Raw genomic sequence first — 121,896 nt, forward strand, 5'->3', positions numbered from 1 at the left:
ATCTGAGGACCCTCGGCACGGCAGCATCGCCAGGCCAGACTTCAGGAATTCTGGGGGATGGGCCTGGCCTCAAACGGCATGAAGGGGTCCATCCCTGAGCGTGTGTAGGTCTCACTTCAGGCCACCAGACTAACTGAAAGGACTTCAGGTAAATCTGAAGTTTCATCACACACAATAGAGAAGAAAGAACTCCGTCTGTAGAAGAAGTCTGTGTTTTCAGGTTCCTTTGGCTTTGAGTGATGGAAAATCGACTTGAACTAACTTTGGCAAAGGAGGGATGTGTTGAAGGCGGTCTCGGGGACGCAAAGCAGGGGCAGATGGCAGGGCTTGGCTCTCCCGTGCCTGAGTCTCGAGTCTTGGGCTTTCAGCTCAGCTCCATCACACCGGGGTCTCCCTCCCAGGAAGGATGGGCTAACAGCCTCAGTCCCAGCGCCCTCAGGGTCTGAAGCCTCACTCTGTTGCCCCTGTGGAATAAAAACCTCCAAGGGCAGGACTTGGGCTGGGTTGGATCAATCTGCATGGATTATGTGTGGAAGTGGAGGCCGCCCTTGGAGCCCTTTGGTGGGAGGGAGGGAGGTCCCCAAGGGAAGCGGGTGGGTGGACTATGCTTGTGTCCAACATCTGCTCTGCCCCACGACCCTCCCCTGTGCCTGCATCCCCTGGCTCAGGCACCACGGTCTTTCCTGGAACCAGCCAAGAGTGCCCCCATGTTTCTCCAACGACAGCCTCCCTGTTGGCGTGCAGGTGCCCTTTCTCCACTAACGACTCTGATTGAGCTGAAGGGTCAGTATGCCTCAGCCTGGACAAATAGAGCTCATGTCTCCCTGCACATGTGACCCCTCCAGAGACAAGGACTCTGGGGTGACGACCCCTGCCAGGCTTGGCCAGACACTTCCGTCCCCACAGAGGTGAGCTTGGCCGAACCGGAGCCAGTGTAGAGGGGCTGTGCTGGGAGAGACATGCGTTCCTGGTGCTGGTTTTTGGATCCCTGATCAAGATGTGCCTGAACCCCGCCTGTCTCTCACTTCACAGTTACAGGAGCTCATAAATTCCATCTACTCTGCTCAAGCCCCTCTGAGTTGGGTTTTCTGTTATTTGCCACACATAAAGTCCTGACCAACCCACCACATATTGCCTCAGAGCATTATATCAGCAAATGTAAAATACGCTAGCTGCTGGTAGAGATGCACTCTGAAATTTCAAAATCTCAGAAAAATATTTACTTTCTGCATTAAAAAGCTCATGTCTCTATATGTACAATGGAATATCACTCAGCCATAAAAAAGAATGAAATAATACCACTTGCATCAACATGGATGGACCTAGAGATTATCATACTAAGTGAAGTAAGTCAGACAGAGAAAGACAAATACCGTGTGATATCACTTATGTGTGGAATCTAAAAGATGACACAAATGAACTTATCTATGAAACAGAAACAGACTCACAGACATACAAAACAAACTTATGGTTACCAAAGGGGAAAGGGGATAGGGGAGGGATAAGTTAGGAGTGTGGGATTAGCAGTACACACTACTGTGTATAAAATAGATCAACAACAAGGTCCTACTGCAGAGCACAGGAAACTGTATTCAATATCCTGTACTAAAACATAATGGGCAAGAATACGAAAAAGAATATATATATGCGGGTATATCTGTATCTATATCTGTATCTGAATCACTTTGTTGAATACCAGAAACGAACACAACATTGTAAATCAACTCTACTTCAATTAAAAAAAAAAAAAAAGTAAAAAAACCCAAAAAAGCTCATGTCATTATTCAGTGTAGGTCATCAGGGTCAGTGACCCAGGCCTCTCTTGTGTCTTGCAGCTCTGTCCTCCTCTGGCCCTCTGAATCCTCTCCATTCAGCCAGCGGTGGGGACAGAGCCAGGATCATCAGGTCCAGGCCTGGAAGGGAAGCCCATCATCTCCGCTCACACATCATTGGTCAGAACTCTGTCACATGGCTACACCTGGCAGCAGGGGAGTCTGGGAAATGTAGTCCAGCTGTATGTCCAGGTAGACGAGGAGAGAAGGCAGGCTCCGCCCAGCTTTGCTGCTGATCTGCCCGTCTGTGGGTTTGCTCCTTGCCATATGCCAAACTGATGCTCAGAGCTGGGCCACACCCCCTGCTCCCTCTCCAGCCTGGATGTCGAGCTGACCGGCCCCAAATTCCTCACTATTCAGCCCGTGTTATGTAGCATGCCTCACCTGGGACCCTTGTTAGATTGACAGAGGCACGTGGAAGGTTCTGAGAAAATCTGGTCACGTTTTTGTGGAAACATTCGAGGCACGTAGCAAAGGGAAGCTGTCCCCACTGATAAGCTAATAGATCAACTATTTCTAAGCGCAGCAGCAGAGGCAGCCCTGTCTGCATTATCGAGGACGTTCAGGGCTGCCTGGGGAGGGAGAGAAGCTTAGCAAAGTCATTTCAGAGCCTGGGCTGCTTCCTGATGACAAGTCGGGATTCCTGTTTTAATCATTGCTTGTCCAGCGGGGCCCAGACTCCCCGCCCCCGGGGGAAGCCAGCTTTAGAAGCCAGTGTGCAGCAATTGTCTTTCTCTGGACTGGTCTGGAAAACGTGAAAGGATAATAGTCGGCGTCACACAGAATTCTCAATGAGTCCCAAGCCCGCTCCTAGACCCGCTCCTCACATCTATCTGTTTACGTATTTTGATTCCTGCTCACTTCCTTCTTCCTTCCTGAGCTCGCTTGGGGAGAGGCAGGGAAGGAAGCATTTAGACCCACGGCATCGTCGGAACTGCTAGGCGTGGGGGTACTGGCAGGAGGAGAAGAGACTTAAGTTCATCTACTTGAGGAAGGGTTTCTTTGGGAAGGAATTGCGGTGCTCGTTCAGTCACTGTCCCTGATCCCCTCTGGCCTCTCTCCCGCCAGGACACAGAGTCTAGTACTGGGGGCCGTGGGGAGGCGTGTGGAGGAGAGAGGAGGGAAGGAGAGGGGGTCCTGGGCGTTTGACGGGCTGGGGGAAAGGATGGGGACCCTTGGTTCTTGGCCTGGGGACTCAGGGCATGGCAGCTAGGGGTCTGGGGGGTCTGACTTATGGTGCAACGAGAGGGTCAGTCCACCTGTGCTTTCACGTCTGTTTTTAATTATTTGCCGCGTCTGTAGGTCGGTCAGTCTCTTGGTGCCAGTTTCGCCTATGATTATTGGAATCTCCACCTTATTTATCCACTGGGGCAATTGGGAGCCTGCAAGGAAACAAGCTCTGCAGTGAAAGCCCCCATAACACATCTTGTCCTGCACACGTGTGTCTCAGGTGATGGCTGTTGTGGCCAGTGCGTGTGGACTGTGTGTGGGAAGAAGGTCCAGACTCTCTTTCATCCTTTCGCCTTCAGATTTTACAGATGAGAAAATCTGACACTTGTCTCTGGGACCAGTACTTCTGAAACAACAAGAAAAATAGTACCTGGGGGACCACGGCCATCTGACATGGTAACTTGGTCAGCTTGAGCTGAGCGGAGGGTGGCCAAGCAGGGGAGTCAGGAGGTGAAGGCGCAGGTGTCCTGCCCGAAAGCTCCACTCGCCCGGGGCTGTGAGTCTGGGGTCTTGGGTCTCAGCACGACTCCCTGGGGCAGAGGCACGGACGTGGTCCCGTGCTGCCTCTAGGGATGTATCAGGGTGTCTGGGGGGCCACCAACCTTTCCCAGCCATAACTCCCTCCCAAGGAAGCAGCGCTCATCCCCAGAGGGCACAGCTGGCTTAGCTGGAAACCTTCGCGGCCAGACCACCACGGTGAAGCAGTCCCCAGGGTTGCGAGAACATGCTGGTCCCTGTTGCCCAGGAGTTCCAACTAGAGCTGGGCGGGGCGGGGTCAGGGCAGAACCTAGACCCTGGAGTGTCCACCTCTTGCTGGTTCTGGGGAAGCAACTTGGGTCACAGTGTGTGCGTTATTTCATTGAGGCCGGTACAATTATCCCATTTCTCCAGGAAGGAAATTGAAGCTGAGAGGATAAAGTGACCTTCGAGCCCTGGGCTGGAACATTTCCAGAAATGTCTTCTGGGAAAGGAGCCGAATATTCCAAGGCTATTTTGATTGTAAGTGACAGAAACCCAACTCAAAATGGCAGAAGAGCAGGTTTATTGGTCATGAGAGTGGATTCAGGCACAGCTGGGTGCAGGGGTTCAAGTGCTCCCAGGGCCGGGACTTCCCTGGCAGTGCAGTGGTTGAGAATCCCCCTGCCAATGCAGGGGACATGGGTTTGATCCCTGTTCCTGGAAGATCCCACATGCCACAGAGCAATGAAGCCCATGCACCACAACTACTGAGCCCGTGTTCCACAGCTACTGAAACCCACACACCTAGAGCCCACGCTCCGCAACAAGAGAAGCCACCGCAATGAGAAGCCTGCGCACCGCAACGAAGACCCAACGCAGCCAAAAATAAATAGATAAACAAATGCCCCCGGGGCCTCCGGCTCCACCCATCGTCTGCTTCTCTGCTGAGCTCTTCACTCTCAGCGGGGCTCCCCAGTCGCTGTGAAGATGATCCCCGGCAGCTCCTCACCCATATCCCATCAGATGTGCAAAGCCCATGGGAAAAAGCACCATTCGCCAGTCTTCCACAAAAAAGTCCAAGAATTGGGTCGTGTTGACCTGTCTTGGGCCACGTGTCCACCTCCATAGCAGTCCTTGGGCCACGGGCATGGAATATGCTCACTGACCTGAGGAACCCTGGACTGCTTCAGAGCTAGAAGTGGGGTCTTCCTCACCTCAACCAACGGACTGAGAATAGGCGGCTCCTTGAAGAAATCTTGGACGCTCAGTCAATGCCAGACAGCTGTTAACAGAAAATGATGGCATGGGTAGCCTTCCTCAGCTGGACACGGAGCCGAAGAGAGATGCACTGTGTGAGCAGGGTTCACCAGCACGTCTTCCCCAGGAGGTCTCGGCTAGATGGGCGTTCTTTTCTTAGAACAAATAAATGTATTTATTTATTTTTGGCTGCGTTGGGTCTTCATTGCTGCGCGGGCTTTCTCTAGTTGCGGCCAGCGGGGGCTGCTCTTCGTTGCGGTGTGCGGGCTTCTCATTGCGGTGGCTTCTCTTGTTGTGGAGCACGGGCTCTAGGCACGGGCAGGCTTCAGTAGTTGTGGCACGTGGGCTCAGTAGTTGTGGTGCACAGGCTTAGTTGTTCCGTGGCATGTGGGATCCTCCCGGACCAGGACTCGAACCCGTGTCCCTTGCACTGGCAGGCGGATTCTTAACCACTGCACCACCAGGGAAGTCCCAAGATGGGTATTCTTAACACAGGGTTCCAATCCCACCTCCACCAACCACCACTCTCACCCCCACCAGCTCTGACCCAGTTGCGTTAACTTGTACTTGCATGAGCTGCCAACACTTGGATACGTTGAGAGAGCTCTGAAAGAGGTGAGAGGTAAAGAAATGAATCTGGTGAAAGAGACAGAGAGACACAGACAGTCTCTGTGTGAGTATATAGGGATATGAGTATGGACAGTGGTGGAGGAGGTGGAGATGATGATGGTGATGATGACAGTGGTAATAGTGATGGTGGTGGTGATGATGATGATGATGATGGTGGTGATGGTGATGGTGATAGTGATGCTAATGGGGATAATGGGACGGTGATGATGATGGTGATGATGATGATGATGGTAATGATGGTGATGATGGTGATAATGGGATAGTGATGATGATGATGATGGTGATGATGATGATGATGATGGTGATGGTGATGGTGATGGTGATGATGAGGGTGATGATGGTGATGATGGTGATGGTGATGGTGATGATGAGGGTGATGATGGTGATGATGGTGATGATGGTGATGATGATGATGGTGGTGGTGATGATGGTGGTGATGATGATGATGGTGATGATGGTGATGATGGTGATGGTGATGATGATGGTGATGGTGATGATGATGTTGAGATGGTGATGGTGATGGTGATGATGATGGTGGTGGTGATGGTGGTAGCACTTTTGCTCCTAGCACAGGAGATTTGAAGAGGGGTCAGTGTTCTATAAAATTGATCCCAAACTTAAAAGTCCACAGACCAGAAAGGTAAAGTAAATGGCCGAAGTGGGCCAGACGGGAGTGTGGCAGACTGGATTTGCATGTTCTTCTAAAAGGAGTGGTACTTGCTCAGCTCCATCTACTTTTTCCATGAGGAAATAGAAGCCCTAGGTGGCCACATCTCTCAGTACTTCTAGAGACACCAGAAGTCCTTTTAAATGTGAAATATTCTGGTTTGTAGATATTGGCAAATAACACGAATTTTTGAAGAAGTGTTGGTGGACAAAAGAAAGGTCTACTGGGAACATGTGAAGGCCCTCTTTGAAATGACTTTGCACTGGAGGAGATACAGAGTAGAGCCAGAGGGGCTTGGAGCAAGACCCTGAACCTCCACAGCCCCGGTCCAGGTGTAGGGGGCAAGGTCTCTCCCGGAGCTCCAGATCCATCCCCCTCATTTCCAAGGCCTGGGGGTCCAGATCCCAGGGTTCCCAGGGCACCCTGTTCTCCCTGGCTGGGTGGGAATCTCAGCAGTCTGCTATGTGAGGAGTCTGGTGTTCAGATTGAAACGGGGCTTCTCCAGGAAAACTCAGTTCCACAGCAGCCTGGGATTGGAGCCTGGGGGAGCGCTTACTCTTCTGCAGAGGTAATGGAAAGCTCTCTTGCTGGTTTCAGGAGAAATTCTGGTAATTTCACCACAAGGCTCTCTGAGAGCCCGCCAACCCAGCCCCTCAAGTGGAGACAGAGCCCGAAACAGGCGATCTTCTCCTGCTGGGCCGGGCCCGGAGGAGCGCCCCTTCCCTGGGCCGAGGCCACAGTAAGGGAAGGAAGTGTGGAGCAGGGAGGTAGGGCCAGAGAAGCTGGTGTGTCTCTGGCAGTGGCCGATGCAGCAGGCCGGGAGCTGGGCGCTGCACACTCATCCTGATGAATAACAGGATGGCTGATGTCTACCGGGCGCCTCCAAAGCGCCAGGCCCCATTGTTCACATGCCACAGGCGTTTATCCTTTAAATCCTCACAGCCTTAGGTGGAAAGCACCCCGTTTCTCAGACCAGAAAGGCCGTCAAGAGAGCTGAGGTGCTCCGCTCAAGGCCACAAGCCCCTCATTGGCTATCATGGGTCAGACTATGTCCCCCCCACCAAATGCACACGTTGACATCCCAAACCCCCAGTAGCTCAGAACGTGACCCCACTAGGAAACAGGGTCCTTGCAGATGTAATTAGTCAAGTTAAGATGAGGTCGTACTGGAGCGGGTGGACCCTCATCCACCATGGGACTGGTGTCCTCATTAAAAGGGGAGATTTGGACACAGACACGCACCCAGGGAGAAGGCCACACAAAGACGGACGTGGAGGGGGTGAGGCAGCAAGCCGAGGACACCGGGACTGCCAGCAGCCGCTGGGAGAGCCTCGGAGGACCAGCCCTGAGATCCAGGACACGAGGGGACGAATGTGTGCTGCAGGGGCCACTGTGCGAGGTGCTCGGTGGGGTGGCCCGGCAGACGAGCACAGCGGCACGTCTAGACCGGAACCAGGCAGGGCGGTTCCAGCCGGCTCTTCCTCTACCCCTGCCTCCCCAGAATGGGGGCTGTCACGCTCTCATAGGCAGGCTGGGGGCGGGGCAGAACCCGCACTGATTGGTCAGCCCTGAGCACATGTGCCCCAAGTGACCCCCCAGTTGCCGTTCACCCCTGTGTTCCACAGGTGAAATAGGTTAAGGCTGAGACACGGGCAGGTGAGGGGACTTGCCCGAGGTCACAGAAGCAAGGCTCGAACTCAGGTGTGTCCCTCAGTGGCTCTCGATGTGGGGTCTCCAGGACACAGAAGTCTCTAAATGTCCCCCATCTCAAAGGACACACCAGAGGCCTGCCCAGCACCACCAGGCCACCCAAAAGCCCTCAGATCCCCAATGCTGGAAGGAAGGCAGAGGCTCAGGGACAGCCCCCATCACATGGGAGCACACACACACACAAAGGGGCACACATGACACGACACATACATCGTCACATGGGAGCACACACACACACAAAGGGGCACACATGACACAACACACACACCATCACATGGGAGCACACACACATTGGCACACATGCCACACATAATACACAAATACATACACATCCCAGTACACACCAGCACACAACACACATTCATGCGCACACCACACGTGTGCACACGCACACACAAACACCAGGCACACATGTGCACACATGTGCACAATACACACAGGCTTGCACACACATTCACATACACACACGCACACACGTGCGGCACATGACAATACACATGTGTACGCACACACCACACAAACGCCGACACACAATGCACATCACAATACTCACACGCACGACTACACAACGCACATTCCTGAACACCACACATGTGCACACACACAAACACATGCACACACAGGTGTACACATATGCAACGCTTGCACACACACGCACACACATGTGTGCACACACTCCACACACACACACATGCACACACCCACAGAGTGCATTCACATACAAGCACGCATGTCAGTCCGGGAGCTGACAGCGCGGGCTCGGCTGTGACGGGGACGCCCAGTGAAGCGGTTCAGCACCTCAAGGCAGAGCCTCCAGGGCCCGGCGATGGCGAGAGCCACTCCGGGGCGAAGCTGCATGTTGGGGGCACCGTGGGGGCATCCTGGGAAAGTTTGCGCGAGGGAGCTTCGCACGGGGGCTTGCGCTGTCTCTGCAGCCACACCCGCTCCTTCCACTTCTGGAAACTGCAGCCCTCTTCCGTCTGGGATCGCTGCTGCCCCACTGTGTGAAGTCTTGGAGGGACCGGCCAGACGCCATTCCCTGCCCTCCAAAGAGAAGCCAGCTGGCCTCTGTCTCCCCAGCATCTGGCTCCTGAGCAGAGAAGGGCTAATGCTGGTCCAGCCAGAGGCCCACGGAGCTCCGCTCCCGATCCCGATCTCTGGCTCCACCCACTCCCGTCCAGGGGCCGCTGGCCTTTCTCAGAGCTCGGCTGTTCCCTTCGCCTCCTATGTTGCTCACATCTTCCCAGTAGATCCTATTCCTGCACTTGTTATTCGGGATCAGTGTCTGTGGCCAGCGAACAAAGGGCTCTGGGTAGATTGATGGCATCTGTGACCCCAGGAGCAGGCCCCGCCCTTCAGCCCTTTGCCTCCCACGTTGCGGGCCCCCCACTGTGACGCACGCCTTCCTCTGGCCACGGGCAGAGCAGCCTCGATGCAGACGGAGGCTTGAGACAGCCCTTGTGCATTTTCAGGCCCTCTCTTTCCTCTCCGTGAGCACTTCCAGAAGGTGCCCGGGCCAGCCCGCGGGGGAGCCGGGTCATCTCAGCCAAGGGTCCACATGTGCGGAGGGGAGAGCTGTCCTCTCGCGACAGCTGAGCCAGCCCGGGAGAACCGGCTGACCTCGCCATGGACAAACATAACTGTTGAGTGCGGCATCTGCTGCTCCGAGCGCCTGAGTGTGACTCAGCGTAACGGAACGCAATTCAACAGATGAGACAGAGAGAGCCACAGCATCTCCACAAGGTCTCATGACCAGCCCACCTGAACGCTTCGCCCGGACGTGACTCAGCAGGGCCACCAGTCAGGTAGACGGGAAGCTGCCTCCTCTGTGGGGGGGACGCGACCCCAGCCCGTCAGCGAGCTCTGCGCGTGGGCTGCTGCCGCAGCTGCGTGGGTCTCAGAGTCGCGGCGATGACAGCTCCCACACACAAAGCAAGTCCCAGTGAGCAATTTCCTTTGATAAAGTCGTTAAGAAAATTATATGTGGAACTGAAATTATATAACTGTTATTACAGCTTGTTGAAAAATTATTTGGATTTAATTGATCAATTAGATTAAATTATATAGTAGTGATAGCTGGCAACGGCCCAGGCCGGCGCTCACAGAGCTGAGAAGCCCACGCTCCGGGCTCTGGCTCCGGAAGCCTTGAAGCAGCACGGATTGCTTTTCTAATGAGGTTGTTACAGGTTATTCTAGATGGTTTGTTTAGAAAAAGGGCAGGCGACATGCCTGTGCCTGCACGGCCTCAGGACGTCCTGGGGACACCTGACAAGTCTCGCGGCAGCAGCACTGGCAGTTGGCTCTGTGACGCGCCCCCGGCACAGAGCATCCGGGCGTCACTGCCACCGTTCCCTGCCGGCTTCCCGTTTTCCCACCTTCTCCGGACACCCTTGCGATGGCCGAGCCCCCGGAGGCCCAGAGGTGGCCGTGGGGAGCCCTGAGCAGGCAGCTTTCTCGCGACGGTAACTTTGTATGCAGGTGGCCCCAGGGGACCAGCTCTGGCCGAGGCTGTGACCTCCTCCAGCCTCAGACCTGGGACCCGTCTTGGTGGGTTCCAGTGCCCGCTGTCTGGAGTGTCATGGGTGCGCCCGCGGGGGACACATGCGTGTGGGCAGAGGGCAGGTGAGGTCTGGGGGGGTGAGTCCATCTGCCACTCTCCCGGGTGCCACTCTGGCCAAATCCGATCCCATCGGGTCAGAGATGGGAAGAGCTGCAGAAATGTTTTCTCGGCCAGCACAGAAGAGCGCTGATTTCCCCTAAAAATTAACTCATGGAGTTACGACAGGGCGGAAAGCCAGGTGTCCTCCGAAACTTGGAACGATCCAGCCACCCACACGCCCTCTCTGCCATCTGCTCTGGCGCCCCCTCCTCTGTTAGCTCGGTGAGGAATTGAGGTTTTGATTAGAGCTCACCGCCAGCTCGCCTTCCCCAGAACCCCCGGCCAGCACCTTCCCTTCCTTTCTGGATCTGTGTTTGCAGACACCCCGAACCTCCAGCTGGGAGCAGGGCGTGGAGCTGGGCAGCTTCCCAGAGGTAAGTCCTCAGCCTCGGGACTCGGTTCCTACTCTTCCAGGAGCTGGTTAGGGCCCCCCCGAGACCCCTGGCTGCTTGACAAGAGGGCTAGTCTGGGGTTCCCTGGCACCTCCACTGCCCACCCCAGCTGTCTGTGTCCACTGGCTTCTCCGAGGCAGACCGTGCAGTTCACCTCTCCTCCGTCCCGGGAAATGGGAAGCAAGTGTTTATCAGGCTCCCCCCAAGCGCCAGGCACTGTCCCTGAGGCCCGGAGTCTGAACTGGAGACACAGCCCAGGCACACAGCCAGGATCCCGGATGCCTGCTCCGTGGTGACGAGGACCGTGAAGCACAGCGAGACAGACGCAGTGACTGCGGGGGCTCAGTGGGGGGTCGGGGCATGCTCGGGGGCGATGACACCAGAGCTCGGGCCTGAGAGGCGAGGAGAGAGTCGGGTGAACACTGCGTACGGCGGCCAGCAGGTCACGGGTGTCCGGGGCTGGGACTCTGAGACAAGCGGGAAGAATAGCTTCCTACTCGCGGACGCCCACCCACGCATTCCACCTCCATGGATGCATCACTGACACCCACCCCTGCACTCCGGAAGGGGTCTCCCCGCCCACCGGTTCTCGGGACTGTTCCGTTGGCCGGAAGAAAGCCGGGAGCAGGGCAGTGACGCCCCGCCCAGAGCCGGCCGTCCCGGCAGGTGCTCAGAGACGCCTGATTTACGAGGACTGAGTACATGCAGTTTGGGACCCGCTTGCTCCTTCACACTAACTGAAAGGAAAGGCAGCGGTGGGGGCACCGTGTCCGCGAGCGCACACGCGTGTACGAAAGGCTGTTGTAAATCTTCCTGCGTGCCGGCTCTGCTTTGTTGCCTATCTTGGGGGGTTCAGCTGGAAAACCAGAGTTGGGGAGACCGCCCAGAGGGGAGAGGAATGTCAGATGGCCCACAGGGGCGCCCGTGTCCTACCCCGACTCTCACTGCTTCCAAACGTCACCGAAAGTGCTGAGCTTTCCTGCTGTCAGCTTGGACAAAGTGCTTGGCAAGTAAAGATCTTTCTGGGATTCCCAGGGAGACCCCTTCTTAGAACTAAGAAATTACATCCTGGGTAATGTGTTAGTAAGAAAGCTTTTGTTGGGAAGACTGCACAGGCTGCGGAGCAACTAAGCCCGTGTGCCACAACTACCGAGTCTGCAAGCCGCAACTACTGAAGCCTGCGCGCCTAGAGCCCGTGCTCTGCAACAAGAAAGCCACCGCAGTGAGAAGCCCGCTCACGGCAACAAAGAGTAGCCCCCGCTCGCCACAACTAGAGAAAGCCTGCACACAGCAACGAAGACCCAACACGGCCAAAAATAAATAAATAAATAAAAGAAATTAATTTTAAAAAAAAAGAAAGCTTTTGTTAGCAAGCAGTAGAGTTCCAGCCCACACAAGTTTAACCAAAACAGGAAATGTACTGATTTATGTAACCAGGGGTTGTGTGCTGGACCTAGGGCTTCAGACATAGCTGGATCCAGGGGCTTAAATGATATCATTACAATTTACACACACACACACACACACACACACACACACATACACACACACACACATATACACACGTGTTTGTGTATTTGGTCTATTATAATTATTCTCAGTAGTTATGTTCTATAAAGTCACTGCAAATACTGAATCCGTGGATACTAAACTGCTGTTCTTAGGGGTAAAACAGAGTTGCGTTCCTGTGAGCTTCTGGTCACAACATTTTCACCAAATAATCAATACACCACCTTGTTTTATGTGCATTTCTGTTTAAAGAAATCTCAATTCATCTATGTTGTTGATTCAGGAATCTGGACTTCACGTCCGCAGCGCTGTGACCACACCAGAAAAAACCCTCTGACACGCACTTTCTCAGCGGCACGTCACAGCCTTCTTGTCCTTAGGACACTGGTTGGTGATTCAGCTCTGTGCTGAGGGCTGTCTTAAACAGTGAAATCACCCACTAAAAGCACAAAAATGCAAAAAACATGGCCCTAAACAGACATGAAGTGCCCTTGCTTACAGCCCCAGAGCTGCCACAAGACGGCAGCATCGCCTGGCTCCGCCCCTGCCAGGAAGACGCGTGTCGGGCCAGTCACGTCTCTCCTGCTCTGCCACGTCCCCGAGTGACCAGGAAGAACCATGAGAACCGATCGTGAGGTTCCACACAGATTCCAGTGGGCAGGCACACGCACAAGTGCGGAATCCTCCAACGACGGGGAGGGACTGCACACGTGTGGACGTATGTACCACGCATGGATTCCCTTCACTGTGTGTGTTCTGTGTGTGTGTGAGCGTCTCCCTCGTCCGCCCTCCCTCCCTCCCTCAGTTCTGCTGCCCTGGGCGTTGACTGTATTCTCAGGCAGGCTCCCTCCCAGAATTGCGACCAGGACCTCCAGGTGTGTATCTCACCCCCTTAGTGACCCCGGCAGAGAGAGAAAGTGCAGGCAGCCATCCCGGCCACAGCCGAGCAGGCGGCCCACCGCGCCCAAGGCAGAGAGAGTGGGGTCAGCCCAGGTGGGCTATGCGGGTTCTGGGCCCGTGGGTTAGAGGTGGGGGAGCCTGGCATTAGCCCGCCTCCCTGTGGTCACTGCATGGAAAAGGGCCCGCTTGTGGGGAAGAGAGGGCCAAGCTGGCCCTGGTGGGGAGGGCATGCCGGGGAGCAAGGTGTTAACCAGGGGCCGAGACCGTGGGGTGGAGGTGGAGGGGCGGCGCAGCTGCAGCCTCTGCCGGGGTCTGTGGCGTGAACCTCCCGCCATGGCCAGTTTCAAGCCCCAGCGGGATGTCACCCAGTCCCCGGCAGCCCTCGCTGCTTACCGGGCGGTCGCTCCCGGGTGAAGGGCGGGCGTGAGCCCCGTGCGTCTCCAGAGAAGCTGCCCCAGGCGTCTCGGACGCGGTGCTGATCCGCAGCGTTTTAGCACGTGCCGCTCTTGCCGACATTGAAATACTGAGAAATTTCACGTGGCATTTGACATTTCTAGTTTTCTTGAAAATTTTGGAACCTCTGACAACATTGGGGCCACAGTTGGCCGGAGATGAGATTTGTGAAGCCCTGGCAACAGTGAGGACCACATAAACATCAAATGGAATAAAGTCCCCTCCCCTCCCCCACTGGCAGACACCCCCCCCATCTAACCTCATGCCTGCGGGGTCCGCCACAGACTGCACAGGAAAACGGGATTTCCCTTATGCATTCTGATGTCCATTGTTATCACTGTTTATATTTGAAGCTTGTTTTAAAGTCCTGTTATGAGTTCCCTGAGCGCTGAAAACCGCAGGAGTTTGTCCTCTCAGTTCTGGAGGCCAGAAATCTGAGACCCGGGTGTCGCAGGGCCAGTTCCTCCTGGGGGATCTGAGGGCAGATCTGCTGCTGCTTCTCCCGCTCCTGGAGTGGCGGCCCCAGCCCTGTGGACCACGCACTCTGGTCTCTGCTCTGGCCTCGCCCGCCCTCCCTCCCGTGGGCCCCCATCCCCCTTTCTCCCCTCCCTTAGGGAGCCAGCCGCTGGCTGCCGGGCCCGCCCTCACCCAGGGTAATTCATCTCGAGATCCTCGCCTTAATTCCACCTGCAAAGGCCCGGTCTCCAAACGAGGTCGCCTCCACAGGCCCCGGGCTCGGCACATGGACGTGCGTTTGGGGGGCTGCCATTCAGCCCACGACGGTCGGAGGCCGCTGCGCCCCACCTGCCTCACCTGTTCTCCCGCAGGTGACTGCTCACAGCTTCAGCCAGGGCCCTGGAAGGCAGCGCAGAGACTTCAGAGAAGTCAGGTCGGCCCTGTCCACTCCCGGTCCCGGCTCGGGGTCCCCACAAAGCCTGAAGTTCCTGCTGCCCAGCCCCAGCCCGGCCTGCGCCTGCCTTTGCTCCTTTCTCCACAGGGGAAGCTCTCCCCCTCCCCCCCGGGGAGCCTCTTCCTGGCTGCGGAAGCCCCTCCATCCCGTGGCATCTCCGCCCTCGCTTCGCTCTCCTGCACGTCCAACCCGCCTGCTGGCTGCCTCCCAGCCGCGCTGCACGAGCGCGCACTCTGTCCCCCGACCGCCCACCGCAGGACAGAAAGCCTGACCTTCTCTAACGAAGCGTGAGGTGCCCTCCGTGATTGGAACCCTCCCCTCTCGTCCAGGACACGGTCAAACTGTGCCTTGGGCTGCGCGCTTCTGGCCCCCCCCCGTCTCGTCCTAACCGCCCTTTCCCTCTTTCTTGCCGCGGCTCAACCACTCCAGCCTGCTCCCGGTTCCAGAAGGTTCCCTGACCCCGCGCGGAGCCCATCCTCACCAGGTTCTCGCGGGATGACGCTTCCCTTCTTCACCTGTCAAGGCCTCCGGCTTGGCGGCTTCCTCTGAGGAGCCGGGCGCCCCGCCGGCTGCTCAGACCCCCTCTGCTATGCGCAGCCGCGGGCCCTCCCCAGGGCACAGCGCCCGTGCGCCGCGTGAGTGAGGCTGGGGCCCGAGCTGCCGAGGGTGTGGGTGTGTGTCTGGCTCAGTGAAGGGGCCGCGCCGGGGCCTCCACGGCTCCTCGGGCAGGGCCAGGGCCTCTGCATTCGGACGGGCCCGTGTGGGGTCACAGCCACCACGGGGCAGACGTCAGACTGCAGGACGGCAGCCCCGGTGGTGTGCGGTGGGGCGATGCTTGTGCGTGTGGGCCCTGAGAGGCGCCAGCAGCCTGATTGCGTGAGGTCAGGATTCCTGAGACAAGGGCGACGCGCCTGTATCCCGGTCGCCGGGGAGAGGCGAGCCCGCTTTCCGTCCCTGCCGCCCAGGCATGGCGCCCATCCTCCGTGCCCAGAAGAACCAAAGTCCGCGCAGACGTCAGGCTTTCACGCCGAGACGATGCGCTGCGGCCTCCTGGCCTCTGACCCTGGCCTTCCTTTCTGCAAAGCAGCCTTGGTGACTTATGCAAACCAGCATTTCCCCTCTCCGCCCGGCCGCATGCCACCCACTCCCGCCAAGTCAGTCAGGCCCTGTCGCCGTGGGGGGCACACGGGCACGTGCACACACACAGTCACACACACCACACTTGTGTGCAAGCACGCGCAGCACACACCCACTTGCAAGTCACCTCCACGTACACACACTGCACACACACTCACGTGCACACCTGGCAAAAAAGCGTTCCCCACCCCCTCCTGAAACAGCCCTCCAATCTCCTTGCACACCTGTCTGTTCACATCTCTGTTTTGGAAGCACACATGACTAGACGTGGTTTTGCAGTCAAAGGTGGTCTGTGACTGTGGGGACTTGGGTCAGTAGGGCTAGGTCGCCCCCAGAAAGCGCTCATTTACTCTCCCTGCAGCGGGAGAGGCAGCCCCGCCCCACTCCCGCCCCATGACGTCATGCTGTCCTTTCAGCCCCAGCTGGTCGAGCGGTTACGGTAATATTTATGGATGTTTTAATCTGGAGGTCTTTGGTCACCAGAGAAGTTGATTGTTTCCCCATAAATGTACTGGCCACTTGTCTTTCCTCCTTTGTGAACTCTCTTTCTGGGGTGGGCGCAGGTCTTCCTGCAGGACGTGGGGCAGCGCTGGCTGGAGGACGCCGCCAGCCTGGCTGAGACTTTCCAGCCACACCTCAGACTGGGCTCCGCGGCCCTGATGCTCCTCCCTCCTGCCGCCCCGCAGGGGCCAGACCTGCTCGGTGTGAAGACGTCCCTGCCCCCTCCGGTTTCCTCCCTCGCACCCTCTGCAGGCATTTCTTCCCATAGGTTTCCTGCACCTCTCATCTGGTCTTGGCACTGAACTGACACAGTCGTGTACCGGCTTCAGGCACAGATTGACCCAGAGGCTCGGTCACTGCCTCAGGGTCTTAGCTCTTCCCGTCCCGAGGCTGTAGTTTCCCCGGGGCTTGGCCACATGGCCCCTTGGGTTACTTCCCTGCAGCGGCACTGGCTGCACCGGGGTCACAGCTCACAGCCCCCAAATCTGTCTTTCCTGGTCATTCAAGCAGAAGTCTTGGGTCACCTCTGACCAGATCCAACAGCCTGGTCACTGTCCTTTTGTGAGCCGATCACGGTCACCAGCACAACGCAGCGTCTGATCCGCCCACCTGATGCCTGCCTGCCACGGGGTGAGTGCGGGGTGGGAGGGGAGCCATGCAAGCCCCTGGACTGTGGCTGAATGAGGGGTGGCGCCCCCAAACAGACATTATTCCAGAAGAAGGGGTGATGGGTGGGCGGCAAGAAAACAGAGGTCCTCCACAGGGCCGGCCACTCTCCGGGCCTCAGCCCCACCCCTCCCCCTGCAAGGCTGCCGACTGAGCAGTCAGAGGCCCCCTCAGATAGCTTCTGTTCCCACAAGGAGCTTAAAAAGAAGACCATGTTGGGGCTTCCCTGGTGGTCCGGTGGCTAAGACTCCAAATAAATAAATAAATATTAAAAAAAAGAAGGCCATGGGGCTTCCTTGGTGGCGCAGGGGTTGGGAGTCCGCCTGCCGATGCAGGGGACACGGGTTCGTGCCCCGGTCCGGGAGGATCCCACATGCCGCAGAGCGGCTGGGCCCGTGAGCCATGGCCGCTGAGCCTGCGCGTCCAGAGCCTGTGCTCCGCAACGGGAGAGGCCACGGCAGTGAGAGGCCCGCGTACCGCAAAAAAAAAAAAAAAAAGGAAGTCCTGCCATTCACAACAACATGGATGGACCCAAGTGAGATGATCCAGACACAGAAAGACAAACACCGTATGATCTCAGCCACATGTGGAATGTGTGTAAAATCTGAAATCAGAGAAGCGACAGAGTAGATGCTGGTTTCCAGGGGCTGCGGGGGGGGTGGGGAGACGCTGGTCAAAGGGCACGAAGTCCCAGTTGCAAGCGGGACCGCACAGACAGTGTGGAGACTGTGCTTAACAGCCTGCACTGTGTACTTGAGATTTGCTGAGAGGAAATGTTATTCTCACCGCACACACAGGATGGTACCTAAGTGGGGTGATGGGCGTGCTATTAGCTTAATTGTGACGATCGGTTCACAATGTACACGCGCATCAAACCATCACACTGTACACCTTAAGTATCTACAATTTTTATTTGTCATTTTTACCCCAATAAAGCTGGGGAAAAACCCCAATCTTATCGTGCGATTGTTCTGTGTCTACAACCTCCTCCAACTCCGCCCGACGCTGATATCTTTCCAGGTCAGGTGGGGCCACAGAGCGTGTCCCCGGGACAGGGGCCCCTTCCGGGGGCCTTCTGCTCGCTCCCAAGCCACTGTGTGTCCCCCAGCTTCCTCTGTGGTCAGACCCCGCCGTCAGCTCGCGGAAGTCCAGGCTGGACGCTCCCAGCCTCTCAGGGCCGTGTGTGGCACGGGGCCACCTTCGCTCACTCACCCGCGCCCCATGCCGCTCTGGGAGCCTCGGCCCACGAAGGTCTGATTCCGGCCGGCCTTGGCGACTGCGTGGGTAGCACACCGCAGTCATCGGCGGCCCACAGCTCCGCGCTGGGGCTGCTCCCCAGAGGCTGCAGCCTCCCTCTGCTTGGGCAGGACCCCGCGAAGGCTGGGCAGTGGGTCCCTGGAAACTGTGAATGCTGTATTTTCAAGTCAGCCTGCGTTATTAGACCCTGTCAAGGGACCCGATAAAGGCGGGCTGGCCAGCTTACAGGTCTACTCCAGGCCTGGGAGTCGATGGAAATGAAAACCGTTTAGACAGAGATTTTCTCCTCTGGCAGAAGGAAGAGTGTCCAGTAACAGCCTTTTCCAGCTGAAGTGTTCTCTGTGAGCTCTGAGCTAATTCTGCCTACAGCAGGAAGGGGAATCAAAGACGCCCCTCTGCAGATGATGGTAATTTCATGTTCCTCATGCAAAGATGTCTGTTTCTCTGTGATAACGCGCTGACCCAGGTCACATCACTTCCCCGCGTGACAGCAGCAGGAACCCTGGACAAAGGGCCTTCGTCGTGGTCTTCTGGGCCTCAGGAACTTGCTGAGCCCCCTTATCCCATCCTGGCAGCACACCGGGCACCTCGAAACGTGTCCTCCAGGTAAGGGGGAGGTGGCAGCCCTGGGCCTGCATGACTGAGGCCCCACACTCTGGATGTCTTGAGATCCACGTTCGCTTCCAACGAGGCAGAGCCTGCTGGCGGGGTGTGGACCTGGCATACGACTGCCCTTGTGCCAATCCTGGCTGGGCAGCTTCCCCACTGTGTGGCCTGTCTGGTCACTTCACGTCTCTGAGCTTCAGTTTCCTTGTCTGCAAATCGGTAGTGATAACACCATTACCAGCCAGCCGTGTCCAGGGATTCCTGGGAAGAGACAGCTGAGCTCAAGCACAGGGGCACGGGGCAGGGTGGTGAGGAAACAGCGCAGGTTTCCATTTTATCGACCAGTGGTGAGGGGAGATGGAGCGCAGCAGGAGATGATGCTGGGGACATAGCGGAGAGTGAGCGTGCAGAGGCCTGAGGCTTGCCGGGGCAGACTTTATCCTGGAGGCACTAGCGAGTCATGGAAGCATGTGAGGAAGTGTGGCACCCCTGCTGGAGCTGTGCTTTGGAAGGAATCCTCATGCCACCATCGATGACGGATGGCAAGAGGGATGGGGGTCACAGGGAACAACTTTTTTTTTAAAATTTATTTATTTAATTTATTTATTTTTGGCTGTGTTGGGTCTTCGTTGCTGCACGTGGGCTTTCTCTAGTTGCGGTGAGCAGGGGCCACTCTTCTATGTGCGGTGCGGGCTTCTCTTGCTGCAGAGCACGGGCTCTAGATGTGCGGGCTTCAGTAGCTGTAGCATGTGGGCTCGGTAGTTGTGGCTCATGGGCTCTAGAGCGCAGGCTCAGTAGTTGTGGCGCACTGGCTTAGTTGCTCCGCGGCATGTGGGAGCTTCCCGGACCAGGGCTCAAACCCGTGTCCCCTGCATTGGCAGGTGGATTCTTAACCACTGTGCACCAGGGAAGCCCACGGGGACCAACTTGAAGAGGTGATGAAGACCTGCGCTGTGTGGTCTGATTGGGAAGGAAAGAAAGGTGTGGTGCGGAATGAGGATTACAAAGTGCGGACCACCGAACCACAGGATGGGCAGAGACCGGGATGGGACCAGTCGCCTGGACGGACCCGGGGAGTCGGCGTCTCCCTCTCGCTGAGGTCTCTGCCATTCTGGTCTTGTATCCGCAGGCTTTTCTCCTACGCTCCACAGTATGGGAAGAAGATGCTGACTCGGGGCGTTCGGACAGAAGTGGAAGCGGGTGTGGATGCAGTCGGGTGGAGGGTGTTGAAGGAAGGTCTAAGGACGGGGCCCTGAGCGGCACCACACTTCAAGCCTGAGCAGGGAAGACCAGTCCCCACAGGAGACCCAGAAGACGAGGCCGGAGGCGCAGGAGGGAATCCGAGGAAGGGTGGTACCACCCTAGCTGGAGAGCAGTTTCCGAGAAAGGCGAGCGACCTGGTGTCAGGGCCGCCGAGAGAGGGGCTGGCTGGGCGAAGAGGCTCCACCCAGCGCACAAAGCCCGACTGGGCGTGTCCCCAACTCTACGTTCAGTGGTGTCACATTGCCAGCTTGAAACCAGCCGTGACGGGAGTACTTACACCACGGAAATTGGCAAACCCTGCACAACTGCTCTCTTCCGCCTGCAGAGCTGATTGTTAAACACGTCCCAGCACAGCATGGGAGGGGCGTGAGGGAGGAATTGAGAGCAGGTCCCTGAGTCTGGCAAGTACCTTCACGAGAGCCCTTCTGGTGGGAAGGCAGGGGTGCCACTGAAGGGGGAACCAAGGATGGGAATCCAAGCAGGAAGTAAAGGCAGCCGCACCAGGAAGCTTACCCACAGAGGGCAGGACAGAGGGACAGGGATTCAGGAGGCCCTGGTGGTCCATCTCCTCCACGGGGACCAGACTCCAGGTCGGCACGGACCACAGAAGGGGCCCCGTCAGCGAGAAGCAGGTGTGGGCCGAGCCACGCCCAGGCAAGGCGGGCACAGGTAGGATGGGGGTGATGCCACGTGGGGCTGGCAGAGCCTGCGGCAGCGTTCCCACCTGGGTGCAGGCGACCCTCCTCAACCCGCAGGGTGCTCAGCTGATGACAAGGCTCTGAGGGCGAGGACAGCCAAGGTCATGGGAAGCTCCCTCCCCGCCTCTTTCACTGCAAGGGTACCAAGCAGCCTGCAGCCTCTGGCCTTGGAGTAGCCTGGGTGCCCGGGGGCAGTGACAGCCCTGGATGCACAGAGCCCCAAGCAGAGGCCACGGGTGCTCAGGGCAGATCCAGGTTATACGTGTTGCTTTGGCAACAGTTTGCTAGTTGCAGTCACTGAAAGCTCCTTGCTCAGAACACAGGATGGGGAAGACACATCACCCTTGTCCTCCAGCTACAGGACGGTAGACATTTATGGGGGTTCATGAGTCAGGGGACCATGGAAGTTGTGCTTGTGGTGGATGATTGAGTGGTTCAGCCGGCCCCAAACCGTGGAGCAGCTCATGAGGTATATTAACTAGGGATGCAGGGCCGAAAGCCTGGCTAACGGCAGCTCAAGCGATAGCAGTTCGTTTGTTTCACGTAACAGGATTCCACAGGCCAGCAGCCCAGTCCTGGAGAGCTGCTCAGTGATGCTGTCAGGGACCTTCCTCCTTCACTTTTCTGTTTTGTCGTCCTTAATGGGTGTTGACCTTCATCCATATGCTTGTAGCTTCATGGTTACCAAACGGCTGCTGTCCCTCCAGGCATCACATTTGAGTTCCAGAGAGGACAAATGGAAGGGGGAAAGGGAAAGTCGGCCAGATCAGTAGAATCAGTGCCTTTTACTCAAGGAAGAAAACCTTTCCTACAAGCTCTTCCCTGCAGACTTCTGCCTACATTCTCGGCCACAACCGGCTAATATGACCACCTGTCTTAGTCCATTGGAGCTGCTACAACAAGATGCCGCAGACTGAGTAGCGTATAAACAGCAGATACTTATTTCTCACAGTTCTGGAGGCTGGAAGTCCAAGATCAAGGCACCAGCATTGTCAGGTGAGGGTCGTCTCCAGGCTACAGACTGCCAACTTCCGGCTGTGTCCTTACATGGCGGAAGGGGCGAGGGAGCTCTCTGGGGCCTCTTTAATAAGGGCACCAACCCCACCCTTGAGGGCTCCACCTCATGACCTAATCACCTCCCGAAGGCCCCACCTTCTACTAATACCATCACCTTTGGGGTTAGGATTTCAACATATGAAATTTGCGGGGGGGACACAAACATTCAGACCATAGCACCTTCCATAGACCTATCATGGGTTGGTTTCAACTAATCAAGATTTACTTCTTGGTCTGAAATAGGCGTTTGTGGCCAAGAGGCGTTTGTTGTTGCTCTTGCAACAGGGAAGGAAGGGAGGTTGGGTAAGCAACTGATGGCATCTGCCCCGCTGGGACTCCAGCCCAGGGTTTATGACATTAGACTCAGCTGCTCAAGTGGTGTAGCTGTTACAACCTAACTGCAGTCAGGAATGATGCCCACACAAACGAGACCCCTGGCTCCACCGGGGGTGATGGTCCTCCGTGCAGCTAGGCTTGAGCCATAGCCTTCCAGCAGCTGGGAAGTGAGAGCAAGAGACGTTTCATCAGACTGGTTAGGGAAGAGGTCCCCAGGTAGAGCGATTCCAAAACATGCCCACAAAGAGATGTTGTCTGTGTCCCTCCCCTCAATCTGGGTGGCGGAAGCAACACTGTGTAACCTCTGAGGCTGGGTCACAAGAGGCAGTGTGGCTGGCCCTCTAGGCAGGCTCGGTCCTGGAATTGGAAGTCACGTTGTGAGGAAGCCCTGGCCACGTGGAGGGGCCAGTGTGAGCGGAGGGGCCAGCATGGGTGTTCTGGTAGCCCAGCCCAGGTCCCAGCCAGCCACGGGCCACAGCGACAGCCACGAGTGAATGAACCTTCGGATGGGCCCCTTCCACTCCTTAATGCCGACTGGGGCCCCAGACGCCATGGAGCAGAGATGAGCCTGACCTGTGAGCCCTGCCGTGGTTGTAGACACACCTGCTGAATGACTGAATGCTGTCGATTTAAGCTGCTGTTCGGTGGTGCTTTGAATACCCTGGGGGGTTAATGATTCAGCAGCCCAGGCACCTGTGATGAAGAAACAAGTTAGCGTTATGGGCGAGTAGGAAACAGGAGAGATTAATCTTCAATATGATAAAAGGAAGAATATATTTTAGATAGCTTACTGGCAGCAGAGGCACCTGAGCGTAGAGTTTAAAGGCTGGAGCCAGGTGGCCTGGGTTGCATCCCAGCTCCATCTCCGATACCTGTGTGACTTTAGGCAGTTACTAAACCTCTCTGTGCCTCTATTTCCTCATCTACAAAGTGGGCATAATGGCTTCCCTTTGAGGGTTGCGTGAATGCACTTTGTAAAGCGCTTGGATGAGTGTCTGGCATGTGGTAAACGCTCTTTAAGTGTCTGGTAAATATATTACGAGTCAGACACGGAAGGCCTCCTAGATGAGGTTTTTGTTCTACGTGAGACCAGTGAGGAACAGACCTTTGAACCATTACTGTCGGGAAGTAGACAATGCCATTGTGCCGGAGCAGTTGTGAAGCTGGGTTATAGCTTCAGAACCCAAGGGCCAGACGTGATTCAGGCGGTGAGGACGCTCGCAAATTCGATCACCGTTTTAGAATGTCTTGGGGAGAAATGACAGCAGGAAGCGACACCCAGCGTCTTCCATTGCGATGGACGCTCCCTTCCACCCCATCTCCCACCAAATTCTCTTTCTCCTCCGCCCTCCCCGTCCTTCCTCTTTCTCTCCCTGTCCATCTCTCTCTCACACCCCCCGGCTCCCCCTCCCCACCCCTTGCACGCGCTTTCTGGTCATCCTGGCGCCACTTTCCTCTCTTGGCTCAGTGGAAGGTGCCCTCTGTGCCCGGAGAAGGAAGGTGTGGTCTGGCCTGCAGATTTCAGCCCTCGCTGCCTCCCCACCCACTGTGCACCCGCATCACCTGCCCGAGGACTGATGTGCCCATCTGGGGGGGGGGGGTAATGGGCTGCAGGCCCACCGGCTGTCATGGGGGGCATCCAAAGGGGCCCGTGGTTAGTGAACGGACCCCGCCAACATCTCTGTTGCCTCTTTAAAGCTGCTTAGCGTCAGATCTGGTGGCCTAAGTCAGAGGCAGGGGGAGACAAGACTGGAGTTGGGATCCTGGGGTGTCATTAGCTCCCCACTTTGTCTCTGGTCTGAACTGGAGCTGGTGGAGCGTTCCTGCAGCTCCGTGTCTGGGGGTCAATCTCTCAGCGAGAACTTGGCCCGCACAACCTCTGCCCTCGTCTTGGGCCCCTGCCAGCTGGGAATCCCCAAGGGGAGGAGCCCCGTCATTCAGAAGCTCAGCTTGCAATTCTCAGCGGATGGCGGCTCAGGAGCAATGAATCCTGTCTGAACCAAAATTCACCGCATGTTTTTTTTTTGCTTTAGTCTTCCATAAAATGGTTGCATTAATTTTTAATTTGACAACAATCATGTGTTGCTACCCTGGGGAGCCTGGTACTTGGGAGTGTGGGAGGAGTTTGGAATAAAATCCTAATTTTCTGGAAGGTTGCTGTGCAGATCCTGAGTGTTATTCACCCACATACCTCCAGATCGCCCTCTCCCAAGTGCACGGTAGAATTTCACTTCTACCCCAGCCGTCGGTGCAGGGTGGTCCACATGACACTCTCTGGACGATACGTTTTGAGTGGAAATAGCAGGTGTCACTTCTAGGCTGGGAGTTTAATGACCAGCGTGAGGCCCCCCTAAGCTCTCCTCTCCTCTCCCCTCGGCACAGCCGTAGGCAACGCTCAAGGCGGCTGCTCTCGGACGACTGGGTCCCGAGGTGAGTCGTCAGCAAACTCCCCTGTTGACCCCCGTGGATGTGCAGCTTGTCCGAGAAATAGCCCCGCATTGTCTGAGCTGCCGAGATTTGGCCGTTTGCTTCTGCAGCACCACCCAGGCTCTCCTGACTGATACGTTTAGATAATGAAACACCGCATGCCGTATACTCAGGCTGAATTCTGAACAGGAAACGCCCTCCTCTCCATGAGCTGGGAGAGAATCATCTAGTGAATCTTGAGTTTCAGTTTGTGGTCCACAAAAGACAAGGCCCAAGTCAGAGTGAATTCTGTTCAGACAAGAGTGTTGCCTCAAGGCAAACCTCGGGATGGAGGCTGGCTTCAAGGACATCAGAGGACCTAGCGCGTCCCTTCCTGGGGCCACTTTGTGTTTCCATGGTTCCGCCTTCCCGTGGCCTGCACCAGCACAGACGCCTGCCCGCCTCAAGGCTGTGACCACAAGACTCCCTTAGTCCCGTGGATGCCTTCCCACCTGGTATCCGCAATTCCGGTGAGGGTTTTCCCAGGCTGGCCAATCAGCACTGTGGACTGCAGGCTCCCTTGTGGCTTCTGAAGGGCTGGCATCTGAGGAAGCCCCCGGGAAGCCAGAGCTCTGTCAGAGGGAAGGTGGTCATGGTGGAGGGGGGGTGGTTCTCCTCCTTGCACGGTCCTGCGTTAGAGCCACATTACTGCAGCACATCTCACAACTCACTGCTGAGCATTCAGTCTATTTAAGAAATCAAATGAACACCAGTTGGTGGGACTGATGCGTTTCCGTCCGTGCAAAGTACCCCAAACTTTCCCAGGTCAATGTGCTTGTACTTCAAATGAAATGCAGCCAACTATGAATGCGTATTGGGGATGTATCATTTCCTGCTAAACCTTAGGATGCAGCCCAAGGTATTTACAGGAACAAAATAATGCTTCCTTCTGCAAACGCACTCTAACATCATGTTCAATGGACACATAATGAAAAGTGCTTGATTCTTCTTTTCTCGAGTGACAGTGGCGAATACATTGGATTCTGGAGCCAAATTGTCTGGGCTTGAAGCCCAGATCCATGCTTTGCCCTTGACGTGACCTTGAACAAGGCTTTCTCCCTCTCACTGCCTCAGTTTCCTCGTAGTTTAATTAGATCATGCCAGTTGCTGTCGGTCTTAATCGGCTAATGGCCGTAAAGGACCTAGAACAGGGTCTGGTACAATCTTACCAACTGTGGAAATGTTAGCCGTTTGTATTTTTATTCCAAAAGCCATCCTTGTAAAATGGGGAAACATCTTACAACTTGGCATTTTATAAACAGAAAAATACAGTATTTCTTAAGGAGGGACAGGGGAATGGCTATTTACCAAGAACAGACCAGTGTTTATCAAACTTGCTGCATGTGAGACTCTCCCAGAATGATGATGAAAAACAGAATCTCAGCTTCCTCTCAGGCGAACGCCCTGTAGCCAGCTGTGGCCTCAAGTCCCAACGGCTGCGCCCTTCCTGGTGATGGTTCTCTGCCTTTCTTGGACAAACTTCCTGAGAAAGAAAAGAAAGTTTTGACGAGGGAAAGGAGCAAGGGGTCTTCCGGCTTCTCAGGAGAATCTACCAAGAGGCACAGAACCTCCATGCTGGATAGGCTAGTATGTCTGACGTTTAGAAATGTATGCTTGCAAGAAGAGCACTGGACCAAGAGCCAGAGACCCCGAAGTTCCCCTAAACACTCATACATGGATACACACACATATACACACGAACACACACATAGGCACATGCCCACGGACACACCCATAAATGCACACATGGACAAATCCACACATGTAAACATATGTACACACATAAATGCACTTTTGGACACACAAATGCACATACGTGGACACACATATGAACACACACACTCAATACACACACAGAGGAACTTCCTTGGAGCTCCAGTGGTTAAGAATTTGCGCTTCCACTGCAGGGGACACAGGTTCGATCCCTGATCAGGGAAGTTCCACATGCCACGTGATGTGGCCAAAACCCAAAATGCACTCACAGAGACACACGTGCATACAGACATGTGCACACACACACACACACGCCAAGAGCTCCCTGAAGCCCAAGGGTCAGTATCTTATTCATCTCTGTATAGCGAGGGACCAGCACAAAGCCAGCTCTTTTTTAAAAAAATTATTATTTATTTATGGCTGCGTTGGGTCTTCGTTGCTGCACGCGGGCTTTCTCTAGTTGTGGTGAGGGGGCTTCTCATTGCAAGGGCTTCTCTTGTTGTGGATCACGGGCTCTAGATGCACGGGCTTCAGTAGTTGTGGCTTGCAGGCTCAATAGTTGTGGCGCACGGGCTTAGTTGCTCCGCAGCATGTGGGATCTTCCCGGACCAGGGCTCGAACCCGTGTCCCCTGCATTGGCAGGCGGATTCTTAACCACTGCGCCACCAGGGAAGCCCCACAAAGCCAGCTCTTAATGCATGTTCCCACAATTATTCACTCAACAAGTATTTACTGAGCACCAAGTAAACACGAAGCACTGGCGAGACAGCGTGAAGTCGACAGAACCCCTTGCCTCTGGCCGCTCAGTTTCCAACGGAGCCCGGCTGTCTCATCTATAAAACGCCGGCTTGGGGCTAGATTAGAGATGGGAGTGGAGACGCGGTGAGCCGGGTTTGCTCTCACCTGAGGTCTGAGGACCCCGACCTGGAGCACCCGACGCCCAGGGGTCTGCGCCTTTTCCCCCTCCTGGTGGATTTCGCAGTTCCGCCTGGAGGTGCTCCTAGGTACCACCGACTCTCAAGCGCGGCCCACCCGTCCTTGGACTCAGCTCTCCCCAGCCTTCAGCCCCAGAGGGGGGCAAGGGGAGGGAGGCCGGGAGTAGATTCAGTTTGGCCTAGGGAAGGGGGAGACGAGCCACCGAGGTGGCTTTGACCCTACTGTCCCCCCTTCTCCTCATAAAGACGCCCCCGCCTACCCCTGCTCATCCGCGGGGACTACACCGCCTTGACCAGGCGCTCCCCAGGACCCCGCTTCGGTCGGTCAAGTCTGGGGAGGGGGAGTGGAGAGAGACTGCGCGCGTGCTCCGCCCCCACCCCCCCGCCCCCGCCCGGATGCCCTTGGTCGGGGTACCCTGAGCGCGAGGCCCCGCCCCACCCTGCTCGGGCGCCGGGAGCGCGCGCCGGACCTTGCGCCCCGCAGGGGAGGTGAGGGAAGGGGAGGGTGGTCCCGGAGGGGGCGTCCCGGGAGGGTGGGCCTGCGGGGGAGGGTGCGGGCCCCGCTTGCATGCTGATGAGCTGGGCGGCCGCGTCACTCCGCACCGGCGCCGTGGCGGCGGGGCGGGCAGGAGCCGCACGCCAGCCGAGCGCCTGCCGGCCCGCACCTCCGTCGTTTCTCCGGGCCCCGAGGCCCGCCCCGCCGCCCCCGAGACTGGGCCGCGCCCCTCTGCAGAGGATGCCGGGTGCCCCCTGCATCCGCGGCCCCGGGCAGCCCCTGCGCGTGGGGAACCCGGGAGGCGGAGGGGCGTGCTGAGCCGGCGCGGGCGGTACTGAAGGGACAGCTCCCGGGGACAGGCGGCAGAGCGCGCAGCGGGTCCGCAGCCCCCAGCCCGCGGCAAGCCGGGCTGGCTCATGGTCCCCGAAGCAGCGGGCCAGACGGAGGCTCCTGCGGCCGCCGGGCCCACGGGGATGCCCCGCGGGTGAGGCAGCCCCCAGCTTCCAGCCGCGTTCATGGCGGTGGCCAGGAAGATCAAAACTTTGCTGACGGTCAACATCCTGGTGTTCGTGGGCATCATCCTCTTCTCGGTGTACTGCCGCCTGCAGGACCGCTCAGAGGGGCCGGTGCAGATCGTGCGCAGCGCCGACCGCCGGGTGCGCAGCCGGCACGCCACGGTGGGCGCGCTGGCGGAGCGCGAGGCCATCCTGCAACGCCTCGACCACCTGGAGGAGGTGGTCTACACCCAGCTGAACGGTGAGCCGAGCCAGCGCCCCGCTCGGGACAGAGGCGCTGGGCAGGGGGGAAGCGTCCCCGTGCTTGGGACGCGGCACTGCGGACGACCGCTAAAACCTCTGAGGACCCCAGGGGCCCGATGGCCAACTAGGGCTGGGGTCGAACTCCTGTCTCTTGGCAGGGAATTAGGCAGGAGGCCAAAAGCGATGAAGGCTCCTTGTGGCAGAGGGCACTGGCCTGCTTGGCCACTCACGCATTCACTCGCCCAGTGGACCCTTGCGTACCGTCCCCCCTCCCCCCCAGCACACATGAGGGGAATCCGCCTTGTCCCCCGAGGGGATGTGAGAGAACTTCCAGAGGTTGTAGGACCTGCGTTAAGAGCAGGCGGTGCCCAGGACAAGAGCTGTGATGCCCCGGGAGATGTGGCGCATCGGGGCTTAGCCCGGACTCACTCCCCTCCCTCGGGGAGGAAGTGCAGAGAGGTGGGGTGGTGACACTGCCCTTCAGAGGTGTCCTTTAAATGTTGGTGGAGAAAGGTACCCCCGGCCACTGGGCCCGTTCAGCCCCCTGTCCTGGGGATGCTCGGGGCTCCCTCCACAGAGTCGTGGGCCACGTCTGAGGCCGTGAGCCCGTGGCTCGTGGATGGAGAGACTCCAGGGCCTAGCAGGGGCTTGGCAGGTCTTAGTTACCCAGATGGACCCGGGAGTCCTTGGAAGCTTCTCCAGGAAGCCCAGCTCCTGGAGGTGGGCGCCTTGTTTCATCCCAAGCAGGTGTGGGTCACCCTGAGAGTCAGAGTGGGAGTCAAGGAGGGTGAGGGGAGGGGGGGGAGTACTTTTCCACTTGGGGATATGCAGCGGAGCAGAAGAAAGCGACTGCTCCCCCGTCGGTTCACTCGGTGCCGAGGTACGAGGAGGAAGGAGGAAAGTTAGTGCTTACCTCACTCGCGAGCTCCCCTGTCCTGTGCTATTCCGGTTTCTGCATCAGCAGACCCAGCAACACCCCTCAGGCAGCGTCAGTGACAGGCTCCGGCAGGAGCTGTCTGGGAGCCAGCTTGCACAGGCAGGGCCTGTTCTGCGTGGCGCCCGCCCGACGTGAGGGTCATCTCAGGATTTGCTTCTGGAGGCCCAGCTGGCCTCGGAGCAGCGGCTCTGAACCTGAGGCTGGGTGACGCCAGGGACGCAGGAGTTGTCCGCAGCCGTGCCCACCTGCTCGGGGAAGGCAGAGCGTCCTCTGGCTTCCCAAGCACCTTCTCACCACCCCCGAACTCCTGGTTTTTCTCTGGAGGTACTTTTGGTGGGCTCCGTGGCTTTTCTGATCTCTCCTGCTCAGCTGAAGCCACGAGGGCAGAACAGTTTGGTTCAACTGCCATTTGACCATTCCGGCAGTGATTCGTCTCCGGGAAGGCGGCCCCAGTAATAGCACACAGCTTTATTGAAGTGTCCTTGCCAGGGTGTTATGGTCTGTTTTATGGGGAAGCCAGAGGATTCTATAAAAACACTGGCAGCGTGTCGGGTTGTCACATCATGACGGCCAGCTCAGCACCGAGAGCCATCCTCCCCACCCTTCAGGGTGAGAAGGGACCAGGATTCTTGGAGGCAGAAAAAGCCAAGACCTTCGACAGACTTTCCCGACACTGATGGGAGATGATGAAGGGTTTCGGGAAAGTGGAGTGTTATCCCCAGGCCCACCCCAGCCTCTCCCTCTCCTGTCTCCCGGCTTCTCCCTCCTTCCTCTCTCCCTTCCCCTCGCTTCCCTCTTCCCCCTCCTCCCACCCTTTCTCCTTTCTTCTTTTTAAAATCTTTCCTCCCTCTTCCCTTCAGCAAGTCTCTTCCTCGTCATCAATGTCCCTCTCTCCTTCTCCTTTCTTTTTTTCTTTTTTATTTTTTGCAGTACGCGGGCCTCTCACTGTCGTGGCCTCTCCTGTTGCGGAGCACAGGCTCCGGACGCGCAGGCTCAGCGGCCATGGCTCACGGGCCCAGCCGCTCCGCGGCACGTGGGATCTTCCCGGACCGGGGCACGAACCCGCGTCCCCTGCATCGGCAGGCGGACTCTCAACCACTGCGCCACCAGGGAAGCCCTCCTTCTCCTTTCTTTACCCACCCCTTCCTCCAACCGTTCTGTCCCTCTGTCCACTCCCCCCAACCCCACTCTCTTTGATGAATCCGCCTTGCATCCCTCTCTTAGGCCATGTGCCTAGCATAGCATCTTACCCAGGGGTCATTCAGTATTTGTTCCTGGAAATGACAAGAGAGCCCCAATCTAGCCCTCACCCCAGGTCGGTCGCTAAGGATAGGACAGTGCAGGCGTGGGGCTGACCTTGGTCCACAGGAAGCTGTGTGAGAGCAGTGCTCACGCCTTCAAACCGGCACCGACTCCCGTGTTAAGGGTGTTGAAGCACGGCAAAGAGAGTGCTTCCTGGAAGAGGCGAGCCGCTGCCCTTTGCAGCTGCCCTTTGCAGCCGCTGCCCTTTGCTGTCTGTTGTGTTTTAGATCCAAGAAATATGAAATGGATTCCTGGAGTTTCTACTCGACACTAATTCAGCAGAGTTTAGAAAGGAGAGGGAGAAACCCAAACAAAATTGATTTGTTGCTTATCTTTCCTTTGCTTTGACTGCTTTCTAGAAATACCTCTCCCGGCTTGAAGGAGCTGGTGGGAAGGAAAGGCTGTCCCCGGGAGCAGGGCCCAGAGGCAGGGTATTCTCCCCAGCTCTCCCCACACCCTTTCTTTAGCCGGTCCAGTGACCTTTACTCGAGATGTCTTGTCGACCTCAGCAAAGGCTTATTAAGCGGTGTGTGTAGATTCCAATTCACAGGACCCGGGGGAAAATATTCTTTAAGGAAATGCAGTGTAGTCACATCCTGTATGTACACGAGAGTTTGCTTCTAAATTCAGTGCTCAAGGCAAGAAAAAACGTTTATAGACAGAAATCATCCTTCTGAATATCTTAAATTGCACATAAAATACAGCATCCCTGGTTCCGTTGCCTGCAACTGGCACAGCGAGTCTTTCCAAAGTGGAATTGGAGAACCTCTAAGCTCAGTGAGAAGGGAAAGAGAGTCCCATTCAGTTGATCGTATGTTCAAGCCCTTCTGCCTTCTTATGACCCCTTAGGAGCAGAGGCTGAATTCAAGCTGGGGATGGGATGGGAGGGTTTCCATTTGGGTTGGCTGGTTGGTTTTAAAAATTCAGACACGTGTGCGTTAATTCCCTCTAACCAGACCCACCCCAGCCCAAGTGCTTTACAGTCAGAGGTCAAAGCCATTACAGTTAGAAGTCAACGCCATGGGCCCATTGTACAGATGGAAAAGCTGAGGGCCAGTGAGACAGCAGGACTTGCCCCAGGTTGTTTAGAAAGTTAGTGATGGCAGCTGCTAAAAGCGTAATTGCTTCAGAATTATCTACATTTCTGCACTTATTAAAAGTTCAAGTTAAAATAACAGAAGGTCCAATTGCGCTCTACTGGGCAATGGCCTTGGACATCTCAGGTGCAGGTCCCCTCCCGCCAGCCCTGCCAACGTCACTTGCCCTCCACTGGGAAGAGGTACTTGCTGGCCCTGCTGTCTCTCAAACTAGACACATTCACGTAAGACTGGTACTGTTTTACCAGACTTGTGCACAACACCTGTTCTGCTATTCATCTCAGGGCGGGAATTTTGGTCTGTTTTATTCACAACTCTACATGCCCAGGGTCTAGGGAGGCACCCTGCCTATAGTTAGCGCCCCATAAATATCTGTTGGATGAGCGAGTGAGCGGATCTTTCTCTAAACAATTGTTTTTGTTTAGAATAAATTTATTTGAAAAGACACTTGCACATCACCACTGTACCCATAAGCAGGAGGGGACTGCGTGAATGAATGCGATGAAAACAAAATCACGCCCTTTAATTCCAGCGTGACGCAGCTGTCACCAGAGGCGCTGAGCCAGAGGCCTGCCCTCTCCTTGTTAAAAGGGAGATTCTCGCGTATGAGGGATATATTGGCATGAAACCAAGACTTTCTCCTCGAAGAAATCGGGAGATCGAGACAGACTTTAAAAGGCGGTAAGTCGCACGGCGCGAGTCGATGCTGCTTGACACCGCGTTCATGTTCTGCCAACGATCCTGTCCCGCGTGCCGGTCCTGCCAGGGTTCCGACCCCACACTTTGGGAAGCCCCGGGTCTGCATCAGAGCAGCAGAGGGGATGGTACGGGGGTGCGGGCATGGAGGAAGGGGGTGGGAAGAGTGCGGAGCTGGGCTGTCATGTTGCCAAGGGGCGTGTGTCCCCGAGGCTGCCTCCGCTGTGGCGGGGCCCAGGTTTCAGATCGGGAAGCTGAAATCCTACCAAGAGTCTGAGCGCCGTGAGTTTTAATAATCGAAGTCTGTAGGAGCTGGGGCCGGGGGGGCCCCCGGGGGAAGGTGAGAAGCAGAAGGGTGGAGAGAGTGCGTCCCCTTGGACTCTCGGGCCACAGAGGGAGCAAGTGTCTCCTCGTGCAGCCGTCTTCCCCGTGCCTGCTTCGGCGGTAGGCAGATGCCACAGTTGAGAAGCCGAATCTGGGGAGGCGTCCGAGGTTTCCCCACCTGCGACGGGGATTCAGACGTCACACGAGAGCACAAGCCACATGAGGGCAGCAGGTGCCTCAGACTGTGGCACCAGGAGGAGGAGGCGCCTCGTCGCACCGTTTACGCGACCAAAGCATGAATGACACCCTTGGGTGGAGCCTGCAGGAGAGCGTGGTGGAGAAGGGGCTGGGTGGGAGTCTGAGAAGCGCATGGAAGGTTCTTGAGGCCAGGGGGGGCCGGCCGCCTCACTGGACCACCCCTTGCCCCCGTGGCACTCCTGTGCCGGCCTGCCCACCCCTGAGAGCCGGCTTCTCAGGAGGGGTTTCCGAGCCCTTCTGTGCGTGAGTAGCTCCGTTCTGAAGACCACACTCCACCTGTAGGGCACGCGCATTTCATCACAAAGCTTCCCCTGTTCATCGTGAGTTTTAATTCCAGGAGGAGCTCCCCGCTGGCTCCGGGGCCTTTCCAGCTTGAGTTCATCCACCTCCATCCTCCCTGAACCTGCTTTACGAACTAAAATGTCCTGCCTCGCCCATCCCAGCAGTCAGAGCCACCGCGGCTGAAGGAACAGCTGCCGTCTGTTCGGGGTTTAATCACGGGTCCTGGCAGGTCTTGCTTCAAAGTGGCAGCATTTAACTGGCTGGCCCTTCCCCCCGCTCCGGGCCATTAATGGAGTGGCCTTATTCCCCTGCATCCGTCTCACATCTCCCCCACTGTTGCTGATTTACTACAGAAAGTGAGAAAATACTCGGTGCGCCCAACTGGAGCCCAGGCCTCCCACAGCCGCGGCCGGCGGGGTGTTTGACGAGAATCACCTCTTCCCTTCTCCTCCGCCGGAGCTGCCTGCAATTACATTTCACTCACCCTGAGAAGATTAAGAGCGCGTCGGTTTTGCTTTTTTTCCTCTTCTTTGCCTGTGATCCTCTGCCTGCTGGTCTGGCTCTGACCCCAACTGACCACTGGTGAGTCAGGACGACCGAGGCCACTTCCGGTCACAGAGGTTAGCGCTGTGCAGACCTGGGCCTCGGCATTTTCAGGGGACGAGAGGCAGGGGTGCTTCACCCTGAGATAAACACCCCGCACGTAGTTCCCTTGGGAGGAGCGGACCTCACCCGGGCTGGCTCTATCCGCAGACTTCTGTCTGCAGATCCAGCCGGCAGCGCTTCTAGGAATAATTCATGCAGGCGGGGATCCCCGCCTCGGGAGTGTGCCGGGGCTAAGTGATTGCATTTACGGTTCAGCTCAGCAATCTGCACATTTCAAAGTTTCGGCACCGTATTCTGAAAGGACAGCTTATCCTTCGTTGGCTGGAAACTCGACAAAGAAAAGTCTTTATCCATTTCCATGTCCGATGTCCCACTGAGGACATTCCCAGATGGGATCCAGGTCTTGGAACAGTTTGGTCAGCTTCTCTGTTCTGCTCTCAAAAAGCACAGGTACCCTTGAAGGGAGGCTGGCCAGGTGTCAAAGGAGGGAGGGGCAAGGCCGATTCACGGCGAGAGGGGTCCTGGGAAACTCCCCTGCAGGCGGAAGCTCTCCCTCTCTGGAATGATGGAAAAGCTCTTTCATCCGTGTGTTGTTCACTCCTCACGTGTCCCTGATGCCGAGTCAGGAGTGACTGAGCCACGGGTTCCTGCCTCTCGGGGCTGACGTCCCAGGGGGGAGAGTAGTGCTGGGATTTGGACCCCGGCACACTGGCGCCAGGGTCCCTGCCCTGGACCGCCTCCCTGGAGATGGACTGGGAAAGACATCAGCCCGGTCAGCTCGGTGGTGAGGGCTTATGCCTCCGGCTAGAGCGAAAAGGACTGCTTGTACTTTTAACAGGATGTAGTCCAGTCAAAGCCAGCTCTGGGCGCTGCCTGCATCTGAGACCCAGCAAGCCTCGATTCCATTTCAGAGAAAGAAAGTAACAGAAAGTGCCTGGGTTATGCAAGGGGCTATTTTCACACCATGTGAGCGGACTGTGGAAAATGTGTTAATATTCTATGTGCGTGAGCTCTTAGCAGTGGACGCAGGGAAGGAGGAAATCTTATCTTCCTCGGTGGGGCAGAGCTTTGCAGCTGAAATGTGGCCGCAGAGCCAGACCACCCGGGTAAGCAGCCCTGCTCCCTGCAGCCTCGGGCAGCTTCCTTCACGGCCTCGCTCTCAGTTTCTTCACCTGTAAAATGGGATGAAATACTGATTATCTCCCGGTGTCACCGTGAGAAGTAAGTGAGGGAAGCACGTGAGCTCTTGGGCGATGCCTGGCGCGTGGGTCTCGCTCAGCTGACTTGGCTGAGCTCCAGCTCTCTTTTCCGCTTGTCCACAGTCCCCTGACCTTCCCCCCACCGACTCCGCCAGCCCTGTGGGTCCCTTTCTGACGCAGCCCCACCCCTGCAGAAAAACGCATGGCCCCCAGGCATCCACGGGAAGTTGGGGAGTGGGGATCAGGGAGGTGGTTTCATCCAGTTCACACTTTATTCACAGAACCAGCGCTGGCTGCTTGCAGAGCACAGGACGGGGTGCCCACAGCTCAGGGCCTGGGTGCCTTCCTCTGAGAGTTTACAGCCAGGTGGCGGGGAGGCAACTGCCTGGCATTCTCTGTTCTCTAAGGCAGTGAGTGTGAGTGACAAGAAAGCACGGTGTTGATGGGCTGTGTTGAAGGTCAGGAGGGCTTCCTGGAAGGAGAGGAGTTTGGAGCTGCACACTGGAGTTGGATAGATGACCCAAACCCCAACTGGGAGACCGTGGCAGGTCAGTTCCCCTCGCTGAGCCACGGTTTTCCCATCTGTGAAATGGGGAGGGTGATCATCCTTCCATGAAAGGATTTTTTTTTTTTTTTTTTTTTTTTTTTGCGGTACGCGGGCCTCTCACTGTTGCGGCCTCTCCCGTTGCGGAGCACAGGCTCCGGACGCGCAGGCTCAGCGGCCATGGCTCACGGGCCCAGCCGCTCCGCGGCATGTGGGATCCTCCCGGACCGGGGCACGAACCCGCGTCCCCTGCATCGGCAGGCAGACTCTCAACCACTGCGCCACCAGGGAAGCCCCATGAAAGGATCTTGAGGCGATTAGACAAGATGATGCGTGTGAAAGTGCCTGACACATAACAGGTCCTCAGAAACGTGAGCAAAGACAGTGGAAGGAAAAGAATTGAAATGAGGCGGAATTGGGACAGATGGCTAGCATGGCGCCCGACATAAGAGTTTCTCAATAAATGTCCACTGGACGGGTGGATGGATTTATGGTTGGGGGGAGGCAGGGAGGGAGGGAGGATGTTTGAGTGGACAGGGGGATGGGTGGGGAGGTGGATGGATTATGGATGAATGAATATGGGAGGAGACCCCATAGAGGGTGCAAAGCCAAGCAGTGAGGAAGGGGGACGGGCATCTGGCATGGCTGGAGGAGGACAGAGGGCCAGGAAGGCGGGGGCCCTGCGCGCCCTTGTGGAGATGAACAGCTGGCCTGGCGCAGGTGTGAGGAAGACAGCCTCGTATCCGGCGTGGCCCTGGTGTAAGGGCGGCCCCGCCCTGTGGCACAGTCAAAGGGCGCTGGGCACTGCCTGGGGCTGCAGGAAGCCCTTGCTGCCCCCGCGAACAGGGCTGTGAGGCACGTGCTCCCTCCGGGGCTGCAGATGTCAGAGCAGACTCCTGGCAGCTGGGAGCGAGTGTGCCCAGAGAGCTACCCAGAGAAAATTCATGTGGCTCTGAGACCCGCGGAAGTCAACTGCTAAGCTCTAGGCCTTCACCTCCTCGCCTCCAAGGTCCCTCCACTGCTGGAAGGGCTAGCATCTCTGTTACTGACCTGGTGGCCTGTGGGGTCAGAAGGACCCAAGAAGCAGGGACCTGCTGGTCCTCAGTCAGCGCCACTTAGGGCAGGTGTCTTCACGCTGCACCCCACCTCCCTCCGGAAAGGCAGCTCTTCCGGGCCCAGGACTCTGCCCCCGACCTGGGGCCCTGCGGCTGGAGCGGCCTCTGGGGATTAGAGGGAATCCCTCGGGCCGGTGGGTACCACAGGTCCCCAGCCCTCTTCCTGGTCTCACTTCATCCCAGCGCTAGCGAGGAGCCAGGAGGCCACAGAGCTGTGTTCAGTGAACTTGGAGCCGTCGAGGGCGATTCTGAGGGTGGGTCGGGGACAGCCACTGCCGGTCTGATCTGTCCTGACTCGGCAGCCAGCCCGGCTCACAGCGGTTCTGCAGATTGGAGCCTGCAGGCCATCCCCCAGCAGGAGCTGGTCTGCCTACCGCAGCCTCGCCCAGCCCTCCGTTCCCGCCTCCGCCCGCGCCACGTAACCGTGGTCGCCGTACCTGCCCACGCCTGGCTGCGCCTGCGCCGCTCTGCCCGCGGGTCTTCTCAAAGGCACTTGACGGTGGGCCCATGACTCTCCTGTCTCGGTGGGAGTGGCTGGGATGCTAAACGTGGGGGAGAGAAACCCAAAGGGCGGGGAAATGCGAACAGCCCCTGTGTCAGGAGCCGTTCGACCGTGTGTCGCCAGGAGGACAAACGACCCGAGCGCCCGTCGTGCTGAGTGTCACGCGCGCCACCTCGTCCAGCCCCACAGCAGCCCTGGGATGGGGGCTCTGCCCCCGTCACCCCGAGGGAGGCACGCGAAGGCTGAGCGTCTCGCCTGAAGTTAGGACGTGGGCGAAGGTGGGGTCTGAATCTTGGTGGCTTCGCTCAGCCTCCAACTCAAACACATTCCAGCTTGATTTGGGGGGGAGGGGGAGTTAGACCAGGAGCAAAACGAGGCGTCGGACTCGGCCCCGGCCCGGCTCTGGGTCCTGGAGAGCCGGCGCCACAGCTGTCCAGGGGCTCGGGTCTGAGGGGACGCGAGTGGCTGATGTACATTTAGGGAAGCCCTTGAGCTGAGACTTCCTAGTTGACGCCAGCGCGGATTAAGGCTTTGGGGGTGTTGGGAAGGACTGAGTGTATTTTGCGTGAGAGAAGGATATGAATTTGGGGGCCAGTGGTGGAATGCAATGGACTCAATGTCTGTGTCCCCCAGATTCCTACGTTGGAGCCCTAATCCCAGTGGGCTGGTGTCAGGAGGTGGGGCCTCTGGGATGTGGTTGGGGGAGATGAGGTCATAAGCATGGCCCCCATGATGGGATTAGTGGCCTCGTAAGAAGAGGAGGTCGGGGATCTCATTCTCTCTGCGTGCACACGCCGAGGAAGGGACCCCTGAGGACGTAGCAGGGGGGCCGCCATCCGCAGGGCAGGGAGAGGGTTCTCATCAGGAACCAAATCGCTGTCTTGATCTGGACTTCCAGCCTCCAGAACCGTGAGAAACAGATGTCTGCTGTTAGGCCCCCTGTCCGTGGTGCTGGTTACGAAGCCCAAGCTGACTGAGCCGGGGGTCCCACGCCGTGGGGCGCTCTGCATCCTCAGGGTCAGCATGAGCTCTTACGCTCGTCCGTCATTCTTTGTCTGGAAGGACACTCTCTGCAGACGGAGCGTGGGGGCAACACCCCTGGCTCCAGTTCCGTTTCCTTCGGTGGGCGCCCTGCAGCGGCCCCTTCGTTCATGCATATGTGCCTTCATTCATTCATTCATTCGCACCTACTATGCACGAGGTCCTGGGGCTCTGGCCTGAGTAAGGCGGGCAGCCCCTGCCCCAGGATGTCAGCAGCTAGGCCCAGGGTGGGGCCGGGCCCTCTGTACCTGTCCAGTGGGGCTAGGGGCACAGAGCCAGCCTCACTCTCTGGGCTGCCCGGACTCTCGGCTCCCTGGGGACCTGAGTGTGGGCTCTGAGGTCTCCTCCTGCCTGTGACCCCCAGAGCGGGGCTGGCCTACGGGACAAGCATTTCCCGGGAGATTCTGCCGTCGGGACCGGAGCCCGATGCGGTGGGCGTGGGGAAGGTCGGGCCCCAGCCACCCTGACATCCTTGGGCAGCTTCGCTCAGAGCCAGGTCACCACTGAAGGGACAGGATGCCCAAATGTCCCCCGTACCCTCTCCCCAGCAGTGATCAGGCCCAAATTTGGGGCAGGTTGGCCCAAGAGCTGGCCGAGGGACATTCCACGGCCCATGTGCTTTACAAAGTGAAGGAGCTAGGAAAGGCATTTCGCCAGATGTTTCCAGTCATCGCTTATCTCCCAGGCTTTGGCCCCATAAATATTCATATTAGTTGAACAGGAGTATTATGTATGAAGATTCATCAAATACCAGATTAGTCTCAGTGAGAATATATTTTACAGGTATTGCCACGTCCTGCGAAATATTCATGGCTTCATAGTTTCAGAAGGGCAGTCCGCCTTCCCACTATTGACAATATGTTATTGCTTTGGGTCCCCAGGGAATCTTAAAAGACCTGTCTGTAATGAAATTAGCCGTTGTGTTTGGAGAGAGTGGCTAAACTGAAGCTGGGAGGGACGTTATCTTCGAAGGCGAACCAGGGGCTCTCGCTTTAATCTCCTCTTTGTAATCATCAAAATTAATAATCAGGCACGTTAAATCACCCCAAGTTCTCATAGGGGAAGGAAAGAGGGAAGCCGGGGCCACCGTTGCCACCCCTCATCCCCCCAACCCCAAGGTCACGGGCACTGGAAGGACACCACCTAGAGCCCGGCAGGTGACGGGCAGGTGACGGGCAGGTGACGGGGGATTTCTCCACTGCGCACTGTGGAGTCCCGCTTGCTGGGTGATGTTAGGAGAGGGGACTGAGGGCCTCTTTGATCCGAGGGCAGCGTGAGGACCCACAACCCGGCAGTGCCCGTCTGAAGCCTGTCTCTGTTCTCTCGAGTGTCCTGGTGTGTTTGCTGCGTGCTGGTCATCGTCAGGAAACACGGAGTTGTGGCCTCATTGGAGGCCTGGACGGGCAGGATCTTTGTCTGCACCATTCCCCAGGCCTCCCAGAGGCTGTATGCCCCACACGGGGGTCCGTCTGGCCCTCTGACTTCCTTCCCCCTGTGCCCCCAAGTCCACAGAGTTCAGAACATCCTCCAGGGAAAAAGCAAGTCCTGGATTCATCTCCCAGATCTCCACTGTTCTTCACGCTCATCCCAGTAATTTCTTCCCGTCTTGTCAGATACTTAGTGCTTTTTCACAATTGATTTTGTTACTTTGTTTTAAATCTTAGTGGTTTTAGGGCGGCGGGTCAGTCCGACTGGCCTGTCCTGTCCCTATGGGGACTCTGCTGACGGAGTCCCCTTCTCTAGGCCGCCAGCGGCCGTGTGTCCCCAGGGGTGTCCCAACACCGAGGCCGTACCTCACGGGCCTGTCCAACCCGGTTGCCAAAGGTGTCTTCATTCTGCTTCTTCCTCTCAGATTATCTTGTGACCGGCAGCCTCTCCATTTGGGCTGTTTCCTCTCTCAGAATATTGGCTTAAGTCGCTATGACAGATGGAAATCAGTGATTCAAAGAGAAGCTGGAAGCCTGAAAGCCACGCTTCCTTCCAAGTTGAAAAATTGCAGTCGCCCACGTAGCCCAGGTTTCTGTGCTGGAAGGAGTGGGTTGGCCAAGTGTGAAATGACTCTTCTGGGGAGAGGATGTTCCGGGGGGTGGTCCTCGGGAGCTGGCGGCTCCATCCACGTCCCGGGAAGGCTCTCGGCTCAGGGTGGGCAGCCAAGTCCTCCTTGGGTGGGAGGCCACTGGCTGGGGGAGGCGGCTTGGCCTTTCTTGTTGCAGTGTCCTCTTATTCCAAACTTGAGCCCCCTTGCCTCTCTGGGTGAAGAATTCAGAGTCCTGACAAAACCCCAACTGACATGACCTAACTGCACTGTGCTTTGTTTTTCTTGCGAACATGAAATCCCGAGGCTGGTAGTTGTCCTCAAGAGCCCAACCCCATTTGAATCGCAGCTCCCCACTTCCTCTCGTGTGGCATTCCACCTCATGGTCACACGACGGCTGCTCCAGCCCCAGACATTGAGTCCTAGTTCCAGGTAGGAGAAAGGGGGAAGGGCTGTAGATAAAAGGCAAAAACCAAAAACAGACCCCACATATACCATCTGAGTCTCTGCCCCTTTTAGACATGTTTCCCAGAAATTCCACCCAGCGAATGCCATTTAAATTTTATTGACCAGGTTCTGGTCACATGCCACTCCTAGCTGCGAGGTCAGCCCAGGGAGGCGAGCCTTTTAGCTGAAGGCATTTCTCTCCAAAACAAATTGAGGTTCTACTAATAAAAAGGTTGGAGAGAATAGATGCTGGCCAAGCAACCACAGGGTGTGCAGCTGGCCCTTTTCCCCCTCCTACCCACCCCTCCCTCTCCCCCTCCCCCTCTTCCTTCCCTCTCCTATGAGCTTCCTGGGGCCGCTGTAACAAATGACCACAAACAGCGTAGCTTTAAACAACAGGAATTTCTTCTTTCACAGTCCTGGAGGCCGGAAGTGTGAAATCAAAGTGTTGGCAGGCTGATCCCTCCTGGAGGCTCTGAGGACGTCTGTTCCAGGCCTCTCCCCAGCTTCTCGTGCCCCGGGCAATCCTCGGCAGTCCTTGGCTTGTAGACGCCTAATTCCAACCTCTCTCTCCCTCACCATGTGGCGTCTCCTTCTGTAAGTGTCTCTCTAAATCGTAAGGACGCAGGTCGTTGCATTTAAGACCCACCCTCATCCAGAAGATTTCATCCAAAGTCCTTACCTTAGTTACATCTGCAAAGACCCTTTTCCCAAATGAGGCTACTTTCACAGGTTTCTGCTGGACAGCGCCTCAGGGGCCACCATTCAACCCAGCACCCCTCTCCAACCATCTAAACCAGGGGCACAACCTCTCGACCTCCAGGGCACCGTGCAAAACCTGCAGGGACGGCGAGAGAGCAGAGGCCTGCCTGGGGCGGGGGTGGAGCCCATCGCTGCCCTGTGGAGAAGCAGGCCCCTGCGGCCAGCACGCCAGATCCTTCCAAAGAGCTGGAGTCAGGCTTCCACGTGAAACCCGCATGGGCTGATTTCCAAGAGCACCACGTGGGGAAAACACCAGGACCCACAGCAGCACCTCTGGGGCTTCTTCCCTGCTCTAGCCCCGCTGGTTCCTCCTGTTGGCTGGTCCTCTGCAGGGTCCGGACCGTCCGCATTAGCTGAGGGTCAGCGCCCGAGGGTCCCGAGGCGTGTCCAGCTGCCGGGCACCTCAGAACCCAGGCACCTTCGCTCTAGCCGGCTGCCCTGAGGTTCTGAGGTGCCCAGCAGCTGGAGAATCCCCGGGCCAGGGCTCATCTCCAGAGCACCTGGACTCCTGGGCCAGTGTACCCGGGCGCCTGGACTCCACCAGCTCATGTGGCCCCTCAGAAGACGCCTTCCGCCTCTCCACCCCCCAAACCTTTGGGTCTGACAGTCTGTGCTCCCGCCATCCCTGGGGCGCCACGGCTCACGTGTGCTGACGGCAGATGAAAGGGCTTCGACTGCCCAGCCCAGGGCTACTGGCAAGGGCTGGTGAGAGCAGACCATCCCAAGACCCCAGCTCTGGGGGCCTCCCCACCTTGGCGGGCAGGTCTCCAGGAAGCGCTCTGCCTGGTTCCCTGCCACATCCTGGGGACATCAGGGCCCCAGGGCAGAGGAGCGAGAGAGGAACCGCCCAGGACGTTAGCTTCCCCTGCTGTTGCAGCAGGTCTGTCTGTCGAGTTCATTTCCTGGAGTTGCGGTGACAGCCCACGTGTTGGGGACTTAACACCACGCAGATCTGTTCTGTCACAGTTCCGGAGGTCAGGAGCCCAAAATGGGTTTCCCTGGGCTACGGTCGGGGTGTGGGCAGAGCCACGCTCTCCGAAGCCTCCGGGGGAGGATCCTTCCCGCCTTCGCTGCCCGCTAAGCCTCCACGTCACAGGGCTTCCTCTCTGTCTCTGTCAAACCTCCCCCAACCCTCTCCATTCAGGGACACTTGCGATGGCGTTTAGGGCCCTCCTGGGTCACCCACCTCTGCCCATCTCAGGGGTCTTAACTTAATCCCACCTGCAAAGTCCTGTTTACCATTTAAGGCAACGTGTCCACAGGTTCTGGGGATTAGAACCTGGTATCTTTGGGAGCTATTACTTAGCCCACCACACTGGTCCTGGCTAACTAACAGATAGAGACCCTATTTGTTACTTAACTTATGAGATTTTTTCCCAAAATATGAATGAGTTGCTGATATGTAGAGAGATGAATCTGTACTGCTGCTTTCTCTCGAAAGTCTAGAAGAGCTGGTGGCTTTGGACCTGTTAGATCCGGAGCAGTGGTCCCCGCAGGTCGGACGTGTGCACCCACTCACCGCAGTCCCCACCCCTCCCTATTGCCCTATGACATATGCCGAACGACAGTCCCTATTTATCATGAAATGCCTTTGTCACTTTTCTCGGGGCACAACAAGAGAAAGCGTCTGGGAAACGGGCTCCAAACTCCTCCCCTCGGCTCCTGAGTCATCTCCTCAGTTGCACCTTCCTGCTGTCCTGCCTTCCAACCCAGAGTCAGTCCCCTTCCCCCCGCGTGAATAGGGTCTCCCACCCGCGCTCGGATAGAGACATCTCGCCACTGCGTCTTCCAAATTATCTCTTGTAATTAGAAAAGTGTGCTCCCTCAGGTCGTGGGAAAGGAACTTCAAATGATTATTCCATAAAAGTAGAACTGCTGTGGGCGACCGGCGGTCTTTCACATTAGTGCACGATCCCTGCCAGTTACCGCAGAGATGATGAATTTGAGACGGTTCACCAGGCCCTCAAACGGAAGATCTGGAAAGGGAGCCTTGCTTTCCACCCGACCTTGACGAGTTGCTTCCTACAGCTCGGGACCCACCTCTGGCCCCTCCGCCTGGGCTCCCAGCTATCTGGGCCCCTGGGAGAGCCACCCACCCACCAGGCCTCTGTGCTGGGGCCTCAGGCCCTGTTCTGCCTTGGCCAGCTCAGCTCCTGTTTACCTGGGCTGGGCTGGACTGCACCTGAGTGGGCCACCCATCCGGGCTGGGATGGAGAACACCTGAACGGGCAGCCTCCCTCTGTGGAGACCAGGATGGCCCTCAAAGCCCTTATTCTTGGTGCTCAAGATACCAGAGGAGGGGGCTGTTCTCCTGGTTATTAATCTTCCTGGGGCACATGCCCACCGTTGGCCAGTGTCCGGGGGATGAAGTGTCTCATTGGAACCCTGTGGCGGAGAAGGCAGGCCACATGGGTGACAGCCATGGAGACGGCCGGTTCCTGAAAGAACTAGAGAGGGTCTGCTGAGGTCGGGGGGAGAGAGAGGGAGGGAAGGCACTGGGTCACCCGTGCCTACAGGTCACCTTGCCCGCAGGGAGCCCTCACCCCCTCCCACCTGGACGCCACCGCCAGACCGTCAGACTCAGCACAGGCCCCTCTGAGCCCCCTCCACCCGATGGTTAGTGTTCCTGGCCCTTCTGTGGGCCCCTTTCCTGCAGGTTCAGAAAGCTCCCCGGAGGCTCCAGGAGGCCGTGTCTGAACCCCCAACCCCAGCCTGGGGGGGCAGCTGCCCTGTGTCTTCCCGTGAGCGTGGCTGACCTCAGCACACTGGCCCACGACTGCGTTTGTGTGACTGTCTCCTGCCCGAGGGCAGGCATTGCGCGTGTTCCCCCGGGAACCTACGCACAGCACCTGGCACGGGTCCTGGCATTTGAGATGCTTCATGCGTTTTTGGCGAATGGTTGAAGGGATAAACGCTACGGCCACAAGATGCGATTTTACGTTCGCAGTCGTGAAAAGTGATGCTTACGCAGAATTTCTGCGACATGAGAAAATGCTTAGGACGTAGTGACGAGAGCAGAATGCAGGCGTGTATATACGTCATGTGTATTTATTAAACTCAGTTGGAACTATTATATACAATCTTATAAAAACAATCTAGAGCGCTGAAATACTGATACTGGTTTTCCCTGTGGAGTGAGACCCTGGGTAGCCCTGTGGCGTGTGCGTGTGTGTGTGTGTGTGTGTGTGTGTGTGTGTGTGGCTTCAGAACTTTCTGCAATGAGTATTTATGATCTTTTCAATCAGGAGAAACGCACTTTCTAATTAGAGAAGTAAGAACGTATATTGCTGGCAACAACATAAAACAAATCTAAACTTTCTGGAAAGTAATTTGGCGCCAAGATCCACGAAAATATTTTATCCTTGACCCAGCGGCTCAATATCTGAATAAGGAAACAGACCTAAATGCATAAAATAAATAAACAAGTCAATGTACAGGACACAGGAACTGTTAAGTAAATGTTTAATATCTTGGTGCTTTAAAAGGTGATCATTAATTATAATTATTATCGAGTCACATATAACAGCATAGGAGACACTGACAATAACTTTAAGTGGCAGCAAAAGAAGGAGGCAGACTTGCCCCTTGGTGCCCCCCCGGCCCCTCCCCAAGGGCAATGCAGGAGCGGGGAGCCAGCGGGCACCAGGGAAGCCTGGGCCGTCCGATTCCCACTGAGCTGGAGAAGCTCCCTGAATGCCAGTGGGCAGCTCATCTTTGGGAGAGACGTGAGGCCCCTGTGGGTGTGCAGAGGGGCTCCATAGATCTCCCGAGCAGGGCTTGTGTTCAGTCTGGATGCTGTGACGGGGCTGCACCTGTTATCCACTGTCACCTGGTCGGTCCCCGTGCCATGCTGACTGTGGGTGTTCCCGGCACCATCCCTGCCTCTAACCTTGACTGGCATTCCCCCCCTACCCACAGAGGGAGCCCCTTACCTGGCTGGAGGGGAAGTGTGCGACCAGGAGCCCCGTGGACCAGCAGGTGCTGGGAGAGCCTCCCGTGGCTCACCTGTAGTGTGGGCCTGAAGCTCACCCTCGCGCCCCCACCTGCCTGGGCAAAATGAAAGCCAGGTGTATTTCACTAAAATGCTACCAGGAGGGTGCATCCTTCCTGCCCAGGGTGTAGTGCAGGACCTTCCTTTCATGAGATGGTAGTCATAGTGACAAGTAATTGTAATTAAAATGTCCTTGATGTCAAAGTGAAAAGCTGGTGGCCTTTCTGAGTCCCTCTAAGAAGCTTCTTTGAGATGCTTTGAAGTTTACAGAGGCTGGGCTCACCACCTGCTGGCTCTGGGGCCACGGCGAGCCTCGGTGGTCTCCTCCGTGAAGTGGGGGGATGAAGGCGCCTGGCACAGAAGGGTCCGTGGGGAGTAACGGAAGCAGGTGTGGGCAGCGCCTGGCACGGGCGGGCCAGTGCGGCAAACGTCAGCTCTGACCTCCAGTCCCAGAACTGCGTTGAGGATGCTGGCTTTGGTTTCTTTTGTCAGAAAAGCTGTCCGACAGAGGTTTCCGAGCTAATGAATGCAAATTTCCCATTGTTCTCAAAATCACGGCTATTCAAGGACGAAATGACAAGTTTGCGGCACCCTCCACTGGAGGAGGAGGTGGAGGGTTTCAAACAGGAAAAACAACCCCTCTGCTCCTGTTAAGGAAGCCGGTGCCTCTGGAATCTGCACCCACATCCGCGCAGGTCAGCCTGACAACGGCCTGAGCGTCCGTCGGATGTGAGGGACGCTGCACCTGGGCACGTGCCGTTCTCAGGATCCACCGGCTGCAGGTCACGTCCCAGCGGGCGGCGTGAGTGGTGGGTCTGTGTGTTCGTTTCCACAAGCGGATGGCTGAAACAAGAGTCATCCGTTCCCTCACGGTTCTGGAGGCAGAAATCTGCAGCCAACGTGTGCGCAGGGCCACGCTCCCTCTGGAGGCTCCACGGGAGAGTCCTTCCTGCCTCTTTCAGCTCCTGGTGGCCCCAGGTGTCCTGCGCTCGCGGCCACATCACTCCCAACACCGCCTCTATGGTCTCATGGCCATCTTCTCTGTGTGTGTCTGTGTCCAAAATTCCTTCTTCTTTTAAGGGGCTCAAGTCATTGGGTTAGAACCCACCCCAAGTCAGGATGCCCTCATTGTAAATGACTACATCTGCAAAGGCCTATATCCAAATAAGTTTGCACCCACGGGTCCCAAGCGTCAGGACTTGGGTGTATCTCTGGGGGCCACAGTTCAACCCAGAACCGTCTGGAGAATCTGGTTTCTTGCTCTTTCAGGGGCCCTCGCACCGAGGCTGGCTAATTGGAGCAGGAGCCCCAAGAGGCAGGGCAGGAACGAGGGCACTTTGCTGCCTCCCCACACCCCCACCCCCAGCCCTCCGGTCCCAGCCCCGCCCCTGCCCCACCCCGGCCCCGGCCCCGCCCCACCCCCGGCCCCACCTCTGGCGCCCCCCCTGGCCCCAGCCCCGCCCCTCCGGCCCACCCCAGCCCCACCCCCGCCCCAGGCCCCATCCCGGCCCCCACCCCCGGCCCCACCCCCTGCGGGCTGCTTGGTGATGCCGGGAGCTGAGAGATGTGAGGACAAAAGCCCAGTTGCAGACGTGGCTCCAGCAGGCCTCGGCAGGCCCTACCTGGCCATCGGTTCAGTGGGCCTCAGACCCCGCAGTAACGGCCGAGCCATCTTTAATCTTGACAATTTTCTTCTCTCTCCGTTTGCCCTCGTTTCCCGGGGGTACCAATCAATCCCGCCTCTTAGAAGGAATTCTTCGGGAGAAGAGATGTGAGTCAACGCTGGGACACGAGAAAAATGTGGGATGAGAGCTCCGGGAGCCCTGCGGGGAAGCACCGATGTGCGCGACTTTCCTTGAAAACGAAACGAGATCCGTGGGTTCTCAAGCAGGCGAGCGGTTACAGGTCTTTACTGCTCTGGAGACTACGACGGGGGCTATCAGAGACCCGCGGCGGGTAGCTCTGACCCCTTGCCTCCCCGCAAGGGTGCTCTGGGGGGCCAGCCTCTGAGAGCCGCTGCAGCCTCCTCTGGGTCGGCCGTCTCCGCAGAGCCAAGAAGGCCCAGGGTGAGGCCCAGAAGGTGCCGACCCAGGATCCTCCCCTTGCTTCCAGCCCCACTGGAGCCCCAAGGCCGGGTGCGCACCACGTTCTCGCCTGCAGTGCGTCTTGTACCTGTGGCGGGGTGAAAGGCGGTGAGCGCCTGTTCCACGGCAGAAGTCCTCCGAGTGGGGTCCCCAGCCGGCAGCATCAGCATGCCCTGGGGGCTTCTCAGAGGTGCCAGTTCTGCCTCCGGCCCACCCCGGACCTGCGGAATCAGATGCTCCGGGAGGGCCCCTGCAGTCTGTGTCCTCCAGGGGTCGCTGCCCACGTTTGAGAACAGCCATCTAAGGGCAGCTGTTGCTCCGCGGAGCCCCCGCCTCCAGGGCCCAGCAGGAGAGTGTCTCGGGGGTACAGCCCCTTGGGGTTGGCGTGCTGGCTCCCTGCCCACCCTCTCTGTCCGTCGGGCTCAGTCATTCATTCTCCATCCACTCTCCCAGCTCATGTCCCTCCGGGCTCTGTGGCTGCTGGGAGATCAGCAATGAAGAGCACGGACAAGGCTCCCGGGGCTTTGGTTCCAGCGATGGCCAGTGTCCAGCTGGTCCCACCAGCACGTCCGCAGCGGTGTTTTGTGGTCATTTGCGGACGTGGGCACCTGGCAAATGGCTGATTCAAGGAGCAAAGTCGTGGAGGACTTTAAGAGACGGGGACCCTGAAGGCGGGCGTCTCCTTGAAACTTGCACCCCAGGCACCTCACTCTAGTCCCAGCTCTGCCGTGAGGAGTGTCTGCAAGAGGAAACTGGACCCTGTCTCACGAGGCAGGTGATTCGGAAGCTCCGGGAGAGTCAGCAGCACACAACAGTGAAGCACCTTCCCTCGGCGCCACACCGCCTGCGTACAGAGGCAGGTTCTGGTGCTTGCAAACTGCGTGACCTTGAGCAGGTCATTGGACCTCTCTGTGCCTCAGTTAGCTCATCTGCAAAATGGGGTGAATTATAGCCCTACCTCACAGGGGTGTTGTGGGGAATGAATGTGCTGGTATCTGAAGGACACATGCTAGCTGAATGTTAACTGTTATCATTCTTGCACGTTCATCTTAAAAAGCTGTACAGAAAGTGAAGCTGCAAACCTAAAGCAAACCAAAATATGCAGACTTCGGGGAAATTAACAGAGTACCACAAAAGCAATCAATACTGCCTTGACATTTGGAAATTCTTCACTAAGTGCATGGGTTCAGTTAGTGATAGAATTCCACTTCAGTCCTCATGGGCCCTCATTGCTTGTCTCCACAGTGAATAATATTAACATAATCACAGTGTGGCAAATGTGGACTCCTCTCTCGTTTTGGAATCAACCCATGGACAAATCTGTGGAAAGCCCAGTCGCAGTTACAGAGCAAAATGTAGATGTTACAAATGATCTTTGACACCATAAAAGGGATGGCGCAGCTAAGCGGGAGACACAAAGGAAGTATGTTAATGTCTTTTCTTTTGCGATTCAACATTTTATTTATTTATATTGTGGTAAGAACACTGAACAGGAGATCTGACCTCTTAACACATTTTTAAGTGCACAATACAGTATTGTTAACTAGGCACAGTGTTGTACAGCAGACCTCTAAGTTTATTCAGAGGGGTGTGTGTGTGTGTGTGTGTGTGTGTGTGTGTGTGTGTGTGTGTGTATCCCTGGAACAAATATATATAACTGAAACTTTATACCCATTGAACAGCAACCCCAGGAGTATGTTAATTTCTCCTGTAACCTGGTAAGGAGTCCATAGACAGCAGCTAAAGTTGATACTTCCAGAAATAGAGCCTTAAGTTTCCTTTTAAGGTCACAAAAGTAACCACCAGAACAACTAAAAATAATAACATAGCTAAGAAAAATCAAGGGAGGCAGGAGCAGGATGTAGGCAGTAGGGAAAATGGACTAAATCCTCATCTTTCATGCCAGGAAGTCAAGGGAAATAGTCTCTGGCTGACAAAAACTAGACCCATAAAATTACTCTGCGTGTCCACAGTGGACAAAATGAGAAGGCCTAACACCAGAAAAAGTCATTTCCTTTGGAGAGAGGGAGAGAGCACGGGAAGCGCTGGCTCTTCATTTTATAGCTTTTTCTGGATGGTTTGAATTTCTCAACAGGTGCATATTTTGCTTTTGTAAGCGGAACCTGGTGTGATGGCCTCAGCCATGCTGCCGGGGCCCGGCTGCAGCAGGCGGTCCCACCCGGGGCAACCCCTCCCTCCGGCCACCTGAACGCACTCTGAGGCTGGGCTGCCATGAGCAGCGAGACTCTCTCTTCAGGTGTGGAAGCACATTTGCCTGTGGGAGACGTCTATTTACAAACCTTTCAGAGAAACTGCAAGTACAGTACAGACGTTTAAAAACAGCATGATTTTATATATATATATATATATATATATATATATATATATATATATATATAGCAGTATTAAGATAAGCGGAAGTGATTTGTGTCATGTGATTTTTCAATTTTACATCCAGTGAGTATCCTTCAGTCCTACATAGATACCAACGCTACATTTATCATTTACAATGGAGTATTCCCAGGACTTCCCTGGGGGTCCAGTGGTTAAGACTCTGCACTCCCAATGCAGGGGCGCGGGTTTGATCCCTGGTCTGGGAACTGGGGGAGGGGGGGGGTCCCTGGAGCCTGCGACCTTGGCTCTGGTGATCAGAGGAGCCCCCGGCTGTGTGGAGGATGGAGGTCGGCTCCCCACCCCCGCCCTCGCTGGGAACCGCTAAAAGACAAACTGAGGCATATTGCAAATTTTAAGATTATATTGGACATGGGAATTCCCTGGTGGTCCAGAGGTTAGGGCTCCGGGCTTCCACTGCAGGCGGGCGTGGGTTTGGTCCCTGATTGGGATCCCGCATGCGCACTGCCAGCCAAAAGATAAAAAGGATTGTATTTGGACAAAAATTGATTGGAATGGGGCAACCTAGAACTGGAAGTGGTTAGGAGCGCCCCACCCATAGCAGCTGGAGAAAGTATAGATTAAGCGCTGAAGCAAAGCAAAAGTGATCGTTAACTGGTATTGCTGAAAGCCCAGTTGTGAGTGGTTGGCTGAGATTGGCTGTGTGTGATTGGCTGAGAGTGGCTGTGTGTGGTTGTCTGTGATTGGCTGAGATTGGCTCTGTGTGGTTGGCTCTGTGTGATTGGCTGTGTGTGGTTGTCTGTGATTGGCTGAGATTGGCTGTGTGTGGTTGGCTCTGTGTGATTGGCTGTGTGTGGGTGTCTGTGATTGGCTGTGTGTGATTGGCTGTGTGTGATTGGCTGTGATTCTCTGTGTGTGATTGGCTGTGTGTGGTTGGGTTTCCGTTTCGTAACCTCGAGGCATTCACAGGCGTAGGTTTGGGTTTGTTTGCACGCAGGCCATGTGTTAGACCCCCCAGCCAAGTGGCCTCCTTGTTTAACTAATTTAAAAACCTAAGGAGGGAGTGGGTGTCACAAAAGAAGATCCTGGTACCCAGTGTGGGGCAGCGTGTGACATCAATGTTAGATATTTCCCTGAGTTTATACTTCTAGTGGCCTGAGCTAGGACCAGAGACTTCTCTATGGAAGCTATTAACTGCATCTCTGGGATGGGAATTCATCCCAACTCTTTCTGGCTTAAACTTCTGCTCCCCGGAACTCACTCCCAAAACCAAGATGCCCCAGAATCACCCATCCCAGAGAGAGCAAGGGGTGTTGTCCTTGCTTGACTGGCACTGCTCTGGTCCCTGGCATCAGGGGGGTGATGTCTCCTCTCCTGGCACAAGTGACCAAATAGAACATTCCAGAAAGCACTCCCTTGGCCTGGCCTTCTCAGGCACCCACACATGCACACACACCTTGGTCATCCCGGGAGGGCTCCTTTTCAGCCAATGCCACCTTCCACCCCGGTGGTCCCTGTTCTTGCTGCTGTCACCATTGAGTAGCTTCCTCTGTTCCTCCAGTTTTGTAAATAGAGTCGTACATATGTTTTCCTCTGTGTCTCTGGAGGCTTCTCGCTCAACATAATGCTTTTGAGACTCATCCAGATTGTTGCATATTTGGTAGTTCCTTTGTTTTTATCCCAAAGTAGCGTTCCATTGTGTGGATGTACAATTAGTTTAAATTATAAAGACCAACAATATCAAGGATTGGTGAGCAAGGCAGCTGCTTTGCATTTTTAAAGTTAATTTATTTTTATTTTATATTTTTAAAAAACCATGAGAGTTCCCTGGTGGTCCAGTGGCTAAGACTCCTTGCTCCCCATGCAGGGGGCCCGGGTTCAATCCCTGGTCAGGGAACTAGATCCCTCATGCATGCCGCAACTAAGAGTTCGCATGCCACAGCTAAAGACCCCGCGGCAATGAAGACCCGGGGCAGCCAAAATAAATAAGTAAATATTTTTTAAAAATAGCTTTTGCTTTTTAGAACAGTTTTGGGTTTATAGAAACATTGAGTGGCAGGTACAGAGAGTTCCCATGTCGCCTCACCCCCGCCCAGTTTCTCCTGTTATTAACACCTTGCATTGATGTGGTACATTTGTTACAATTAGTGAACCTGCACCGACGCATCGTAATCACTGAAAGTCCGCAGTTTACATGAGGCTTCACTCTCGGTGCCGTACATGCTCTGGGTTCGGACAAATGTATACGGACATGTACCCACCATTACAGAATGATACAGAGTAGCTTCGCTGCCCTAAAAGTCCTCTGTGCTCTGCCTGTTCATCCCTCCCCACAAACCCCGGCAACCACTGATCTTTATACTGTCTCCATAGCTTTGCCTTTCCTGCAGTGTCCTAGAGCTGGAATCCTGCAGTATGCGAGGAATTTGCTGAGTTTGCACCTGAAAAAAGGGCCTTTTAGGGTGAGGCTGGGAGAAGGGCGGGGGAAGGACACGGTCGGTCCTGGGACGTGCCTGACCCCCTCTTTTCTCCGTTCCGCCAGGGCTCGCCAAGCCCATCGGTCTGGTGGAGGGGCCGGGCGGCCTGGGCCAGGGCGGCATGGCGGCCACACTGCGTGACGACAGCCAGGAGACAGAGGGCAAGTTCGAGGAATACGGGTACAACGCACAGCTCAGCGACCGCATCTCCCTGGACAGGACCATCCCTGACTACAGGCCCAAAAAGTGAGTACGCCGCCCCTCCCACAGACACCTCCAGGCAGCGCCCCGCAGGCCTGGGCTCCTGGCACCCAGATGTTCACAGGATCTGCTGGACAGGCAGAGCGGAGGGAGGGGGACCCTGGCAGGTGGGGCACCCCCCATCCGTCTTCTCTGCTCTCGGCCATGGGCATCCTCTGCAGGTGCCCAGTACAGGACTGAGGCTGCTCAGGGACGGCGCCGCCCAGGAAGCTGGGCAGCGCCATCGCCGATGCTCCAGGTGCCGCGACCTATACAAATGACACAAGTGACAAGCGACACAGCTTGAAGCACAGTCTCTGCCAAAGGCGTCTGTCCTCCCGCCTTTGGTGCAGGAGCCGCGATGGGGGGCGGAGGTCCTGCTTGAAATGAGCGTCGCCCGTGTCTAAAAGGCGTTCCATTTCTGTCACTTGCCTGTAAACCCCTGTCCCCCCACTCCCAAAGCCACAGCAGTTGATTAGTCAGAAAAGTCGGACCCCTCGATGGCTGTGCCTTGCCTTCTGGTCACTCAGGACTCCTGGTCTCAGATCATCGCCTCCTGTAGTAAAGCAGAGGCGAGACTAGAACAAAACTCCGTGTTGAGTGGACCTCACTGCTTTACTAACTTCCGCCGAGCAGGGCGCCTGCACCCTGGACATGAAGCCAGGCTCCTTCCTGTGGCCCTGGCCGCAGGAACTCAGCCCGCCGCTCGCAACGTTGAACAGGACAGCACTTTCAGCAGCACCTTCTTCCTGGCAGGGGCCGCAGTGCAGGGCTGGGCTGGGCCGGGCAGCCGTGTGGTCAGAGTTGCCGCTCTGAGTCCTGAGTCCGCGGAGCAGCCTTCAAGGAAAGGTGGGTGGGGGGTGCGGGGGAGTGTCTCCTTTTAGCGCCTGTCTTGGTTTGCCCCTCTTCCAGTTGTGGCTTCTGAGGTAGGACTCTGGTTTGGGAAGTGGTCCCAGAAGCCCTGGGAGGGGGTGGGAAGGCTGACAGGGAAGGGCCCGGAGCGTGAGAAGGTGCATCATCGTTGCGGGTACAGGTGGTCGGCCGCGGATCAGCTCCACTGGGGACACAGGGCCTCGGGGCTCCCCCAGCCCAGGGAGGACCAGGGAGCGGTTCTCACAGACTCCCTGTTCCTCCAAGCTTGAGGGCTTGCTGTGCGAGGAGTGAGGTGAGATGCCCAGAAACGAGTTTCTAGGGCGCTGGGGCAGGGCCGGCAGTGAGCGCGGGGACCAGCGCGTCTGCCCAGGTTCCGTGCTCTAGCCGCAGCCGGGATGCGTGAGCTGCAGAGTGGGAGGTTAGGCCGTCTCGTGACTCCATTCCTGTCGCGTTATACCCAGAGAGCCTGGAGCAGGCGGCTCCCCCCGCCTTGACCACCGCGGCTCGTGATGGCGCTATTTTATTTTCATCGCATTTATTTTCATGGTTACCGTTGATTTAGCATAAGTGGTGCTGCTTTGCCTTTGCAGCGATGAAATAAAGGTGCCGTTTTGAATTTAAAAAATGCATTTAGGTGTAAAACAGGCCAATTTGGAGAAACATACAAAGTAAATAGTAACGCAGGTGGTGCCGAGATGTGACGGCAGTCACGGACGCGGACCTGAATGAGTCAGGGGCTCTGAGGGTGTGTGTGAGTGTGTGTGCACGCGTGTGCGTGTGCATGTGTTTGAGTGTGAGTCGCCTTCTGAAAGCCCCCGTTGTGTCCTGACTTTTGGAGGATGAACTAAGTTGCCCACCAGCAGGGTCAGCACAGCTGCTGGCGTTTAGCTCTGAGCGCCTGGGCAGCCCTGGTGCGGTTCGCGGGACCCCCCAAGGCCAACCTCAAGTTCAATAACTCACTAAAATGAGTCATAAGGCTCAGCAAAGCTGTTACACGCGTGGTGCAGTTTGCTATCGCTGAAGGACACCAGGCAGGAGTTTCCCGCTGGCCCTCATGGTGGGGCTCCCAGGGACGGTGCCTGATTACCCCAGCAATGAGGTGTGAGCACACTATGACATATTGCCAGCCGCGGGGCTCCCTCGAGCCTTTTGTTTGTTTGTTTTTTCCCTTGAGCCTTGGCGTCTGGGTTTTTACTGGCTGACCTCAGTCTCCAGCCCCTGCAGAGGTCAAGCCGAGACCCCACATGAATCCCACTGTAGCAAAGACCCCCTGGCAAGGCCCCAGGCCTCCAGGTGAAGGTGACGCTCTTCTCAGGCAGGATGTTCCAAGGGCTCAGAGGTCACCTCCCAGGAGGTGCAGGGCATGGATGAGCCAGACCTGTTGCCTTGGCCCCTTCCTGTGCACGTGGTCCTCGTGGGGACACCTCAGCTGACTTGGTACGGAAGTGGCCCCGTGCTCCACCTTCCTGAGCCACGCGGCACATCGCGTCACAGCACCCCGTCCCTGTGACTCCGGGGCTTGCAGCCCTGGACTTGGGTCGGAGGCAGTGGGGGGCGTTCTCCTGCTGCGTCTCCTCCTCCACCTCATAGCACTTGTTGTCATAGCTGAAGACAGCCCCTTCTTGCCCTGTTTCCCAGAGATCGTGTTCTTTTGCTGGCTCTGCGGAACCCTCTAGAACCCCTCCACGCTGCCTCTGCATGGCTGGACCCCTTGCCCAGTGGGCATTGGGCTTGAGTCCAGTCATGACCAAGTTATGATGAAGGTGAAGCCTCTCTGTGACCCCCTGAATGCCCCCAGGGCCCGCTTTCAGAGCAGTCCCAGCCCACAGGGGTCCAGCCCCCCACCCCCAGCCCTGGGCCAAGGGCAGGGGTCTCCCAACGGTCCTGCCGCATCTCCCAACATCAGAGCAGTGGTGCTTACAGAACAGATGTGCGTCTGCGTGCAGCAGACGCTTGTCGGTCGCCTCCTCAAAATCCAGTTCTCTTTCTTCGGGCAGTAGCTCCCTGTTTCCATGTGGGGACCCATGGAAACTTCCCACCCCTGCTGCAGGGTGGGTCACATGACCAGGGCTAAGCCAATCAGAGCTCACGGTCCACCAGCCACAGTGATTGGCTCAAGGAGATCACATGGTCTAGGCCAGTCCAGCATGAGCCTCGGAATTACCTGAGGCTACGGGGGCGGGGGGGAACCAAGATTTTCCTCAAAAGTAAAAGTGCAAGTTTAGGAGCCTGGGATCTGTACTATCTTATCATCATGAGGGGAGAGCTTGAGCTCCCAGGGCGCACTTGTGAAACCGAAGAAAAAAATCCGGTTGCAGGGCATGGCAGAGCTGGGATGTGGGGAGGAACTGGGTTCCAGTGCTATGAGCACCTGGATCCAGCTGTCCCTGAAGCCACTTGCAATAAATTACAAATAAATTTTAAAAATAAGTCCGCTAGACTCTGCAGTAAATTAGTATACACACATACACATATATACTTTAAATTTTTTGCTTAAGCAAATTTGCACTGGATTTTCTGCTTTTTAAGCTGAAAGGGCTCCACCCGATGTGTGTGGTGTGTCACTGCACACTCTCCTGTCCTCGGGAGCACTGTCCTCCCATGTCTTGCTGGGCCTGGGATTTGCTCAAGCAGCAGGAGCGATTCTGGCTTTCCCTTTGAGGATTCAGATCCCCCGTAAGAAACCTCAGCCTGCCGAAATAAAAGCTGACAGAGTGATCAATCCCAGTTGTCACTCTCACGTCACAAAAGAAGACATCAGGGCGAACTTTGAAAGAGCTGACCTTTACACTCTGCCTTAATTGATAGAAACCTGCTTTACAGAAACTCTGATTTGAAGGGGCGGAGCTCTCTGCCTCCCTGAATTAGAGAATGTGGATTTTATCTAGTTACTTACCTGGTTGTTTATATCCCATTTCTTCCCAAAAAAGAAGCGAGGAGGCTTTGGCGCCAGGCACATGGGCAGACCACCCCTCCTGCCCCCATGGGCGATGTGGCTGAAGAATCAGAAGTGGAGAGGGGCCTTCCCACGCCCCTCCCCCACGCCCCTCCCCCCAGTGCCCTCCTGTCCCACAGGCTCCGCCCGGGGCCTCTCTGGAGCTTACTCAACCCAGAGCTTCCCTCTGCACGCAGGGGGCTGCATCATGGGGATTTTTCAAAGCAGTGACAGCCCTCATGAGAGCCTCGCTTAAAACACGGGCTCCAGTCCCCCAGGGGCCTTTCTGACGAGGAGCTGGGGTCTTCTCATGAGCATGACCAGGCATCCAGTCTTCTATATTTGGAAGTGAGATCTTCCCTGACCTTTAGTCCTCCAACAGGAATTCCCCTTATTGCCTACCATTCTGGGGGCTGGGTTGGTAAGACTTAAAACCCAGTTTGAAACGGCTGAAGCAAAAAAAGGGAATGTATTGGCTCAGGCTCTGAAGGGTAGGCTTTCAGGCACGGCTTGATCTAGGGGATGCCGCTGTTACATCAGCTCTGCCTGCCTTCAAGTCGGGTCAGTCAGGATCCTGGAAGGAAATCGGTGACATCCTCAGGAGGGATGTGGGCAGAATCTAGGAACCCCACGAGGGCTGTGAGGCACCCAGGGAGCGCAGCAGCGGCTGAGAAAGCTGCTCAGTAACATACAATATCCTGGAGCCTGATGTTCTGCAGTGGGCGGCGTCAGAAGACTTTTCCTGAAAAAGGCCGTGTGTAAAAACCTCCCTGTTTTTCTTTACTCTCACAAGACTGCCACACTCACAACACTTGTGACATCAGATGTGTGGGGCTTTCCCACACCAGCCAATTCTCTGACACCAGCTGTGCGTCCTGCACTTCAATTCAGTTCTGACACCCTCTGCCTGCAGTCGGCGTCAGACCCGCAGGTGCAGGGCTTAGGTGCCAACCTCAGCTCCAGGCTCTGCCCCGGCACTTGTGACCCCTGCTTGGCTTCAGACACTTGCTAGGACTGCGCACGGAACTCAGGGACACTTGTGTTTACTGGCGTGTTCTAGAATGAGGACGCGATGAAGGACACGGGGGAGGAGCCGGAAGAAGCGCTGCGCAGCGGGAAGCCTGGGAGGGTCCCGAGCACACGAGCGTCTGTCCCTGAGGAGCCGGGGTATCCCACGCTCCTGGCACTGGATGTGTTTGGGGCCCAGAAACTCTCCAAATCCCGTACTTCAGAGGCTTCATCACGTTGGCATGATCCATTTTTAGCTTCGCTTTCAGCCCCTCCTCCCCAGAGGGTGGGGAGGAGGGGCTGAAAGCGCCAACTTTTTTTTTTTTTTTGCGTTACACGGGCCTCGCACTGCTGTGGCCTCTCCCGTTGCGGAGCACAGGCTCCGGACGCGCAGGCTCAGCGGCCATGGTTCACGGGCCCAGCCGCTCTGCGGCATGTGGGATCTTCCTGGACCGGGGCACGAACCCGCGTGCCCTGCTTCGGCATGCGGACTCTCAACCACTGCGCCACCAGGGAAGCCCAACTTCTAATCGTGCTTCGGTCCTTCTGATGACCAGCCCCCAACCAGGAGCCCACCCAGAGTTGCCTCATTAGAACAAAACTCCCTCCCGTCAGCCAGGGACTCCCAAGGCACTCGGAGCTCAGTGTGAACACTCCGACCTCGCCCATCGCCCTGGAGGTTCCAAGGGTGCGGCTCTGTGTCTGAGAACCGGGCGCAGAGACCAGTGCATGTTTCTCGTTACTTCATGAGCCAGACAGTACCTGTTTCAGGCTTTGGGGCCGCGCGAGAGCGGCCACAGCCAGTAGGTACATGAGCGGGCGTGGCTCTGGCCCCAAAAAACTTTATCTGCAAATCCAGGAGGCAGCCTGTTGTGTGGCGTGATTTCCCCGTCTTACCTTCCTCACGTCACCCGGTGTGACCGATCGTATTTTCCAAAGGTGGACGCAAACCCCTCGTCTGGAACCTTGCCCCGCCTGCATCAAGAGGTGGAGACAGTGTCCGTCCCCTTGCAGTCAGGGGGCTTTTGAGGCTGGTCATTCCATCGAGGAGGGCGGACGTGAGGCTGTGGAGCTCTAGGGCTCCCCGCCAGCCCGGCAGGCGCCCTGGACCAGGGGCCGCCACGTTGTGAGGAAGCGCCTGCGCGCTCCGGCAGAGCGTCCATGCGGCCGGGCGCCGAGAGCCGGCGCTCAGAGACCCGCCAGCCGGTGCCGCCTCAGCCCCACCCGACGGCCCGCTCCACAGTCCCTGACCCGGCACTGCCGGCCGACACCTGGCAGGGGGCCGCGGCAGGAAACGAGATGACGCCGACCCCGCGCTGAGGATGCCTGGCGCCCGCGGGAGGAGGCCTGAGGCTGGCGCTGCAGCGGGCTCGCTCGCGGGCACCGGGGGAGCCTTGCGCTCCGCAAACAGCAGCCGCTGCGCGTTGTCACACATCGGTGGCCGTGCCCGGTGCCTAGGGGGCCCTCAGGAAATATGCGTGGAGGATTAAATGAATCAATACATAAACGCAAGCTCTGTCTACGCCCGTTTGAAACTTTCAGTTTGGTTTCCTGAACAGCCTTTAGCCCCCGGAGCCCATCCATCCAATCTGGCAGGTGCAGTCATCAGAACACACGCGGGTGGAGGAGCGCGTGCGTGTGTGTGCAGGCACACGTGTGTGGGCATGTGTTCCCACCTCAACTGGCAATTCCATCCACTCTCAAACCAAAGTCCTCTGTGCCTCTCTCCATTGGATGCATTATTGATCTCCCTCTGCCTGGGGGTGGGCAGCTTTCCTGATTAAGCGGTGGCTTTGATTATGCCGCAAAGCACATAACAAAGGTCTTGATTATTAAGACTGGCCCACGGGATAATGGAAGGAAGACTGGCAAACCCAAATTAAACGGCATCGTAAAAATGAGCGGCCTCGTCCGAGGCCCCGTCCTGCGTTCCAGTGCAGTGATGCCCCCCCCCCCCCCCCCCCGCCTCGTTAGGGCTGGAGAAGTCTTAGTGCTGTGAACCGTCTCTGCTGCGCGTGGCTCGGCAGTCAAGGGAAATGAGTGTGGATTTAGCGGATGGTGATCGCGAGGCACTGGAAACAGGCACCGCATGCCACGTGCCAATCCGGCTCCACATGGGGGCTCTGATGCCACTGGCATTGAGGGTCTGCAAGTGGAGGCAAGGGTCCCAGATAACGGGATGGAAAGCACGGTGCTGTCAGGGAAACGGGCTGGTTTCTTTCCTCCTGCTGCAGCCAGTAGACCCCCTTCCCTTCCCACCAGGCCCAGGAGCCCAGGGAAGGAGATGCTTGGGGAGGGCGGGGGCCCCTCAGCTGAGGCTGCTCCTCCGCCTGGGAGGCTCGCCGAGGGGAACAGGCCCCACCCGCTCACCCTGCTGTGTGCCGGGCTCTTCCTTAGAGCCAGCTGGTCCCCCTGCAGCAGGGTTGGAGGCTAACAAAGCCAGACAGGAAAATCGGAGGCCACCTGCCCCGTGGCTCCGTCTCAGCTGGGGATTTGCTGGGAAGGGGGAGCCCACTCAAGGGCCCCGTGGAGGGTCCACTCGACGTGGGGCTGCCCCAGATCCCGTCGGGGGCCGGACAAACAAGTACCAGGGTCCCACCTCTCCCTTCCCTTCCACTGACCACCCTAAGGGCTCACTGATGATCCCCAGGGCCCTGCTGGGGGCTGCTGGGGCAACAGAAGACACCTGCGCTGAGCTGGACCCTGGCATGGGGCGGGTCATCGGCCTCTGGCCCAGCGACCGCAGGGACTGCCCTAGGGAGTGCCTGGAGGGGCTGGAGGTCGCAGGCCCTGAAGGTCGCACACTTGGGCCCCGATGGACCTCACTGCCCAGGCAGAGACACTCCAGGTGGGCGCAGGGGTCCTCTGCAGCACTGCACCCAGGGCTGTGTGGTCTGGCCACCCTTGCAGTCCGCTCGCTCTCCTGGGCACGAGCAGGCCTCCAGGCAGCCAGACGGCGACCGGGCCTGTGAGCGCGCGACCCCACGTGTTACTGTCCCACCGGGCTCCTATGAGGGGGGTGTGAGGGGCCTTTCTGTGCACGGGCCAGTGTTCTGTTTCTGACCGGCTTTTGCTCTGAGCTCTGAGGGTGGCGTGTGTGCTCATTTCTCCTTGAACACGTGGTGCAGTGATTCTCATGCATCTCAGCCCGTGTCTCTCCAAAGGTGCGTATGGGTCGCCCGCAGCTGTGAGTGAGGGCCTGGGTGTGGAAGGGTGAGTCTGAGACCCGTACTCACCCTTAGCTCCGCGCACAGGCTCCTCCAATGAATATGAGCCATTAATGTCTCCACAGAGTGCGGCTGTGCGTAAGGTGCCCGTGAGGGCGTGCGTGTGAAGGCATCATGGGCAATGTCTCCACAGAGTGCGGCTGTGCGTAAGGTGCCCGTGAGGGCGTGCGTGTGAAGGCATGATGGGCACGTGTAATGCGCGTGTGCACATCTATGCTGTGTGTGCAGTTTGTGTATTTGCAGTGTTTTACGTGTGTGCACGTGTGCTTGTGCACGTGTGTAGTATACGCATGTCTGGGTGTGTGCACGTACATATTGCTTCTGGGAGGTCTTGCAGCCAGCTGCCTGGACGGATGGGTGGACTCAGGCTGGGAAGGACAAGACCCCAAAGCAGGAGGCCCTGGCGTTCCTCGTTGCTCAGGTTTCCTCCTCTCCACCTTCCCAAGCAGCCCCTCTTGTGCGGTTTTCTGTGAGGCTGCGCTGTCTCTGTGCCCATCAGGATCCTGCCTTGGGCTGGCAGGAAGGCCAGGCGTTGGTGTGGGATGCACTGGTCTGGGATTCCAGGCTCGCACCGATGTTCCTGAGAGGGCAGGAGCGTGTCAAGCCAGCAGGCAGCTGCTGCCCAGAAGGCATCCCCACTCCCCGGTGACGTGCTTCCAAGAACCCTCCTGACAGCTGTTCCCAGACACGTCCCTCTCGGCTTCCGATGGTACAGCTCCTGGGTCTGTGCTCAACCCAGACCCGTCTCCTCTGGCAGGAGATGGATGCGTGTCCTGTTGTCACAGGCAAAGCTTGCTGCCCCCCCGGGAGGCCACTGCCACTTCATCCCCTCTCCATCCTGCATTTATTTCTCCAGCGGCACAAAGGGCATCCCCATAAATTTCCATCAGTGTCGCTGCCATGGCCCCGTTTCCCCGGAGGCCAGCTGGGACACGGCGTGCGACGCATTCCAGTCACGACCTCGGAAGTGGCTTCGAGAGCCCGTAACCACGCCTGGTGCTCTGTGGGCTTATAAATCCTCCGTGAGACGGCTTGGTGGTTGAGGATGTCCTGCTTCTCTGGCTCCAGATGGGACATGCGAAGCCGAGCCAGAGCCTCTCTGGGGCCCACAGCCCAGCCCCTCCTCTGGCCTTGACCTGAGGGGGTGGGCGTGAAGCCGGCCAGCCTGCGGGAGGCGTCCAGCCTGTACCCAGCACCATGCAGGAGGCGTCCAGCGCGTACCCAGCACCGTGCAGGAGGCGTCCAGCGCGTACCCAGCACCGTGCGGGAAGCGTCCAGCCTGTACCCAGCACCGTGCGGGAAGCGTCCAGCCTGTACCCAGCACCGTACGGGAGGCGTCCAGCGCGTACCCAGCACCACGCAGGACAGCGTGTGTCCAAGGAAAGGACAGAGCCGCCGGACTTTGGGGAACGTACCTGTCCTGGTTACGATCGCTGCTTAGTCGGCTGCGTTAAACCACGTTTTAATGTACTGGGGGGCAGGAGGTCAGGCGGGGTGCAGGGGGAATAGCCTCTCTGAGCAGTACTTCCTGAGACCTCAGCTGGGAAGGTGTGATGGGGTGCTCAACGGTGGGGGCTGGAATCATCTGGGGGGGCCAGCGTGCACACGCCTGGCAGCAGATGGACGGTCCACGCAAGCACCCACACGCGGACCCTCTGTGTGGCCTGGGCTTCCTCACAGCGCGGCGGCCTGGGCAGAGTTGCCTCTCTGGTGCCACATGGCCCCAGAACAAAGTCCCAGCACGCGAAGCCTCGCTGCTCTTCGTGGCTCAGCTCGGAAGGTGCGTAGCACCCCTCCCGTGGCCTGTTGGTGAGAGGCGGCAGAGCCCACTGTCGTGCAAAGGGAGGGTGGCAAAGTCCCAGGGGACTTGGCGGCTGTCGTCGCAGCGTCTTTGGAAAGCATGATCTACCACAGCACCCATCCCAGACTGTCGTGAGGTGACGTCTGAGGGCACAAGGGCTAGATGACATTCCGAGGGAGGATGGGATTCCCCTAAAAAGAATGGATGTTCTGTGTCACCGAGAATGCTTTCAGATGGAAACCTAGCAAGTCTGAAGCGGCTGCAACAACCCCGGGATTCCTGACCTCAGATAGTGAGAAGTCCACGGCTCGGGGTGGTGGGCAGAGTTGTTCATTGGTGGTTCAACGACATCATCAGGGACCTGAGCTCTTCCCACCTCTCTGCTCTGCCACGCTCAGTGCATTGGGCTTATCTCCTCATGGTCACAATATGGTTGCCATAGCTCTCAGCGTCACGTCTTCAGAGGCCAAATTTCCAAAGGGCTAGAATAAATATGTTCCTACATCTTGTCCCTCTTTAAGAACAGAGGAATCGTTCCCAGAGCCCCCTACAGACATCCCCTCCTGTGTCCTGGGCTGTCTGTGTGTCTCACCTTGCACCATGCAAGGCAAGGATGCTTTCCTGCTCCTTCTCAGAGCCCCTCCAGTGTTTAGTTTGCTCAGTCTTTGCCTCTCAGGATGGCGGGGACACCCAAGTCTCAAAGAATGGGGTTTGCCTAGAATTTAGCTGAGGAGGTTGGCAGCTGGCTCTCTCCTCCTCTCGAGGAAGCCGAGGTCCCAAGCTGGGACTGTCTGTGTCCTAGACAAGGACAGGGTTAGGATGAAGCAGCTGGTGTCATCTCTACCAACAATGTGAGAAAGCCCCCAGCTCGCCTGGACGGGGACGTCTTGAGACAGGGTGTGCAATGGCCAAGGCCAGACTAACGTCTGTGAGCACTGGACCCACTGGTCCCCTGTCTTCCCCTCTCGGCCTGGTCTGGGACTCTGGGGTGCAGCTGACTGGGCAGACCCCTCCTGAGGGGCGTTCACAAGTGTGTCCCTGCATCATACACATGTCAGGACCTGTGCAGGATCCGGACTGACAGAAGATCCATTTCAAATTGGCTTAAGCTGGAAAAAGAGAGAGAAAGGGAGAGACGGGGAGAGAATGTATTATTCCTGCAACTACAAAGTCTGGAGGAAGCACTGGCTTCGTGTAGACTTGGATTTGAGGCTCAGCTGATGTCACCTGGACCTGGCATCTCACCATCTCTCTGCTCTGCTATTGGCCTCATTGGCTTCATCCTGACCACTGGACGCAAGATGGATGCAGCTGCTCCGGCCTCACATCCTATCTCCCCAAGGCCCCAGCCAACCTCTCCATGTCTCTGTGTGTCTGTTCCTGAGCCTATTGCTGAGCTGCCTGGTTCAGACCCAGTCACATCTCCCCCGCTTCATCCAGGGGCTGGGATTCCACCCAGTGACTTAGAATGTGACAGTGGGGGGTGAACCACACATGTTATGGGGGACAAGGAAGAGACTGAGCAGGACCACAGCAGACATCCACAGCCTGAGACAGGATGGACAGGACTCCGGCTGGAGTTCGATTTTCAGGGGGAGGAAGGGACCTAGGGAGGGTTGCACTCCAGCTAACATCAGTCACCGGGCACGCTGGGCTGGGTGCCGGGAGCCTCACGATGCTGGAACGGTTGCCAAATCCCAGCCCCCCCAGGGCCAGACCCCAGATCCTAGACCAGGGCTTCTCACCGGGCGATTTCACCCCGGGGCACATTTGGAGATGTCTGGAGGCATTCTGGGGTGTCTCAACCTGGCTGGGGGCCAAGGATGCTGTTAAGCACTGTATCACACACAGGACGACCGCCACAACAGAGAGTTCTCCGAATATCCAGCCCCAACAGTCCATAGGGCTGAGACTGGGAAACCCTGGTCTGGGTGGATTAGATGTGGCTCAGCCAGGACTGGAGAGACCCCCAAATAAGCAGATGCCCCAAGTGGGGCGGGGGCACAGCCCTGTCAAGGGCTCGTGGGTGTGTGTGTGAGTGTGGGCATGCATGCGCCCGTGTGGTACGTGCACACGTATCCTCAGATTCAGCTCGAGGCTCAAGTGTAGACTTTTAACGTCTCCCTCACACAAAATCATTCAGAGCTCCGACACATGTCGCAGCTTTAAACGTGCACCTCATGCCCCACCTTTGATTCCACCAGGAGCTGTGAATGGAAGCTTCTTAGATGTTGTGGATTGAAGCCCATGGAGCGTCTGCCGTTCTAGATGCCGTGAAGCAGTGACCAGACAAACAGGGGGCCCTGCCTGGGGGCTCCCAGCCCAGGGGAGAAAGAGCAGAAGAGCAGTCAGTGACGTGGCCGTGGGGGAGGGCGTGCAAAGGCCCTGAGGCAGGAGCAGGACTGGCGTGCTCCTGGAGGCACTGGGGCCACGTGGGGCCATTGAGTGAGCAAAAGGAAACAGACAAAGAGGTCAGGTCAGAGGGGGCCCAGCTCACACATCCTAGAGACCACGCCCTTTCTCAGCGGACGGTGAGCGCATCCAGGAAGAGGGTCAAGGGAGAGGTGGGGAGACCACAGTCAAGGCCAAGGCTTTGCCAGAGCAGGTGGGCCAGAAATGGACCGTGTTCATCACTAAGGGGAGCAGGTGGGGGGCAGCAGGAGGGAGGGCTCAGGGCGATGTCGTCTGGTTCTCTCCCGACCTGTACCTGTTAGCTTCAAGTTTGAACGTAGAAATGTTACTCGGTCAAGTGGGAATCTTTAAAGTGTGTCACCCGTCTTCCTTCAGTTTTACGGTGACCAAGAGCCTCGGCGTGTGGGAATGCTCTGGGTGTCCCTCCACCTCCGGAGGCTCTGGGAGGGGGCGATGGGGTACTCCTGCCCCAGGGCCCGAGTCCCTCTGTCCCGGCCTCTGCCTCACTCCTGGGGCCCACCCTGGGTCACCAGGTTCACAAGCTCTCAGAGCCGCCCCCTTGCTGAACTCTGATTCTTTCCAATCACCATAAACGTGGTTTATTTTCTGTCGGACAGGAACAGGGCTTTCAATTACAGAGGAGAACCTTCTGGCTCCGCTCAGACCGACTTCTTCCAGGGCTGCAGTGTGGCAGCCAGTTTTGTTTCCCCCGCCCCACCGAGTGCCTCCCGGGCTTCAGCGCAGGGACAGTCCCTGCAGGGTGGGAGGACATTGAGCCCTGAAACTGAGGCCGATTCAGGTGCAGAAGGAAACCCAGAAACACAGCACCTCCTGCCTGGAGGAGGGACGCAGGGGCATCGTGGGACCGTCCCACCCAGCGGCCACCGGAGCTTGTGCGGGTGCAAAGGCAGGACAGGAGGACTCCGGCCTAAGGTCAAGTCCACGTGCGCTACTGGCCAGGTGCCTGGGGTCAGAGGCTGTAAAGAAAAGCTCAGCGGGAGGGTGGTAATCTTCCTTGTCTTCAGCGGGGTTTTAGGCGTGGGTTTCTTACTTCCTCACTGACGTCATACCTCCCTGTGTGTGAGGAACGTCCCCTTCGATCTGCTCAATATTTACCGATTGATTTTTAAGTTTTGGGCCTGCACCACTCAGCTTGCGGGGTCTTAGTTCCCCCACCAGGGATTGAACCCGGGCCACAGTAGTGAAAGCACCAAGTTCTAACCACTGGACCACCAGGGAATTCCCTCTGCTCAATATTTAACACAACCAATTTTTTTTTCAACTGAGAAGGGGATTATATTATAAGGAAAACAGATTATTTTTATGCAAATTTGTGGTGGACAAAAGTGAGCCATATATATTGCACGATTTCTAATTTAAACAACCTTTTGTAAGCTGCACATGTTTATAACACAATAAAGTGAGACAGCGCATCGCCCCATGGGAGACGTGCCCACACACTCCTGCCGCACCGGACGGCCCCGGTCCTAGCCTGGCTGGGCCCTCCTTAGCCTTTGGGTCTCATTAGGGTCTGAGTTGTGTCCCCCGACCCCAATGCACAGGTTGAAGTCCTGACCCCAGGACCTCAGGATGTGACTGTGTGTGGAGACCGGGCCTTTACAGAGGTGACTGAGGCAAAATGAGGCCATAGGATGGGTCCTCATCCCATAGGACTGGTGTCCTTAGAAGAGGAGATGAGGGCTTCCCTGGTGGCGCAGTGGTTGAGAATCCGCCTGCCGATGCAGGGGACACGGGTTCGAGCCCTGGTCCGGGAAGATCCCACATGCCGCAGAGAAGCTAAGCCCGTGCGCCACAACTACTGAGCCTGCACTCTAGAGCCCACGAGCCACAACTACTGAAGCCCGCGAGCCTAGAGCCCATGCTCCGCAACAAAAGAAGCCACCACAATGTGAAGCCCGCGCACCGCAATGAAGAGTAGCCCCCGCTCGCCTCAACTAGAGAAAGCCCGCGTGCAGCAACGAAGACCCAACGCAGCCAAAAATAAATAAATAAATAAATTTATTAAATAAATAAATTAATTAAAAATCACTCTCTCTGAACTGTGTTTACTGTGAACTGCACACAGCAGAGCTGCGTGTGGCTGCGTGAGTGTGTGCATGTGTAAGTGTGCCTTAGCGCATGTATGTAACTTCATTGAAAAGCCTCTAAAAAAAAAAGAAAGAAAAGCCTCTGGCGTTTTAAGGAGAGAGTGAGTTTGTTTGCACTTATTGTAGCAGCCAACGTACTTGATTGGGTGCCTTCTGTCTTACTTTATGTTTTGTTCCTTTTTCCCCATTTCTCTAGTTTTGAGAGCTCCCTTTGCCCCTTTGTGAACTTATTCCACTGTCACCGGCCTCATCCCACACCCAACGTGGAATATTTTCTTTCCCTGCCCCCCATCTTTTCCCCTCCCACAGCCCTACAGCCAAGATAAGACCTTGGGAAGAAGATACTTCATCCTTCCATTTCACCCTCGATGCTAAGGTGGGGCGGAGGCCACGATTAGACTGTCCCGTGCAGGCATCGCTCCCGCTTCAACAGCCCTCGTCTGGCACTAGCGCTCCGCCCTCCTGGGCAGCCCAGCACTGTCTACTTAGACCCCACTTCAGGGGACAGTGGCCGCCGAGCGCAGGACCCACCCAGTAGATGCCACCTGCCCCGTGACCGCCCGGGGCTCAGTAGAGCTGGGCCTCGGGAGCTGACGTGGCTCCGGGCTGGGCTCTCTCCCAGGCCCTCCACTGGGCTGCACCGCGAGATGACTACCATTCCTTTCATCTCTCTTCCACGCCTTCCAAGGGCATCAAGGAAGAATGCTCTGTGTGATCCCAGTGGGACTTTAACCCCTTAAAGTGCAAGTTCCCTGCCTTTCTGCAGGAGACAGCAGGTCAGGCTCAGAGCCTTGAAGTCCAGAGCTTCTGAGACACACGTCACCGTGCCGTTCCTCTCACCGTGCTCGGTCCTTTTCCATCTGTGGCATTGCTGTCGCCCTTCCACTGGGAGTAGGACTGAGAACTGGTCCCAGCGGGCATCCCGCGGGGGCACCAGGCTCCCACCTCCCCGTCACATCCCGACACGGACCACTGCCCCCAACCCCGTCTCTCCCGCAGGTGCAGACAGATGACCTACTCGGACGACCTGCCCCAGATCTCCGTGGTGTTCATCTTTGTCAATGAAGCCCTCTCGGTCATCCTGCGCTCCGTCCACAGCGTGGTCAACCACACGCCCTCCCAGCTCCTCAGGGAGGTCGTCCTGGTGGACGACAACAGTGATAACGGTGAGTGGGACCAGCCCGGCCCCCCGCGAGGGAAGCATGTCAGAGCCCTGGAGGTCAGAAGTCTGAATTCGGGCTGGGAGTCGGGCCACACCCCCTCCAGGGGCTCCAGGCGAGAGTCCTTCCTGCCTCGCCCAGCTTCTCCCGGCTGCCGGCATCCCTGGTGTCCCGGGCTTGGGGCCACACCCCTCCCACCTCTGACTCCACCTTCACAAGGCCTCTTCCCGGTGTGTCTGTGTCTCTCCTCTTCTAAGGACACTTGTCCTTGGAGTTAGGGCCCACCCTAACCCGGAAGGTTTTCACCTCAAGATCCTGAACTAGTTATATCCACAAAGATCCTACCTCCACCTGAGGCCTCATTCTGAGGTCCTGGGTGGGCCTGAGCTGTGGCAGGGTGCTATCACTCCTCCAGCCAGGAAGGCCCCCAGCGTGCTGAGTTCTCCCAAATGCTAATGGCACCTGGACAAAGCTGCAGTGGGAGCCTTGCTGGTGGGGAAGCTGGACTGGCGCTCACGGCCGGAACCCGGGCCCTTAGCGTGGCCCTGCGTCACCCTCAGTCCAGCCCAGCACGCTGTCCACACCCAGCAGGCACAGGGGCTCCGAGCCCCTAACAGGGGTCCGGAGGTGCCCCGCCTGCCCCCGTCTGCGGTCCCCACACCGAGCCCTTGGCGCGCTGAGCCGGACCTGCCGGCCCCTCCTCGTCCCCAGTCTCTCCCATCACAGCAGCCTCTCCTCCTAACCTCGGGAGTCGGGGGGCGGGTGGAGGAGAGCGGGGCGAGGCCTCCCAGAGCCCTCCAGGACGGCCTGAAGGAGCTCCAGCCCTGCATGTGCTCTGTGTCTACGCGGGGGGGGGGGGGGGGGGGAGCCCCGCCCGACACCGTCAAGGGAGCCGGGAGCGGGTGGCCGGCGCCGGCCTGCGGGGCCCTGGAGAGGGGGGGACAGAGCACAGGAAGGCCGGCCTGCGGGGCCCTGGAGAGGGGGGGACGGAGCACAGGAAGGCTGCTCCAGGAGCCCCTGGCCGCTGCGGCTGGGGCACCCCTGGGGCCACGGCTGCCCTCACAGGCGTGTCCACTGGAGCCTGGTGACTGAGGGGGAGGCATGGAGACAGGCTGCCCCGCACACGCCCAGCCGACCCGGCGAAGCTCCCGCCTCACTCAGGTGTCCGCTCGCTCTTCCCCTTTCTCTTCTTCCTGCCGGCTAGAGTCTGTCACTGTGGTGACTTACCTTGTTGCTTGCACTTTTGGCCGTTGGGAGCTTCCTCACGTAGACGCCTGCGCCCTCATCAGTTTTTTAATAATTTACTGAGTTGAAATTCTCACAACATAAAATCAACCATTTACAAAATAAGTGTAGAGTTCAGGGGTATTAAGTACATTCACATCATCGTGCGACTATCACCATCATCATCTCCAGAACATTTTCACTTTCCCAAAGTGAAACTCTGTCCCCATTAAACACTAACTCCCCAGAGCCTGTGCTCCGCAACGGGAGAGGCCACAACAGTGAGAGGCCCACATACCGCAAAAAAAACCAAAAAACCCCACTAACTCCCCGCCCCCCTCCCCAGCCCCTGGCACCCAGCACCCTGCTTTCCGTCTCCGTGGAGCTGTCTGCTCCAGGGGCCTCATATAAGCGGAATCACAGGACGTGTCATTTGGCTACTGGGTTATTTCACTGAGCGTAACGTCCTTGAGTTTCTCCACGTAGTAACATGTGTGAGAATTTCCCGCTTTCTCAGGCTGGATCCTGTTCCATTGTATGGATGGACCACACTTTGTTTATCCATCCATCTGTCCACGGACTGCCTTCCTTTCTACAGCTGAGTAATTCAGCCCCGTTTTCTGCTGTCTTTATAACACGTGCCTCTGTCTGAATCAGTCTGGCTTGATTGTTCATTGTCTCTCCCGCTGGAATGCAGCTCCGTGAGGTGGGCTTTTATCTCTCCGAGGTCCCCCCCAGCACCCCGAGCCCACGTCCAGCACCGGCGGGTCCTCTTAAATGTTTATGAAATACAGATCCAGGGCACACAACGACCGTGGGTCTCGGTGACCTCAGGCCCTCCCGAGGTGTCACGCCCGAAACATCTCTGTGTCCCCCGCAGTGGAACTCAAGCTCCACCTGGACCAGTACGTCAGCAAGCGGTACCCGGGCCTTGTGAAAATCGTCCGAAACGGCAGGAGAGAAGGCCTGATCCGGGCTCGCCTGCAGGGCTGGAAGGTCGCCACGGCCCCTGTCGTGGGCTTCTTCGACGCCCACGTGGAGTTCAGCGTGGGCTGGTAAGGGCGGGGCTGGGCCCCAGGCGGGGTCGGCGGGGTCTGCTGGTGCCTGCAGGACCCCCGCAAAGAGGATGAGCCTGGCAGGGCCGGGGGCAGCCGAGTCCAGCCACGTGGCCGCTCCATGTCCAGCTCCTGGACCCAGAACCTGTTTCTGATGCATATAGATGAAGACTGACCTGTATCCCCACCTTGTCCCCAAAGGAATTTGAATTGGCCACTCATTCCAGCAGGTGACAGTCAAATGAGGCTGCTCATGTGACCTCAGGCCAGGGGAACACACAAAGTTTGGGGGCAGTTCCTGCATGAACACGTGGTCTGTAGGGTCTCAGTTAATGGAGACCTAAGTCTAGGGCACAAGGTGGAAGCAATTTCTCATCCTTATGGAAAATTCTAGATCAAAGCGTCCACTCATTTTCTCCCACCCATCCATGCAGGGGTGAGGTGGGCTTCTAGTGAGAAACCCGGAGGGGGATGTGGCCAGGGGGGCGGCAGGGATACCTCAGTGACGCAGGAGCATCTGCGTGAGATGATCTAGAGGTGCCCCGGGGCCCGCCCCGCAGGAAGGCTGGGACGTCTTGCTTTCAGGGCCCAGCCCAATCCAGGCTGATCTCATCTTGGGCTTTTTAACTGAATTACATCTGCAAAGACTCTATTTCCAAATAAGGTCCCCTCCCAGGTTCCAGATGGACAAATCTTTGTGGGAAGACACCGCTCAACCCTCTCCCAGCTTCTGGGGGCTCCAGGAGTCCCTCCAATCTCTACCTCCGTCTTCACACGGCTTCTCCTCTCTGTGTGACTCTGTCTCTCCTCTTCTCTCTCCTAAGTACCCTTGCCAGTGGGTTTAGGGCCCACCCAGGTCACCCAGGATGATCCCATCTCGAGATCCTTAAGTTAGACCCACAGTGGGAGGGTCTGCAGGGGGCCCACATTGGGCAGGGAGTATGAGCCCTGCACCCAGGGGCAGCCTGAGCACCCATCAGAGGGGCTGCAGGGAAAAGTCAGCCCCGGGGTGGGTGGGCAGCTTGCCCTGTTTCAAGAGAGACTAAACCTCACCGTTTTTATATCAAATCGCCCACATTACACCTTCAAACTCTGTGAAGCCTAAACTAAGACGTTCGCTGAGATACTCCCCTGCGGGAAACGCGAGAGCTGCGAACGCCGTAAGGAGGTGCTCGTGGTGGACGTGCTGACCAAGTCGCACAGCGCCTGGCCGGCATCCCCAGCTGGGGACCACGAGGGTCTGGCCTTCGGTGTCTCTCAAAGTTCTTGGTTTTCCTAATGGCTCCTGCTGGTTGGACCAGGGCTTTTGTGCCTGGTTGGCAGGTGAGTGGAGCCCTCTCCTCCACGTTCCCTCCAGTCTCGCTGTGGCGTCTCAGTCACCCCAGGACCACGAGTTTGTTCTCAGCGCTGCGTCTGTCCCAGTACGTTCCTGACCGAGATTCGGCTTCTTTCTGCTTTGACTTCCCCTGCTGGCCCCCACTTCCCTCTCCTCTGCCACCCTCATGAAGCGAGTCTTCTTTTCCCATGACACCTGTCACGTTCTATCGTTAATGACGTGTTATGGTCTGCGCTCCCCACCAGGGTCACTCCATACTGTTGTGCAGGTTGTGCACTGCACAGCTGTACTCGGAGGCCTTTCTGTCCCTCTAACATACGTTAAACTCCCTGGAGCATTTGGAGGGCGTTTGGGAGAATCACAAGTCTACCACGTCAAAATGCAACTTTAATTTTCACAACTGAAAACCCAGTTATCCATCTGCAAATAGCCCTTCCCTCCAAGAATTGCCTCCACAAAGATCCTGCCTGATTAGCAGATGTGGCATTTGCAGAGAGCTTTTCACTTCTGAAGCACTCTGCTAACAGTAATTAATTAAGCCTCCTCATGAAGCTGAAAGGCAGGTAAATACCAGGCTGTCGCTTGGAAGCACAGGAAGGAAGGCGGGCCACGTGGCGCATCTCGCCAGGGTCAGAGAACTGCCCCAGCCCCACCTGCCCCCGCTGTCCCTGCCTGAGCTTGGCCCCCTGGCCCCCTGTAGCGTTCGTCTCTCTGGCTGCCCCGTCAGTGGGCTGCTCACGACCACGTTGAACTCCAGTTCGGTGACAGGCCCTCGGGCAGCATCTCATCCTTGCGGTAGACAAGGCCGTCTCTGGGGTCAAGCTGCACCTGCTTGCCTCTTGGACTCCTGCAAGGAGAATCCGCAACCGACAGCCCATGTCCTCCGGTCCCTCTCCTCCCCGGCTTCATTGCCTGCGCTGCCCCCATCTCGCCACTCCAGGCCCCTGGCCCGCTCCCCAAGTGCACCAGCACATCCCAGGAGCTCAGCACTGGCTGCTCCCTCTGCGTGGAGTGCCCCCCCGCCCAGCTCTCCCAACCACCTGCTACATCCTACACCTCCTTCTGTTCACCACCCAGGGCAACATACACCAGGCACCCTATTTAAAAGTGCAATTCCAAATCCTCCTTACTTGCTCTCTTTTTCCACCACAACAGCTATCACCTCCTAATATATTATATCATTTATTTATACATTATTTTCTGTCCCCTGACCCCCACCCAGTCAGGGCTACCACATACTGTTGTGTAGGTTGTGCACTGCACAACAGTACCTGGTAGCCTTTCTGTCCCTTCAGTGTATCCTAAGTTCCCTGAGGCATGGATGTTTTTTTCTTTTCTAGTTCGTGAATGTACTCCGGTGTGTTAAAACAGGGTGTGGCACATAACAGGTCCTCAGTTCATGCTTGTAAATGAACGTACGGCCACCCGTGCGGGGAAGGAGGGCCGGGAAGTGGGATGCGCTGGAGGGGGAGGCCGAGCTGTGAAGGGTAGGACTGAGCTGACCCACAGGGCCTCTGGAGCCAGGACGGACCCACAGAGGCGTCAGAGATTGGGCCCAATCCGTGTGCCCGTATCCCTGGTGTCCATCAGTCCTTAGCCACGGGCTGGCCCGGGAAGGGCGAGACCTCGGCAGGCGGGTCTGCAGCCCAGGCGACCCCGGGGCTTCCAGAGGTGAAGCTCTTGGATCCGCCGCCCGCAGGCGCCATCAGACCCGGGTGTGGCCGCCTCCCTGGAGGAGGCCCGGCTTCAGCCCCCCCACCTGGGGGAATGGGGCGGGTGCTCCCGGCATCCACGCCCTTCCCCATGGGCACGCACCGCCCCGCAGGGCCGAGCCCGCCCTCTCGCGGATCCGGGAGGACCGCCGGCGCATCGTCCTGCCGGCCATCGACAACATCAAGTACGACACATTTGAGGTGCAGCAGTACGCCAGCGCTGCCCACGGCTACAACTGGGGCCTCTGGTGCATGTACATCACCCCGCCCCGGGACTGGCTGGACCGTGGCGACGAGGCAGCGCCCATCAGGTGAGCCGACCCCGGGGCCCCGGGGCAGGGCTGCCGCAGGGGGCTTGGGGGCTGGAGGGACGGGGGTGCTCTCCTGCAGAAAGCCAGGGCCTGCGCCATGTGGGCAAGTAAATGTGGTGGGATGCAGCGTCTGCCCAGACGTGCAGAGGGACATGGTGATGTGATGGGGGAACTTGGGAGCGGCTCCAGTGTGTGACCTGAGAGGTGACGAGGTCGGGTGGGGGGGGAGAGGGAGGGAGAGGGAGGGAGACAGACAGACAGACAGACAGAGCTAACACCCAAAGAGAAAGAGCCAGTAAAAGAGACTGAGAAAAGGGACACCGACATGGAGAGAGCAGAACAGGGGACTCACCAAGGAAAGTGAGAGGGAACAAGAAAGAGAGACGAACAGAGGAAGACAGAGTCAGCGTAGGCGGCAGCGAGACCAAGGAACAAAACTGGGAAGGCGTCACGGAGTAGAGAGGACGAGAGGTGCAGAGATGGAGAGAGGGAGGGAAAGGAGACGGAGACTTAGAGAGAACGAGGGAGAGACAGACAGAGGCAGAGACAGCGCCACCAGAGTCAGAAACACGAGCCGGGGAGCAGAGCAGAGACCCGGAGACCACAGGTGCTGCGTGTGCCACAGAGACCCCAGGCGTTTCAGCAGACCCCAGACATTGTCCTGCAAAGCATTTATTTTATTTTGAATCGGTTCCCAAACATGAAAACGGAGAGATTTTCACATGTTAAAAATACACAACCCAGAGACTTCTCTTGTGGTGCAGTGGTTAAGACTCCATGCTCCCAATGCAGGGAGCCCAAGTTCAATCCCTGGTCCGGGAACTAGATCCCACATGCATGCCACAACTAAGAGTTTGCATGCCACAACTAAGGAGCCCGCCTGCTGCAACTAAGACCTGGCACAACCAAATAACTAACTAACTAAATAAAATATTAAAAAAGAATACACAACCCAGGACTTCCCTGGTGGCACAGTGGTTGGGAATCCACCTGCCAATGCAGGGGACACAGGTTCAAGCCCTGGTCCGGGAAGATCCCACATGCTGCAGAGCAACGAAGCCCGTGTGCCACAACTACTGAAGCCCGTATGCCTAGAGCCTGTGCTCAGCAACAAGAGAAGCCACCGCAATGAGAAGCCCGCGCACCACAACGAAGAGTAGCCCCCGCTCGCCGCAACTAGAGAAGAAAGCCCGTGTGCAGCAGTGAAGACCCAACGCAGCCACAAATAAATAAATAAAATAAATTTTTAAAAAAACCCACAGCCCAGCATCTTTATAAAAATGGGAAGGTGCACATTCTCCCAAGGCAGCAGTCCCTGGGGCTGAGAAGCAGTCCCCTGTCTAAACAGCGTGGTGGTCTCCAGTTCCCGAAATCCCCACCCCTCCCCATTGTCTCCCTGACGCTCTGCCTTCCTACCTGCGCTGTCATTCCTTGCACCTGGCCTGCTTTGTTTGTTTCCATCACCGACTGAGCTTCTGTAGTTTGCAGCCCTTCCTTCCACTTCCCTAGTCTGCTGAGCCCCTGGGAAATCTATGTTTCAAAATCTAGTGGGGCTACCACTTTCTCCTGGGGGCCCAGCAGGATGGAGGTATTTTTTTCCTGGAGTGAACGTGCATCTGCAGGATCTGTTGACCCCTTGCAGCCTTGGCCAGGTCCCCCCTGTAGAGGTTTGGATCTTAGGGCCTCGGGCTGGGACCCTCCTGCCTCATCTGTACAAACTGATGTGTCCCTGCTGAAACAAGCCACTCTGCCCGCAAGTGACCAAGACCATCCCTCACTGCGCCTCTGAAAGCTCTCTCTTCCCCTAGGAGTGTCTTACGGGGGCTTCCGGGCACCCACTCTCCATGAGCAAAGAGCCGTCCAGCGAGAAATTAAGTCTCAGAGCAGCCTGGATGCCCCGAGCTGCAGGAGGGACGCTCTGGACAGACTGTGCATCGTCTCGAGCTTTGCTCCTTATTACTATTACCTGGAGAGCATTTGAAACCCCTGATGCCCAAAACCCAAACAAAAAATGGGCAAAGGCCTCGAACAGATACTGCACACAGGAAGGTAGACAAAGTGCTAACACACTCACAGAAAAACGCCCCCCACGGAGTCACGCAGTGTCCCAGTGAGGGGCCCTGCACGCCTGCTAGAACGGACAGACAGACCAGTGGCAGCGGGGGCTGGTGACACGGAGCAGTCGGAACTCTCAGCGCGGCCGGTGCGAGAAGGCATCGGCAAGACCACTTTGCAATACTTGCAGTTTCTCAAAGAGGTAAAAACACTTCCTGTATGACCAGCCGCTCTACCCCAGGTATCTTCCCAAAAGAAATGAAAACGCACGTCTACAAAAGACACCTGCGAATGTTTGTGGTGGCAGCTTTATTCACAGTAGTCCCGAATTGGACCCAAATGTCCACCAACAGGTGACTAGATAAACGAAGCATAACCTATCTATGTAACGGGAGGCTTCTCAGAACTAAAAGGGAATAAACGGTTACGCCCGTAACAATGCGGGTGAAACTCAAAATGGTGAAACAGAGGCGAAAGAGCCAGATACACGAGAGCGCGCAGTGTGTGATCTGATGCACAGAGAAGCCCAGAGAACGCAGTCCCCTGGTGGAGGACCGAGGAGCCCTGCGTGGGCACATTCTCCGTCTGGACTGGGACGGGGTTACCCGACGTTCCCTCCGTCAGACCACTCGGACCACACGCTTTCAAGGGATGTGTCCTGTTGCGTGTAAATTTAACTTTGTTGAGTTGATTTTTAAAATGAATTTCAAAACATACAAAAAAGCAATAATTCCAATGCCCAAGCTGCTTACCATGCCAGTTAAATTAGCATCTCTGAGCCGGGACCAGGAGGATTCCAGCAACAGAGAAGGGCGCCAGCTAACGTGAGCTGAAGCGGCTCTGGGGAGGAGGCAGCAGGAAAGCCAGACGTCTCCCCGACACTGCGGACGGGTGTCCCTCCACCCCAGTCAGTCCCCGGAACAGAGGAGGCAGTGGCTGAACTTGGGCCGCAAACCCCTGCCCCCACCTTTCCTGGAAGCAGATGGGAGAAGGCGTCCTCCAGTGACCCGCTGACCTTCACAGAGGGGAAGGTCTGGGGACTCACCGTCCCACAGGGAGAATGTGCAAGGAGAGAGGCGGTCTCCGTAAAAGATGTTGGGGTGTTTATAAGAAGGCTGGGCGCAGCAGACAGGCGTGTCCACATCCTGACCCCCAGAGCCCATGAAGGCGACCTCATTGGGGAAAGGATCTTTGCAGATGCAATTGGGATCTTGTGACGGGGAGATTACCTTGGATCACCAGGCTGGGCCCTGAATGCCGTCATGAGTGTCCTTAGGAGAGACACACACAGAAGAGGAAAGGCCACGCCACTCTGGAGTCAGAGACGGGAGGGACGCAGCCAGAAGCCAAGGGACGCCTGGGGCCCCCAGCAGCTGGAAGAGGCAGGAAGGACCCTCCCCTGGAGCCTCCAGAGAGAGCGCGGCCCTGGGACACCTCGACCTCGGACTTCCAGCGCCAGGAGCTGGGAGAGGACACACATCTCCAGTCCGACACACCTGACCTCGGACTTCCGGCGCCAGGAGCTGGGAGAGGACACACATCTCCAGTCCGACACCTCGACCTCGGAGTTCCGGCGTCAGGAGCTGGGAGAGGACACACATCTCTGGTCTGAAGCCCGTTTATGGTACTTCTTTTCGCAGCCACGGGAAGTGAACACGCTGGGTAACCTAAAATGGCCAATGTCCAGAACAGGCCCTCTGCAGAGCCCTGCGCCGAGACTGGAAGGTCTAAGCCTTGCTGGGCATCTGCCAGGAGGGCGTCCCCGTGGGGATGGAGCCGGCACACAGCCACGCTGATGCGAGACCATGGTGGCAGTCTGGAGCCGCTGCTGCGTGTGACAGTCACAAGCATTCCTCAGCTCCACGCGGAGCCACGACCACAGCCAGTCCCCGAACTGCGTCCTCGACGGGCATGAGTGCAGCCCGCGGGGAAGCAGAGTCCCGACAAGGGCCTCTCAAGGCTGCCTGCGGGGCTGATGGCTTTGACCGCGCCCAGCCAAGGCTCCCTGGGAATCAGATGTGGTGTGTCCCTCGGGGAAGAGAGGAGGCCGACCGGAGCCTCCCCAGACCCGCCTGGCCCTCAGCAGGCTCCGTGCCGGGACTCACTGCCCTGCCCCCAGACCCCCGGCCCCTCTTCCTGGGGAGAGAAGTCACTCTGAATCTCCCGTCTCAGTGTGCACAGCACCCGGGGAGCCAAGGGTGGCGTAACCGCGTCCTTCAAGTTCTAGAAAAGGCCGTCTCTGAGTTACAGCGTGTTGCCTCGATTGTACCGTGTATGTTTTGAATTGGAACCAATGTTTACACTTAAGAGATTTCACATGAAATTGATATCTACTCTTTGAAAAGTAGAAGATTCTGGAAAACCCAGGCCCCCATTCCTGCCTGGTGACGGTCCACTGGAGCTGAGCTGCCACTGGTCCCCCGGGAGGGGCAGCACCACAGTCCCCAGCGCTCCCCGCAGCCTGTTCCTCTCGGGCCTCGAGCTGGGGGTTCAGGAGAAACAGGACCGCAGGGGCAGCCGCGAGGTCCTTTGCTTCCAAGGTTGTTATCCAGAGGATGGCCCTCCTCTCCCCCTTCTCAGGGAAGGGTCTTCACACAACCTCCCCGCGACAGCAGACCCCGCGGGAAAAGCCCTGGCACCCCAGTGCCTGCAGAAAAGGCTCCTGGCCACCCTCTGATGGAGCCCCTCACCCTGCACACCCGACCCCTGGACCCCAGGCTGGGAAACTGCATCCCCGGGGACAGCACGGGCCTGGAAAGGTCTCTCCTGAAAACCGCTCTGGGATTTCTCGTTTCCCTCGGACCTGGGCGCGGACCCGCTGCCCTTCTCCTGAAGGATGCAGCTCGCACACCCACCCTGGAGCCCGGGTGGGAAATTAGCCTGGGAGAGGCTGCCTTGTGAAGATTTCCTTTAGGAAATTTCCCTACCGTTCATTATCCTTGATGCTCAAGGAAGAAAAAGGCGTGAGAAGAAGGCTTGGATTGCTGGAGGGAAGTATCTCAGCCTTGACAGAAGGAGAAAGACGGCTCCCCCCGCACGTGGAAAGGGGAGTGAGGGGCCCGCAGGCCTGGTGTGGGCCCAGGGGTCCTGCGTGCTGGGGGCGGCTGGCCGCACGCGCAAACCATGTCACTGAAATGGAGCTATTTCCCGGGTCTGAAGGAGGTCAAAACGGGACCCGTGACCAGTGGCGTGTTCGTCCCCGTCTCCGCGTGGCTCCGAGCTGCCAGCAGGGTGCAGGCGCGGAGCGTCTTGGCCGCGTCGTACGGACCCCCGCCTCGGGGAGGGCAGTGCAGCCCCTTGGCGCACACGGCTCGCATCTTCCAGGGGCCGTGGAGCTCGTGCGAGGGTTTGCACCCCGTCCCCCGAGGGGAGTCCAGATCCGGGCCAGTGTGTCTGGTGGACGCGGAGGGATCGCGGGTGTAAGTCGCTACCAGTGGGGCCAGAGGAGCCCGGAGGAAAGGGGGACGCTCGGGGGGTGGCAGAGGGGCCCCCTCCCAGCACCCAGTCCCCCCCACCAAGCAGGGGAGCATGGAACGAGGCCCCAAGTAACACACGCACACTCACACACACATGCGCAAAATCACACACAGATGCACACACGTGCATAGAGGTGCACACACAGATACAAATGCAAGCACACGGACACGCGCGCACACGCACACACACACGACCGCACAGACCCGCCCACCCAGACACACGCGCACACACACACACACACAACCACACAGACCCGCCCACCCAGACACACGCGCACACACACACACACACGCGCAAGACCACACATAGACCCGCGTGCACACACACACCACACGTAATTGCTTCTCCGGTCACGGTGGTAGGTGGTAGCATAGTGACATTTTCCTGCTGACTTGTCACTTACCCTCTCCTGAGCCGTCACTTCCCGTGGTGCTGGGATCTTGGTAAGCACCTCGCCTGCTGGGTGGGTAACAGTCCATAAAAGGGATGGCTCGAAATTCATTCGACCGTCTACACTGATGGACTCTAAGTTGATTTCCCTTTGGCCGCTGTAACTCACGCTGCAGTGCACAGCTTTGTGCGAATAGCTTTTGGATTAGTCTCCTAGGATAAATGCCAGCTGTGGAATCAGGGGATAAAATAATAACAGCAAACGGTTCCCAGGCTCCAGACACTCCTCTATGCAGTTTTCATCTGCACAGCAGCCTGTGGAGGAGGCACCGTCCTGCCTTTCACGTTATGGGCGGGGCAGCCGAGCACAGAGAAGCTGAGCGACTTGCCCAAGGTCACACAGCTGGTGCGCACCGAGCCGGTCGTCGTTGCATCACTGCACAGGTATCGTTGGCTGTCTATTCATAGCTTCGGACTTTTCCAAGACAGTTGAGCCAACCCACCCCAGTTTCTCCACAAACTCGCCACCAGTGCATGTGACCCCTGCACCCAGTTCGGCAGCGAGTCTGCAAGATTCTGCACACGCCTTCCCTGTGCTTGTGCCGATTGCCTGGCCACGCCCTGCCTGCGAGCACGTGTTCTTCCTCAAGACGCCGGGAGCAGATGACTCTCTTGTCCCTTGTCACTCTCCTGAAGGCTGAAGGACCCGTTTGTGACCTTAATTCTATGCACTCCCATTTATACAGAACTCCAGAATTCCATGGACTCGAGGATGTGGATTGTCTCTGCGTGGGTGTCTGGGTGTGTCTCTGTGTGTGCATGTGTTGTATGTGTATCTGTGTGTGTGTTCACTGCAGGTGTGGGTCTGTGTTTATGTGTGCGGGGGTGCACATGTGTGTTTCTCTGGGTGTTACCTGTGTGCATCTGGGTGTGTACGTGTAGGTCTGTGTGTATGGGTATCTATCTGTGGGTACGTTTGTGGGACCATGTACGTGTATTACATGTGTCTGTATATCTGTACATCTGTTTGTTGGGTGTGTGTCTGGCCTTGTAGTGGGTGTGTTGCGTGTGTGTCTACATGTGTCCGTGTACCTGTCTGTTGCATGTGTGTACTTTTGCACGCACGCGTGTGTGTTGTGTGCATCCATGCATCTGTGTGTGTCCGCATGTCTGTTGCCTTTACAAGGCAGGAGCCCGGGTGAGGACCCTTTGCAGAGATGCCGCTTGCTATATCCCGGCATGTGCACATCAGCCCCGATGTAAGGATGCCCCCAGGACGACACGTCTCCCCCTGCCCGGCCGAACCTGAGAACCCCTCGGCCCTGGCTGTTTTCTGTAAACACAGCAAGAATTTCTCATGCAAATAAATTCCGTGCCAGCTGATTCTGCTTCCATCGCCTTCTGAGTTTAAGTTTATTTTGGAACTCTGAGCAGTAATAAAAAAATTCTTACTAGCTACATCAGACTTGGGAGGGATTTGGTAGTTAAGTTCACCAGAGATCGCCTGAGGTTTTTGTGTCGTTAAGAAAATGAGAGAAATATCTCTCTTGGTTGGTGAACCATAACTTAACCAGTCAAACGCTTGCTATTACACGTCACAGATGACATTAAAATTTCATTGCTGTTAGATTTGTGGCTCAAATGTCATGACTGAACAAATTGGATCTTTTTACAAATAAAAGGATAATCGCCTTTTAATGCCTCTGTTATTCTTGGACAACTCATGGGCATTTGCTTCTGATGTCCTAGTCACATTGAAAAGAAATGCTTCTTTTAAATTGTGATTGAGAACAATTTATCATGGCGTTATCATGAGTGACTTCATACCTGTGGGAGCAGCGGGACAGCGGGGGGAACGGAGCAGGAAACAGCCTTAGCCTTCAGCCTTGCCAGGACCACAGGGGCCTTCGGGGACAGTGGGGAGCCTTTTTGTTTTTTAATTTATTTGTTCTATTTTATTTTTGGCTGCGTTGGATCTTCCTTGCGGTGCGCGGGCTTCTCACTGCAGTGGCTTCTCTTGTTGCAGAGCACAGGCTGTAGGCACGCGGACTTCAGTAGTTGTGGCTCGCGGGCTCTAGAGAGCAGGCTCGGTAGTTGTGGCGCACGGGCTTAGTTGCTCCGCAGCATGTGGGATCTTCCCAGAGCAGGGCTCGAACCCGTGTCCCCTGCATTGGCAGGCAGATTCTTAACCACTGTGCCACCAGGGAAGCCCCAGTGGGGAGCCTTTACTAGTCCTCTCAGAGCTCGGAAGAAACTAAGCCCTCAGCCTACAAGGGAGGTGTCTTTGTTTTGAGGGAAACACGTCCTTCAAAAGCTTGGAAGGTCCTGCTTTCTTACAAAACAGAGACTGTGTCTACTTCTTGCTAGCAAGCTATTTTTCCGTTCTCTTTCCTTTCTCTTTTTTATCCCCTCCGACTAATAGGCACTCAGTATATCCTGCATTCATGATGTGAATGTATCATGAATGAATGAATGAGTCAGCAAATATGCAGTTCTATTCACAGTGACACCGTCCACTTTTCTCTGCCACTCTGTCTCACCCTGTCCTGCTTTGACCACCGCTGCTCCATGAGACCAGTGGAGGTCTCAACACTGATAGATTGTTAATGCATTTTAGAAAAAACTATAACCAGCACATTGACACATGATTTTACAGATACAATTGCTTGGGACAAGGCAAGATTTACTGACATTTTAAAAATATGTAGCTGTAAATAGAATTATTACAGGAATAATAGTACAGTTGGCAGTCTTGTGCAGACAGCTGCACAGGTTGTGTACTGTACAACTTCAAGGTGTGTCATTCAGAGAGAGTCTGATATTGAAGAGCTTCCATAGAGTTGAGCAGTGCACAGCCTGTGCAACCGCCCATTACAGCCCTGACTACTGATGCACAGATAAAATAACGAAGGAGGTAGGCAAGTGACTGATGATCAGGGCAACTAAACAACTCATCGGGTAAACAGATTTTTAAAAATTTCCACTAAGTTGCCTGAATTGAATACTGGTTTTTGTCATCTCTGAGGGATGCAAAGGCAAGTCCTAGGCAGCCCTGCCCGTGTCCCAAGCCCTGGGCACAGTGACCAAGCGGAGGCGAGGAGTGCAGGGATGAGGTGTGGGGACTTGGAAAGAGGATGGTGAGCCCACCCAGGCTGTGGAGATCCGGGGCCACACACCAGCAACCAGCTCATGCACTGCCTGCTTCCCTCCAGAACCCCGGCCATGATCGGCTGCTCCTTCGTGGTGGACCGGGAGTACTTCGGGGACATCGGCCTGCTGGACCCGGGCATGGAGGTGTACGGTGGGGAGAACATCGAGCTGGGCATGAGGGTAAGTGTCACTGCCTGGCCACCGAGGCCTCGTGAGGGGACCGTCTGCCGAGCAGACCTGTTGGCCTGGCTGGTCCGTGAGCTGCGTGTTACCAGTAAGGGGGGCGTAAGGCCCCAAAACTTAGGTCAATGTAAGAAACCTCGATGGCAGCGGGACTGGGAAACATTATGAATATGGTGACAAGAGATTGTGTTTTGGATGTGACTTTCTTTCTCAAGCCACGCGTTCTGCTGCATTACACTAAAGTGGGGGCCGGTGGGGGGGTGGAAATTGTAAAAGCTGGTCCTCGGCTTGGGGAGTTTGCACGATGGCGACGAGGAGACCCACCCTGTTTCGTGGGCTTGTCTCGGTGGATGTGTGTAAAGCAGGGTGCAGATGGGGGTTGTGAGCGTCTGAATTCCCCACGGCTGCTCCTGGGGGGGGGGGGCAGCTTGTAGAGAAGGCTCCAGAGAGGATGTTTTCTTCTAGGAATTTTATGATTCCAGGCCTTATGCTCAAAGCTTTAGTCCATTTTGAGTTAATTTTTCTGTATGGTGTAAGATAGTGGTCCAGCTTTACTCTTTTGCATGGAGCTGTCCGGTTTTCCCAGCACCATTTATTGAGGAGACTATCTTTTCCTCGTTGTATATTCTTGGCTCCTTTGTTGTAAATTAATTGACAATGTGTGCATGGGTTTGTTTCTGGGTTCTGTGTTCTGTTCCATTGATCTATGGAATGTTTTTATGCCAATGCCATATGTTTTGATTCTTGTAGCTTTGCAAGGTAGTTTGAAATCAGGGAGTGTGATGCCTCCAGCTTTGTTCTTCTCTCTCAAGATTGCTCTGGGGTCTTTGTGGTTCCACACAAATTATAGGATTGGTTGTTCTATTTCTGAGGAAAAATGTCATTGGCATTTTGATAGGGATGTACTCAATCTTAGATTGCTTTGGGTAGTACAGTCATTTTAACAACATTTTCCAATCCATGAGCATGGATACTTTTCCATTTCTTTGTGTCTTCTTCAACTTCTTTCATCAATGTCTTGTAGTTTTCAGCGTACAGGCCTTTCACCTCCTTGGTTCAGTGTATTCTTAGGATAAAATCAGGTTGGGTTCGGAGCCCAGTCAAAGGCTAGTATCCTGGGCTCTGCTCACGGCTCAGCGGGACGGTCACAGCATGATTAACGTGACATGACACAGCCCATCCAGAGAGGGATGGGCAGGGCTTTCAAGGACTGTGGACCTGGGGTGTCAAAGGACCCTGCTTCCAGGAGAGTTCGGGTTTGAGCCCTCAGCACCAGGTCGTGGGTTACGACCAGGTCACCAGGTCACCAATTCCTTGCCCTTCACGCACAAGTGCTCCTTCTGAGGTGCTGTGACCCCGCTCCACACAGGATGCTCAGAGGCCCAGGATGGGGAAGCAGCTTAGCCATTGGTACCAGGGGCTGGAGCGCAGATCCCCACTAGCTCAAGCCTAACTAACCAGCTGGTTAGCTGTCTACCCAGTGACGACACCAGAGCCCCCAAATCAAAGAGTTTTTGACACTGGATCTGTTAGCCTTGACAGAGTACCGTCACCCGGGAGGCCTAAAGCCACGGCCCCCTCCTCTTACTGCACTGAGGCTGGAGTCTGAAGTCTCCGGGGCTGCGCCCCCGGGGGCTCCCAGGGAGGGTCCTTCCTGCCTCTCCCAGCTCCCGGTATTTGCTGTGAACCCTGGTGCTTGTAGATGCGACCCTCCAATCACATGGCCGTCTTCTCCCTGTGTCTTTACGTCCCCTTCCTCTGTGTGTGCTCCCCCTTAGAAGGACACCAGTCACACTGGATTAGGGCCCACCTGAATGACCTTGTTTTAACCTGATTACCCCTTTATTTTTTTAAAAAAAAAACACTGTTTTAAGTTTCCTCTCTTTTTTTTTTTAGACCTTTTTTTTTTTTTTTCTTTGCGGTACGCGGGCCTCTCACTGCTGTGGCCTCTCCCGTTGCAGAGCACAGGCTCCAGACACACAGGCTCAGCGGCCATGGCTCACAGGCCCAGCCGCTCCGCGGCATGTGGGATCTTCCTGGACCGGAGCATGAACCCGCGTCCCCTGCATCGGCAGGCGGACTCTCAACCACTGCGCCACCAGGGAAGCCCCTGATTATTCTTAATTATCAGCATTGCTAGCACCAAGAGCGTCCCATCCGGGGGCAGAGTAACTTAGGCAGCTGTTGGTGCCCCAGCTGGTGATGTCCTCTCTCCAGGGGAAGCTGACTGAGCTTGGTCATGGGTCCAAACTGTGAAGCAGGGCAGCTCCAACGGCCTGGAAATGACGGTGGCCCACGGGGCTCTGGCTGTGTGGGAGCGAGGCTGCCAGCAGCTGGGAAGCCAGAGCTGGAGGTCAGGGATGTGACCCCCACACTGTCACCTCTGACCTCACTGCCGTGGCCTCCGGCCCCTCTTCAGAGAGGCCAAGGCTCAGGGTCTGGGGACGGCCAGTGAACTGAGCAAGTCCTGCAGCCGCAGGTGGGAGCCACGAGCTCCCAGCCACCAGCAGCCAAGCCTGAGGTTCAGAGCTGTTTCTGGATGTAAAACAGAGGAAGCCAGCGTGTGCAGGGACTGTCCCATTATATGGGACAAGAATCTCAGTTAGCCGGGATGCTGAGTCCTGATGACACCGACCAGGGTTCTTGGCCTTCCCCAGTCGATAGAAATTGGCCTGAGGCCAGACAGGAAATTCAGGCAAGGCTTTACGGGGCCCCCTGCTGCAGCTGGTGGGGGGGGTGCGGAGACCAAACAACAGCTTCCCTTGCTTGCCCGCTCCCTGAGGGGGGGCTGGTCCCTTACACGGGGTGAGGGTAGGGGTGTGTCCAGGGGTCGGGCTGGAGGCGTGGCTCAGGTGGTCTGCCCAGCGCCCAGGTGGTGCTGAGTGCGGGGGGCCTGCGCGGTGCCCTGCTTTTGCTCCCGGCTCTTCAGAAGCGGCAGCTGGGCTTTATTTGGTCTTTTTGTATCTTTTGTCCAGAATTTGCAGCAGCTGCACATGGGTGCATTTATTTTTAGTCCCGTATAGTTTCTTCGTATTTATTGCTGGAGGAGAGGTGTGTCCAGGTACAAGCACTGCAGCAAAGGGGCCCAGGTTCCAGGTCCCAGCCTGTCTCACTGAGGCCCCAGGATGCTGTGACAGCCGCTCCACCACTCAGAGCGCTGAGCAGAGCACGTTCACAGGCAGAGCAGGAGGGGCCAGGAGACCTACCAGAAGGGTGAGGCTGGTCTCTGGGCCTGGTTCTCAGACTCCAGCTGCACCAGAATCCCTTAGAGGCTCCTTAAAATAGATCACTGGGCCCCAACCCAGAGATGTGGATTCAGTATGGCAGGGTGGAGCCTGGGAATCTTTTTTAAAAAATTCATTTATTTATTTATTTTTGGCTGCGATGGGTGTTCGTTGCTGCGTGCGGGCTTTCTCTGGTTGCAGCCAGTGGAGGCCCCTCTTCGTTGCGGTGCGCGGGCCTCTCATTGCGGTGGTTTCTCTTGTTGCAGAGCACGGGCTGTAGGTGCACGGGCTTCAGTAGTTGTGGCTCACGGGCTCTAGAGCACAGGCTCAGTGGTTGTGGCACATGGGCTTAGTTGCTCTGCGTCATGTGGGATCTTCCCAGGCCAGGGCTCGAACCTGTGTCCCCTGCACTGGCAGGCGGATTCCTAACCGCTGTGCCACCAGGGAAGCCCAGCCAGGAATCTTAATTTCCAACAAATTCCCAAGGGCCACTGACTCTGTCGGTCCAGGGAACCCACTCTGAGAACCAGCCTCCGCCCAGCCGCCACTCTGCGGACCGTAAGCCGGCCAGGCTTGCTCTGCACAGGGCCTGGAGCACTACTGAGCGCTCTGTAAACACCCACGGATGGACGGAAGGGCAGCGGCCGGGGGCCAGGCCTCGGGGTCCACTGTGGCCGAGCTCTGCTGATGTGGGGCTGAACTCTGATTGGTTTGGGGTCCTTGTGGATTTTGTGGTTTTTTCTGGGATTTCATTTAGGTTTTTGTTTGTCTGTAGGGACTTAGGTCACAGAAAAGATTATTTAAGGCTGGTTTTTAAAAATTTATATACAGTTTATTGAAGTTACACCTTTCCAAACCTGTTTGCTTTAAGCTTTTCAGTTAAACCTAGAGACTATATTATTGTGGTTATAAATAAAGTAAGAACACTCAGCTTCCCCTTTTCTTTGATTAATGCTTGATTAACTCAGTTTAACAGATTAAATGCTATTAAACAACGATCAGTTCCATTTCTGCCTTTAGTTAATTCAATTCCCTTGAACTTTTAAAATGACACTTACAAATGTGGCATATTTTCTTTTCTCTTTAAGCACATTGAATGCCTGATATCATTGCAGAAATTCCCCTAAGCGCTTAAAAAACTCTAGAGTGTCTAGTATATTAAACTTATACCAAATCTCAACTTCTCTGAAGCATTTTGGTATTGTTTGCAAATGTTTAAAATTCTCTGACAAGGTCCAATTTTAAATCACAAATTGAGAATCAATCCTCAGTTATACACATTAAAATGGAATCAGAGGATTAGCCGGCAGAGTCTTCAGTAAGCTGACTTTTCTCAGCTGTTTTCGTCATTAAAGACAAATCCTTTCCGATGATTCCTGAACCTGGCAGAAAGTACCAGCTCTCCGTGTCTGATTGATTCCTGCACCTCTACACTGGATTCTAATCCTTCCCAGTGTTAGACGATGTCAGCTCGGGAACCACAGTCAGAGTCCCAAGGAAGCTGCAGAGCCCCTGGGGGCTGCCCCTGACCCCTGGCCTGCGTGTGGGTAGCAGGGGGCTCAGTGGACATGCGCCTGGGTGGAGGGACCGCCCTGGGGGGGATGAACCACCACTGGAGACGCAAGGCGCCCACACAGGGAGGGGCAGGGGAGAAGCGCCCCGACAGACCTCTTGCGCCCTGTCTCCTTCCAAACCAAACCCAGCTGGGAGCCTGAGGGCAGGAAGGGACCTGCCTGGAAGGGCGACCGGGCCTTGCCAACCCAGCCAGGTGGGCCCGGCCAGGAGTTGTGGGCCGTGAGGGCAGGAGGAGGAATTTGAGGGCGGGTACCCCCAGGGGCTCGCAGTGGCTCAAGTCGGAGGCAGTGCAGGGTCAGGCAGAAGCCAGCATGGGGGAACCGAGCAGGGAGGGAGGAACAGTGGGTGTGGTCGAGGTGAGAAGACACCAGGTGTCGGGGGGCCGGACAAGGGCGACAACCGCATCCCACATGCCGGCGGGGAGAGAGAAGTGAGGCTGGACGCCACCACCAGCATCCAGGAAGCAGGCTGTGTACGGGGTAAGGTTAGGGTCGGGGTCCATGTGAGACCTCAATCTGTCCGAAAGAGAACTTGGTATGGGGGGTGGGGGAGGCACTGCCCTGGGTGTCACCACGTAGGCGCCTGGGAGAGGGCGATGGAGAGACGGGCCTGTCTCCATCCCTGGTGGCACCTGGGTGGGAATATCCTCCTGGAGGATTTTGCAGCATGGGGAACGGGGAAGGAGGTGAGCCTCCACGAAGGAGCGTCTCCTGAAGGAGAGGCAGGAGCCTGTTGCCGTGGTAACTAACTGGGGGCACGAGACACCTCACTGGGAAGAGAGGGCACCCTGCGCAGTGGTCGGGGAGACAGAGGGGACGGGGCGGGGGGTGACCCGAACGTAACACGAGCAGTGCCCACGCCCACCACGTACAGTGCGCGGCCCGCAGTGAGGGGGCGTCCAGAAGTGGGGTAGGTGCCCAGTGCACATGGGGGACAGCCGAGGCCGCATGGGGGTCACGGGGTGCTGACCGGCGCAGGCGGAGGGCAGAGCTGGGCAAAGCCCCCGGTCTCAGCTGGTGAGGCAGGGAGGGGTCCAGGTGTGGAAGCTCCCTTGCACCCAGCTGTAGCTGGGAGACCTGAGCTCTGTGAACGCACGGTGACTGTGGGTTTGGCCATTAGACAGCGACGAAGGGCCAGGTTGATGCTCCCCTGGGTGAGTTCTAGCCGGTGGTCACAGTGACGAGGGATTGGAAGGAAGACAGAAACCCTCCGAGGTGTTGAAGAAGGGGCGTCCAGCAAAAGGAGGCCCGGCAGCAGGCTCCGTCTGGCCCTGGAGCTTTGACCACAGGTGGGTCCCCAACACCCCTGGTCTGGGTCTCCACTTTGTAAAGGGGGCTCTGGGCTCTGAGCTGGGCAGGGTCCCCCTAGCTGTCGGGGAGGGGTCTGGGGTTGGCGTTGCCTGTGGGACATCAGGGGACGTTTGCGGACTGGGGTGATGCAGGTGTAGGTGTAGATATGGATTAGGTGTGGACATGGGTGTGGATGGAGCTACAGAGGCGTAGATATAGATGTTGCTGTAGATCTGGGTATAGATCTGGATAGACAGGCGTGTAGAATCCATACAGATTCTAGAGATAGATATGCATGTACAGAATCACACATACTTACGTACATTAAGTGTACAGATGTGTGTATATATGTATATATGTTTTTAGACTTTTATTTTTTTCAGTTATAGATATATATACATTCTTTTTTCTACTCTTTTCCATTATGGTTTATCCCAGGATCTTGAATATAGTTCCCTGTGCTCTACAGTAGGACATGTTGTTTATCCATTCTATATATAATAGGTTACAGCTACTAGACCCAAACTCCCACTCCATCCCTCCCCCACCCCTTTCCCCCTTGGCAACCACAAGTCCATTCTCTTTCATAGATAGGTTCATTTGTGTCATGTTTTAGACTCCACATGTAATTGGTCTCATATGGTGTTTGTCTTTGTCTGACTTACTTCACGTAGTATGATAATCTCTAGTTGCATCCATGTTGCTGCAAGTGGCATTATTTCATTCTTTTTTATGGCTGAGTAGTATTCGTGTGTGTGTGTGTGTGTGTGTGTGTGTGTGTGTACCACATCTTCTTTATCCGTTCCTCTGTCGATGGACATTCAGGTTGTTCCCGTGTCTTGGCTACTGTGAACAGTGCTGCTGTGAACATGGGGGTGCCTGGATCTTTCTGCATTAGAGTTTGGTCTGGAAATATGCCCAGGAGTGGGGTGGCTGGGTCATAGGGCAACTCTATTTTTATCAACTTTTATTGTTGACCGGATTTAAGGCAGCTTGCCAGGAAACAGAAAAATCCCAGCAAGATAAAGTAAATTATAAATAGCAAGAAAGAAGAAAGAAAAAATCAGACAGAGACATGGAAGGGAGGTGGGACCTCCACGGGCGAGCCCGGAGGCCGGGATCAGAACCCCAGGACCTCCCCTCTGGCGTCGGGTGAAGGCAGGCCCACATCCGGGGCAGCAGGCTGTTCTCGCAGAGGCCTGGGGGTGGGGAAGGCCGGCGGGACGCCTCAGTGATGCCTGCCCTGTGCTTTGCAGGCTGCCCTCTGCTGTTAACAGCCAGTGGCAGGAAACCCATGGGCCCGAGGGCAGCAGCTCCACTGTCTGTGCCCCGGGCTGGGGGCTCCGGCTCAGTCCCTGAGTTCAGGGCAGGGTCTCCTTACAAGCCCAGCAGCCCGTGGGCCACAGCAGAGTGCAGAGGAGCGAGGCAGCAGGCCCGGGCCGCGGGGGGGTCAGAGTGGGCAGGTGTGCCCCGCCCCCGTTTAGAGCAGGGACGACATTCATTTCAAGCCACCTTTCCTAAATGTCGTTCTCAGTGGAACAGTTGTTTAACGTCATACAGCAATGTGGCCCCGTGGCCGTCCCTGACCCAGGGCACTGGAGCAGTTCCACACACCACCGCTGGGGGGCGGGGTGGGCCACGCCGTCCTCCATGTTCCCGGCCTCGGGGCTGTGCCCGCAGGATCCCCTGCAGGCTGCACGTCCAGGTCCTGGAGAGGCTCTGGCGGGGCCGGGCTGGGCATCCCTCCCCCATGCCTGGGGCTCCAGCTCCTGCCCTGACAGTCCCTAGGTGCTTCCGGCAGCTTCCAGGGAGAGGCCTGGGCGCTGTGCACCCCGTGCCCCTCACAGCCCGGCTGTTGCCTGTCGCTGGCTGCCTGAGCCCCGCCCTCCCCACCGCCCGCCCTACCGGTGACCAGTCCTGTGTTGCATCCCCTGTTTGAAACGATCGGATTAGTTTCTGTTCTGATCGGGGGTGCCTCGCAGCCCTGGGCAGTGTCCTCCCAGAAAAGCCACCTGTCCCTGGAGGAGGGGGGCCTGGGTAGAAGGCCTCCATCTCACAGGACACGAAGAGGGACCGGGAGTGAATGGAACGCGGGCCCAAAGCGCAGGAAGGAGGCTGGACGGCGAATCCCCGCTGAGGGTGGATGCGATGGTAGATGGGATTGTTTCTTGAATTTCTCTTTCTGATCTTTCGTCGTTAGTGTATAGGAATGCAACAGATTTCTGTGTATTAATTTTGCAACCTGCAACTTTACCAAATTCATTGATGAGCTCTGGTAGCATCTTTAGGAATTTCTACATATAGTATCATGTCACCTACAAACAGTGACAGTGTAACTTCTTTTGCAAGCTGGATTCCTTTTTTTTTCTTTTTCTTCTCTGATTGCCGTGGTTAGGACTTCCAAAACTCTGTTGAATAAAAGTGGCGAGAGTGGACATCCTTGTCTCGTTCCTGATCTTAGAGGAAATGCTTTTCACTGTTGAGTATGATGTTGGCTGTGGGTTTGCCGTATATGGACTTTGTTATGTTGAGGTAGGTTCACTCTATGCCCACTTTCTGGAGAGTTTTTATCATTAATGGGTGTTGAATTTTGTCAAAAGCTTTCTCTGCCTCTATTGAGATGATCATATGGTTTTTCTCCTTCAGTTTGTTAATATGGTGTATCGCGTTGATTGATTTGCGAATATTGAAGAATCCTTGCATCCCTGGGATAAACCCCACTTGATCGTGGTGTATGATCCTTTTAATGTGTTGTTGGATTCGAATTGCTAGTATTTTGTTGAGGATTTTTGCATTTATGTTCATCAGTGATATTGGCCTGTAGTTTTCTTTTTTGTGGTATCTTTGTCTGGTTTTGGTATCAGGGTGATATCAGGTGGCCTCGTAGAATGAGTTTGGGAGTTTTCCTTCCTCTGCAGTTTTTTGCAAGAGCTTCAGAAGAATAGCTGTTAGCTCTTTAAGTGTTTAATAGAATTTGCCTGTGAGGCCATCTGGTCCTGGACTTTTGTTTGTTGGTACTTTTTGTTTTTGTTTTATAAGTTATGTTGACTCTTTTTAAAAAATTTATTTATTTAATTCATTTATTTTTGGCTGCGTTGGGTCTTCGTTGCTGTGCACAGGCTTTCTCTAGTTGCGGCGAGTGGGGGCTACTCTTCGTTGCGGTGCCTGGGCTTCTCATTGCTCTCTTGTTGCAGAGCACGGGCTCTAGGTGCACGGGCTTCAGTAGCTGCAGCATGCGGGCTCAGTAGTTGTGGTTCGTGGGATCTAGAGCACAGGCTCAGTAGTTGTGGCGCACGGGCTTAGTTGCTCCGTGGCATGTGGGATCTTCCCAGACCAGGGATAGAACCGGTGTCCCCTGCATTGGAAGGCAGATTCCTAACTACTGCACCACCAGGGAAGTCCCAAAAATGTGGTTTTGAGACAGGCTGGGACCTGGGACCCTTTACTGGAGTGCTTGCAGCTGGACAACAGAATACGAAGAAAGTATAAGGGACTAAAAATAACTGCACGCATGCTCAGTTGGGGCAAATTTTGAACAATAAGGTACAAAAAGGCCACAAACCAACTGCCATTCAGGTGCAGGGAGCAAAACCGGGTCCTGCCCACGATCCCTGCACGCGGCATCACTGAGTGGGTGGGCAGACCGCCTAAGGCACCCCTCCGGCCTGAGCCCTGGACCCACCCCTACCCGCTCCCCATTTAAGGGACCAGCCCACCTTCCCCGGGAGCTGGCAAGGCACCTCTTACTAGTTCTCGCTCGCTGGTGCTTCAGCACAGCCCTGATAAAGCCTCGCCTGAATTCCTCACCTGGCCTCTTATCAACTCTACTGATTAAAAAGCCCAGGTCGGCGTCAATCCCACCTGGAATTCAGCTCACCTCCGGCCTGCACCCTTCTGCCTTCTCATCCACTCTACGTAAAAGCCAAGAGAGGGCTATTGCAACCTCATTAGGGCTTCCCCACCCTGAGAATTAATCCCACACTCCCTCCCATGGTGTGCAGGACCCTCTCGCCATCCTGCTGACCATGTGTCCTGGTGCCCACCCTCTCGCCCACCCGCACCAGCCCCTGACCTTCAGCTTCCCTTGTCCAAACCGAGCTCCATGCCCCTCAGCCCAGGAGCCCCGCCCAGCCTGGCTGCTTCCCGACCCTTGGTCTTGGCCCTGCCCAGCCACAGCCCACCAAAGCCTGGCTGTGTCTCCTCGCACGACGCGGCTCTACCCATCACTGTCTCACTGGTTTGCCTACTTTTTCCTGCCTGTCTCCCCGCTCCGTCACCAGTTGGGATGCGAGTGAGTCCTTGTGCCCAGGGCTGGGTCTCCTTCACTGCTGCGTGCGACTGCCTGTTGACGTTTAGGTTTACTTACAGGATAAACAGATGGGTCATTTGGGAAAGAGGGGGCCTCTGTGCTGTGCTACGTGCTGGGTCAGTGGGGGGGCATCAAAGGGAGGCAAGCCGTCCATTTGTCGTGTTGATGAAAACGAGCGTCCGGGTGCCGACCACCGTCCCAGGTGCTGGGATTCGGCAGGGTACACACGTCCCCTCATCCCCAGCTAGCAATGTCTGGGATGGGGGAGGTTGTCATTTTAAAAGGGGTAACCAGGGAAAGGAACACAGAGATGTGACATCTGAGCAGACGTGAAGGAGAGGAAGCGAGCTGTGTGGCTATGGGGAAGTGTTCCCGGCGAGGGAACAGCAAGTGCAAAGGCCCTGTGGCAGGAGCCCGTGAGTGGCCCTGGCCCGCGTGCTCCTCCCCCGCCTTCCTGGAACCCCTGCTCCTGCCCAGATGGCCCTTGAAGCCACCGCTGAATCCGATCCGTCGTTAACACAGATGGCCACGCAGCCCTTCTGATAGATTCAGTCCAATTAGAGGAGTAATTCTGTGGTCTCGGGGCTAATTTACATTTCTGTGATTGTCGAAATGCCAACTGCTTGTCCAGTAATGAGGAAAGTCCTCGAGCCAATTAGGGGGAAATGAATCCGTCGCGTCCGTTAGGTTTAATAAAGGTCAAGACAGAATCAAGAGGCACGCGCCTGGTTAGGCAAAGCTCTGCCACACAGAAACTGGAAATCGTTCGCTTCTCTATTTTAAAATGTTCCGACTCGCTGCCTTCCCAGGGTGTTACAGGCAAACCTCTCAGCACGGAGGGCCTTCAACTCCCGACCCTCTGAGGGGCTGTCTTAGTGCTAGACATCTGGGGGCTGGGTGGTAGGTTTTCCCTATTCCCCAGGAGTCAATCGTCACAGGCTCCTGTCCTGCCAGAGCAGGGAAGGGGCCTCGTTACTCGTGGAGGAATCCACGCTGCTCCACGGGCCACACCAGAGGGGCTGTGGGTGTCCCCCAGGCTGGTCCTGGACCTTTCTTGGTGGCAGTGGGAGTAGACTGTGAAGTCCCATCTGGTTCTGCTTCAGGAAGGGCTTGTTCTAGTCACAAGTGGGTCTGTCTGCCTGATAAGGTGAGGACGCGCGTCCTCTCCCCAGTAGCCCACAGGGGGACCCCTCGCCTGCCCAGCCAGCCTCCGCTCCCCCAAGCAGATGACCCAGGCCTCCAGACAGCGGAAGCAGATGCAACGCGGGGGAGGGAAAGTCTCATCCACTTGAGTGTTCTGTGGAAAAGCCCCTGTGGCTACATGGGGTCTTCAGATGTCCCCTTGAGACTTGCCTTTGGAGGTGGTCCTGCCCGTCAGCCACCTGGGCCACCTCCTTTCTGAGCCTCAGTTCCCACTTCTGTCCCCAAGGGGCGTATAGGACGCAACTCCTGGGGCCGGCTGGGGATTAAATGAAACGTGGCCAGCATGTGACGGCACTCATTGTTTGTGCAGGGATTTCTGGAATACTATTTTTCTTCCCTTTATAAGAGTGACTTTTATTAGAAAAACACAAGGTCAGCTAACAGGAACAAAATTAAGTCACCCAGGATTCTGTCTCTGTCTTCGCCAGGGTGGACATCCTCTCAGAGGTGCCTTGCGTGTGTCTAAGATTCTCTCCACGTGCACGTAATGTGCGCCCATTTTTGCTTATGTTTTATATATGTGTATATTTCTGGAAAGCCATGACCCCGACAGTTACTCGACGGTGGGTCTCTGTCTGTAATGCGGCCGCCCCTCCACACGGCACAGCCCTGAAGTCGTGTTCTCATGTCTGGATCTTCCTTCATGTCTCAGCATTTCCTCAGGATGAGCTTCTAGAAATGGAATTGCTAGATCAGCTGAAACACATAATTTTACAGCTTTTGATACAATTTGCCAAATCCCCCGCCCTGCCCCCCACAAAAGTCTGTGTGTGTCTGTGTATGTGGTGTGTGTGTGTGTCTGTGTATGTGGTATGCGGTGTGTGTGCTTGGTGTGTGTGTGTGGTGTGTGTGTCTGTGTGTCTACATGTCTGTGTGTGGTGTGTGTGTGTCTGATTACGTGGTGTGTGTCTGTGTATGTGGTGTGTGTGTGTGCTGTGTGTGTGGTGTGTGTGTGTGGTGTGTGTGTGGTGTGTGTGTGGTGTGTGTGTGTGGTGTGTGTGGTGTGTGTGTGTTTTCTCAAATGGTACATGAGGAGGCAGTTTCCCAGGCATATAACACATGTGATCTGATTAAATATAATCTTCCTTTTTTCATACATGACAGACACACAGGGAACGTCTTGTTGTTTAACTTGCTTTTCTTCAATTACTAATGAGGTTAATTTTTTTTGTTTTTGCGGTACGCGGGCCTCTCACTGCTGTGGCCTCTCCCGTTGCGGAGCACAGGCTCCGGACGCGCAGGCTCAGCGGCCATGGCTCACGGGCCCAGCCGCTCCGCGGCATGTGGGATCTTCCCGGACCGGGACACGAACCCACGTCCCTTGCATCGGCAGGCGGACTCTCAACCACTGCACCACCAGGGAAGCCGGAGGTTAATATTTTTGTACATTTGTTGACCATATATTTTTCTTTCTTTGCTAATTTTTTTCTCATGACGTCCCTCATTTTCTAGTAGATTTTAAGAGCACTTCATACATTAGGGATATTAACTCTTTCCTGTGTGACACGAGTGCTTTCCTTGTTCTTAATTTTATGATGTTGACTTTTTATAGAGAGAATTTTTTAATGTAAGTACCTACTTTTTTATTAAATGGCTTGTGTATTTGCTGTCCTTCTTAGAAAGGCCTATTTGAAAGGCTATTTGACCACATTTCCTTCTGACACTTTTCTAGTTCCTTTTTTACATTAAAATCTTTAATCCACTTGGAATATGTTATTTATGTAAGTTAGGTTGTGATATTTCTTTATACCGTTTTAAATGATGGACTATCTCTTTTCACACCGTCCGCTAAGCATTGCATCCTTTCCCCCGATGAGAAAGGCGGCCTTTACCATATTCTAAGTGCTTCTAGATACGCTTGTGTCTGTTTTGAACTTTTTACTTTTAGCCATGATCTCCTGCTTTATAAAATATGCTAATGTCTAGCAATTGAATGCTTCCTCATTGTCATTTTAGAATCTTCCTGGCTGCTCTCTTGCTTTTCCTCTTTTGTATGAACTTAGAAACATTTTATCAGACTCTGTCCACCTGTACATCAGTTGAGTTTACAGAGTGTCACACAGGAATGGATGGGAAGATAGTCCTGGGCCCTGAATCCCTCGTGTTCTATGACCCTTTGCCTTGTATTCTCCTCGGGTGCTGGCGTACGTCATCAACCTGAGGCTTCTGTTTTACGGATCCAGAAAGTGCTCGGGTTCTTAGTATGTGGCCTCACCTGATCTGGAAATCCTGTTGGATGCCTGGTGAGGCCGTACCGTCGACCCTCCAGGTCTCTTCAGATCTCATCCACTTTACCACATCTTCCTCATCCTGCCATGTGTTCTGGGTAATGTCCTCAGCTCCATGTTCCAGTGAACAAATTCTACCTTCAGCCAGGTCTAGATGACTAGTTAAGCCACCTACTTAGCGTTGCCTTTCAATTTTCATGAATACATCTTACATTTATGAGATCTTCCGGTGGTATTTTTCATATCTGCTTGTTCTTTTTTATAACTGCCTGCTGTGATTCACAACCTCCTGTTCTGTACTGACAAGTGCTTTTCCCTCATTCCTCATCTCTTTGAAAAATGTTAATGGTCTGCTTAAGACCTGCTTAGTCACTTTTTCTCTCTCTCTTTCCTTGGGTTTAAATCCACCCATCTTTGGATTTGTTGGCGACTCTCCTGGAATCCGGTTTCCTTGTGTGCTGTATCTTCACAGCACACTCACTCATTCCTGGGAGGAAGTTTCAGGCTATCTTGTCCCCAGATCCATGGCTCAGAATTGAGTGGCTTAGGGTTTTTTTCCTTTTTTCTTTTTATTGAACCATAGTTGATTAGCGATAGTTTTCACCCTGAGATCTCCAGTTTCATTTCTCATGCAGAGAACCGGATTGATTCCAGGTGCTGTGTACATGTCTGCTTCCTCTCCTGGTAGATTATTTCTGGCTGAACCCCAGGGATCAGTCAGAGCTGGTTTCGCCTTCTACTCTACAGGGAGCCTAGTCTCAGCCCCAGGCTGCACACAGGATCCTGGCTACGCGTTCAGCCCCGCCCCTCGTAAGGTTACATGCATTTGCCGTGGAGCTTCAGCCTCACTTACATCAGCGCATTTCTGCTCTCTCTGAGCTAAGCGGAATTTCATCTTGTTTTCTAGTATATATTTTTAACTTTTAAAATCATTTTATCTATCATTTCTATATGTTGGGGGCAGATAGGGGAGATTTTCACATCCATGATATTAGCTAGATGTCTTCTTTGTCATTTCATCCAGCTACAGTGGGCTTGGTTCCATGGGAATCATGACCTAACAAGTATAGCCTCACTTCTGTTTGAGGACAGAAAACTCAATAAGATGTGGTCCCACCCTCAAGTAGTGTTCAAGGGAAACAGCTTCTGAAGTAGACGATTATGCCAAGTGCTCAAAGGACTAATGAGAAGGTGGGGGGAGGGATGAGAAGCCTCAGCATTTAGCACAGCTGTTCTCAAATTGCAGCAAACATCAGAACCCCCCCCCCCGCCCCCGCCAAAGTCCTTATTAAAACATTCCCAGAGTTTCTGGTTCAGCAGGAATGCAGCCGGAGTGCAGCCTGAGAATCTGCATTTCTAAGGAGTGTTGGGGGGTGCTGATGCTTCTGGTCCAAGGACCACGCTTTTTTTTTTTTTTTTTGGCCGCCTTCCCCAACCAGGGATTGAACCTGGAACCCTGGCAGTGAGAGCACCAAGTCCTAACCACTGGACCGCCAGGGAATTCCCCAAGGACCACACTTTGCGCACCACTTGTTTAGAAGGAAGGAAACTGGTTTTTTCTTTTCTTTTTTTTTGAGAAGTTCAAAGCATTCAGTGAAACAAGTGGGAGGAATCTGGAATGAAAGCTCAGCTTGAAAGTTTCTGGCATAAGAACAGAACACTGAAACAGCAGTTTTCATAGCATATGTGTGTGTATATATATATAACCTCAGATAGTCCGGGAAGAGATGTGTTCTTGTCAAAAATTTATGAATCGAGCCCAACTGAGCCCTGGGAGATGGGACTTGCTTTTCCAAAGCTAAATCCAGTCAAATTCTGCCCCTGGAGATGAATCATTCCCGCAGAGCGAGGAGTCTGTGTGACGAGAGGGAGGCATCAGCCTTGGCTGCCCTGTAGGAATTATTTCCTGAAATTGGACCTGGGCTGGGGAGGGGGCAATTGAGCAGATTGTAAATCTTTCTTAAAAGTTAGGTTCCGATGTGAAATCTCTAAACATGAGGCACATCGTTTTCTTCAGGGCGAATATAAAGCCCTGTTTTTTTGTTAAAGGTGGAAACTCTGTACGGCCAAAAGGAAGATGATGGTTGGTACCTCTTGGGTATGTGCCAGGTGTGAGGCAGGATGCCTGGGTTCCTGTCAGCCTCAGCCTGGACCACTGGTGCATCTGACCTTTTTCCTTGAGACCTGGGCTAGGAAGACTGAGCTTGCTTCGCCTCTTAATTTGATTTCCTGATCTTAGTACAGCTTTGCACATTGCCTAGAGTCATGTTGATTGTATGCACTAATGCGGATGAATGGGTGGATGGATGGATGGAAGGATGGATGGATGGGTGGTTGGATGGATAGATGAGTGGATGGATAGATTGGTGGTTGGTGGATAGGTGGTGGATGGATGGATGGGCGGATGGATGGATAGATGAGTGGATGGATAGATTGGTGGTTGGTGGATAGGTGGTGGATGGATGGATGGGCGGATGGATGGATAGATGAGTGGATGGATAGATTGGTGGTTGGTGGATAGGTGGTGGATGGATGGATGGACGAGTAGATGGGTGGATGAATGGGTTTATCAATGAGTGAATGGGTGGTGGATGGACAATTTGATCGGTTTTAGATCCATGGATTATTACAAAGGTAAAGAAGAGAGAGGCCAACCTGAGTAGATGTTGGCCATAGCTTGACAGGCAAAGTCCCATCCTCAGTATTTTCAAGGTGAAAAGCAGCTTCTATCATGTTCAGTGGATCCCAACACCCAGAAGGAAACGTGTGTGTTCATCACATGTAAACCTAGGAGTTAAGAACTAAGTTATCCCCAAGTTGTCCTCACCGTTTACAAACGCAGGCTAGCCCAAGGACGACAAGCCCAGAGACTCAAGAAGATGTTCCTCATAATACACAGCCTGGACAAAGCCAGCTTTAAACTCAGAACAGCACTCAGCAAAGACGTCAGCTTCCGTCCCTGTGGCTCTCTCAGGCCCTGCCAGTGAGTCCCCTGCTCACCGGTCCAAAGAGAAAACACACTCCCCACAGACTGTGGCGCCCCTTCCCAGAGAGGTGGTGAGGGCACACGGATCTCAGGAGGAAGATGCCCAGTGAATGCCAGGGACACATCGACGGGAAGCCAGGATCGGGTGCTGCAGGCCTGGGGACCCACCGACATCTGCCATGAGCCTCCTGCCATAGAAAATCCCTTTCAGGGCTGCAGGGTGGCGCAGCGAGGAGATGCCAGGCTGGGCTCCCACACCCCACCTCCAGCTTCCCCACTCTGCTTCCCCTGTTACACTGCTTGTTCGGAACCAAGGAATTGACTCACGCGGATGAGCCCACATGGGAGAAGCCTCGGAATCGCCAGCCCCTCCCCAGCTCTGGCACGGACGCCCCTTAGAAGGGATGAATGGAGGTGGGCCGTTCTGGACCTCTCATTTGCTTCTCCAGCCTTCGCTCAGCACGTGCTCCTTCTCTTCCACGGGGTCTCCCACGCAGGCGGATCGCCCCCCTCCATTTTGCTTCCCTCCCCTCCACCCTCCCCTCCCCTCTACCCTCCCCTCCCCTCCCTCCCCCTCCCCTCCCCTCCCCTCCCTCCCCTCCCCTCCCCTCCCCTCCCCCTCCCCTCCCCCTCCCCTCCCCCTCCCCTCCCCCTCCCCTCCCCTCCCCCTGCAGCAAATCTCCCCTGTGTGACCGCAAGCCTCCCTTTCCTGGAGGCCAGCACCAGCCCGCCCCATTAGATGTGGCCTCCCACCCTGCCCCCCACTCCCAGATGGGGCAATGCGGGGAGGGGGCGGCAGCTCCACCCTCAGGCCTGAGCAGGGACATTCTGCCACGCTGTCCTCGGCGCCCGCGCCCACACTCCTCCATCCAACAAGCGCTGGGAGAGCACGTATCCGCCACGAAGTGCCGGGTCCCCAGGGGCCGTGTGGAGCCGCCCGGGCTGTGCCCCGCTGCCTGCAGCGCGCTGAGACGGAAGCCAGGCGTGAACTCCTGTGCGAATGCAGTGAGATCCGGTTGCTGATTAGAGCGACCAGCCTATCCTGATACCGCGAAGGGTCGTCTCTCCATCCTCAGCTCTAGGGCTCAGAGACGAAACGGCCAGCTGGGGCCATCGGGGTGGATGTGGGACGTGCCGGCCTGGGCTGGGCCCTCAGGGAACCCAGCGGCGTGAGCTCCCCGGACGGCGGGAGAGGACGTCTGCTTGGGTGAGCCTGTCCACGTGGCAGCCGAGGCAGCTACCAAGAAACAGCCGTCACCAGGAACCGAGGGCCGCGCTCAGAGAACCCTTCCAGCCTGGACGCACAGCAGAGTCCGCGGAACAGCCGTGACTCCGACGCCACCAGGCATCTCTGCGCACACGGGGAGCGCTGATACAGCTGCAGCTCAGGATGCGTGCCAGGGATGGTTTGTGTTACTGAAAGCCTCCCTGTGTCACCTGCAAATCATGTGAGAAAGACTTGAGGGTCCCGAGCAAGTCGCCTGTGAAACTGACGACTTCTGTTATGCCAAAGTGGCCCGGGCGGGGCCCACGGTGCTTGACTGGGGTGTGCACCCCCGAGAGCCAGAGTCTGGGCATCATTCCCTCCCAGGTGGCCTTAAACAGGCTGGACCAGAGAGCAGTCACGAGGATGCTGGCAAGGCCACCAACAGCAGCAGAAGTTTCTCCCAGGCCTGCACATGGGAACCAGCAGCTTCTCAGATCTCCCAGCCGCACACTCTGAGTTTGCCCAGCAGCTAGAATCTTCCTCCAGGGCAGCTGGAGAATAATAACGGGGACGGGCCTCTGTGGAGTGGCCAGGCGCACCCTGCTCTGTGAGATGAAAGCTGAGAGGGAATTGGGGTCGAAGGCCCTGCTGTCACCTGCTGTCCCAGCCCCCAGGTAGCCGCCAGCCCTGGCCAGCTGTTTTATTGTTATTCAGGTATGGAGTGGCCAGCGGATCAGGAGACCACGTCTGCTGACGGGAGGGGGTTACTCCCAGCTCCCAGGAGGACGGGCCGTGGGGAGGTCAGGAGGCAGAGGGTGGGGTGCACCGGGGTCACAGCCTTTACTGGGCTTCCCAGGGAAGGATGCCTCAGGGGAGCCCAGCAGTGGCTGGCTGAGCCATTCCCGGGGCTCTGGGGCGTGGGGCTGGCCCTGCCCTGGGGGTGAGAGCCCATGGGGGGGGGTTGGGGGGGCTCGGGCTGGCTGGGTTACACGTGACAGGGGCGCTCAGGTGAGTGGCTTACAGCCTCCCGGAATCCGGAACCTGGGAGAGGCCGTCCCTCCGGGTCAGCGAGGCCCCAGACGTCAAAGTATCAGAATAAAGAAATTTAAGACAGTTAAGGGAATTCCCTGGCAGTCCAGTGGTTAGGACTCCGAGCTTTCACTGCCGAGGGCCCAGGTTTGATCCCTGGTCAGGGAACTAAGATCCCACCGGCCTCTTGGAGCCACCAAAAAAAAAAAAAAAAGACACAGTTACTACACAGGCCAGCCCTCCTCTCCCCTCTGCGTGGCTCCCCTCTGGCCCGTCTCGAGTCTGTGCAAGCCCAGGCCAGCTGTCTCGTAATGAGCCAGCATTATAGGTCACAGACGTTTGCATTTGGGCACATGAATCAGTGCCCTCTTTTCCAATGCCCTTTGGGGTGATCCTTCCCCTGAATAATCCTAAAGGAGGTGGTGTCCCCAGCCCTGACCCAGCCTGGCAGTGGCCACGTGCATCAGGCTGGGCCACCAGCGGTGCTCCCCAGGTTCTCTGAAAGTACAGGAAGGATGGACAGGTGTTTGGGGAGGGGCTCAAGGCTCAGACTGCCTGCGTTTCCAGGCTGAGGGACCAGCCCCGTGGTTTTGTTTTGTTTGTTTGTTTTGTTTTTCGGGGTGGTTTTGGCCACGCTGCGTGGCTTACGGGACCCTAGTTCCCCAGCCAGGGATTGAACCCTGGGCCGTGGCAGTGAAAGTGCCGAACCCTAACCCCTGGGCCGCCAGGGAGTCCCCGCAGCCTGGTGGTTTACCTGTTCACCTGTTATCCGGCGCTGTTTCACCAGCCAGCGCCCACCTGTGGAGGGACTGGATTCGTGACCAGGAGCTCGGCCACCGGGGCACCTCCCGCCAGGTCTCCCAGAGGCGCTTCTCAGCTGTGGTCAGGGAGGGTGGGCCGGGCCTGAGCATCCGCACTGCTGACCGGTCCCCAGGCCACTCTGAGGGGAGACGAGCTGCAGCAGCCCCGGCCGCTCTCCAGCTTCGACGCTGGGACCCCTGAGGCCTTCGGGGTCAGCCCTGAGGCAGCAGACGCCCGACCCCCATTCCTCCTCCATCCCCCTCGGGGACCAGGGCTGCGTCTGGAGAAGCAGCTGCAGTTGTTTGCTGGGCCGCCAGCTCCAAGGGACCTGAGATTTGCTGGGTCTCTGCTCTGGGCCCGGAGCTCTTTATTCGGGTCCAAGATGTGTCAGCGGCCTTCTGTCCCAGTGGCTGGCGCGCTGGGCCCTAGGGCTCCGGCAGAGGCCCCGGGGGGCTCCTGGATGTCCCTCCTGAAGTCCCCCCACGGGGCAGGGGCTGCTCCACAGAACAGCTGCACGCCCACAGGGCGAGCTGTCCCCAGCGGCAGGTGTGAGTGTGCGTGTGCATGCGCGTACGTGTGTGTCCTTTCCCACCCACCTGGCCGCCCTGCGGGTCTCACTGCAGGATTGAGCTGCGGGCCCCGTCGCCCCTCTGGGGGACCCAGTTGGAGACCCTGGTTGCAGCAGCAGAGACCTCTGTGTTCAGCTATATCCAAACAGACCCGCGGGGCTTGCTCCTTCCGCCTCCCCCGGAGGGGAGGCCTCCCCCGAGGGCAGATTCGGGCCCCAGGGACCCGACCACCAGACCGTCAGTTCTGATGTGGTCAGCAGGGGTGAGAGTTTTAACCTCCACCAGGAGATCTACCGCAGAGCAGACTGGGAGCTCCTGCGCTGGCAGCGCGGCAGTGCCCCTCCGTGTCCCTCGGCCCTCACGGGAAGGCTCACGGAGAGGCAGGGCCAGCGAGGGGCCGCGTGCCACGCTCCTGGGCTGTGCGGCCAAGGGGATGAACTCGGAGTCCAGAGAGGCGTCTCCGTACAAAGGATGCACAGACACGTGGCCTCTCCCGCCAAGGGGCCGGGACCATTTTCCTTCTCCTCTCAGGTTTCAGGAGGCACTGGCTTTCTAGTAGCAGGGCTCTCCAGAAATGTCGTGTTGACCACTGTGGTGCAGGAGGAAGATGGGGAAGGAACCACGAGAAACGGCAGCTTGATTCACGATGGACGTCCTAAGGGCGTCGATTCGAGGGAAGGCACTCAGGCCCCGTCGCCCGCTCTGCCGTCCCCAGGCCCCACGCGGACCCCCGTCACCGGGTCCTGGTCCCAGCCTCTCGGCTCCTGTTGGGGCCCCTGTCGGGCGCGCATTGCCGGGGCGGCTGGAGGGTAGATGAACCTTCACAGGCGTTCCTGCTGCTGGACCGTTATTTCCGGGCTTTGTAAGAAGGGCTCGTGTATAAAGGCTGCTGCTCTGGAATCCCAGCCTCAGACACCGGCAGCAAGGCTCCGGGAGCTGAGATCTGCTGGCTGAGGGGCGGGGCTCCCTCTGGGCGGGGTGGGCGCCCCCCCACCCCCGTGCCCTTCGCCCTCCCTCCAAGCCGCTGCCTGAAGGCCTGACACCTGGTCCTCTGCCTCGTGTTTGCTGTTTCTGTTTGGGTGGCAATTAACCAGGTCGATTGAGATAATTAGTGGTTGAGACACAGGGTGGGTGTGACAGGAACACTTAGATCGTGTGAATCGTCCCGTGATGCCTTTCACAGCTGTGGGTGAAGCAGAAACTTCAGGGTCTTCGTGCAAGCATTCTGAATCCCTGTCCCACCACGAACCAGCTGTGTGAGCCTGGATGTGTTTCTTAACGTCTCTGAGCCTCAGTTCTTATTTTCATCTGCAGCGAGGGCGAGGTTAATCCCCTGCTCGCCCCCGCATGGCATTGTTGGGGTTTATCGTCATCCCACTGCTACCTCCTGGTCCAGCTTTGTCAGCTGGGAATGCGGCAATGGAAAACCCCACTGACCGAGGCTTACATTTTAGTGGGGCAGACAGACAACATGGAATCAGCAGGTAAATGGTGTCACATGTTAGAAAGACACAAAAGCCACAGAGGTAGACAGGGCTGGCTGGGGAACGAGGCTCGAGGGGCTGCGCTTTAAATGGGGTGGTAAGGAGGGAATCCCGGAGGAGGTGACATGCGAGCACAGTTGAAGGTGGAGAGGCGGCCAGGCAGGCAGAGCTCGGGGAGGGCGTTCCCGCCAGAGGGAGCAGCCGGCACAGGGGCCCTGGCAGGGTGTGGGGTGGGTGCTGAGACGAGCAGGGGCGAGGGGAGGTTCAGAGGCCTGGACGGCTGGACAGAAGCCCCGGCCCCGGCTGGAGACTAGGCAGGCACGGACAGCAGGGAGGCCCCTCAGGAAACATGCGGTGACGGTGGCCACAGAGGATGGGCAGGGGGACCGGGCGCTTGCCCTGCGGGTGTGCAGAGCCTCCTCTGTTTGTTTCAGTGTTTGGCCTCCTGGAAGGTTCCCGGCTCACCAGGTGACCACCTGCGCTCCCAGCCTCCTGGGCAGCTGGGCCCCGTGCCGGGGTTTGACAGAGGTGTGTGAGCGGAAGTGGTGGGAGTTGGGCAGGGCCCTCAGCCCTCCCCCTGCGGCCCCACCTCCAGCCACGTGGAAGCAAAGCCACGTGGAAGCAAGACCGCGTCTGCAGCTCGGGACCTGGGCGTAAACTTGCCGCGTCTCTGATACAGAGTGTGCGTGGTTCTCACCATCGGGCGGAGGCCGTGGAGGCTGCCTGCTGAGCCTGCAGGGTGCCAAGCAGTGGTCCCGAGTGGCCATGAGCCGGGCCAGGGGAGAGCGTGCTGGGCACGCGCTCAGTGAGCCACGAGGAGCGGGCAGCCTCCCCTCCCTCGCTCGGGTGATTTCTTATCCCAGCCGTGGGTGGTGTCAGGATGGGCCGCCCGTTACCTGCTGTGAGACTTTCCTGTCTTCCTCTGTTTTCCCGGGGCAGAGAGTAGGGCCGATGGAGCAGGCAGGGCTGGGCCGTGCTCTTCCCCGAGACGGGGGCTTGGCGTCTGTGGTGGGTGAATGGCAGCCCCGGAGACCTCTGCCTGGAAGCTGTGAGGGGTCTCAAGATGAGATCCTCCTGGAATTAGGGTGGGCCCTAAATCTGATGGCTGCTGTCCTTACCCGAGAGAGGAGAGGGGAACTTGAGACACAGACCCATGGGGGGGAGGCTGCGTGGCGGGAGGGATAGGGCCACAAGCCAAGGGCACCTGGGGCCACCAGAAGCTGGGAGAGGGAGGTGGGACCCTCCCCTGGAGCCCCGGAGGGAGCGGGGCCTCAAGGGCTGTGAGAGAATGTGTCTGTTGTTTACACCTGGTCTACGGTCCTCGTTACGCAGCCCCAGGAAACGAGCGCGGCCTCTAGTTGGTGTGAGCTCTAGCAGGCCCCGCCTTCCACGCCTTCCGTGAAGCCAGCCCCGCTTCTCAAGCCCCTCGTCATGGGCCCCAAAGTGGGTTCTGCAAATTCAGGCTGGAGCCCCGAGGCATCAAGGCCACTCTGCGCAGTCGCTGTCTGGGAGGAATGGGCCTTGATGAAGCCAGCGCCACTTAAACTGGGCGTAAGGCAGAACGTTTAGGCTGAAGAAGGCTAGACAAGAGGCCAGAGGGACCCACGGAGTGAAATCCATGCCCAAAACTGAGAAACACCCAGTTGTATTTGTCAACAAGACTTTAGCTTGAAGTACTCGTGCCTGCCAACTTACCGCGATGATTTAGCCCAAGAAAGTGTTTCTGATGTGGAGTACAGCCTTGATTTTAATAGTGAAGAAACTACAGGAGGAAAATCTAAATGTCTAATAACTGGGGCAATAGGGAAGTGAATTAAGGCCCATCCTCTCTGCGATAAGAAATGACAACTTTTGGACTTCCCTGGTGGTGCAGTGGTTAAGAATCCACCTGCTAATGCCGGGGGCATGGGTTTGATCCCTGGTCCGGGAAGACCCCTTCCACCACAGAGCAGCTAAGCCCGTGCGCCACAACTACAGAGCCTGCACTCTAGAGCCCGCGAGCCACAACTAATGAGCACGCGTGCCACAACTACTGAGGCCTGTGGGCCTAGAGCCTGTGCTCTGCAACAAGAGAAGCCACCGCAATGAGAAGCCGACACACCGCAACGAAGAGTAGCCCCCGCTCGCCGCAACTAGAGAAAGCCCACGTGCAGCAACGAAGACCCAACGCAGCCCAAAAAAAAAAAAATCCCACAACATTGTAAATCAACTATATTGCAATACAAATTATTAAAAAAAAAAAAAAGAGGGCTTCCCAGGTGGCGCAGTGGTTGAGAGTCCGCCTGCCGATGCAGGGGACATGGGTTCGTGCCCCGGTCCGGGAGGATCCCACGTGCCGCGGAGCGGCTGGGCCCGTGAGCCATGGCTGCTGAGCCTGCGCGTCCGGAGCCTGTGCTCCGCAACGGGAGAGGCCACAGCAGTGAGAGGCCTGCGTACCGCAAAAAAAAAAAAAAAAAAAGAAATGACAACTTTCAAGTGTGGCTGCATGGACAAATGTTTGTGAACTGATGTTATATTTCAACTATAAAATACAACACTTTCCAGAAGACAGTGGCCGTGTGGGGGAGGTATGACCAGCACAGCACTGACATTAAGAGGCTGTGGCATCAGTCAGGCCTGGTCAGGTCCCGTGAGCTCGTGTGACTGGCTTAACCTCTCTGACCCTCGGTATCTTCTTCTGTACAGTGAGGAGAACATTGCCTGTGGTACCCGTCCTTCCTGGGTCGTGGTGGGTTGAGTGAGATGAGGCGAGTAAGCACATGCCTGGCATTTCCAAAATGTCTGAATTAGAAGAGGCTTAGGGGTAAGAATCTGACCGAAGAGAGCTTGGGCCAAGTTGATCAGACTGAGTTGTTCATGGTGAAGTCGACCTGGTGGGTTGCACCAGCATTTTTTCAGTGGGATGGGGTAGGGTGGGATAAGATAGGGTAGGACATTAGTCTGGGTTATCCAGAGATGATGAGGAATTGGCCCACACAGTTACGGAGCCTCAGAAGTCCAAGACCTGCAGTTGGCTAGCTGGAGGCCCAGGAGAGCTGAGGGTGTGGTTCCAGACCAAGTCTGAAGGCAGGAGAAGACCAGCAGCCCAGCTCGATGACCGTCAGGCAAAGAGTGAACTGTCCCTCCCTCAGCCTTTCTGTTCTGTTCAGGCCTTCAACTGATTGGTTGGGGCCCACCCACACTGAGGAGGGCAATCTGCTTTACTCAGCCCACCAACTTGAGTTCATCTCAGCTGGACACACCCAGAGCCGTGTGAACAAATATCTGGGCGCCTCATGGCACAGGTCGGATCGCATAGGCTGGGGTAGAGTAGAACAGACTAACACGACCCGTGTCTAGTGAGGCTAAGTTGTGTCGGGTGAGGCAGCGCAGAAGCAAGCAGGCATGAAAGGAGCTCCTGATGCGACAACATTTCTATCGCAAGTGAGGGTCCTAGCGCTTAGGGACTTGGGGAGCCTTATTTGCAGAAGAAACAGCTGTTTGTTTAGACTTTTCCTTTAGACCGAGACTGTGTCTGGGGTGCTTGAAGCACTGTTTGCATAGCAAGCTGCTCTTTTTTTAAAATATAAATTTATTTATTTTATTTTTGGCTGCATTGGGTCTTCATTGCTGCACAGGGGCTCTCTTCTCTAGTTGCAGCGAGCAGGGGCTACTCTTCCTTGCGGTGCTCAGGCTTCTCATTGCGGTGGCTTCTCTTGTTGTGGCGCACAGGCTCTAGGCACACGAGCTTCAGTAGTTGTGGCACGCAGGCTCAGTAGTTGTGGTGCGCAGACTCTAGAACACAGGCTCAGTAGTTGTGGCTCATGGGCTCTAGAGCACAGCCTCAGTAGTTGTGGCTCATGGGCTCTAGAGCACAGCCTCAGTAGTTGTGGCTCATGGGCTCTAGAGCACAGGCTCAGTAGTTGTGGCGCACGGGCTCTAGAGCACAGGCTCAGTAGTTGTGGCTCATGGGCTCTAGAGCACAGCCTCAGTAGTTGTGGCTCATGGGCTCTAGAGCACAGGCTCAGTAGTTGTGGCTCATGGGCTCTAGAGCACAGCCTCAGTAGTTGTGGCTCATGGGCTCAGTAGTTGTGGCTCATGGGCTCTAGAGCACAGGCTCAGTAGTTGTGGCTCATGGGCTCTAGAGCACAGCCTCAGTAGTTGTGGCTCATGGGCTCTAGAGCACAGCCTCAGTAGTTGTGGCGCGAAGGCTTAGTAGTTGTGGTGCACAGGCTTAGTTTCTCAGCGGCATGTGGGATCTTCCCGGACCAGGGCTCGAACTCGTGTCCCCTGCGTTGGCAGGCGGATTCTTATACACTGCGCCACCAGGGAAGTCCCGCAAGCTGCTCTTTTAAAATTAGACTGTAGGTTGGTTCTTCCAGCTGCGGGGGGAGGACAGCTGCTGGTGGGAAGTAACCCCTCTCAGGCCAGGCTCTGGGCCCAGAGCAAACACTGAGTGGTGGCAGGGGCCATAGGAAAGGGATAATAATGAATTGTCAGGATATCAGAAAAAAACCCCTCCATTGTTTAGATCGTGGGACGTGCAAGAGAAATGCAATTCGGTGGGAAATCCAGAAGGGGAGGCAGCCTTGCCCCCAGGCTTCGGTGGGCCTAACCCAAAGCCACGGCTTCTCTTTGGCATCTTCCGCTGGAACGGCCCAGGCGGCCGGGCCTCCTTGCCCTCTGGAAGGCCTGTCCCGGGGATCTGAGAACAGGGGATGCGGGGAGGGAGGAGGGTGCCCTTGGCCCCGGTGGCTGCTGGGAGGGGCGGGTCCACCATCCAGACCCGGGTCCCCACAGGTGTGGCAGTGCGGCGGCAGCATGGAGGTTCTGCCCTGCTCCCGCGTGGCCCACATCGAGCGTACCAAGAAGCCCTACAACAACGACATTGACTACTACGCAAAGCGCAACGCCCTGCGGGCGGCCGAGGTGTGGATGGACAGCTTCAAGTCCCACGTGTACATGGCCTGGAACATCCCCATGAGCGTAAGCTGGTGGACCGGGTGGTGAGGAGGAGGGCTGGGGGCGGGGCTGCCCCCGGGGACAGCCTCAGTGGTCATCCGAGGCACAGCCCGGCCACGCGAGGTGGGGCCTCCTGGACAGCTCAGCCAGGGTGAGGCTCAGGGACGTCATGACCTTCACCAAGCAGAGCCCGTTTCCAGCAGCTGCGACGCTGGTTGGCACGCCTCCCTCCCGCCCCGAGAGCTCCTTCCCTCCATGGTGTGAGCCCCCGAGCGGCCGCAGACGTGGCACTGCGGGGTCGCAGTTGCTGCTGCGCTGAGAGCTGCCCCAGGGTGACCACAGCCCCTCCTGGGACTCATAGCATACCCCTTGCCACGCAGAAGCCTCTCCCCGTAGTTCTGCACGAGGCCACGGTGATACGATGACCGTAATGATGACCCCATCACTTCCACACGGCAGATTGGGAAACTGAGGCACACGAGGGTGCGCGGCTGAAAAGAGGCAGAGCCTGAACGTAACTCGGTCCCCCGCGGGACCCTGTCACGAGGCTCTCAGGCCCGCCTGCTGTGGGGGTGGCGGCTTCTCCCACGTGTGATGTCTGCAGCCAGATCCGCCTGCCCTGCAGGGCGCGGGGGCAGGAGTCTGTTCGAGGGGTCTGCCTGTGGCTGGCGGGAAGAAGGATCTGGGTGTGAGCCAGAGGGTCCTAACCAGGGCCTGGGGGGCGGGGCAGCCCGGAGAAGGGGCTTGGGCGTACACGTGTGTGTGCACTGTGTGCATGGGAGTGCTGAGGACAGGCTGCCCATTCCGCTCACCCCCACTGGCGGCAGGCCCAGCCCCACGCACTTCTGCTCCCCTGGACACGGGAGGATTCGCGTCTCTGGGGTACACTCATCCTGGAAGCACCCACCCGCAGAAGGAGCTTCATCTTTTATTAGGACACACATACACACAGGCACGCGTGGGCATGGGTTTCTAGCTGTCAGCAGATAGAGCTTTGTGTATATAACAAAAAAGTTAAGAGACATTATCTTCATTACGTGCAAAACGTCCTGGTATTTTAAACATCTTCACTGCAACCTCCTGAACCGAGTCGGATTCGCGGCCCCATGTCTGGGTGATGCCGCCTTGTAGGTGGGGGGCTCCCAGGGTCATTTGCTCCCGCGTCCAGCCCAGGGTCTGCCCTTCACACCAGGCCCACGGTCCTTCCTTAGCTGGTATCAGAGCCTCGGGGACCTGGGCTTGGGGAGGGCCTTTCTCAAACCCACCCACGTCCCCAACCTGTCACAGAGTGTCGGGGGCCCCAGGACCACCCTCAGGTTCAGTGTTTGGCGACAAGGACTCAGAAAAGCTGTTACGTGGGGGCTGTGGTTTATTATAATGAAAGGATATGACTCCCGGGGAGTCACAGAAATTGCGCTTAATGCTCCCAGCTGCGATGTGTGACAACATGTACAGTGTATCACCAACCCAGGAAGCGCACCCGAGCCTCGGCCTCCAGAATTTACGGGGCTCACGTGCCCGGCCTTGGCCTCCGGCCCCTGCAGAGGTCAAGCTGATGCCCCACGGCGACCCCCGTAGATCACCCTGGAGCACAGACGACCTGGCCTGGCCCCCGTAAACAATACTCGGGATGTTTGAAGTCACCTCCTGGGAGCTGGCTGAGGGCAGGTCTTTCCTTCGGCGGGTGCAGGGTGTTACGAGCTGGCCCACACACACCGCCGGTGGCTGGCTGTCTAGGCCGGCCGCTCTCCAGCTGATCCTGCTGCAAACAGGCCGGAGATGCCAGGCCTTTCCCATCGGCCCCGCTGCCCTGGACCTTCCAGGAGCCTGGGAGGGCAGAAGGCCCCCAGACAAGGCTCAGGGCCGGGAAGCCCTGAGCGCGGGCACGCTCCTGTGATGGGGGGCCTGGGGCTCCCCAACCCCCCGGGCAGAGGCCTGGCTGGTGCGGGCTCTGCACACCGCAGCACCCGTCCCGCCTCGCTTCCGGCTTCGCAGAACCCCGGCGTGGACTTTGGGGACGTGTCCGAGCGGCTGGCCCTGCGCCGGAGGCTGAAGTGCCGCAGCTTCAAGTGGTACCTGGACAACGTGTACCCGGAGATGAGGACCTACAACGACACGCTCACGTACGGAGAGGTACCGCCTCCGCGGCATGGCTGCGCCCTGCACCCGCGCCGCGCCCCGCCTCCCGGCATCCTGGCCTGTCCCCGGGCGCACGCGCACGGACAGCAGCCAGCAGAGCGCACGGGCACACTCACACCAGTGTAAGAGCCGCAGGGACACACACTCGTGCCTGCATACCGAGGTACACAAAGCCGATTCAGAGACACGTGTGTGCATACGTATCTGTGTCGCACACGTGTGTTTATACATGCCCTCATGCACATGCATTGACCCGTGCACACATGCATGTGGGTGTAAGCGCACACAGACACAAGTGTACATTGCACTGTTTTGCTCACAGACACACAGAAAGCTACCTGTACATCTTCACCTGTGTATGCAGACCCCACCCAAGCTGCCTGCCCTGCACACGGGTGCGTTCACACACACAGCGTGGCTGTGTGCCACAGTGCCTGCATGCGCGTGCACGACAGGACACACAGACTCACACCCGAACAGGCACCAGCTGTGGAAGACCCACGTGTCTGCACCGGCCCCCACGTGCACGGCCACGCACACCTCTCCTTAAAGCCGGGGGAGGGCACCGCGTTCCTGCCCACTCGTCCTGGTCTGTGCTGGGGGACAGGCCTCCCCCTACCCCAGGCCTCAGCTCCTCCGCGGGGACCCAGGCTCCCCAAGGCGAAGGAATGCATGAACTTAGGTGGGCCAAGCAGAAGTGATACTGGGGCAGGGGATAATCCCAGGAGGCCCGTCTGTTCCTGGAGCTCCTGGTACACCCCGCTCCTCTGGACACAGAGGTTTCCCACGTGACAGGGAGCTCCACGGATGCACGTCAGCAGCGTGGGCGGGAGGCCACTGTCCTCCCAGCCCCTCCCAGGCTGCCCTGCGGCTCCTGACCATGATGAGTTGAATTCATGCAGCGCCCGCCCACAGAAGCCGTAACGTTAGGGACTTTGCCAGCTGACAAGGTTGGGGTGGGAGTGCTGTGTCAGTGAGTCAGTGCTGCCAAACAAACATCCCCAGAGCACAGAGGGTTCGGGCAGCGCCCCTGTGCCTGCTCGCACGTCTAGGGGTCATCCGGGCAGCCCTGACCTCGGCCAGTCTGACATCAGGTCTCTGGGGACGGGCTCACCCGCACACCTGGAGGATGGCTGGCTGTCAACAGGGCACTGGGGCGCAGGTGACATGTCTGTCACCCCCAGCGGGCAGCTGGCTTGTTCTCAGGGTAGAGTCAGGGGGCAAGGCAGAGCGGGGGCTGCAGGTGTCCTGCGGCTCAGAGCTGCACACAGCCATCTCCGTTGCGTCTATTTGCTGAGCAAGCCTCCAGGCCAGACCAGACTCGGGGGCTGTGGGAGTAGCCCCCCGACCCCCGGTGAGGGGACGAGCTGCAGTCACGCGGCAAAAGGCGTGAGTGTGGGCAGGCTGTTCCCGGGAGCCAGCCAGGCCCTCCTCGCTGTTTTCCGAGGCTACCGCTTCTGTGGTGAGCTTCACCTGGGGAGGGTGGCCGGGTCCACACGCGCACGCACGCACGGCACGTCGGTCCACATCGCCCCCAGAGCCAGGCCTGGTCATCCCTTCCGAGGAGCCCAGCCAGTCCCTCCGCAGCCAGCCCACCGGCCAGGGCACTGTCCCCTCCCTCCTCCCCCCCACCTTTCCCCTCCTCGCCCTCCTCCCCCTCCCTCTTCTCGCCCTCCCCCCTCCCTTCTCCCCCTCCCCCTTTCCCCTCCTCTCCCCCTCCCCCTCCCCTTCTAGCCCTCCCACTTCCTTTCCTCCCCCCTCCCCCGTCCCTCCTCTTACCCCAGGAGGGCCACCCCTTCCTGCGACCACAGGTCCTGGGCAGGGGACAGGTCGGTAAAGCCCCCTCTAGCCTGCCTCTGCACTTAGCACCCTTGTGACGGGGCCTCTCCTTTGATTTCTGGTCGTAGGTGAGAAACAGCAAAGCCAGCGGCTACTGCTTGGACCAGGGGGCAGAAGACGATGACCGTGCCATCCTGTACCCCTGCCACGGGATGTCCTCCCAGGTAGGGGTGGCGGAGACGTTCCTGAGGGACACAGCCCCGAACACAGGTGGAGGTGGCTCCCGGGGGGCAGAGGCAGGCCTGCCGGGGCATTCTGATGCCGCTGGCTGTGAGCTCAGGCCCTGGGTAAATTAAGAGCAACGGCTTTGCTCTGGGCGAATCACCTGACACCCGTGCCTCAGTTTCCCTATTCATCGAGGGGATGATCACGGTACCTATTTCTCAGGGCTGCCATGTGGACTGAAGTGGAAAATGAGGGTAAATGGTAGCCACAGTGTAGACGTAACCCAGGAAGTCTCACATTAGCCACCAGTTCTTATCACCTGGAGGGCTTTAAAGACAGCCACTCGGGTGTCCAGACCCCAGGCAGGTGTGTTTCCAGAGGTGGCGGTGCTGCTGTGCTGGACCCCGGTGCAGCCTGATGTTTCCAGTCCCAAGCGGACCCGCCTTCTGCTTGCAGTGACAATGCTTCTTCTCAGTGGGTGGGATTTAAATTAACCCCCGAAATGACACTCGGCCCCCTTGAAGCTCTCTGAACCTGCTCCCGCTCTGGGACATCCACGGGTGCTGACACAGCTGCGCAGGGGTCCATCGCGGGTGGGAGGTGCCAAGCCTGTGGCGACAGAGAAGACCGTGCTCCCCTGGCACCCCTGCAGCCTCTTCACAGGACCCCTGCTGGCACATGGCCTTGCCTTAAGAGAGCGAAGCAGAATCACCCTTCGAGGTGCAAACGTGGCCTCCCGGGAGAAATCCGGTTTGCTGGGCCCTCAGCTGCAGGAGGGGAATCCTCTGGCCGGTACAGACCTGAGGTGAGAGGCCACGTCTGTGGGGCGTCGCCGGACACACGCTGCTCCTCTTCGACTCCAGGTGGCTGGGTAGACGGTGGTCCTTTCCCAGCAAGCCCTGCTGTGGAGCGAGGCAGCGTGGGGCCAGCCTCGGAGGTGTCTGGGGCAGCGAATCGCTTGGCTGAGTGAGGTGTGGGTGTTCCAAGGACGCCGCGTGACGCCTGGGGGAGCGCCCCCCTCCACCTGCGAGTGGACCCTGGGGCGGCCGGCAGAAGCGGCCTCGCTGCTGGAACCAGGGTGGATGTGGACACAGGTGGACGGGGAGGCCAGTCCACGGGACCGCGCCCCACGGAGAGGTCGGATGGACCCATGTGCCCACCAGGCCGGACACGCCCGTGGTGGTGTCTCCTTTGCAAATGACTTCAGTCGGTTTGGTCTCAGTGGAGGCTGCTGAGGTGTTCACGGGGACAAGCTACATCCCCAAACCCCGATCCCCGGCTGTGTTAGTGTCCTGGGGCCAACTGCGAACCGGTGTAAATGACAGGCGTTTATTCTCTCAGCCCTGGAGACCAGAAATCTGAAATCACGGCCTGGGCAGGGCTGTGCTCCCTCCTGAGGCTCTAGGCCCACCCTTCCCGCCCCGGTGTCCCACAGCTCTTGTCTGGTGGCCGCATCCCTCCAGGCTCTGCCTCCGTCATCGCGTGGCCTGGGCGGGCCTGTGGCTGGGTCTGCACCCTGCCTTCTCCTCGTGTCTCTGTTTTCTCTGCTTATCAGGATACCAGTCATGTTGGATTAGGGCCGCCCTGACCCAGTATGACCTCATCTTACCTTGAGCACTTCTGCAACGATCCTATTTCCAGATAAGGTCACATTCACAGGTGCCAGTTAGGACTTCAACATGACTTCTGGGGGGAAGCAGTTCAGCCTACAACATAAAGAAAGCCAGTCTCGGACCAAAATCTGCACACGTACAGATGGTTAGTAAACAGTCTTCAGGGAGCAGACACAGACCAGTGCATGGACCCCTCACGATGGGGCCCAGCCCTCTGTCCTCTGGCCACTGCGCTGGCCTGACCAGTGTGAGTGAGAGGGACACGGGGCAGGCGCGTCCACCCCCGTGTGGGCATGGGACCCCTCCTGGGCTGGACTCGACATAGCCTGGGGGTCGTTAGGAGGCCCTTCCTTTAACCTGTCAGGTTTTATTCTGACCACTTTCAAGCTTCCAGAAAAGTAGAAAAGTCTTCAGATGACCAACCACACACTCATGGGGTCGGCAAAGAGCAGCCCGCCGGCCAAAGAAAAGTTTTTACCTTTTTACAGGTTTATGGAGGGAAAAGAAGGGAAAACACGTGCAGCAGTAACCGTGAAGCACACATGCTTGTCCCTGCCCCTCACAGACACGGTTCTCCACCCGATCCTGATACAGTGGTGTTCAGATCGGGCCGTATTTGCATCATTTATTTTTTTCTGAGTCATTTTAAAGCACGTTGCAGGCGTCAGGTCCTTTCACCTCAGAGTATTTCAGAACGCATCTCTAAAAGCACACGGCTTCCCCACAAGCCAGCGGCAACGCCTGTGGTCACCGAAGCCCTTCCCAGCCCGGCTCGCTGCCCCGCTCGGCGTCTGGGACAGACCTCCCTGAGCACGGGCCGTGCTGGCTCCCCGGCACTGAGGCTCCCGCTTCCGAGCTCCGCCAGGCCTTACCTCCAAGGCTGAAGCTACAGGTGGCAGGGGCTCTGGCTGGGAGCTTGTGCTGGACATTTCAGGGGCTGCGGACCCCATATTCAAATCTCCGTGGCTTCAGAAAGTTTACAGAGAAGGGACACGAGCATATCTGTGACCACCTGTCCCCAGGCAGAATGGCCCGCAAGGACCACAGTCTTTATTTTACTCACAGATCTGCAGCAGGACCCCTCTGCACGGCACTGCCCAGCCCACCCGGCAGGCTGGTGAGGCCACGTCTGAGCCACCGTGAGCTGCCGCTCCGGGGCCTCGGCCCCTCCGCACACGGCCTGCCCCTGCTGCTCGGGCCTCCTCGCCCTGGAGACGTGGGAGGTGCCACGCGCGTTTACGCCCCGCCCCCAGGAGGACGCAGGAGAGAACGTGGGCCCCATGCTAAGCGGGGGTGGCAGAGTCGCAGGGCCGCGCGAACATGCAGGGGAGGTGCTGCGCCACCAGGTTGTACTGGAAACACAGCAGAGGGCGCGCGAGTGCCCACTCTTCTGGGAGAGAAAACGCGAGAAAGGAGAGGAGAGAAGCACTTGACCGACCCCGGCACCTGCTGTGCTCAGCCTGCACTCCACACGCCTGTGGGTTCCCCACGGTGGCCCTGCCCGGCCGGCACTGTCATCATCTCCCGCTCACAGATGAGGAAACCGAGGCACAGAGAGGTGGCGTGACTCGCCCAAAGCCACACAGCCGGGGAGCGGAGGAATCTAGAGCGCTGGTTTCCTCGTGGGTGCACAGGCGTTACTTAGCTGGTGTTTGGCAAATGACGTGACCTGGAACCATGAACTTGGGGCGGCCTCCGGTTCGAGGGCAGACGGGCGGCCCGGGGCACGTGTGAATTCCTCCTCGTCTGAGGCCGAGGCTCTGGGCCCCATGGAGGGAGGGGTCCGAGCAGAGCTCCGGGGAAGGAGTCCGAGAGCATCCCGCTGGGGGAATTTGTGGAAGAAAGGGGGCTGGGGCCGCAGGGCCACCGGAAGGCATCCCCTGTGGGCTCCCCGCCCACGGCCTCTCAGGCGCCCTGGGGCCGAGGGGGCTCCTTGGGGCCCGGCCCCTCCCCAGCAAGGCTGGCCCCTGACCGGGCTGGGCCCGCCCGCGATGCCCCACCTATTCCCTCCAGGGCCTCGGGTGGCCCCTGTGAGGCCAGCCCCGGCCCACCGCCCGCTCCGCCTCTCCCCAGCTGGTGCGGTACAGCGCCGAGGGCCTGCTGCAGCTGGGCCCCCTGGGCTCCACCGCCTTCCTGCCCGACTCCAAGTGCCTGGTGGATGACGGCAGGGGCCGCACGCCCGCCCTGAGGAAGTGTGAGGACGTGGCCCGGCCAGCGCAGCGGCTGTGGGACTTCACGCAGGTCAGCGGGCTGCTGGGACCCCGGGCCGCCGGACCAGCCTGTGGGGAAGCCGAGGGCAGCGGGGGCTGCAGGGCTCGGGGGCTGGACCAGCTGCTCCCACGTGACCCCCTCACGGACGTTAGGGGACCTGCCAGGGAAGGGCCGGGCTGTTCACAGCCCCGTGGCTGCCTCTTCTGGCCTCCTGGGGAGGGGCTTTAGGCAGAAGGGATGGGGTCTGACTGCCCCGGAAGACCCGCCCCAGCTGCTGGCCAAGTGGGGCCAGACTGGACTCCCCAGAGATTTGTTGAAATCGACCCAACTCCTCCCACGCAGGAGACCCTGGGACAGATGCGTGCACGGTCCTGTCTGGGGGCTCCCGGTTACAGGAGAGGCTGCAGCGATGAGCTGTCACTGTCTCAAGTGGACCCAACAAGACCAGCGGGTCCCCAGGAGGCCGCGTTTGGAGCCAGGACGCTGAGGGCCAGCGTGCATGGGAGGGACCTGTCTGGAGAAGGATAGAGGACGTACAGGACATGAGCTTGGGGGTCCTTGGGTTTGGGCCAGGGCCCTTGATGTCTGGGGGACCAGAGGGCCTGCAGAGGTGACCGATGGGCAAATCAGACATGCCAGGGGTCAGGGGGACAATTCTGGGGGAGAAGCCCGTCTCAGCGGCCCTGGGGTCCACTGTCTTGATCACTCCTGGGACTCCAGGAGAAGGGAGATGGCTGACGGGGGCGGGGGCGAGAGGACAGAGGGATTGGGGGACAGAGGGATGGGGGATAGGGGGTCAGGAGGGACTGAGGGATGGGGGACAGAGGGACTGGGAGAGTCAGGACCCCGAGTCTCAGGTGGCCGTGCAGTGACCCGCTTGGCCTTGGTATCACCCCCACTCCTTAGAAGCTCTTGCGATGGGACCCCCGGGCTGACTGGGTCTCCCTCCCGTGCAGGGCGGTCCCATCGTGAGCAGAGACACAGGCCGGTGCCTGGAGGTGGAGATGTCCAAGGACGCCAACTTTGGGCTCCGGCTGGTGGTGCAGAGGTGCTCAGGGCAGAAGTGGACCATCAGAAACTGGATCAAGCCAGGGCGGCACTGACCCCCAGGCTCACCCTGTGCCCCCGCCCCAGCGCAGACCCCGAGGACCTGGGGCAGGCGTGGGGCCCCTCCCACTCAGCCCACCACTGGAACCCAGAGGGCCCTGGCCGTGCCCGCATCCCCTCGGGGGGGGGGGGACCTATTCTCAGCTGCCGGCGGGCCCTGGGGACATGGGGACATGGGGACCTCTCCCCCTCCAGGAGCGCGGACCCCCCGCAGCTGGCGGCTCTGCCTGAGCGCGTCAGCTGACCGCCAACTCCAGACCTGAATCACGTGCCTTTTCTACGGTATTCCTGTCGAGCCGCCAGTGGCCACCTCCTTGCATGTGCTGAAGCTCCCGTCCAGCCCCAGGCAGCAATAGCCCCCTGTGAACTCTGAGCTCCTGACCTCTCCGCCCTTTGGCGGGGCTGCCCCGGTGACCACCTCCATCTAAACCGAGCGGAGCTAGGCTCTCCCTGGCTGGTGAGGGGGGATGGGGACAGCAGCTGCCGTGGCCTCAAAGACAACCCCCGGCAGTGCTTGTGCGAGGAGACTGATGTGACTGCTTCAGTCCAGTAAAGAGTGATTAAACCGTACAGACCTGATGTCTCGCCCACAGGAGCCAGAGCTGGTCGGCCGTCCAGGGAGGAACCCTGTTCTAGCGGCTCACCCGGGGCCAGGCACCTCTTGTGTTGCTCTAAGGCAGGGGTCAGCAAACGATGACCCGCGGCCCCTCGCCTATTTTTATAAATAAAGTTTTATTGGCACACGGCCACACCCCTCGGTTTATGTACTGTCCACAGCGGCTTTCACACTCCAGGGCTGGAGCTGAGAAGCAGCACACCCCCACCAGGGCTGTCCCAGAGCCTCCAGGAGGTCCTCTCAAGATTGCACTTAAAATTGCAGGACAGGGCTTCCCTGGTGGCTCAGTGGTTGAGAGTCTGCCTGCCGATACAGGGGACACGGGTTCGTGCCCCGGTCCAGGAAGATCCCACATGCCGCAGAGCGGCTGGGCCCGGGAGCCACGGCCACTGAGCCTGCGCGTCCGGAGCCTGTGCTCCACAATGGGAGAGGCCACGACAGTGAGAAGCCCGCATACCGCAAAAAAAAAAAAAAAACAAAAATTGCAGGACAAAAAGTTCTGCCTGTCCCTTTCCCCCATCAGGTCCAGTGCCAAGCTAGCTTCTTCCCAATCCTAGCTGCTTCCTCCTGCCTCCTGTCTGATGGTGGAAGGCCTCAGCTGTGCCACGGTACGGTGAGGGGCCCCAGGGCTTGGCTCACCCAGCCATGGAAATGAACAGTAGATGGGATGCCAAGCTCCCGAAAGCCAACCCACGTAGCTCCCCCCACCCCATGCACAGGGTCTCCTGGCCCCTTTGGTGGTCTCCCAGGGACAGAAATTGTGGGCACCATCAGTAACTTCCAAGTTTCTCCCCATTCGTATAGAGTAACCCGGAAAGCAGGCTGGCAGGGTTTCCAGACATCAGGGCTTCAAGCTGGGGGGCTTGAAGATCCTACCTGTTCTCACTGTGCTGTGGCCAGGCAACCCATCCTTCCAGAAGACGGGGAGCCAGTCCATCCCCCACACCTTCCGGGCTCCCCCCTCTTGCTCCCTGCCTCTCAGTCATTAATCCCATAGTGCCTCTTTCTGGGAGAGGAAAAGTCCCTTCTGGTAGTGCCAGGGATCTTATCTCTCGTGGGGGAATTTTCCCCAAAGAAGAGATGAAAATTTTCCTGGAAGATATGAAAGAAGCAGAAGTGTTTCTGAACCAAACTTGGGTCCGGCCGCCTGCACACAGCAAAGCTGATCTACTGACGCGGGTTTGTGGTGAAGGGAGGGGCAGCGTTTCCTGCAGGGAGCGAGCAAGGAGTCCGGGTAGATAGTGCTCAGAAGCCCCGCACTCCCTGAGGGCTTTCAGGGGAAGGAAGAGACAGGGTGAGGGAGGAGGTTTCCAGGTGCATGGCCACCTTGTGGACATTCTTCTGATTGGTTGGTGGTGAGGTAATCGGGAGTCAACACCATCAACTTTCTGGTTCCCGCCGGTCTGGGGTCTACGTGCTTGTGGGCAGCATAGAGTTAACTTCCTCCACCTGGTGGGGGTCTCGGTATCCACAAAACAGCTCAAGGACACGGCTCAGCATAGTATCTACAGCCCTTGAGGAGGAACTAAAGGTCCTTGACTTTGTTTAATGACTAAACTATTATAGTCTTGCTTGACTATTTTCCTTTCTTTTTGCATTTTCTCATTTCTCTGATTAAATTTATTCTTTGAAACTTGGGGAAGGCCTAGGAGGCTAAGTTTTTCTGCACACAAGAGGCAGGCGGAGGCCATGGCAGGGGCAGGGGGTCTGCCCCAAGAAGGCCACACAGGGTTCTGCTCAGTTACAGAAGCGAACTCTGGGTCTCTGGGGAGAGTGAGGGCTCTGGCCTTCCCTCGGAGTCTGAGGGGGCGTGTTGGTGATGCCTCCATGGCCCCCCTGCCCTGGGGTGAAGTAATGAATCTACACTTCACTGTCCTCCATCCCGAGCCCAGTGGCACGTGCCCCTCCCCCCGTGCCCTGCCCACCGGGCACCCTCTTCTGCTTCTCCTTCCTTGGGGATCCTGACCCCATTCCTCCAATTCCTTGCTTCCTGCTGCTGGGAGAGCTCTGAAGTGTCCCAATTTCTCCATTCTCAGCAGAGAATTCCACCAGCTCTAACCCAAGTCCCCCAAACCCTCTCTCTATTCCAGATTTTCCCCAAAATTTAAGACTATGATGGAGGCAATAAAACTGGCCGTGAGTGAAGCCTTAAAAGCC

General features: G+C 56.9%; 1 protein-coding gene across 1 annotated transcript; it reads left to right on the forward strand.

Annotated features, from left to right (window-relative positions):
- The first annotated feature begins 27,804 nt into the window (after window positions 1-27,804).
- On the forward strand, window positions 27,805-119,865 carry GALNT9 (polypeptide N-acetylgalactosaminyltransferase 9). Its single transcript, XM_060029328.2, has 11 exons — window positions 27,805-28,494; window positions 52,613-52,793; window positions 68,151-68,317; window positions 70,416-70,590; window positions 73,752-73,949; window positions 83,084-83,201; window positions 109,888-110,073; window positions 112,045-112,182; window positions 114,096-114,191; window positions 117,879-118,046; window positions 118,973-119,865. The coding sequence occupies exons 1-11, from the start codon at window positions 28,254-28,256 to the stop codon at window positions 119,117-119,119; spliced, it is 1,815 nt and encodes a 604-aa protein (XP_059885311.1). The 5' UTR covers window positions 27,805-28,253; the 3' UTR covers window positions 119,120-119,865.
- Window positions 119,866-121,896: the final 2,031 nt, after the last annotated feature.

The sequence above is a fragment of the Delphinus delphis genome, chromosome 13 (genome assembly GCF_949987515.2).
Source record: "Delphinus delphis chromosome 13, mDelDel1.2, whole genome shotgun sequence".
Lineage (NCBI taxonomy): Eukaryota > Metazoa > Chordata > Mammalia > Artiodactyla > Delphinidae > Delphinus > Delphinus delphis.

What these genes read in the sequence shown, in the direction of transcription:
- GALNT9 (XM_060029328.2), top strand. Translation starts at nt 28,254, where the DNA reads ATGGCGGTGGCCAGGAAGATCAAAACTTTGCTGACGGTCAACATCCTG. An exon ending in GACGAGGCAGCGCCCATCAG is followed by an intron (nt 73,950 to 83,083) that starts GTGAGCCGACCC and finishes GCTTCCCTCCAG; the next exon opens with AACCCCGGCCATGATCGGCT. An exon ending in ACATCGAGCTGGGCATGAGG is followed by an intron (nt 83,202 to 109,887) that starts GTAAGTGTCACT and finishes GGGTCCCCACAG; the next exon opens with GTGTGGCAGTGCGGCGGCAG.